At 43.1% G+C, this 110,461-nt stretch overlaps 3 protein-coding genes across 7 annotated transcripts; 2 read left to right on the top strand and 1 right to left on the bottom strand.

The window, feature by feature from the left end:
* Nucleotides 1-23,950: 23,950 nt before the first annotated feature.
* On the bottom strand, nucleotides 23,951-48,547 carry HEXA (hexosaminidase subunit alpha). 4 transcript variants are annotated; one of them, XM_036735553.1, is made up of 15 exons: nucleotides 48,176-48,534; nucleotides 41,627-41,716; nucleotides 40,567-40,632; nucleotides 39,001-39,047; nucleotides 38,016-38,126; nucleotides 37,059-37,160; nucleotides 36,472-36,604; nucleotides 35,643-35,823; nucleotides 34,334-34,417; nucleotides 33,775-33,847; nucleotides 32,183-32,366; nucleotides 31,822-31,912; nucleotides 30,677-30,781; nucleotides 29,230-29,325; nucleotides 23,951-24,455 (listed from the first exon to the last, which is right to left on the bottom strand). In XM_036735553.1, exons 1-14 carry the CDS (start codon nucleotides 48,456-48,458, stop codon nucleotides 29,262-29,264), a joined length of 1,614 nt encoding a protein of 537 aa, XP_036591448.1. In that variant the 5' UTR covers nucleotides 48,459-48,534; the 3' UTR covers nucleotides 23,951-24,455; nucleotides 29,230-29,261. The 4 variants fall into 4 exon arrangements, with proteins under 4 accessions (XP_036591448.1, XP_036591449.1, XP_036591447.1 ...); XM_036735554.1 differs by lacking the exon at nucleotides 23,951-24,455 and adding an exon at nucleotides 24,945-25,395; XM_036735552.1 differs by lacking the exon at nucleotides 23,951-24,455 and adding an exon at nucleotides 25,403-27,469.
* A 268-nt stretch (nucleotides 48,548-48,815) lies between these two features.
* LOC118829180 (transmembrane protein 202-like) lies at nucleotides 48,816-63,879 on the top strand. Of its 2 annotated transcripts, XM_036736149.1 has the most exons (5): nucleotides 55,725-55,829; nucleotides 56,099-56,354; nucleotides 60,860-61,006; nucleotides 61,932-62,063; nucleotides 63,644-63,879. In XM_036736149.1, exons 1-5 carry the CDS (start codon nucleotides 55,725-55,727, stop codon nucleotides 63,877-63,879), a joined length of 876 nt encoding a protein of 291 aa, XP_036592044.1. The 2 variants fall into 2 exon arrangements, 1 of the variants encoding a protein (XP_036592044.1); XR_005008989.1 differs by lacking the exons at nucleotides 55,725-55,829; nucleotides 56,099-56,354; nucleotides 61,932-62,063; nucleotides 63,644-63,879 and adding an exon at nucleotides 48,816-48,895 and having other exon boundaries at nucleotides 60,860-60,943.
* Nucleotides 63,880-73,261: 9,382 nt separating this feature from the next.
* LRIT1 (leucine rich repeat, Ig-like and transmembrane domains 1) lies at nucleotides 73,262-93,935 on the top strand. Its single transcript, XM_036736148.1, has 6 exons — nucleotides 73,262-73,383; nucleotides 78,012-78,478; nucleotides 81,256-81,561; nucleotides 82,291-82,664; nucleotides 82,707-83,270; nucleotides 93,854-93,935. The coding sequence occupies exons 1-6, from the start codon at nucleotides 73,262-73,264 to the stop codon at nucleotides 93,923-93,925; spliced, it is 1,905 nt and encodes a 634-aa protein (XP_036592043.1). The 3' UTR covers nucleotides 93,926-93,935.
* Nucleotides 93,936-110,461: the final 16,526 nt, after the last annotated feature.

Here is a 110,461-nt window from a genome sequence, read left to right as displayed (position 1 = left end):
AGGCATAGTGTTAAGGACTAGGAAAATCACAGAACCAATAAGCTTTGTCTTTGTTAGACTTTGCCTGGAGTATTGTGTTTCATTGTTTAGGGAGGACATTGATAAACTATAGAGTATCCTGAAGAGAACAACCAGGATGGTGAAAGACTGAGATTATGCCATACAAAAATCAGTTGAAGCAACTGGGGATATTTAGCCTGAAGAAGAAAGGACCGGAGGGAGGGGACATGATAGTTGTCTTCAAGTATTTCATAGCCTATAACAGGCTGGTCCAAAATGTGGCAGCAGTGCTATGCCTACAAGCATAGAAATTTACATAAATGCTTTAGTAAATGAAGCTGAGCTACACAGAGCTCTCACTAAAATGGCAAATCAAAATATATTGTCTCTGTTTCAATAAAAACCTAAGGTTGGACAGCCCCAGGCTATAACATAAAAGAGAGATAATTTGCTTTACTTGGTTAAAGAAGATAAAACTAGGAGAAATGGCTGGAAGTTGGCAAGAGGCAATTTAATCTTAGCATAAGGCAAAACATTTCAACAATTAGAACTATCTAAAAGTGAAACAAGCTTTCTCAGGAGGTAGTAGGTTCCTTTCCCTGGAGGTATTCAAAGAAAGTGTGCATAATCATTGGTTTGAGAAAATTCTTGTTTAGCTATGGGTTTGACTAAATGGCCTATGAGATCCCTCCCTATTCTGAGATTTTGTAATTTCTCAACTGGGAGGCAACTCACTCCTCTTTTCTTCAATTCTTGACCCAGCTATTTCCTCTTCTGTAGTGCCATACAAAACATACATGCTTTGTTATTGTTCACTTATTCAGGTGCCTCTGACTCTTTGTGACCCCACAGACTATGGCACTCCAGGCAAATTTTAATACTGTTCATGGGTTTTCTTGGCAAAAGTACCAGAACGGTTTGCCATTTCCTTCTCCAGCGGATCACCTTTTGTCAGAACTCTCCAGTATAACCTGTCCATCTTGAGTAATCCTGCACGGCACAGCTCATAGTTTCACTGAGCTGTGCAAACCCCTCCACCATGACAAGGCAGTGATCCAGGTGTGGGCAGTGATCTTGGCCTGTCCATTTAACCACATCTCATAATCTGGACAATATGTGTTCTTTATCCTCGTTTTTATCCCATTGTGCATCATTAAGTTGATATCTTTTGACTCATCATAAATCTCATTGAAATGCCCTGGTTGTATTTTAAGGTTTGATGCAATTAGCATGTTATCTGCAAACAGGAGCATCTGGAGAACCTCACTATCTATGTGAAATCATTCTTCCATTTAGACTCCATGTATTCTCCATGACTCTAACAAACACTCTGAGCAAGCTTCTATCTCCCTGTTTTATGCTATTTGATATTATTGATAATCAGAGGAGATTATTGTATAGGGTGGCCTCTGGGTTGTATCTATTAAGAAATACTTTATAATTAACATATAAGTAGAATATGCTTTGTTAGAGGAGAGCTATTCTGGCCACACTTTGCTTTACCAAGTCAATTTTTTTGGTAGTTAAAAAAATACAGCTATATCTTGTGTTCTCTACACCTCTCAATCAATTGTGTAACTGTAAAGATGTGATCTGCTATGGAAAATCATAAGCCTCTCTGTTCCCTTCTAATATTTTCCTCAAAAAATCTTCCATATGCATATAGATAATTTTCATAAAGACTTTTTAGAGATGAGAAAGCCAGCATATGGGTTCCTAGTTGCTGATGTCTTCTCAGTTGCCTTTTTTGGGTAATAGTACCATCTGTGATACTTTTCATTTTGGGGGGAATGCTTATCAAAATTCCATATGACACAAAATAGAAAGAGATAGCTAACACATTGGATGACAAAATCAGTATCTAAATATATCCTGACAGTCTAGAACAATGGGCTAAAATGAGGAAAATGAAATCTAATAGGGATAAATGTGAAGTCTTATATTTATATTTTAAAAAACTGTGTAAGTACAGAATGGGAGAATCTAAAAAATATTTCATGTGAAAAATATCTGGAGGTTTTCAGTTGATTCTCAGCTCCATGTGAAGCAATAGGGTGTCATGATAGTCCTTGAAGCTAATGTAACCTTAGGTTGAGAAAAATGTAGTGAACAGAATGAGGGAGGTGATGGCCCTATCACATCTAGAGTACTATGCTCCACTATGCTCTAGTTCTGGGTGCCACATTTTTGGGAGGACATTGTTATAAGCTAGAGTGTATTCAGAGGAGGACAAGCAAAATGTTGAAGGGATTAGAGGTCTTTCTGTACATAGAAGGATTGATTCTAAGAAATGATGATGTTTACCCCCGAGAAGAGGAGATATAATTACTGTATTTAAGAATTTAAGACTTTTCATGGGAAGAGAGATTTGCTCTGTTCTGCTTGGCCCTAGGAGGTGCAATGGATAAAAATAGCAGAGGCAGATATGAGATATCAGAAAAAGTATTTTGTCAGGGGAGCAATATACCTCATGCAGACAATGAAACCATCTTCAAGACTTACTTGATCCACAAGACTTAATTAGAGGCAGCTTGGTGGTATAGTGGATGGAGGGCTAGGCCTGGAGTCAGGAAGACTTGAGTTCAAATCTAGCTTCTGACTTTTATTACCTATGCCACTTAACCTTTGTCTCCCTTGGTTTCTTCAAGTATAAAATGGGGATAGTAATAACATCTACTTCCCAGGGTTATTGTGAGGATCAAATTAAATAATATCTGTAAAAAGCTTAGCATAATGAATGGCATATAGTAGGTCTTCCTTCCTTCCAGAGGATGAAGGGTAATACCACTGATATAGCTTCCTGGTTGTCTAAGTAGAAAAGTCCAGACGTGATAGAATCTTTGAAAATTGGAGGTGTGGGGAGCATTAGCTACCTGAACTAATGCTTAATATCCTTAGTAAAGGAAACTTTCTATCCTCTGCCTGAACTACTAGCCTAAGTTAGGCATGGCCCAGAAAAAATTCCTAACAGTTATAGCGGTCCTCAAATGTAATGGGCTACCTTGGATAGCAGTAGAGGGCTCTCCTTCAGTGGAGGTCTTTAAATGGCCACTGGATGTCCATAAGTACAGTACACTTATTCAGAAACACTTCTGGAAAAGTGACCCCTTAATGTCTTTAAAATTATGTTGTCTCCTGCACAGATGCTACTTTATGTATTTGGCTCCATATGTATTTAGTTGTGTTTTGGATCCATATGGAGCTGGTCAGGAAGGCTTGGGCTCTGACACATCCTGGTTGTGTGATCCTGGGAAATTAATCTTTTAATGCTCTGGGCAACTATGTGAGACTGTAAGTTGCAGAGAAGGTATTGACCTGCATTGGTAGAAGAAGTTTCCTCACCTGAATGCTCCCTATACTAATAAAATTAGAGGTCTGGTCCCTATCCCTAGCTTCTCTCCTCATGCTTGTTTCATCCCTTCTAAAATGTGGGAACTTCCATTGGGCACAGTACTCCAGATGGGGTCTGACTAAGACTGAATACAGAAGAAATACCACTTCCCTTACTCAAAACAATGTTTTCATTAATGTAGCCTAAGTTCAAAAAAGCCCACTTTTTTGGCTGTTATATCATACTGTTTGCTCATATTGAAATAACGGACCAATGGAAAGTCTAATACTTTTTTTTTTGACATGAAATGCCTTCATAACCACATCTCCCTTCTTCCCTATCCCTGCCCCCACCCCCACACCTGCCCAATTCTATACTCATGTGGTAGATTTAATAAACAACCAACCAACCAAATGCAGAGCTTTCTATTTTCTCATTAAACACCATCTTCTTAGGTTTTTAGCCCACTGTTTCAATCTGTTACAGTTTTCTTGGATCCTAATTTTGTCATTCCATTTATTAATTCTCCCTGTCAGTTTTGTGGCATTCAAAAATTTGATAAATATTGTATATCTTCATTCTAGTCATTGACGAAAATATTTAAAATACCCAGGTCAAGGATAGATTCTTGGGACGTTCCACTAGAGACAGCCCTGCAAGTTGACAATGTTCAATTAACTACTATTCTTTGGGTCCTGTCTTTCAACCAGTTCTATGTTCATCTAATTTGACTATCACGTAGTCCCTATCTCTCTATCTTTTCCACTAAGATATCATTGAGGGAATTTGTCAAAATGCTTTGCTAAAATCCAGATATACTCTGTCCATTACATTCTTTTGACCTACGTAATCCTGTCAAAAGACAATGCACGTCATCTGTTATACCTTTTTTTTGATTGTTTTTACAAAGTGATATGTTTGGTCTTTACACCACTTTCATTTTTTAAATATATACCTTCCTCTATCCCACCAAGGGAGCCATTCCTTTTAAAAAAGAATAAACAAGAAAGTAGTTCAAAAGAACCAATCAACATACCAGTCTGACAGTACATGCAATGTTCCATACCTAGTCTTTTGCCTCTTCAGAGAAGAGAGGGAGGTAAATTTTCTCAACTCCTACCTAGGGCTAGGCTTCTTGGTCATTATAATTGCATAGAATTCAGGTGTCTTTTTTTTTTTGCTTCTTCCTCCCCCCTACACCCCACCATTTACATTGCTATAATCATTATGAATATTGTTTTCCTAGTTCTGCTTATTTTACTCTGCATCAATTCATAAAAGTCTTCCCATGATTCTTTTGAATTCTTCATATTCATGGTTTCTTATAGCACAGTAATATTCTATCCATTATGTTCATCTACTATTATTAATTTAACCTTTTCCCAATCAATGACACTTACTTTTTTTTCTGGTTTTTTGCTACCACAAAAAGTGTTGATGCTAATATTTTGGTATAAATGAGACATTTCTTTCTATCTTTTAGATCCTTGGGGTATATGGCATTTCTTATTTTTAATAATTCTATGTTGGCTGTTAGAGATCACCTCCTTTCTTTCTAAGCTATTACAAACTGTTCCTTCAATAGTCCATTCTAGAATTTTACCAGAACATCAAGCTCCCTGGCCTCTAATTTTAAAGGCAAAAACTTTCTTTCCCTTTTTGAAAGTCTCCAAGAGCTTTTTCTATTCTCAGCAATGACACCTATAATCTGTTTCCTTACCCAGGAATGTAGTTTTTCTGGGCCAAGTGACTTGTACTCACAGAGAGTAGCTAGAGGGTCTCTTAGCATTATTTTATTTATCTTGAGTTCTGATTGCCTATGAAGCATTTTTATTTTATTCTTTCTGAGTCTGATGATTATTCTCTTTGATAGAGAAAACAAACAAAACTGGAATCAAGTATTTCTGTCTTCTCTTCATCATCCATTATCATGTTCCCATCCCCTCTCAGGCATGGCAGGGTTCCTTCCTTGATCTTCTTTTCTTGACCCCAAGAAAGTAAAAAACAGAACAAAATGAAACCCAACACTTTTATTGTTAGCATTTATGGTAAACTAGCTCATACTGGGCATTGGCTTTCTTTTCACATTCTTTACAGAAATATTTTTACAGGAATCTCTTGGCTGTTGTCCCAAATGTGACTGATTCCCTTCATCTCTACAAGCTGGTTCTCTATCCTGGTTTCTCTGTTTCTATAATGTTACTACCATCATTCCACCCAAAACTGGAAGTTCTACTTTCATTATTTTTTTCACACTCATCCTGTTTCACTGGCCACTATTCTAGTTCAGGCCCTCATTCATTACCTCCTGCCTGGATTTCACAGTAGTCTTCTAATCAGACTGAACTCTTTGACTCCTATATTTTGCCTTCCAATCCATCCTATGTATCTGTCCTCAGATTAATCCTCCTTAAATATCACTTTAATCAGATGCTAGCGGAACTAATTCCCAATGTAAAAAAAGGGTGGAGCTTAATGTAAAATGATGAATAATCCCAAGATTATTTACATTTGGCTTTGGAGTACCTCATTTCACTATATTCTTGATTGTGTTGTGTTAAATATACATTTGCTTAATTTTAAGAGAAGTATGTCCGAAGGTGACCAGGGTGGCCAAGGGCTGTCAACCATGTTATATGAGGAGCAGATGAAGGAACTGGGGATATTAGGCTTGGGTTGGAGAAGAGAAAATTAAGGAGGGATATAATAGACATCTTTAGTTATTTGAAAGCCTGTCACATGATGGAAGGATGAACACTTTTTCTGCTTGTCTCAGAGGGCAGAACTGGAAACAAAGGGTGGAAATTGTCAAGAGACAACTTGAGGCTATATGTCAGGAAAATTTTCCTAACAATCAGAACTGTCCAAAAGCTTAATGAATGGGCTGCTTTGAGAGCTAGTGGGTCCCCTGCCCCCAACATATATGCTTGGAGGGTTTCAAACAGAGGCAGAATGACCACTTGGCTTGGAAATAGGCAGGGGAGGAGATTCATAGAGTCAGAAATTACAAGATAAGAGGATGCTTTCTGCCCTTGAGAATTAATGGCATGCAACATTTAGAAAACAATTTTGAGGGGACATAAAAGCAAGTGGAAGATAATGTGGTCCAGGCTGCATCCCTAAATGCCATAGTAATTCATGAAAGATTTTCATGCAATAAGATTAATAGGGAAAGCTTCATAGAACAAATGAGTCTTAAGCAAGGGGAGGGAAAAGGAAGGGGGGAGGGCAATGAAGTTAGTGTTGATTCAGGGTTTGGTGATTTGTGTGTCCCCTGTTCAAACCTGAAAAAACAGAAAACTAGGGTTTCTTTGGGCTGTCTATGTCCCCTCACCCCAGGGCGAAAAAGGTATCAGTCTGAACCCAATTACTTCTGGGGAAATTAGAGCCATTATCTTTTCATTTCACTCCAATTAAGCTTTATTAAACTTTAACTTATTAAATATTTCATCCTAAGTTATGGAAATACACTGCTGCTGACCCTGGTAATACTTGGTGGTGCTTCGTAGTTTTCATCTTGTGGCAGAACACCTCCCAGAGCAAAATTCTAAGGATCTATTCCTCCCTCCTTATGCCCCCTCCCAGTCCCCCGCCATCAGGGGCCATAAAAACCATCCAAAATGCCTCTGGTGTCAGATGTGCTCTGCTAATCTGAGGGTGAGCAACATTGATTTCTCAAGCCATCTATCTTTATGGCCCTACCTTCTCCCTGTTCTTATAGGGCCCTTTTAGCTTTTCAGATATGCTTTCCCTTTCCAGCTGTCTTGTAACTTCAGAGCCTTCTCCTACCCTGCACCATAGGCTTGAAACACATTGTCCAACATGTTAATCACCAAATTGCTGCTTCAAACACCAGACCTCACTCCCATGAAGTCTATTTGGAATGTTTAGAGGTCATTTCACATCTTCTGGTTTGGAGTCTTAAATCCCACAACAATTCTCTCCATTTATTTTCTTAATTATACCCTTAAAACATTTCCTTCCCAGGAGCAATGGAGTATGTACAAGGGCAGCTAGGTGGCACAGAGGATAGAGTGCCAGGTCTGGAGTCAGGAAGACTCATCTTCCTGAGTTCAAATCTGGCCTCATACACTTACTTTCTGTGTGGCACCGGGCAAGTCATTTAACCCTGTTTGCCTCAGTTTCTTCACTTGTAAAATGAGCTGGAGAAGGAAATGGCAAACCACTCTAGTATCTCTACAAAGAAAACCCCAAATGGGGTCACGAAGAGTTGGACAGAACTGAACAACAACATACTAAAGTGGTGGTGGGGAAACCTGTGGGTCCTTTTGTGAGGGTGTTGGGTGGAAGAGCAGACAGAAGAATTCTGAGCTCCTAGAGATAGATCTGGTTGACTGAAGAGGTAACAATGGTTTCCATCTTTTCCCACTTTCCACTCATAAAAATTACATTTCCCCAGAGTTACACACTCCCTTCTTGGGACTTTGAATCAGAAGAGATCCAGGCTGAAATTCACCTGTGCTCTTTACTGTGTGATCATGGACCAATCACTCACTTTCTCTGACCCTCAATTTCATTGTCTGTAAATGATAAATTTTTAGACAGGACCTGTGATTTCCTTGCTCCAGAGTCCCTCTCCCCATGTAGGTCAGTACCCACTCCACAAAGTGCCTGAGGCACTTAGAGGCTAAGTGACTTCCTCAGGGTCACCCTGCCAGATTCAGAGGCAGGATTTGCACCTAGGTCTTCTTGACTTCAAGAGTAGCCCTGTATGCAATAGATCAGGCTGTATAATTGTGAAATAGAGATAATAATATCAGTAGAGAGATAATCTGATGGCATAGAGTCACTTTAGAGTCAGGAAGACCTGAGTTCAAGTTCCCTTCTGGCATAGATTAAGTGACCCTGGGCAAATCACAAAATCTCAGGGCTCTGCTGGTTCTTAGAGAATACACATTTCCAAGCAGGCCAGTCTGCTTTGGGGGAGGGCATTTCCTCATCAAGAGTTCCTTATATTAATGAAATTACAGGTCTTTGGAGACAAAAAAAAAAATCTGTGGCACCCACCGACCTTGATGGGTTTGTGGGATTCAAATGAATCAATGAGTGTATTTCTACGCAGCTCTTATTTTGTACCTGTTTAAAAGTTATTATTTTATAGGTTCCAAGTAGAATCGTGTGACACCGAAATTTTCCCAGCAATTATAAAGACTAACTCTTCTCAACCAGGAGACATGATGAGGGGTGTTAGGCTGAATTCTGGCCTAGAATCGGAGCATTTGCTGCCGAATACCTGTGTGCTCCCACGTAAGAGACACTCTTCGGTCTATAGGGGGTTCTGTTGACTTAGTCCTCTATGTGTGTCTGTTTCCAGCCTTGGGCTCTGTGCTCTGGGCAGATGGCTGATCCAGCGCTTGGTTATAATCCAAGATTTCCTTCTCCATCAATAAGATTCCCATGTAAATTGGGCAGATGGGAACAGATGCTGCCTGTTGCTCCTGAGATCACAGTATCTCCCTATCTCCTGGTGGTAGGGTTGGGCACTTGGCAGTCGGTGCAGTCAGAGGTTCTGTGCTTAGGGTCCCCCTCCTCTGCTCCAGAATAATATCCCCAGAAGGGACAGACTATGGGGTCTTTGGCTAGGTTGAATGCTAAAGGATTGTTTAGGTAGAATTTTAGCAGGACATTAATTTTAATGGGGGGCTTGGATCCAATGAGCTCTCTCACTCTGGTTATAGGAGTTGTGTTTAGAGTCAGTGTGACAGGGGAGAAAGAACCAAAGGCCTTGATCATAGCAGGGACCAATGGGAGGCCAAGAAGGGAAGGAGAAGACAGGGTAGCTGTCTGGGAGGGAAGGAAAAGAAGGGGCAGCTCTGGGAGCTGCAGTCTGGGAGTCCATCCACAAGACTGACTTATTGATAGACAAGGTCCTGACCTATCTGGGTTGCTACGAGGAAGGAGAGGATAGATTTACCAGTCTTGATCAAGACTTTGGCTCCTTCATCCTTATCTTCCTCTACTGTAATAAGATTCTGTTTTAACTAAGAGAAACCAATAGATACAATTCACTCATTCCCACCTCTGACTGGGATTCTAGGAATGGACTTTCCCAACCTAGCCTGACCACTTCTAAGCATGCCTTTCTCTTCCCACACTCTGCAGATAACTCACCTCCTGCAGGCAGCCCTCGACCAGCTCAGCCCCTACTTTCTTCAGTTTCCCTTTGATCCCTTGGTTTCAAGTAGACTTTTAGTGTTTCTTGGGTTCTTGTATACGTTTTATATGAGTCCTTCAAACCAGGGACAATTTTACTTCTTTCTGCTTTAGGGCCCCCTTGTCTGTAAGGACTTGGTTTATGGGGATCAGTGACAGATTCAAGTTGGCAACACTCTGATTTTTGCCTGTTTGGTCAATTTCTTATCTGTAAAATGGGGATAAAAATATCTATATTACCCCCTTCAAAGAGCTTTAAGGATCAAATGAGGAAATTTATATGAACTGCTTTGTAAACCTTAATGTGATGTATAAATGTTAGATTTTATTATTATTAATCAACAGAAGCTCCTTCTACATCCAGCTAGGGTAAGCAAGTTTCATGTTCATGGATTTTTTTTTCACTTTGTTGGGGTCTCCCTGCTTGGGTCTCTGTGGTTGTAGCCATGTGTGTGACTGTGTTCATGTGTATTCATGTTTGGCTGTGTCAAAACCTACAGCTGTGTTCCTGTGCCACTGCTGTGCCTTGTTGTGCCCCATGTTTGGGGGCTACCTCCAGGGCTGGGAGGCCATGGGGGTTGCTGAGGAAAATGTTTCCCTTCCAAAGGGAGTGCTTTCCTGGAAAAAAACAAAACAAAACAAAAAAACAGTTTCTCTGGGTCTGTCTGACCTTGAAGTGTTTCCAAGGCAGGGAAGGGCCAGTGATTTAATATGGAAAACCTAAATTTACACAAAGGAAGCACCAGCTAATTCACTGCAATCTTAAAGGCAACTTGCATTGAACTTAAGTTGGGAGGTCCTGATCTGTGCTGTTCTTAACCTAATTTTTCCTGTGCCTTCCTCCCAGACTTTGGTGGTTATATTTTTAATCTCATTTTTGGCATATAAAGGTCTGGAGAAAATCATTGAATTTTGGACAAACATTTTCTTTGACTCTGAATTTTCTAATTTCCTTTGACACCAGTGGGAGGGGGTGCCCCCCCCCCCCATCCAGAGCCAGGTTATACAACAGAAGCAGGCTTAGTGCTTGGCCTGTCTACTTCCTCTTTCTACAGCTTCAGGGGCCCTAGGCTGGACCTGGCAGTCAGCCAACAGCTCTGGCCTCCTGCCTGGCCAAAGGACTTAGATCTACTCACCCAACTGGCCCACATGGGGTGAACTTAGAAGGGGGACAGCTAGACAGGGATCTTCTTTGACAGTCACAAGAGCCAGGAATAGGAGGAAGTGGTTGAGAAACGTGAACAGGAACGTTTCTTTTCCGTGTCTTCCATGGGATGCTTCTGTTTACTTTGAATCAACTAACAAGCACTTATTAAGTGCCTACTATACTCCAGTCGCTTGGTACACAAATACAATACAATACCTACCACCAAGAAGTGTCTAAATATAAGGAGGTAAGGCCCTCACCTTCCTCTCATCTAGGTGCCTAGGAACTGGTGCAATTACATACAAACCCAAACACCCACACAACAGAACCACACAGATAGACAGCCACAGGGAGCCACATACGCATACAGGCCTTGCTCTCCATCATGGGGAAAGGACCTAGGCCACCTCAGATTCTCGAGGTCTGTCATCCATCCACCCAAGAGGATCTCTCCATGTCCCTCCCGCCCCTGCCCTAATCTATTCCCTTCAGCAGCCAGATGCCACCTGCTGCAGTTCCCAATCTGAGGGAAAGACCCTTGGAGCCCCGAGATCCCCGATCGTTCACTCAGCATCATCCCTTTCCACTGGTGAGGCCCGAGTCTAAGACCCCGGCTCGGAAACCTTCTGCCTCTATTCCCCAAAGGGCGTTACTGGCCGAAGGACAAGCCCCTTCCTGCTGTCCCCCCCACCCCCACCCCCCGGCGAGCAGAGGGACGGGCTGAGCCCCAGGAATGAGTGTCAGGGTTGGGGGTTGGAGATTGAGCAGAGGAGGGAGGGGAAATATGTGGGGGAGCAGTTTGACGCAGGAGACATTTCGCTTTGTGGATTCGGGACTCAAGCAGCCAAGCAAAAGACCCCTCCCCTCTTCAAACACTGGGGTACCAGCCAATGAAGGCGCTGGGGCGGGGCCACAACCACACCCACCTGTAGGCAGTCACCTTGTTTTTCCTCCCGGGGTCCACCGTCTCCCCTTTTCCTGTGTGCCTGGTGGTCGCGCCCCTTCCCCCACCAGCCCAGGCTTACCTACCAGGGAGATCCTCCTAGGAGCTGGCCTGGGACTGAGCGGGAGTAGAGGACGGGGCACTTCTACCTGGAAAGCTGCTGCTGCTGCAGGGGCGAAGGCAGAGGGGAGCAGAGGGGAGAGAACTACGTCGTGGCCGTGGGCAGGGCTAAGTGGAGGCGCGGGGCGGGGGGGGGGGGAACTACACCCTAGTGGACACCCTCAGTGTCCACCTCTATCCCTCACACAATATCTCTTTTGAGCAAGCCTCTCACCCCAAGCGTCCCCTCAACTCCCAAAATCTCCAGAGCACCCTTTCCTCACTCATGAGTATCCCGTGCCCTCCGAGTATCTTCACCCCCATTTCCTTAATTCCCAACCTTTCACCTTTCGGAGCAAACCCTCACCCTCCAGAGTATCTCCCTCATCCCCAGGGTATCCTCATCTCTTATCTCCCAGAGCACCCTCTCCCTCCATCATCAGAGTGCCTTCACCCCTTACTAGCACCTTTCTTTTCCATACTCATTCTTAATCCCTCCCTACATCCCTTTTTTCCTCATTTTTTGAGGCCTTTTTCCCGACATGCTCCTTTCTCTGACAGCTTCAGACGCTGGCAAATGGAGTGGGGAGGAGGAGGGGACCAACTTTGAAGCTCTCCACAGTTCTGTCCCCACTTCTGCAGGGAGAGACAGAGGCAAAGAGACAGCAGGAAGGACAGAAACAGAGATAGAAGCACAAAGAGAGCCAGAGACAGATATATACATACATACACATATACATATAGAGAGACATACAGAAAGACAGAGACAAAGACAGACACAGGGAGACACAGAAACAGAGATGCAGAGAGACAGACAGAATGTGCGTGAAGAAGAGATGCGGGGATATCCTGTGGCTTCAGGTTGGCTGCCAAGAGATCTCAATACACCGCCAGAGATAAGCCCGCGGGCCCCAGCTTTCATGGACACCATCAAAGTTCTACAGTCTCTGGGTTTTTTTTTTTTAAACCCTGTCGTATAATTGGACCTTGGACTCAAAAATCACCATTCTGACACAGGTGGCCACAGCCTTTTTAAAAGAGGCAAATAAAATAGTTCAGTTCAATTCCACATTTTGTTAAATACCTAGAGGGCAAGGAAAATCTCTGTCCTCCAGGAGTTTACCGTCTGCTGGTGGGAGGAGAGGAAGACTTTGTGTACGTAGATGAGCAATATCTACGCTTATCTATGTGTGATAAGTGAGAGTGGGAACAAAAGAGAAACCCAAGAAAAATGCCGCAGGCATATTTGAGAAGGGAAAAGATACTTTCACTGAGGAGAATGTGGGAGCGGTTAAGATCTTCAAGGTCATGGAAGGGAAACTATAGCCAATTTTTACACTCTAGAATGAGTGAAAAGAGCCAACTCCTTATGTTCTCCTTGCTAAATTCAACTTTCCTGGGATATCTCCTGTGATTGAATGAACATACAAATTGGAAATGGCTCTAGCCTCTCTGGTTCTCCTTTCCCCTCCCAGGATTCCAGACTTTATATCATGGAAGAATTCTCGTCTTGAAGTTTTGGAAAGATCTGTTAGATTTTCTCTTTGTCACCTCTACTTGCTGAGTCATTATCCTCATCTGTAAAATGGGGATGCTTACATCAGTAGCTACCTTTCTTATAGGGTTGTCTTGAAAATAATATGAGATAAGATGTGCATTCTGGTTTGTAAAATATAGATTCCTACATACATTGAAACATATTTTTATCCCGGCCCCTTGGGCTTTTTCAGGCTTCGGAGATGGCATGATCACCAAGACATTCTCTTTCTAACCTGACAGTCAGGACCAATAAGCAGTAAACTCTGCTTCCTTGAGGCCAAGCTTTTTAATGTTTCGAAAGAAAAGTGGTGCTAAGAAACTAAGGTTGGTGGTGGGGGGAAGCAAAAACAAACAAACCCACTATACAAGAAGGGGAAGTTATGGAAAGTTCAGCCCTGAATCAATTTTTTTCCCCTATTTTACAAATGAGGTAACAGAGACTCAAGCACCTATAGTGACTTGCCTAAGGTCAAACTTGATTACAAATCCAGCACAATCGCCATTAAGCCATTGATTCACCCTAGGATAGCTCTATCCTGATTACATGTCATCTTATTCTCAAATGAGCTAATAGTTGCAAAAAGCACATGGGACAGTGCCTGGCACATAGTAGACACTACATGAACGGTTATACCCATCACTTCCCCCCTTTCTGACCCCTAAGCTATTTGATGATTAGGTTTCAGTACGTAAGGTGCTGACTGTGCAGTTGTTTTATCTTTGATCCCTCCTGGACATCTCCGTGGTTGGTAAAAAGTCTTTCTTTTGCTCTGATTTGTTTGTTTCCATATTCACCAGTTTGTTTTTAGATTTTTTGTAGGGAATCACTTCCCATACCCAGCCAGAAGCAGGTTCTCCTGTTTTCCTGTTTCAAACTCTTGCCCCCTTTTGACTGCCCACTGAGTTCCTGTTTCCTGTCTGAGGGACACTTCCCAACTGTCGGCTCATTTTTCTCAGTATCACAAAAACTCAGAACTGGAAAGGATCTCAAAAGCCACACTTGAACAGGAATGTCTTTTATAACATGTCAACAGCCTAGGTCACGTCGCCTCTACTTGAGAACCTTTGAAGAAAGGACATCCACTATCTCCAGAAGGAGTACGTTCAGCTTTGAGGCAGCTTCAATTGTATTTATCTCTACAATTTTAACTTATTCCTAGTTTTGTCTTCTAGGGCCAAGTAGAACAAGCTGGTCCTTTTAAGTACTTAAACATGCCCCCCCCACCCCAGTCTTCTTTAGGTTAAACATTCCCAGTTCTTTCCATTGCTCCTTGTATGACATAGTTTCTAGTTCCCTTACCTATTGGTCACGGTCTTCTGGACATGGTCTATGTTGTTAATATCCTTCATAAAATATAATTGCTCTGTCTCTCCACTCCCTACCAACTAACATAGCAGGGTTGCCATCCCTCTCATTTTGGAACACAACTATTCAAACTAGGATAGCAATAGCTTTTTGGGCTATGTTTACTGTTATGTTGAGCTTGTTGTAGTTCATTAAAACCCAATAAAATTGTTGTCTAACCATACCTCCTACCTCCTGTATTTAGGAAATTGATTATTTTAACCCAAGCATAGAACTTTACATTTATCCTGACCAAATTACTTTTTTAATTAAAGTTTTATGTTTTTGTTAACAGAATTCTATTTTCTCTTCCTCCTATCTCTCATTCCATTGGGAAAAGAAAAAAGAAAAGCAAATTTCTTGTAATAAAAAACAAATTCCCTTATCGGCCAAAAAACCATACACATGTATAATACATATACATATATGTACACACACTTATATCTATACATATATGTACACATAGGTTTAGGTGCATACATATGTATACACTTCAGCATCAGTCCTCTGGAATCATTGATGATTATTGCATTGGTTATAGTTCAAGTGTTCAAAGTTGTCTTAATAGTCTTGTTGTTATTGCATAAATTGTTTTCCTGCTTCTGCTCATTTCATTCTTCATCTGATTGTAAAGGTCTTCAAAATGGCTTATTTTAATGATTATGATATTATGTAAATTACTCTTTTGGTTCTGCTTATTTTATTCTGCATTAGTTTATACAAGTCTTTTCACATTTGAAGTAATCTATTTCCTTATTGCTTACAGCACAAAAGTATTTCATGACATTCATATATCCCAATTTGTTGTCATTCCCCAATTGATGGGTATCCTTTTAGTTTCCATGTTTTTGCCATCACAAAACAAGCTGCTATGAACATCTTTGTACATACAGGATGTTTTCTTCTTTCTCTGAACTCTTTTTGGGTATAGGCTTAGCAGTCATTTAGCTCTATCTTGATGACATTACATCTTATTCAATCTGGCCCCTCATTCTTCCTAGGTCTTTTATCCAAATCATTTTGATAAAAATGTTCACAGCACAGGGATAGGGATGCATCTGTGGCACTCCACTAAAGACTTTCCTCCAAGTCAACAGCGGTCCATTAATGACTTCTTTTGGTACAGTTATTCAATTAGTCTAAAATCCACTCGATTGTACTATCATGTAGGCCATGGCATACCATTTATCCATAAAGATTGCATGATATTTTTTTTTCAGAACAGAGATGAGGAACATGGAATTTAGAGCTCATTTGGACATTAGAGATCATCTATACTTTCATTAATAGATGAACAAATGGAGGCTCAGAGTGTTTAAGTTACTTGCCCAAACTAACAGAGCAGTAAGTAGAAGAACAAAGTTTAAACTCAAACTTTGTGTCTTCATATCTAACCCCATATTATTGACATCATCTGAGTCCAATAAATGACCAAGTCCAAAGGCTGAAGTTCTAACCCTAATTCCACTTCTGCCATTACTCCAAATTCTCTTGAAAGTTTCGACAATCATGTATTTCATGGGGAGAAATGGAACTTTTCCTAAAGTCATATTATTACCTTTAAAATGATAGACTCTAGGTTGGAGTGTAGGTACTCAGTCTTCTCTCCTGTTTGAGGGGAAGGACTTACCTTGTCTTCTCATTCTGTCATCAGTTTTGTCCTTCACTAAGGATATAGAATCATAGAGCTGGAAGGGGAGACCATCTAATACAAATCTCTCATTTGACAGTCAGCTATCCTGTGGGGAGAGAGGAGGTGCTATCTAGGTCTCATTTGACAGTTGAGGAAAATGAGGTACAGACAAATGGATTTAACCTAAAACCTCACATAGCTAGTAAATAACTGAGGTAGAAATTGAATCCAGATCCTTTGACTTCAGATCCAGTGGTCTTTCTCTTACAACACCAGTCGTCAATTTTTTTCCCCTCTCAGTACAGTGTTTGCCATAAACAGTTGGGGCACAAGAGTTGAGAGACTTGGGCATGGGAAGATAATTGAAAGCATAAATTCCATACCATTCAGGGCATGCCTAGTGGGAAACACTGGCACACTCTGTGAGAACCACCGCCTTCATCATGCAGTGCCAGGATGAGTGATTAGGCACATTACAGAGATAGTGCCTTTTGAAAACAAAGTAAGATTGCTCAAGTTGTTTCCTTACCTCCACCTCCCCCCCTCCACCAACTACCCTCCTCCCCATTCAGATACCATGCTCATTACTCATTTCCTCCTCCATAACATTACTCATAATGTCTGTAGCCCTCCCCACTCTAATGCATTTTCCACCATCTCTGTCTTTCTAAATCCTATTCATTCTTCAAGGCCCAGCTCAAGTCTACCTCCCCCATACTGTCATCCTGAACCATTCCTTCCTACAGGGATCTCTTCAGTCAAGCAGCTCCTGTTGCACAAATTGTCATTTAGTGACTTGCTTGTCATTTAGTGAATAATTCAACAGTCAAAAAGAGCTAGTAAGGGTGTTGTCTCCACCAACCCAGATTGCGATTCCTTCACGCCTTTAATAGATGGTCTGGGGAAAAATTCATCACCTGGTGGCCAACCTTCTCCTTTGAGCTCATCTGCTTTTAGATGATAGGCATATACCTTCCATTAATCGGCCTGTACTCAAAGCCTTTGTAGCTTGGTAGTACCTGCTAGAGCTTGTACTTAGCTAGTATGACCTTCAAGAGCCCAGGGTCATCTCTATTCCATGAAGAGACATCATAGGGGGACTTTTAGTAGAGGCATTTACTACACATATCTAGGTAGGGGATAGGAACTAGGTCTATGATTTCATTGATGTTTGCCCTTTGGTCTTGAAGAGGACCATGGCATCAGGAAAGCCATGCCATGATTTGCAAACGAATTGGATTTAAGCGAGAGGGAGGGTTGTGCAAAGTCACCAGCCTCACTCTCTCCTCAGGAGCCATCTGGGTCCAATGGCAAGATATAGATCAGGACAACTGGAGATGGCTCCAATGCAGTGGTAGACCTTGGCCTTTTTAAGCTAAGGTCTTTTCCAGGTCTCAGTTTGTCTGAGGCAATGCCCTCAGTGATTGAGGCTAGGTGAAAAGAAATGAAGCTGAGTGACCTCTTTCACCTTGTTAAAAAAAATCAATCTAGGAGGGGAAGACCTTCAGGATTTCTGGACAAAAGAGAAACAATTGCTATTTACACTCGCTCTGAGCCCGAACAATGACCAAATGAGGCTTGGGATGGAACCTATTGTTGGCCAGTCAATGAGAGTGATAGCCAGAGTGATTTGGGTTTAAGCCATGGTCCTTTAAAAAAGGAATCTTGGCCGTAAACCCCAAGATATCTTGTGAGGTTTCAGCAATCAAAATTTACATTCCTTTGGGCAGAGCACCCATGGGTAAGCATATCATATCCTATGTGGACAGAGGGAAAAGGGGGAGAAAAGGAGGGAGGGCGAGGAGGAAAGGATGAAGGAAGGAGCTAAGCTGTATTGCCCATCCAGAACTGGCCAGTTGGGTCTCCAGTAGGGCAGCTCCTGCTACTATCAGGTTGTTGTTCGTCCTTCATTCTTGAAAAGGACCATGACATCAGGAAGGTGATGCCTATGATTTCAATGATATAGGGAACTGCCGTTTGAGGGATGCCTTTATCAATGCAGATAAGCACTTAATTTCTTTGCAATGTATAGCCTTAGAAAGTTTCCCTCTAGAGCATTGAGAGGTTAAGTGATTTTCCCCAATTCACACCCTCGGAACACGCACGCGCACATAATGGACAAACTCACATGAGTTTCTTGACTTTCAGGCTGGCTCTCTCTGCTATACACTTTGCTCCTCTTTCTGCTATTAATCTCATGTTCAGGACACGTCTTCCCAATTAGGCTGTGTGCACCTGGAAGGTGAAGACCTTTTTGAAACCTTTTTCTGTTTCCCTCACAGGGTAGCCAGTCACAGAAAATGGGCACCCTGTGAGTGCTTAGCAAAACTGTATTGACTGAGGAGGGAAACGCCCAATGAAAGAATCCTGGTCCAAGACCAGGGATTTTCTTTTTGTACCCAAGATCAGGTGCTAGAAGCTCTGGTTTCGAAACAGAGGACTAAGATGCTCTGGGACCTCCCCTTTCCTCCTCTCAGGTCCCCAGATGCCCACAGCTAGGGTTCTGCTGTATGTTGCTAAAGAGGGACCTCTTTGGGGACATATAATGTGGGTTTCATGCAGCCTCAGGGAGGAAGGGAGGGCAGTCTTTGTCTCTAGGGGCTCTTTATGGGCCATAACTCAGCTCCCTACTTTGTTCTTTTAACGGCAGTTTTCTTTAACGTAGCGAGTAGCCTCTCAATGATACCTAGTATTTGTAAAAATATCTGTGGTATGGGGTGGGGGTGGGCTTCTCTGGGAGGGAACTGGAGATCCACATTTTCCCATGATGAGGATTACTGGGTTCTGGGGTTTAGGAGGCAGAAGAATGAATATGTTCATGCATACACTAATTCACGCGTGCTCACTGCTAAGTGTTTAACACCTCCACACAGCCAATGAGCCTGATGGAATCTAGTCCACAGCACAGCTCCCATTCTGCTTCCAGTCAAGCATGAAAGAGCCCCTAAGGGCCTTTATACCATCTGTGAGGCTATCGTATTTTTTTTTTTTGAGGTGGGGGGATACCTTGGGGGGAGGTGGTTAGATATAGCCAGAAAAGTCCTCCCTCTACTACCTGGGACTCGTTTTGGGTAGGGAGATATAGAGAGAAACATAGGGACTAAGACAAAAAAGTGAACAGAGCCATGAGGGCAGATAGGTAAGGCAGTGAGTGAAGAGAATGAGACATAGGGAAGAACAGAGACAGAGACAGAAACAGACACATGGAGAACAGAGAGAAAGGTCATAAGAGAAAAGGACAAGCTTCTTAACCTGGCCATCCTAAAGCAAGGAAAAGCCAAGAGACATAAAGCAAAGACTAGATGACCACTTGTTGCGTTTGCTAAAAAGGGCACTCTTGGACATGGGTTGGACTGGATGACCTCTGACATCCCTCTTATCTCAAGGATTCTATCCATCGGCTCTAGGGAACAATAAATGTCCTCCTGGTTCCCTGATCTCTCCTCCTCCTCCTGCCTCAAAGACAAGCTTGATTAACTAAAAAGCATTTACTAAATGCCTACTATGTTCCAGGCACTGTGCTAGGTGATGGGTTTCAAATACAACCAACTAGTGAAGTAGATAGAGTGCTGGGTCTGGGTCTGGAGTCAGGAAGACCTGAGCTCAAATCTAGCCTCAGATACTTACTAGCTATGTGAACCTGGGCAATTTACTTTACCCTGTCTGGCTCAGTTCCCTCAACTGCAAATAAGGAAAATAGCAGCACCTTTCTCGTAGGGTTGTTGTGAGGATAATATTTGTAAAATGCTTAGCACAATGCTCGGCACATAGTAGGTGCTTAATAAATGCTTATTCCCTTCTACCAGCCTACACTCACAGAGCTTATGTTCTAATGGAAGGGACAAAAAGTACATGTATAAATATATAGTGAATAAATAGAAATAAATACAAAATAGTTAGGGAGGAAGGATACCAGCAGTTGGGGGAATCAGGAAAAGCCTAACTGTTGAAGGTGGAAGCTTTTTAAAGGAAGAGAAGAATTTAATGAGGTGAAGGCAAGGGGTGAATGAATTACAGGCATGGAGGATTTCCAGTGCAGGGAGACTGGAGATGGAATGTTTTGCTGGAGGGACAGAGAAGGTCAGTTTATCTAGACCACAGTGTAGGAGGGGGAATAATGGATGAGAAGATCAGAAAGTTAGTTTGGGGCCTGGTTGTAAAGGGCTTTAAAAGCCAGACAGAGAAGTTTGGGAATTACAAGAATTGAGCTGGGGAGGGTCATAGTCAGATCTATGCTTGCATCAGTATACGTAGGATGCATTGGAATGGGGCAGGGAGATCAAGCAGGGATCTGCTGCCTTAATCCAGGAGACACTTGATAAGGGCCTGAGCTCAAGTCAAAGCTGTGAGTAGAGAGAATAAGTTGGATTGGAGCGATGTGCAGATAGAAATGGCAAGATTTGTCAACTGATTGGGTATTTGCAGCAAAGGAGAGTAAGTTGAGGATAATTTTTTTTTGAGGATTATGTTAAGATGACAAAGACTGTAAGAATGATGGTATCTTTGACTAAATTAGGGAAGTTTGGAAGAGGGTTTGGTTTTGGGGAAAAACTATGAGTTCTGTTGGACATGTTGGATTCAAGGTGCCTTGCCTACTTCTAGCCTACCATGTCTAGTGTGAGTATGTGGCCCTTAGTTATGTGTGACCCTTGAACCTAATTGTAAAAGCTCAGTTTCCCCAAGAGCTTTGGGGGAGGACCCCTGAATATCATTTCCTATTTCAGGGAATATGATAGTTGAAAGTCTCAATGGGCTCACTCCTTCTCAACTCAATGAAAATAGAGTGCATTTCTTCCTTCTTATATATACTAAGATGACCACTGCTGAGATTGTCTCTAGCATTTGATCCTGCTCTACATCAAGGTGAATACTAGAGGTCTTCAAATGAAGGCCATATGAGTCCACTGGAGAATGTCCTCCAGAAGATTCTACTTCAAGGGCAGGCTGGTTACGTGACTTCAGAAGTCCCATCCAAATGGAGATTCCATGATTCAGATTCTGAATATCTCAAAAGAAAACCAGTACTCTTTGTTATACAGAACAAACATGGTCAGTTTATTTTAGAACTTCAATACAACTCAATAAACCAGTTCAATCTTTCTCTTATACTCTGGTCTTCCTCTCCTGTACAAGTAAACACTTCAGTAAACTTCAAAGGATTACTGACTGTATGCCCATGATTCAAGGGTTAGGGTATTAGTTTGCTGAAAACCACCTTCTAGAACAGTGATGGGATTGGGGTGGGGATGGGGAATAAGGGAAGGGAGTAAATTTTTATTAAGCATTTGCTACGTACCTGATACTGTGCTTTACAAATATCATCTCATTTTGACCAGGGAAAAAAAGCTCTTTGGAGACGATGGTTAGTGATGATGGAGGAAGAAAAAGAGCAGTGGATTGTTTATAGAATTGAGAAGGAAAACAAAGGTGGCACAATAGCTTTTTCTGGGCCTGGGGCCAAAAGATGGTATTGACCAACTATGGTCCCCTTCCCTCAACCTCCTTCAAGGGGCCACAGAGCCTCCTGGTTTTTTTTTTTTTTTTTTTCCGGAAGGCAGGGCAATTGGGGTTAAGTGACTTGCCCGAAGTCACACAGCTAGTCAGTGTGTCAAGTGTCTGAGGCAGGATTTGAACTCAGGTCCTCCTGTCTCCAGGGCCAGTAGTCTATTCATTGTGCCACTTAGCTGCTCCAAGCCTCCTGTTTCTGAACCAGGCTAAAGGCCTGAGAAGTAACCCATCAGTTAATCATCCCATTCTTTGATACGTGCTCATTTTAGGCCTCACAGAGCTTACAGGTTCTACTGTAGCTAAATTTAGGGTACAGCTCGGGGATAGGGAAAAGTAGATGCCATTGGGTTAACTGGGCCCCTTTCAGGCAGTTCCCTTCTCTTCCCCCCACCTCCATTTTTTTTTTAAGAAATCTATTACTTCCTTCAAGGACAAGACCCTACATCACAGGACAGCTTTCCAAGTACTAGCCCTTGGCTTGGACAGTATCATAGGATCATAAGTTTAGAGACAGAAGGGACCAACTCAAGCTAAGCTCTAGCTCAAGGCATTTAGCACACTAACCAGTTTCCCGCATCTGTTTGAGAAAGTGTATACAAGGAAACAACCTGGTACGTAGTAGACAGTATCCAGATTTATTCAGCTGTTCCTAGGTGAAGTACTTTGGGCCCAGCCTTGCATTGTCTCCATGATTTACTCAGCTCAGAGTCCATGCTCTGGGACTTGATGTATGCCTTCTGGCCTACTTGAGAATGCCACCTTTTATAAGAGAATAGCCTTTTGCTCTGATTCCAGTGGCCTCTGGACATGTCTATGTGGCTGGTGCCATCATCCTCCCAGGTTCCTAACCAACGATCATTCTTGATTCTTCCAACTGCCTCATATAGGCTCCTAGACTTAAAGATGGAAGAGAACTTAGAGGCCATCTGGTCCGACCCTCTTTACAGACCAGGAACCTGAGGCCAGAGTGAACTGACTTGCCTAACATCTTGCTGGTGGTAAATGATAGAGCTAGAATGTAAATTTCGATCCTTGGTAGCCATAGCTAATATTCTTTCCAAAATGATAATCTGATATTGCTAAGTATTACTGACTCTGACTCGATAGTCTCCATCTCTTGCCTCCTTTCCATTCCCACTGCAGATGTCTTAGTTTAGGCACTCAGAGTGAGCACCTCTGAGCCCAGGTGCAGGGACGGAAAGCACTCCTGGCACTCTCCAAGCCGCCCCACCCCCTCCCCCCCAGCTCTTGGCTCTAGTTCTGTGTATGTAATCTCAAACTACAAAACCCCAAGCTATTATTGGCATGCCTGTTTTCCCACGGAAAGTTTGTCTTTTATCGTATCTCTTTCTGCCTCAGCATGGCCTTCCAAACGTTTTGTTTCTTTTCTGTACAGATTAGTTCAGCTCACAAAAGATCATTACAAAGTTTATCATCTTCAAGGACCCAGGGAACAAAATGTGGCAGAGAGATCTCTGAGAAAATACATTGTGAACCACATTCTGCCATATTCTGGGGTGGGAATTAGACTGATCTTGCAGAGTTTCATTTTTACTTTTTTTTTGTTTTTTGCATTTTATTTTTAAGACATTTTTATTAAGAAATTTTCATTCCAACTTTTATTGACACATAAGCATTTACATATATGAAGAACAAAAGGCAATAGAAGCAAACACAAGAACATAAATAATCTCAAATCCCAACAATCCTCCTCCCCAAAAAGAACCCTTTGATTAACCCCCCCCCCCCCAAAAATACCAAAAAAGTGATTTCAGTTGAATGTACAGCTTGCTTCATTTTCCTGGCTGGGCCTTGTTTACTTTTCATTCTGTTTTAATGCTGGTTAGAATGAAGGCCTAGAACTGCTCATCTGCATGGTAGGCTTTCCTGTTAACTAAGTGGTTTGTTGCTGTTCACTTGTTTCAGTCCTGTCCTACTCTTCATGATCCCATTTGGGGTTTTCTTGGCGAAGATATTGGAGTGGCTTGCCATTTCCTTCTCCAGCCCATTTTACAGATGAGGAAACTGAGGCAAACAGGGTCAAGTGACTTGCTAAGGGTCACCCTACTAGTAAGTGTCTGAGGCTGGATTTGAACTCAGGGAGATGAGTGGTTTAATGGTCAACAACTTAACAAGCATTTATTAAGCATCTACTATGTGCCAGGCATTGTGCTAAGTATCTTAAGAGATATAAAGGAAGGCCAAAACAGTTCCTGCTCTCAAGGAGCTCAGTCTAATGGGGGAGACAACATGCACTATGTACAAACAAGCTATAGGCAGGATAAATTGGAGATAATCCGAGGGAAGGCCCTTGCATTACAGGAGGTCTTATAATAGGCCCATGATCAATCATTGGGAGTTAGTCCTCTCAAGGAAGGAAAAGAAAGGGTGGGGTGGTCTTTAGAGAAGTCCTGCCACCAACTTCATGGCTACATCTCTAGTCCTTGCCATTTTTATGGATATTCTGGAGATAGTTTCAATAATCAGATGAATTCCTCAGGGCCATAATGATGGTTATAGTGGAGCCTTTGAGATTATGGAAGAATTAGAGCTGCTGCTAATTAGTTAATGGATTTCTTGTAAAGGCCATTTTTATGCCTTTAGTTTGTTTTTTGTTAGCACCTTAGTAAACATGCCAACAGCGGTCTGAGTGGGGTCTGTGACTTCCACCTTCTTTTCTCTCTCCCAATCAAGTATGGTTTGCTGTTTTTGAGCTTCAGATGCATGCAGGGTCTTCTGTCAGGATGGAAGAGGTTAAAAAGGTTGTGAAGCTAGGAAATTGTTGAACATTAATCCCCTGCATTAATGCTGCATGCCTTGTCCCCCAGGGTTGGGGTGAGGGGGACAGCACCGTTACCACTAAAAGGATACTTGTATCTGTATTATGCTTTACAATGAGAAAAGAAGTCATTTTACCCAAGTTCATAGACAGAGCTAGGAGGGACCTTAGAGACCACCCCACCCCTTTTATACATGAGGAAACCAAGGCCCAGGGTAGTTGTCATTTGCCCAGAGCTAGATGGCACAATGGTTAGAGCACTTGTCCTGGAGTCTGGAAGACCGGAGTTCAAGTCTGGCTGCAGATACTGCTGGGTGTCTGCCTGGGCAAGTCATAACCTGTTTGCCTCAGTTTCCTCAACCATAAAGTGGGGATAATAACAGCACCTACTTCCTAGGGTCATAGTGGAGACCAGATAAGAAAATATTTGTAAAGTGTTTAGCACAGTGTCTGGCACGTAGAAGGCACTTAATAAATGCTTGCTTGCTTTTTTCCTTCCAAGGTGACGCAGCTAGTTAAGTACAGCAGGACTAGGATTTGAATCTAGGTCCTTTCGCTCTAAATTGAGATCGAAGATATTTTCAATAACCCAGCACTATTGGCTGGTAATAGCTGAAGGGAGGGGTGTGCTGGCAAATGTTGAGCAATTAGCTCTCAGAAAAAATATACAAATGACACACTTTTAAGTTTGATCTGCATTGCTGATATTTTTCTCCATCGCTTTCTTAAATCTAGACAATCAACAAAACAATAAACGAAGCTCTGATTTATAGTGATCACCAATTTCTGAGGTGTAAGTGCTCATACTGAAAAAAATCTTCAATTGGATGGCTCTCAGGCTTGTCCAAGCTGGCTCCAGCACTCCTCTGGTTCTAGGCTCCTTCCTCTTCCCATTATCTGATCAAGAGTAATTTTTACTCTAATAAAGAACTCTTAGAGACACCCCCTCCCCCAATAACTCTTCAGTGGTGGAATTTCAGGCATTCTAGCAAGCAGCTAGTGGTATTTGGGTGGTCTCGTACTCTACCCACTCATAGAGCTACCTCTAATGTCCTTGGCCCAGGTCTGGGGCATGTCCAGGTGAGCTAAGACACTAAGGGACCTCAGTACTGCCCTGTGAGGAAGTGTTTTCTCTTTACTGTTACTCTTTCTCTGTCAAAGAGGAATCTAAGACTCCAAGGAGCCTTCATAAGGGTGCAGAGCCAGATTTGGACCCTAAGTATGAACTCAGTGCTCTTCCCACTGAACTATCTGACCACTAGCTCCATCCCCACCTCTATTCCCTCTCTCCCACCCCATGTAGGGTGTCTTTTAGTTTGACATTTATTAAAAGTGCCTCCTCTTGGTATGGGACCCAAGTATTTCTCTGTATGCTCGTGTGCTTGTATGGATCTGTGCTTTGGTCAAACCATTCCAGAATGTTTATTTTTAATTTGCTGTTGCGTAGGATTTGACAGGGATGATGTGAGAACCAGATAGGAATCTGTGAGGGCTTTTGAAATAAAAAAAAATATTGTCATCATTAACATAGGATGTACCATGCCCTTTGGGTTCATGAAAAGGAAATTAGATTTAGAAATCATGATGGTTCCCAGCATCCTACATTGTCTCTGCTTTCTTTTCTACTGAGGAAACTCAGGACCCTCTCAAGGAAGCCATTCAGGTATTGAGTGCTACAGAAGGCTCTCCAGGCCCTGCCCACCCAGCCCTGAGCTTCCTCCTCCTCTTCTCCACTTAGACCAGGGGTGGGAAACCAATGCCTGATCCTAGACTTTTCCTCCCTAGATCCCTAACACCTAGGTCTGAAGGTAGTCTGCTCTACAGCTCTGAAATGTCCAGAGAGCTACAAGGGAGATCCTTGTTTTCATGGTACTTTGTCCCCTCCCAGAGTAGACCAGGATGGGAACCATGGTCCAGGGGTGGATGCGGCAGCTGGGTATATGGGAGTTGGGAGGCCAGCTAAGTCTAAGTGCATGAGAGAGCCTGGAGGCAGGGGTGTTTGGAGTCAGGGTAGGACCTCAAGGGCTCCAGCTGTTGTGGGTTCTCCCTGACTTTCAAGCAAAGGCTGGATGACTGCTTGTCAGGTGGCCTGCAGTGGAGATTCTTTTGGGAGGCATGGCATAGACTAGAGAACCTTTGCAACTCAGAAATTCAGTGACTCCTAGTCATACATCACTTTCATGTCATCTACAGAAAGACAAGGATGACTAAGCCACCTGTCCCCTAACCCCTCCCCATGGGACTACAGGATGTCTAGAGCAGCACTACCCCCTACTGGCTGCCCTTCAGAAGACAGATAACTGTAATGAAACTTGGATATAATGGACCCATCTATGGTATTGAAGCTGATGACTGCCCCCTAAACACTGAATCACTGTACACGGGGAGGAATCACTTTGAAGTTAGTCTCCTCCCCCAGTCTGCAGACAGCCTTGTTGGACTGGGGGTTGAGAGGGCTTTTCTGCATTCAGACCTTAGGGGGTCCAGTCCATTTCTTTCATGCCTCTCTGTGCTTATATGTCAAGTCAAGAAGCATTTATTAAGCACCTACTATGCCAGGCATGCTAAGCACTGGCTTCATAAAGGTAAAAAGCAGTCTATGCCCTTGAGTCTAATGGGGGAGACATGTAAATGACTATGTACAAACAGGACACGTACAGAAGTTAGGAGAGAAATCTCGGAGAGAAGGCACTAACACTAAGGGAGCAAAGTGAGGCTTTAATGGGTGTGAAGCTGGGACCTGGAGGAGACAGAGATGAGAAAGAGAATTCCAGCCAATGAAAATGCCCAGGTGGGAGATGTAAAACTCGGCTTCGTGGGTGGTCGTCTCTACAATCTGAGGCCTGCAAAGTGCCTTTCCCAAGGTCTCAGAGTAGCAAGTGGTAAGGCAAGGATTCCAATCCAAGCATTCCCTGATCCTCTTCCATATGGAGTCCCTCAAATACAAGGCAGTTAGTCCAGTTGCTCCCACCTGAGAAAGGTTGGAGACAGAGAAGTAAACACGTGGAGGAGGGATAGGGGAAGCCGGGGAAAGATCTTAAAGCCTCGGTGGGGTCTTTGGAGTTATCTGTCCATGTATAAGTATTCCACCTGGCTTGAATAGCCAAGCTGATCCTGCTGTTGGAGTCTCTCCCCAGAAGTCACAGCCTTTGGGGTGCCTGAAGATTTGATGAGGCCTCAGCCTAATGGGGAGGCAGGGGGACAGAAGGGAACAGGGAGCAGGAGGAGGGAAGGCTAAAGATGGAGTGGCAGGCATCACTGGCCAGGGTCATTACTGAAGCTCCAAACAGAAGTCAGGTTGGGGAGACTGACAGAGCACTCAGTCTGGGCAGATGCTGCCCCCCAGCCACCAAAGGAGGAATCACTCTCCATGCTCTGTACATCATCAGGCACGTCCATAGCCAGCAATAAAAGGCAGTTCATCTTTTTGGATGTGGGTTTCCTGTCTCATCTAGACTGGTCCCTCCTTGGAGGGTAAACACTACATCTTCTATCTCCCTCCCAAGCCCAGGCCCATAAGAAGTCTTTAATAAAAGCCTTGGCACTCGGGCACTCCTGGAACAACTGGCAAGTAGATCTTGAAAGTTTATTTGGGATAGGGGAGAGTTTAAATTAATTGATTTATTTTTAGTTTTCAACATTCACTTCCATAAGATGTTGAGTTTCAAATTTTCTTCCCCACTCTCTCCTCTCCTCTTTAAGATGGCATGTAGTCTGACAGAGGCTCTACTTCTGTTACATTAAACATCGGAGAAGGGCTTAATATTCAGTCATCCAAGATATATGGGGTGCTCGGGTGCCTTGCACTGGAGAGTCAAGAAAGGGAGTAGTCATCCTTGCCTTCAAGGTGAGACTTTATACCAGAGTTGCCACATTTTAACTCAGCTGAGACAAGTTCCTGACAATGCTCCCCAGGAGAAACCAGGATGTTACCAAGTATTCAGGCCTTAAGTCCCTACCTCTTTAACCAAGATAACTGGCATTCTAAAAGTCCCCAAAAGGCTTAATCTTTAATGGTAAAATTGGAGGCATTCTGACAGGCAGGTGGTCAAGGTAGTTTTGTGTGGAGAGGGAGTGTCCCCTACTTTACTCAGTTGCAGGGCAAGCTCTGATGCTAGCAGAGAACTGCCCCCAGGACCAAGGGCTGTGGGCACATCTGCTATGGCATGCACCAGGTCCTATGGTTCTCCAGCAGCCTGGGGTGCTTTAACCACTGCCCCTCCCTCCCCTTAGCAACCACCTGGAGTTCTAGGAAAAAAAAAGTTTTGGGAAAGAGGAGCTAGATGAAAAATCTATTACAGACCTTGGGAAGAAGCATCCCTTTCCCTCAGAGGTTACAAGGAAGACTGGCTGGTTTTAGCCCATGGCCAGTAACAGGGGGTCAGTCCAAAGACTGGGTAGGGGATTGCTAAAGTTCAAGGGAAGATTCGTTCTGAGTCAGCAAAGTGCTCAAATGTAAGTATTGTTAAATGCTTTCCTGGGGCTGGAGGAGAAATAGTAGAATCGCTGTCAGGATTGGAGCTACTGAGGTTGATTAGTGAGTCAGTCACAGTTGTAGGCCCACAGAAGTAATTTGTCACAAAATCCTTTAATGGACTTGAATCACAGCATGACCTCCACCTCGCTCCCCACCAGGGGGCCCTCAGGGATGCACATGGAGGTTTGCTCACCACTTGGGTTAAGCTAGAGAGCCAGCCTGGCATGACCAAATTCCCCGGGTGATCAACACACCTAGGGTGAATTCCAGGATGGCCTTGCTCCATTCAGTGCTGGAAATATTCATGCTCACAGTAGCCTACATAGAGAGGCTGGGCCTGGACACCTCGTCTGTAAGAAGACATAAAGGAGAAACTGGGTCACTTGGGAAGGAGGGGACAGACAGGACCAGTAGTGGGGAAGAACAATGCATGGAAAAGATGCTTGAGATTTTCATCATTCTAGCTTCCTTTTCTCACCCACTTTCTCCAGAATAAGCACTGAACCCAGTGACTGCAAGGACCTTGACCTCTGCCCTGAATACCCTCTTGTGAAGGAAAGGAAGGGGAGTAAGGAAGGGCCCTGGGGAACTCAACCAGGGGGATATTTCATCAGTATCTAAGAGCATGCTTCGGTTCAGTTCAACAATCACTAATAAGTGCCTATGTGCAATACTGGGGATACAAATCTGTGCCCAAGAAACATTCTCCTGCTGGATGCAACATGTACACAAAGAAGGTAAAAACAAGGTAGTTTTAGGAGTGATCAAGCACTAGCTGGGGCAGGGGGCCAGGGGGATGCCACCAGGGAAGAGTGCCCAGAGGACAGAGCACTTCAGCTGAGCATGGAAGGAAGCTGAAGAACCTTTGAGCTCCAGCTTAGGAGGGATGACATTCTAGGCAGGGGAAGTGTGAAGACTCTGATCACAGCCAGGGTGGTGGTGGTTATGCCAGACAACCTCAGGCCAGCTTGCCTGAGTCATCAACTACATCTCTGGGCACCAGAAGTCTCAGCTTTGAGTAGGAAGGTACTAGAACTAAGTCAGAGGGCACAGATTCATAGTGACTTGGTGATCTAAAATCTTGGGGCCTCAGTTTCAGATACATAAGATTCAGAGAATTTTTTTTTTTTGGAGGGAGGAGGCAGGGCAATTTGAGTTAAGTGACTTGTCCAAGGTCACACAGCTATTAAGTGTGTTGAGTGAGGCTGCATTTGGACTCAGGTCTTCCTGATTCCAGGGCCAGTGCTCTACTCACTGCGCCACCTAGCTGCCCCAAGATTCAGAGAATTGTAAAACAGAAAGACCTTAAAGACCATCTAATCTAATCACTTAGCTTCATTTGTTGGGAAACTGAGGGTCAGGGACAAGTTACGTGCACAAAACCACCTGATCTTACTCCTGACCTAGTGGGCTTTCTACAATGATCATCTGCATTGCTCGGTGAGCAATCGATCTGGGAAGGAACAAATTATGGAAGAATAACTCTTGGCTTCAGGGAACCTCCCTTCTTCTGCAAAAAATTCTTGAAAACAACCTAACTTAAGGATGTTTGAAGACAGAGACTGTGGATAGGCTACAAACAGTCTCTTAGGAGGGTTGGCACTATTCCCAATCTACATCTCTGGACCATCTTCCCAATTCCCCAATAATTCAGTTTGGTTAAAAAGCCGGAGACATGGGTGCAGGTCCTGACCCTCCTACCTGAGCAGCTCACACCGGAAGTACGCCAGTCGCTCATATGCCAAGTCCACATCCCGCACTGACTGACTGCTCCAAAGCCTCTCTGCCACAGCTCCTGCCCTGGGCCTGGAAGGGGACACAGACCCGGCCCCTGGTCAGACTTCTCAATTGGGTTGTGAGGACACATTGTGCACATGACTGGAGTAGGAATGGGCTAAGGTGATGTGCCCAGGATAGCACTGGGGATGAGAGTCTTATGGCTGAGCCACTACCATACTGTGATCTAAAATGGGTTATTTCATCTCTCTAACAAATCCTGCCCTCTCTGTCTCAAGGATGAAAGAAGAAAACAAACGTGAAAAGGGTCTTGGAAGAAATGGCACACGAGGGGTTTAGGGTATCACTGGAAGGGATGTCAGAGGCCATCTAATCCAGCCTTCCCATTACATGGATGAGGAAACTGAGAGGATGGGCTATTAAGGTAGTTGCCCAAGATCAGAGATCACCAGAGGAGGGATTTGAATCCAAGTCTCCTATTCCAGAGCCTGTGAGCTTTCTCCTGCATTAGGACGCCTCCCACCATCATGCTCCCCTTTCGGGGTCATGGGGCCCAGGGGTGGAGGTAGTGGAACAGAGATGTGGCTCTGGGGTCTTGGGGCTACTAAACATTCAGAGCAGCAGCAGCAGGTAGTTGAGCATAGGCCAACTGGGTGTGAGATATGAAGCCCTAGACTTTGGGAGCGCCTGGGAAAGGCAAAGGGTAGCAAATGCCCAGGGCCTGCGGCCAGAGGCTGGAGGTTTGGTCCTGCCATTGACTGGCCCTGGGCAAATGACCTGGCAAAGAGACTTAAGTCTCTTCATGGGAAAATGACGTGCACTATGTGTCTTGACTACCAGCCCAGGATGTTAAGACAAGACAGGTTATACAAATTGAAGGGATTATGAGGCTAACACTTGTTCTGACCATTGGTCCAGAAGATGAAGGGAGGAAGCATGAGAAGTCTGGGTAAGCCTAGGCCTGTTGGAAGTGATTGCATCCCTTCAACTGTGCTGCGCTGCGCTCCACCTCTCCTGACCCCAGTGAGGCGTTGTTCCCCAGCTGCTCTTTATTCCACTATGCCCTTCCCCTTCTCTGGCCTGTTTTACTTCCTCCCCTCACTGCTTACCAGAGTCTGGGAGTCAGATTTGTCACATCCACGTATTCGCCCCACATGCAGGCTTCACCCCCAATCACTAGAGACTTCTGCGCAGGGCTGCCTGAGGAAACACGAGTTCTCAACATAAAGGCAATGCCAGGGACCCAGGACAAGTCCCTCAGGAGAAAGTGTTATTCAACAGCTCCACAATGTCAGGGCACGATGACAAGATTTATTTGGGGGCAGCTTCAAGAATTGCTGAAGATTTTACTTCCCAGACCCCCTTCAGGAGCAAATTCTTTGGACTGTCATTGTCCAATCTGACTCTCTAAGATATAGGGACCTTCTCGGGGAAGGAGTGGCCTATGTCCTCCCTTCCACACCCTCGAACCTTCAAAGTCCAGGGGCTCCACTTGGTAGGCTTGCTGCCAATCCTGCCCATAGGAGATGTGGTTCAGGTACCAGGGAGCAGACAGCAAGACGCGGTACCCTGCCTTGGTGATATTCTGCATCTCCATGGTATAGGGCAAAGGTTTCGTTTCTCTCCAGACATGCACCACTGTGTCTGGGCTCAGCTGGTTATGAGAAACAAAAAAGACATGCAGGGTGCTAATGTCACCTACTGCTAAGGGAAAGAACCTAGTCATTTTCACAAGAGCTCACAGCCTCATACAGGCCAAAACACAAACCCTCCAAAAAGAACCCAAACCATTTGGTGTCCTTACCATCCCTACCTCTACCTCGCACTGCAAAACCGGGATCCTAAGAAGGGATCCTGTTAGTGCCTCTGGTGCCCTATGGCTACATCCCTTCTATCTCAGCACTGGCTGCAAGTAGGCCAGGGGATCTCTCTTTTCCAAATCTCAGACTTAGGATCACTGTGACTCTCTCTTCATCCTACCCGTGCTGAGGGGCCTTGCATACTGGCCTGGGGTTGGAGGGTGGAAGCAGGAATATAGAAGATGTTGGTTTTTCTAACCCCACATGCAAACTTGGTTGGGGATGGGTAGGGAAAGGAGGGCAGGTGGGGGTCAAAGAAGCAAAGCTAAGTGCCAAAGAGCCAGGCCAACTGCACCCAGAGGTGTACTGGGAACAAGCCAAGGGGGCAGGTGGGAGAAGACCCCCACCACAGGGCAGCTCAAACGTCCAAGTGTCTCCGAATGCTTCTGGAGATAGGAAGCCATGTCTCTGGGGCAGAGGGGGCAGATTTTGGCCAGCCCTTCATTCTGAACATGGCATAACAACAACAGTAGTAGTAGCAGTGGTGGTGGTGGTGGTGGTGGTAGTAGTAATGGTAGTAGCTGACATTTATACAGTGCTTTAGACATGTTATTTCACTGGATATCCATGAGAAGCCTGTGGCATAGATGCTATTATTATCATCCCAATTTTAGTGATAAGAAAACTGAAGCTGCATGGTTAAGTGACTTGCCCAGAGTCACACAGCCACAAGTGTCTGAGGCTGGATTTGAACTCAGGTCTGCCCGAGTCCAAGTCCAGGGTTCTATTCACAACATCGCTCTGTCTCTGAAGACACAGGAAACTTTAGTCCCAGACACAACAGGCGAATCTCAGCAGCTCTGAGAGGCTCTGCAAGGACAGAAAGACCTTCAAGCTGGCAGGGAACAGGCGGAAAGAGGGCAGAAATACTGTTCCTCCCTCTCTGAAATTCAAGGTTTTGGTCAAATGGGATCTCACCTCTGGAAACATCCTAGGAGAAAGTGGGAGGACTCCATGGGAAGGGGTTCTAGATCTTCTCTTTAACTCATTAAAAATGAAACCCAGGGCATGTGGGGAAAATCATCACTGTGGAGGTGGTGCTGGAGTGGAGGTAAAGACCTCCTCTTTCCAGAGCCTCTGGGGGGCCCCGAGTGATAGCAGCGAGGGGCATGGAGGAAAAATGGGCCCACTGACACCTGTCCAAGGTCCTGCAGGATCAAGACAGCAAACCCCTCTGTTCCTTCTTTCTCCTCAATCTCTTACCTTCACACCATTGTCAAACACCTCCTGCCACACTAAGTAGCCCTTTTTATAGGAAGACACAATGTTCAGTAGCCTGAGGAAGAGAGAAATCAACAAACCCAACTTGATGCTGCAACAAGTGAAGAATGGGCCAGAATTCTTCTGGGGATGGCTGTGATGCCCAGTAGAGAACACTTGGGATTTCACCTGTGACATATGGAGCAAGAGGACCCCCTATAAAATCTCTATGACACAACTTTCTCTCCTTGCTCCAGGTTAGGCCATCACAAATTTGGCCAATAAAGAGCTGGGGAGTGGAGAAGGGAGGGGAACTGCTTGGGAAGATAGTGAGAGGCAGAGGTGGGGGAGAACTGTTTTAGTGGGTGGGGGAGTGGTCAGGGTGGCAAGGCTTTTCACTTTCACATGTGAAGCCTGAAGGATAGAGGGAGCCTGGAAGACACAATTTATAGGAGACAGGAGATTTGAAAGTGAAGACTGGGGTTTAGGAGGGCCCCAGGTTATCCTCCCCTGCTCCCATACTCCAACTTCAGATAAGAGGTAAATACACCCTGATCCTTACTTTTGAATGTAGAAAGATTCCAGTTTCTCATAGCTCTCAAAGCCCTTTTCCTTCATGAAGGCCTGGATATCTGGATTGGATTGCCTGCAAGAAAGAAAACTCATTTCTCCTACTTCTTGCATCTCTAGGACCCCAGAATGTTGGGGAGATGAGGAATGGTCACTTAGTTTCCTGCTACTTCTCTCCCCAGCCTGAAAGTGAACCAAAAAGCAGCCCATGGCCCTGGACTGAAGAGTGTAGGAGAGCTATACCATGGTCTTGCCCAATGCCTTTAGCTGACCTTTCCCAGCGCAGCATTTAAGGTCTTCCACAATATGGCTTCAGCCAACTTTCCCAGCTTTCCCTGGCTTCCCCAAGGGAGGAGCAGATGCTGTTAGAGCTGTCTAGTCCCACTGCCTCTTTTATAGATGAAGAAACTAAAGCTCAGAGAGATGGTGACTTGCCCAAAGTTCTATGAGTATTACGTAGCTGAACTGAGATTCAAACCCAGGTCTTCAGATTCCAAATCCGATACTGCTTCTCAATAAACCTTATGTTGTTCCCGGCATACCCTATGTACATGCCTTCTTTTACTTCTTTTTTCAGGGTTTCTTGTGCCTGGAATGCCTCCCTCCCACCACCATCCAAATTCAACTTCCCCTGCAAGGCTTCATATGAGACCTCTTCCATAGAACCTTCCCTGACTCTGCTTGCACAACAAGTTCCCTCCTCTCTTGGCTCTCTTAAAGCCAATAGTTTATATCTGATAACACTGCTGTTAAACATATAAGGGCTTGTATTACTTGGTAGTGTTAGCTTTTTTATCTCAACTAGAATAATAACAGATCTCCCCCGCCCCCGCTCTTTTACAAAGAGTTAGGAACAGGGGAGAAGCTCAGTTGGATATTCCACTTGGTCCGTCTGGCCTCTAAGATTTTTGAAGGGGAGAGGGTGACAGAGACAAAGGAAGCTAGAGCAAAATGTGTGTACTGGATTGGGGAGGGGTGTAAGGCTAAATATGTAGTCTAGACAGGGAGAATAAGGTGCCTGCAAGGGTAGGAAGAGAAGAAAAGCTGTGAAGTTATTAATCCTACTTTCCTTCTGTATGGGCTCTATCAGCATTAGAGACCTTGGTTCTGAGTGGTCAAGGAATTCCAACATCTCAACCCTCCTATCCTTTCCTATCCCCAGTCCCCAAGCAGTATAGGGGGAGAACACAAGTCCCTCTCTGAATACCACCCCCCACTCACCCCCAAGAGCTCAAGATACCACTATTCCTGACTGACTTATTAAATCAAGAGGAGGATGGGGATGATCTGAAGGCTCATACCAGCAGCTGAAATCAACCTCATCTCCTCCAAGGTGAAGGTAAAAGTCTGGGAAAACTGAACTGATCTCCTGGAAAAATGAAGCCATGAACTCATAGGTCCTGTTGAGGATGGGATTCACTGGGCCATAACTGCCAGAAGGAGTGGTCCCTGAGTAGCAAGGAGTTAGCAATCCAGGAATACCTAGGCCAGGAGAGATGCATATACAGTCATACACAGAGATACCAGCTGTAGCCCGAGAATAGCTCTTCTGATCAGCTATTTGGGGCTGTACGGTAATAGCTTATTTCTAACTTAAGGAGGAAATCAGAACACTCCACCTATTTGGGACTTACACTGATGGGGCACTGAGATCACTTGCTGCTGCCTTCCAAATAAGATGTCTGTAGAGTGCTTACCTAGTGCCTGGCACATAGTAGGTGCTTAATCAATGTTTATTCCTTCCCAAGAAGTTCACATCTACTAAGCTCTTTGAAAAGAGTTTTAGGGTACAGTCTCTCCTCCATCACTCCTCTTCTGAGGACACATGGGACTTTGCTTCTTTAATTATGCAGGGGACCAAAGCTTGAGTTGAGTGAGGAAACCCAAGGGGGCTTTACTAGCAACACCAGGAGACTCACTGGCCCAAACCAAATAAATTTCAAATTTCTTCCTAACCCACATCCTTTTGCACTTCCAATTTTCCAAATGGGAAAAATCATCAGGAAAAGAAGAAAAACTGGAGTGTGGCATGTTTTTGCCTATGAGTTACACACTACAAACATGCTGCCAAGGGCAAGAATTGAAAAGAAGATACCTGGCTTCCTCATGACTTTCTCCCCCCATTCTTACCTTTTCCCCAAGACAAAGTGTGCCCGGGGGTGTCAAACTCTGCTAGGACTCTGATGCCTCGCAATCGGGCATATTCAATGACTGTCTTTACATCCCCCATTGTATAGATGTGGGTGACAGGGTTGTAGGATCCCTGAAAGACATAAACAGTTCCTTGTTATGCTCTCACTAGAGGGAAATGAACTCCCAACACTCAGCACATAGGCTTACGCCTCCTCACTATAACTGCCTGAGCAGCAGAAGTTGGACAGGCTGATGGAGTCTTCCCCAAGCTTTGTTCTCAGCCAAGAGTGCCAGATGGCACACGAGGGGACAGCGACCGATCAGTGACAAAAATCAATTAAAATATCTCATATCCTTATAGTCCCTGATCTTTTTCAAAGTGTTTTTCACATACCATTTAATAAGTGACGAAACTGAGGATCAGAAAGCTGAAATGTCACCCAAAGACACTGAATGAGGAGGCCTCTTTCCACTACCCAGAGCCACATGCGGCCACATGAGGTTCCTGTTCCCACTATCAGGGCCCTGCAAAGAAGCCTGGTGCCACCCAACCACAAGTACAGAGGGACCAGGATAAAACATACCTTTCTGCTGAGCTCAGGGAAAGTCACACTATCATATGGAAAAGAAGGGTCATCGACTATGTGCCAGTGGAACACGTTGAATTTGTTATATGCCATGACATCCTGGGGGCAGAACACATATAAAACTTACTCCCCCCATCCATGGTGAGAATCAGACACACAAACACCCCAAGATAACTCCTCTCTACTCATTGAGGATGTGGGGAAGTATTAGAAAACAGCTTCCTGTTGCTCAGTCCCAGTACTTCAAGTTCCCCTCCTGGCTCTGTTTTAATTTGGACACAACTCCCTGCCCCTCTTGCTGAGGTGTGCTTCTAGGGCCCTCTGTCTTATGGCCAAAGCATGTGATTTTATGGTTTTGTAACAATGAAGTAAACACAACAAAAAGGAGACTTGGAAAGGGCCAGTTTGGCCCAAGTGGGGCAAAGAGAACAGCTTCCTCCAGATTCATGAAAAGTCAAGCAAAGTCCAGGGACTACCACCTTTATACTCTTGTACCCGAGAGGATAGCCGACATCAAAAGCCAACTTTATCTTGCCAGGTGAGGTGTGATAGGACCTCATATTTCTCAGTAGGCAAAGAATAGAGGTAGAACACCCAGGGTTCCACTTAAGCACAGTTATGGAGGAGGCAGAAGTATTGGCCTGGAGAGATCAAATAGGACCTTCAGGTGAACCTCAGGACAGTACGGCTAGAATCAGTCAAGAAGATTCTTCTAATTGTTAGTTCTGACTGATTAAGGAATGCCAACTTTGACTTCTTCTCCCCACTGATCTAGCATTGAGCCTAACATTCACCAAAGGTGGAATTCTGTCCTTCCTTTCCTCTGGAGTTTTCCAAGTAGGTCACCTCTCTGGGACTGGTGAAGAATCATAAAATCAAATGTTTCAGAAAAGGGTTTCAAAGGCTGCCACACTAACTCCTCGGGATCCCAATATGGAGAAACATAATTCATACCAGTGTCTCCAGGATGGCTTGCAGAGGCAGGTAATGACGAGATGTGTCCAGCAGTAAGCCTCGGTGAGGGAATCGGGGAAAGTCTACAATTTCTGTCCACTTGACAGAGAACTGAGCAGAACAAACATGGAGGATGTCAATGACACTCATTCCCAACTCCCAAAGTCTATGAATAGACCCTAAAAAGACACCCAGGGGGCTAAGGAAACTTTGCCAGTGGTGGCCAAATACAAACCCCTTTTGGACAAGAGTACATCCCTGATCTTCCTGGACTTCCCACGGTCCTTGCTGGTCTACTCTGTATTGCTTTCTATCTCTAGTGCTTAGTATAGTGCCTGGCACACAGTAGAAGCTTAATAAATGTTTATTGGCTGACTCTCTCACAATTAGCAATACGTGAAGCTGTCCTTGGATGTATCCTAGAGCCCCAGAACCTAGGCCCTGTGCGCTGTCTTCTCGGAGGCGTCACTAAAAGCCATATCCTATGCTCAAAGGCTACACGAAAACAAGTCGAGCACTAAGTTTTAGCTTTTCCCTCTAGTTTTTAAATATTTTATTTAAAATTTATTTTTTCAATTACATGTAAACAAAACTTTTAAACATTTTTTAAAAAAATTTAAGTTCCAAATTCTCTCCCTCCTTCTCACTCCGAGAAGGCAAGTGATTTGATACGGGTTATACAAGTGCAGTCATGCAAAACATCCCTCTGGTTTTCTATTCCTATTTGAATGCTTTTATTCTATTTTCTTTTAGTTGATGTGGCTCATTATGCCTTGGGGGCAGGTAAACTCTAGTTATCTCAGGCAACCTGTTCTATCAAACAAGGACCTCCAGTCACCATCCAACTACACCCCAACCTTTGCCCTTCCTTCCAAATCCTATCTAGCTGGGAATGCTTCATACCACCCTTGATAGCCAGAAAAAAGATGATAGAAACAAGGCATTACATTGTGAACTTCCTTCAGTCACTTGGACATGCACTCACCATACCCTCAGCGGATCTCCAAATGAGCTGGCTAAAAGTCTCCAGGCCTGTGGAGAACCAGAGGGGCAGGGTGAGGGCTGAGGGAAGTGAGGGAAGAAACTGCCCCAACCTAGAATGATGCCCAGTGTTGGAGGGTGTAATGCTTAGGCAAAGAAAGAGAGGGAGATAAGGTCAATGCTGTTTTTCCTGAAAATTTAGGGAGACAGATAATTCAACAACCATTTCTAATGTATTTTGGGAATATTTAGTTGATCCATAGTGAGATAATTGAGAGAAGTTAATTGAAACAAGAGACATCTACCCATTCATTTTATCTATTTTTTCTTTGTCAGACACCATGCATCATTGAAAGCTTGTGTGGGGTGGATAGGACATTGGCAAGGTTTTTACAAGCCCTAGCTCCTGCCTGGGGCCTCTTCCTTCAGGAGATCCGGCAACCAGCTAAGGAGGCTCGAGGCCTGGTGTATTATTTTCCTTAGCCTTCAAGGCTGGCCACATTAGAAAGCTTTGTATTGTCTGGGATCTCTTCAAGCTCTCAGATTTCAGCCCTTAGTGAAGAGGGCAGCTAAGGGGAAGAAGACAGATAAAAACTACCTCTTTGGGTAATTAAAACCATAGAATTTTTAGAGTTAAAAGGGACCTTGTGAGATTCTACAGCAACTTAAGAACCCTCTAGCCCCTAGGATACTTTAGAGTTTAATATATAACTAGACTGTAATCACTAGGGACTATTTGTTCTTCACTTCTCTGTCTCCCATAGTGCCTGGTGTAGGATCTTGCATCTAAATAGGGAAGTGACAAATAAATATGTTGAATGAATATGGGTTAAGATCACTCTGGAATGCCACAGATTCTTAAGTTTTGTTTTTTATTATATTTATTTTTCTTGTCAAAATAACTAAAAAAATTGTTTCTAACCTAGATGTTCAAAAGAACAGTCATGTCAGGGGCAAGGAGCACAGCACCTCTCCTCACACTATCCTCCCTCTGCATCTATCCTGATGTTGAATGAGGCCCAGCTTCTCTAGGCCCATGTGAGGCATGGGCCTCAGGAGGCTTCTGGCTTTACTTGCCGGCAGCCTGGGAAGGCCCTGCCTTCAGTGTCACCAGACTTGCTCTGTGCTTCCAGACCAGCATGGTCACAGCTGAGTCCCTTCAATCTTTCTTAGCCTTACAATGCTGGCGCTACCTAACTGTAAGTGCTATGGAAACTTTGTGGCATCTTAGCTGATATAAATGGGAACTGCTAGTTTTTATTATCTCACCCTTACTAAGGTTCCCTCCATCCAAATAATCCTCAACTGTTTCCACAGGAAACTACTGTGGTGTCTGAATTTTGTATACAGAGACACATCTCACAGAGAGGAAACCTGTGAATAGCTCATTTGGTCCCCCTGAGAGAGCTGGCTTATTTGCCTTACTCCTAAGAGGCCTTAATTTCCAATCCTTCCAACCACCAGACCTAGTAGTCAGGTACAGAGAATCCCCATTAGAACAAATAAATGAAAAATCAAGGTCACCTAACCCCTCATCCTCCCACCTCATGTGAGCCCCTGTACCATTTACCTCTGAGAGCTCCCCAGACAGTATCAGCTTTCAGGATGAAATGGTCATCATTGAGGGTCAGGGTGTCTGAAATGACAACAAAAAAAGCCTGCAGGCTTAGGGCTTGGAAAAACTAAAATTTGCCTCAAATGAAAATAAACCCAACCATTTTTGTTTTTCAAAGGTGAAGCTTCTAGCTCTGGCAGTTATGGACCAGTAGCTTGGCTTCTGGAGACTCTTGCTAGGGAAGGTAGGATCACGGCATTTGGGAAACTGAAACAACATGGACTCACATGAATGGGCCAGAGAAATATTCAGCCACAGCCTGTAAATATCTGCCACAGCAGTCACAGAGAGCCTCAGATGAGTAGGTGATGGGGTGTGTATGTATATGTGTATAATCATGGGTCCTACTAAAACCATCTTTGTTGTCTTTGACAGGTTCTGATGCTTAATAATGCCTCAGTTTCCTTTTTGGGGACAGGAATTCCTGCTAAACCTCATCATGGAATATAAAAAAGACTTGGTGCCATAGATAATGAGAAGGATTCAGGATGCCCTACCATGTCAGCAGTGGGGCCCCCCCCCCTGCCCTAATTCACTTCTCCCCATTCACTGGGTGCCAAGTTTAAAGAAAGATCAGGCCTTTCTGTTTAATTTAGGGACTGAAAACACTCCCAAGGCTCAGAGGCATTCTGTGGACTTTGCCATTACTTACAAGAAGACAATCCATCTGGCTGAGCCTGAAACCCTCTGCTACAGTTCTTCTGCAGGGGAAGACTCTAAGCCTAAACCTCACATAGCATCTAAATTCCCCTACCTTTGGTTCCTTGGCATTTCAGGCAATCAGAATGTGGCATGGGCCTTTAAAGACCGTAGGGATATACTCTGTACACCTGATTCCCGCCCCCGACCACCCCAGCCCCAGCTGGGGCACCTCTAGTGCCTTGACAGCTTCCTGGGGAATAGCTAGTTGGTTCAACAGCTGGGAAATCCTTCAGGGACGGGGCTGAGCTGTCTGCTCTTGCTGTCAAGCTTTCACTTTCACAAGAAAAATATTCAACCCAAGAACTGTGCTTACAGTTCTCCACAGAGTTCATTTCAGGAAACTGGTCACACCCAGGGACAGCCACGAAGACTTCCAATGAATTCTTCACTGTTTGCTTCAGTCCTGCAAAGAGAGAAGAAATTCAGGAACCTTTCCCACACCAACACAGGATACACAAGTGAAGGCCCCTCAGAGACCATCTAATTTAATCCCCTCATTTTTTATAGATGAGGAAACTGAGGCTCGGGGAGATTACGGTGCCCAGGGACACACAATTAAGCAAGGGTCTTCTGTCCTCCAGTAAAAGGGCACTACCTAGTCGTGGACCATGTGCCTTTTCCACTGACTGGCTACGTATCTGTTTTCTTTTGCCACGTCTAGTGAGCAGCTCAGGATGCCAGGTTTCCAAGTGCACTACTGGCTAACAAGTGGAAAGATTGTGGGTCTAGAATTTGAAGGGACCTCAGAGCCCAACTAGTCCAATCTCATTTTACTGATGAGGGAACTGTGGCCCAAGGAAGGTGTGACATGGGATTCTAACCTAGGTCTTCTGATTCAACAGCTGGTATTCTTCCCACTGTCTCAAAAAGTGCTTCTCTGCTGCAGTGTAGTCCCAACCAAGGTGGGCTGCCTATGCGTCTCCAGCTTAGGCCATGTAGGATCCTGATTACACAGGCCACAGCTCAGAAAGTCATTCTCTGTGGTGAAAGGGAGCACAAAACTTTCAATCTAGCCCCTGAAGTCAGCTAAAGAGAAAGAAAGCCTGAGGGAGTGCTCCTCCATATTCCTGTCAACAATTTCCCCTCCTCTCTCTCTCTCCGCCCCCTTGCATTGGTCCCTCTTTTTCTCTTTCTCCCCGCTTCCATCACAGATGACAGTCTGGCAATCACAGCTACCAGTGGTATCCCAAGACCCTACACTGTAGTCCATCTGAATTAGTGACTTTAATTCACAGGCGACTAGGTAATCTCTTACTTTGCCATCTCCCTACTTATCTAGTGTTTCAACGTTCTCATCAGCGCTTTTTGTTCTGTCCTCAACTCAGCTTCCACTTTCATTTTCTTATCTCCCTCTCCCAAGAGTGACCGCTTCTTTGGTCCTTCTCTTTTCTCCAAAACAGATTTTAAAAAGTCTTTTTGTTGTCTTTAACTTTCCTTATGGGTTCTAAGCTTCTGATAGTATTGTTATAGGAATGTGCCATGATTTTGTATTCATTCTTTTGCTTTTCCTTGTGTCTTTGGAAAAATCTAAATTCGTCAACGAGTTCCTTGTGTATGCATAGTGTCTGGTTTTGACACTTTCTTTTCCTCCAAATTAGGATACTTTCTCTTTGTATTTTCAGAATTTCATTTGAGACAGGACATATATCCCAGTACATATAACTTGGAGATTATTTCCTCTGCTAAATTTTAATCCATGGGAATCTGACCTATCTTTTCTCTGAACTCTCTGAAACCTGATTCCTCCAAATCTAAGATGCATGTTAAGATTCTGCCTAGAATCTCTCTTTTATCTATCACAAATTCTAAAATTGAGTCATCACTTTCCCACACTGCTGCATTTCCATTCCAACAGCCAGCTTTTCCTTGGTGAGATCAGGTACACAGTAGAAATTCCCGGTGTTTTCACTACTTTTGAAGGATGAAATTATCATTAAAGCAAGTCATGAAAGATCAGTTGTTCTGCTTTTGCCAGAGAGGGGACTCCAGGGGATGTGTGGATAACTGAAGGCTTTCTATCACACATTACTACATCACACTTCCATTGCAGGCTTATCATTTTTTTCCCCAAACCCTTTAAGCACTTCTGTTGAGGGGGGAAGGGGGGTGATTAAGGCAGTTTAACACTTGTGTTTCTGCTTTTGCTCAGCTTCTCTTATATACTTCCATTATGCTTTTCTTTTCTGGTTCCTGGATTTCTGCATGTGAGGTTCATACATTTAAAGCTGCATGAGGCCTTATAAGAAAAATGACTGTACTTGCCCTCTGAATATTTATAGTAGCAGGGGTGGAGTTGAAGAGATGCACAAAAAAAATACAGGATATTTGATGCAAAAGATTTTACTCAGAAATGGCAGGAAAAGGATTCTGTCTGTGTTTGCCGTACCCTGTTTAACAAGAGTAAACAGAGCAGCCTAATGTCACCAATTTGAAGGAACAGCAGATCTAAAGTCTGTGTATCAATCCTGTCTCTAAAGCTAACAGTGAATGAGTTCCAACATTTTTTGGATTTTAATTTCCTCATCTGTAAAGTGGAGTTATTTGTGTTACCCATTATAGAGGCTGTTGTGAGGACCAAAAAAAGAATGCAACAAGGTGTTTGTAAATGGTGAAGTGGAAAATGAATGTTAGCTACTGTTGTTATTTATTATTCACTTTTTTGTGGAACCAACTAAATAAAATAATGCTGTAGAGACCAATCATATGATAAATGGGAGACAGGTACATACAGAGACCAGAGAAACAGAGAAACACACTCCACAAAGCGGGGCAAGACCGCTTGGGCTTGCTAAAAGATACAGAAGGTAAAGACCTATAATACATTGAGCCACATATGGCCCCTTGAGGTCTTTAGTTGGTACATGGCTAGTGTAGGGGAGCTCCATTTGGATAGCAGAGCACCAGAATATAGAATGGAATAGACCAAGCCACAGCTTAGTACATATGGAATCAGACAGTGCATGGACAACAGGAATGGGAAGATGAGTCAACTATCTTCCTCATGAAATGCTTAATCTCCAATTTGAGATCTAGCTAGAGATGATAGCTCAGAGGAATCTGGACATCATTTCTCTAATAAAACAAAACAACTATCCCTCCTCTCCCAACTACTATCTATTGCTAGGGACTGAACAATCCATCTCCCCAGGGGAATAGGCCAATGGAAAAGTGCTAAACTCAAGCATTGCATATGGTCCAATTTCTAAATTACTCTACTCCTCCGAGAGCTTGGAGAATACAGGCAACAAGAGGAGAGTACCTTGAAGAGTCTGGATGAAATCCAGGAACAGAATAGCCAAGGGCCAGTGGTACCTCTTTTTCCTTTGTGCTCTAGAAGCGGCTAGGTAGAACATTAACTAGATGGCTCCTTGTTATAAATGTAGATACCACTGATAAGAAAACCAGACTGAACACTGGCCTCTTAGTGAACTATTTGTATAAGTGCTAAATATCCCTTTGTATCCTTAATGTTTCTACCATAGTAGCTTTCTTCAGTTACATGGAAAACTTTATGATGTCTTTCTGTTTATTTTTGTCTGAACAGCTGTTTGCTGCCATTACAGGAAAGAAACTTTCATCTGGGATCAACAAGAGTGGCAAACTTGTAAGGCTGAACAGTGAAGAACAAAGATAAACCAGATGGTAGGTACGCTGGTTTCAGGGGATTGGCTAACCTACATTATAGCTGTATTTATTTCTTACTAAAGTGATGCTTGGTTATAATGTGTTTTTTAAGTTATAACATCTTAATGATGTGACGGCACGAATCAAGATAACTATGCAATTACTTTAATTACCTGTATTTTAACTTGGAATATGTTGAAATTGGTTTTTTTTTCTTGGCTGATTCAGTTGAATTTTTGCAGAAATATGTAGCTGCATCCTGAAGCCACAAGAAAACCAACATAGGAATTATATTCAAAAGGAAAATTAGTGGAAACAATCATAGCAATGTAGTATACTGGAAAAAGTGCTAACCCTGGAATGCAAACAGCTGCATGTGAATCCCTGCTTCTGCTACTCACTACCTTGTGACCTTAGAAAAATCTTAATCTCTTTGGGCTGTCGTTTCCACATCTGTAAAATAAGGGGTTTAGATGAAATAATTTTCAAGTTCCCTTTGAACTCTAAAATACTCTGATTTTATGATTTTCTGGAGAAGCAGCTTGCTCAACACCTTGGTCATTCTCATTAAAGTCAATTTTCATCATTTCCTGATGAACTAACTTAATCTAACAAAAGAGATGGATAGTAGCAGGAAAGTTAAGAGAAGTTGGATTCTGACTTAATTTTGTGTTTCATATGTGACTATGCAAGACACAATGTAGCACTTAGACAAACATTTATCTAGTGCCTCCCCCCGCCCCCAACTGGTACCAAAAATACTAATTGGCAAACTTATCAAAACATATCTGCTTGTATGTTATATTTTTTCACTGGGGGCTAAAATAGAGGTTAAAGGGAAGAAGAATGCTTGTAGACTAAACTGTCAGTTCCATAAAGGTAGAGATCCCACTTTATTTAAAGCTGATGCAGTAGGCTCTTAATGTTTGAATTTTTCCATATCTCAAAAAGTTAATGCTCTCTTATTACAAAAAGTCTCTTTTGAGTCCCTCTACTTTTAATTCCTTTCATTAGTATCAGACAAATTAATTGTGTGTTTAATTTCAGTGATGTCACTTCTAAAATTTTATGTTTCACATTTAACCTCTAATTAATTATTAGGAGTTGTAAAATGATAATTTTTTTCCCTACCTTCATAACTGTCACCTCTCTAAAGTTCCTGGGGAGGTTCCTAACATTGGAAATTCACCTATTCAGTATAGCCCCTGTTAAGGTGCAGCAGGAGTTAATTAAGAGAGTTCTGGAATTTAAATTAAAAGATCAATCTCCTATTCCCATTTATACTACTAACTCCTCCATTAAACTGACACTTTCAAAGCAACGCTGCTAGAACATGATATCTAGGTAAAGTGGTAGATATGGTGGATAGTTGAAATCTGAGAGACTTGAGTTCAAATCTTGCCCCAGACACTTACTAGCTGCAGATGTACTTGAACTCTCCAATCTTTACTTTCCTCATCTGCAAAATGGGGAGCACACCTACCCAACAGGGCTGTTATGAGGATCAAAAGAAAAAAGTACATGTGGGGCAGTGAGTAGAACACCGGCCCTGGAGTCAGGAGGACCCGAGCTCAAAATCTGGCTTCAGACACTTGACACATGTACTAGCTGGGTGACCTTGGGCAAGTCACTTAACCCCAACTGCCCTGCCAAAAAAAAAAAAGAAAAAAGTATATGTAAAGTACTTTGCAAACCTTAAAGCAGTATGTAAATATTGGCCATTATCCTTATAAGTAATTTTTGTCTAGCACTTAAGGCCAACCTTCACCTCACCTCTCTTATTTGGTTCCCTCACCTTTTCCCTCCCTGTTTCTCCATTATCCTACACCAGTAGCCCATACCCAAACCAATCTGTTGGCCATTACTCAAACTCCTTCCTACCTTTTCATGCCCATTACTTCCTCGAAAAGCAGATAAAAATTCCCTTTCTCCAAGTAGTCTTTACTTAATAATTTGGCCAGATTTTGATCCCTCATTCTTGTTTGAGTAATTAGGAATTCAATTCACATCAGTCTGCATTTTCATTGCAAAAGCTTTATATTCATTTGGATACATGGTTTTGTAATAATTTTAATATCATTTTTCCTACTTTTTCTTCCCCCAAAGAATTTAAGCTTCTCAGAACTGAGGGGCCATATATTGTATTCCAAAATCCCTAGCATGGGGCTGGATACACAGTAAATGTTCAGCAAGTACCTTGGTGTCTTGGCCCTAACATTGTTCTTAGATTCCATGCTATGAGTAAAACCGTCTCAGAGGAAAGTTTTGCTTGAAAAGTACTACTTCGGTACATCGGTGCTCCAGTATCTAAATACTCCCGGTGGCTCTGTCTTACGATCAATTCTTTTCTTTTCTACAGCAAGTTGTCCCATGGAGGTTCCAGTATGATATATTTACCAACATCGACTACAAATTCCAAAGTAACAAGCCTAAGTGTTAGTGTGGAGAAGATCTTAGCTGATTACAAAATAGCTCGGGGCTCAGTAGCATAAAAACAGGCACTTCTCCAACAAAGTGTGTGCCTCACATATATCAACATCACTTAAGACTCCTGGAGGGGTGTAACCGCTGAGGAAAGGGTTCGGTGATTTTCTGAGGCTCAACTCTAAGCAAGGAAGACATTGACACGTGACCAATAATCTAAGGGTCTCCCACAAGTGGCTTGTTTTCTGAGTTTTTTTGGTTGAATGATTTGGCTTCTAGTTGGGAGTAAATAGCCTGAAATGTATACTCCTGGGCAGTGGCTGAGTTTGGGTAATTCCAGTCTTTCTGGTCCACTTTGCTGGTCAGAGGACAAAGGGAAGGGGCAGGAGAGGCAGGAAATATAAATGCAGAGGGAGATCCCAGAAGCTAGGAGCCAGAAGAGAGGAAGGTAGCTGGAAAGGATGAGTCTGAATCGGAGAGGGCGAAGTTAATGGACAGCAGTCTGAAGAGCTGGAGTCAGGGTTTCCGGGGATGGTCAAGTGTATGTGTGTGTGGGGAAGTGGGGTGAGGCGTATTTGCGGTCATTCAGGGCTGGACCAAACGGACTGTGAACTCCTCGCTGTCTATCTCCGGCGCTTAATAAATGAAGTCAGAGGCGCTGAAGATGACTACAAGACCCGGGGAAGGCGAAGCCCTCAAGGTGGATGGAGGCGTTTTAGGGGCGCTGACCTTGGAGACCACAGGGCTGGGGCGGGGGACTGCTTGCAGGGTCGGGGGGAGATGACAGGAGGAGAGGAAGGGGCAGGCGGCTCACCTGGTCGGTCGGGGGAGAGCCAGGGGCCGGGCCCAAAGATGATGCGGAGGTAGCGGACGAAGGCCTGGTCGAGCACCGAGCAGCCGGGCTGCACGGCCGAGGAGGCCGAGTACTGGAAGTGGAAGAGGCTGGGCTGCAGGGCGAAGGTCCGATTGGGGGACACGGAGATGTTCTGCGGCCACGGCCACACGTAGGCCCCCAACTCCTCCGTCGTCTCGCCCAGCGCCACCACCGCCAGCAGGGGAAGCAGCAGCAGGGTCCCGATGTTCCCCGGCTGGGCCATCGCGGGTGGAGCTCCCACAGGGCGAGACGGTGCAGCCGGGGGAAGCTGGAAACCCTTCGAGCCTTTCCGCCTTCCGCTAAAACCTGGAGGGAGTCACGTGAACTCCGAGGTCAGGCGGCTACCCCTTCGGGCTTCGCCACGGGATTGGACGACGTCTGGTCGAATGCGCATGCGCGCCTCGGGAGGCCCCGCCCCTTCCCCGCCCAGTCTGGGACTGGAGGAGGGGGCGTGTCCTCACCCGGTTACCTTGTGATCAGAAGCTTCGCTGATGGAAGGCAGGTGGGAGGCTCTCGTCAGTTTGGAGCTGGGGGAGAAAAGGCTTTTGGACCTAGGGAGCAGAACAGAAGAGCAGTAACTCTGCCTCTCCACGGATCCGGAAAGGCCTCCTAAAGAAGGTGGGATTTGGGCTGAGTCTCCACAGAAGTCAGGAGGCGGAGGTGAGGCGTGGGGGACCCCCGGGAGGCAGCTGCGGGGTCTTAGAGCACGTGGAGCCCGCCCGTCCTACCTTCTATGGGTGACCATCGGGTGCCGTTAGCTTTGGGTCTTAACACATTAATACACTGTCGGTGTAGCTGTTGAATTGGCCCAACCCTTCTGGAAAAAAAAATAGAATTATGCTGGGAAAGTCAATAAAATGTCCAGTAATCAAAGTAAAAAAAAAAAAAGGTGTGTGTGTGCCACAGCTGGACACATCGAAACTTGACTCTAGCATAGTGATGTTATTTTGGATCTTCTGCTGAGGTGTATCTCATCTTCTCCAGCCCTTGGGTTGTTGTAGCCAAAAAAGAATTCATTATCTGGTTGTAAAATGTAGATGTAAGTTCCTCAGGGACCTAGATTTTCCCACATTTGTTTTTGTGTCCCTAGCTCCTAGCATGGTGCCTGACACATAGTAGAGAAAGAGATATTAAAAAAAAATATTGAGTGTATTTTGTTGTTTCTGTTCAGTTGTTTTAGTCACGTCTGCCTCTTCATGACCTCATTTGGAGTTTTCTTAGCAAAGATACTGGAATGGTTTGCCCCTTTCCTTCTCCAGCTCATTTTACAGATGAGGAAACTGAGGCAAACAGGGTCAGGTGACTTGCCCAGGGTCACACAGATAATACGTGTCTGAGGCTGGGTTTGAACTCAGGTCTTCCTGACTCCAGTCGAGTACTCTATCCATTGTGCCATCTAGTTGCGGTAAGCACATACTATGTGTCAGATATCCTGGTAAATGCTTGGAATACAATTAGAAGCAAAAAAGACAGTCTCTACATTCAAGGATTTTAAATCCTAGCAAGGAAGACAACACATAAAAAGGGGGCTGGAAGGTGGGAGAAGATAAAAAGTCCAGTGAGTGAAGGAGTGGAGCTAGGAGAAGAGTGAATGTGGATGGCCTGGATACCTTATGAAGTCATGATCCTGACCAGAGACTTAGCAATCAGAGAAAAGAGCCTCAGGGGTACAGGCGTCCCCAGGGTGCAAAGGCTGCTAGGGAGAGGAAAAGATTCTGGAGAGTAGCAATGGACACCAAACCTCCCTAAACAGGTAGGATGAGTCTCAGACTATGGGAACATGGTCCATCATTGGGCTTGTACCCCATAGCCTTTTCAATTTGGTTTTATCTGCTGGAGGGCATAGCCTTCGAGAGCCTAGGGTCATCCCTATGCCACGATGGTATTAAGGGATCCACTGCACTTGTGTTCTTGAGTTGCATATTTTCCAGAGACACTGGACCCAGAGTATTCAAGGGGTCCTGAATGTGTCAAGGACAAAGTCCACTTTGAGCTGACATATAATGTGGTGTTTGCATCCCATGTATCCTAGGGAGTCAAGACAGGCATCAGTCAATGTCAGTCTGCACTAGACTGATAAACTGTGTAGCTGGGATCCTTGTAGATAAGCAGACCATCATATCTTCATAATCTAGCAGTTCCCAAGGGAAAAGAATGTTGCTTTTGCCATTTTATTCATGATTTCTCCTCCCCTTTGGGAGGGAATTAGTCCCTTTTTCTCCTGCCCTGCCACTCCCATTATGAAGGGATTATTGTCTTTCCTCCCTTATTTGTTGCAATCCCATAAATACACAAACTTCTTTTTGGATTGTGAACTCTTTGCAGTTCCACATGCATGTTCATTTGTCTTGTAATAAACTCAGTTTTTTTACATATGCTTCATGAAGTTGTGATTTCCTGTTGACAATGGAACACTAGAATAAGACTAGTTGAATATGACTGCTATTACTAATACTTTTTATATCTTTATAACTTACTGAATGATTTTGCATCTATTGTCTTACTCGTCCTCATAATAATCTTGTAAAGTAATCGGGGTCACTTATTTTACAGATGTTGAAACAGAATAAGGTGATTTGTCCCAGGTTACAAAATTAACGAGCCACAGAAAGTGACACTTGAAATAATTCTTAATGATAAGTCTTTATAAACATTTAAAATTAATTTGCCTCAGATGAACTCAGCACATTGCCGAGAACCTTTGCTAGTGCTCCATTTGCACTATTGTTTAAATCTATTTTGGTCACTGGCTAGCAGATGTGAAAATGCCACACTAAAAGAAAGCATTTCCAAATTATCTTTGTTTTTGAGGATGCCAATGACTTAGCAAGAAAATGTTTTAAATGGTGTTTGTGTAGGAGAAAACAGTAATGGCTGGGACTCAGCTGGGTAGGCAAGGAAAAGGGATATCCAGGACCTAGAGAAAAGACACATGAGTAGGACAAATGATTGACAGTGATGTATGTTCAAGTAGGCAAGCATTTGGTTTCATGCCTTCTAATGATGGGTACTCCTCAGGGCTCTGTCCAGAGCCCTCTTCTTTTCTTTCTTTATCTGATCTGCTGATTTGATCAGCTTTCATGGGTTTAATGAGCATCTCTCTGCAGATGATGCACCTATCTACATATCCAGCCCCATCATCTCATCTGAGCTTTAGCCTTTCATTGCCAACTACCTGGTGGACATTTCAAACTGGATCTCCTGAAGACATCTTAAACTCAGTGTCAGAACTCATTTTTTCCCCTCTAAAACCTATTCCTCTTCCAAACTTCCCTATTTCCCCTCCAGTCTCTTAGGTTTATAACCAGAATGCCAGAATTGACTCCTTACTCTCCTTTGCGCATATCCAATCAGTTGCTAAATTTTTCTATTTCTGACATCCACAGTGTTTCTTGCATCTGATCCCTTCTCTTTTCTCACATAGCCACCACCTTAGTTCAGGCCCTGATCTCCTCTTACTTAGAATGTTGTTATTTGTCCTTTGTTTTTGAAGAAACCCATGACATCATGGGTGATGTCTTAACTTGTGCATAAATTGGATTTAAGTGAAACACAGTTACACAAAGTTGTCAGCCTCACTCTCTTCTTGACTCATTGAAATCAAGTGGCAGTGATGAGGCTAAAGAAAAATGATGATGGTAGGGAACCACAGGTTCCTAGGGGTGCTCAAGACCCCCAAACACCGACATGCTGGGTCCTGCCAAATGAATTCGACTCAAGCCTTCTTAGCCAAGGAAAAGGACAGAGTTTATTAAGGATTTGCCATGATGGGTTGCCTTAAGAAATCTTACCATTTGTGATGCTTGTTTTCACAAGCAGGATGGATCTGAGCTAGATTGAATCTGAGAGCCTTCGTGGAGGCAAGATGAAACTTATATACAGAAAGATTGTGGGAGGGATTGAGGGGTGTTCGAGTAGTCTGGAGTGACTAGAGGAGGGGTTTAGGGAGGGTCTTGAGGAGGAGTCTAAGGAGGATGTTGATGGGACTGGGGTGACTAGAGGTCAAGACTCCAGGAAACAAGAGAATGGGATTTTCCTAGGATTAAGGGTGGGAAGCAGCTGGGCTAGGACAGGTAGGGATTTGGACCTAGTGATAAGGAAAGGCTGATGGCCTAGGGTGAAGCCAGATCTAGTGGGAAGATTCAAGGAGAATTCAAGGGGGTTCCCAGAGACTGTACTCCAGATTCAAGGGGGTTCCCAGAGACTATACCCTCTTCAGCAGGACAAAAGTCAAGACTACTGCCGATGACCTAGGATGCAGCGCATGATCTTGGCATCTTTGGTGCCTGTCCGTGCTCTCATCTGCCCATTCTGCCAGGGAGTTTTCGCATGCTGGGGGTTGACATCCCCCAACTCACTGTCAGGTCTGAGGACTGTCAGTTACCCTCAGCCTGGTTTAACTGTCTGCAAAGATGGTTTACTGGGGTGAGGTCACTGTGTGCTACCGTATCTTGGAGCCACGGGTGACAGTTGGGTGAATTGGGTGGTCACCAAAGGTAGATGAGCAGCCCTGCAAAGGGCTCAGCAAGTGCTCATACCAGAGTCCCTCCTAAACACCCCATGTACCCAAGTGTTCTGATTTGTCTTACTGCCTCAAGTCTCTCTCCGCTCAAATCCATTTTCCACAAAGTGAACAAAACGATTTTCATTAAGGAAGAATCTTACCCTGTCACTCCTCTACTCAATAAACTCTAGTTACTCCCTATTGCCTCTAGAATAAAATAGAAATGGACATTTCGGGTTTTTAAAGCTCTTCACGACTTTGTGCCAACCTATCTTTCCAGCCTCATTGTGATGGTAGCCAGCTATTGCTAGAAAAACCCTGCCCCCAGCCACTAACTGCAAACCCCAGTCCTGCGTTTGGCGAGTGTCTTGGGCCCCTAAGACATTTCCAAGGAATGTAAGCTAATTACCAGGAAAGCCTAACGATCTTCCTTTAACTAACTGAGTGGGCTGAGAGACAACTCTATCTCTCGTCTCAACAAAGCCAGCTGGAGCATCCCTCAGTCTGCCTATGGCCTTGCAGGATGAAAGCCTCAGCCCCAGATATTCTTTTGAATTATGTGACTGTTCCTAGCTCTTATCTCATGAGTCATGTTGTGGGATGTATGGCAAACTGGACAGAGATCCTGGGTTGTAATTCCAATTGACACTTTGTCAGCTATCTGATATGTTGTATTTACAATCTATTCAGGAGGTTCCTCTAACGTATCATGGTCATAAAAGTGAAATTAACACAGGCTTGCTGAGTCTGCAAAGTAACATATGTAAACTTTAAGAGATAATTAAGCACTGAACCCTGTATTGTCTATATAAACTACCCTCTCCCTTTAAACGTGGTCATTTGCTTTGGGAATTTTCCCCGAATGACCGCCGGCTAATAAACTTCTCCATTCAAAACTTATACTCTGTGGCGTGTCTCACTCGCTTCTGGTATAACACATTGTGATGAGGGCACAGTCTCTGGGAGCCCCTTGAACCCTTGAACTCTCCTTGAATCTTCCCACTCGACCTGGCCTTGGCCTGAGGCTATAACCTTTAGGCCCAAATGCCTACCTTGTCCAGCCCTCTATTGTCCAGCTGTTTCCCACCTTTAATCCTGTTTCCCGTCCTTATTCCTGATCAAAATATCTATACCCTAGCTCTGTTACCCTAGCCCTTTATTGTCTGTCATTTCCATGTAGCCTTCAGCTATTTCCCATCCTGGAGTCTGACCTCATCCCAGTCCCTTAGACTCCTCATTAGACTCCTCCTCAAGTCCCTCCCTAAACCCCTCCTCTGGTCACCCCAGACCACCCCTCAATCCCTCCCACAATCTTTGTGTACATAATCTCCATCTTGCCTCCATGGAGGTGGTCAGATCCAATCTAGCTCAGATTGATCTGGCCTGCTTTTGTTACAGGTATCGCAAGGGGTGGGATCTCTTGGGGCAGGCCTGTTTGGCTAGCTCTTAATAAACTTTGTCTTTTCCCTTGGCTGAGAAAGCTTGAGTCGAATTCTTTCGGCAGGACCCGGCGTGTCGGTACTTTGGGGTGTTGAGCACCCCTCACCCCAAACCCTCTTCATTTATACCTTATTTCCCTTCCTATACTTTTTTTTTTGAATGGGGAAGGTAGGGCAGTTGGGGTTAAGTGACTTGCCCAAGGTCACACAGCTAGTAAGTATGTCAAGTGTCTGAGGCCGGATTTGCACTCAGGTCCTCCTGACTCCAGGGCCGGTGTTCTACTCACTGCACCACCTAGCTGCCCCCCTTCCTATACTTGTTGATCAGACAGACCTTTTCTCTGCTCCTCCGTGTCCTGTCTTCATGCCTTTGTGCTGGCAGTTGCCTATGCTTAGAAGCTACTCCTTCCTAATTTCTGCTTCATTTTTCCTGAAGATATAGCCCAAGTACCGCTTCCTCTATGAAATCTTTCCTAATGTTCCCAAATGCTAATGTCCTCCTCCCCATCTAACTTCTGTTTATTTTGTATTTATTCCTTATGTATTTATTTTGTCTATACTTACGTATGTACATATTGTTTCCCCTAGTGTAGGTTCCTTGAAAGTAGATATTTTTCCGTTCTTTATATTTGTATTCCTGGTGCCTAACACAGCGCCTGGTATGTCATAGGGGCTTAATAAATCCTTGTTGACCGCTTGATATAGGAAGCTAGGCAGTGATCCTGAAGAGTGGGCCTTTGGCATCAGAGAAGTACGCTAGGAGCAACTGAGGACCCAATCATGGAGATTGGGGTATAGACACAGATTCTAATCACTGGCGTCCAGAAGTGGCATCAGCTGCCTTGAGGCATTGGAGGTCTGCAGGCAAAGCCCTTTTAGGTAAACTGTGGGAGAGATTCTTGTTAAGTTATAAGTTGGACTCCATGACCTCTGAAATCCCTTCTAAGAGCAGAGCCTGTGCTTAGGTAATTCTGGTGGACTGAGAGAATAAGAGTCAAAGGAGCCACAGGAAGAAGTCAAAGTTGGCTTGAGATCAGAGTGGACCACCAGCAAGTCAGCCTTGAAACTAAGGTGGAGGGGGAAGGGAACAAGCATTTTCTTTTTTAAGCACATACTATGTGCTGGGCACTGTGCTTAGTATTCTACAAACATCTCATTTGGAAGGCTTCAAAGTAGGTTCAGAGCTTTTTATGAATTTTATTAATAATCTCTCGCTGTACCACTGGCTTTTAAAAAAATTCTCTGTCATCTGAGGCAAGAGATAAGAAGAAATCCTAGAATTAAGGAAGCCTTTATAAAATGACTGGGGAGACAAGGAGGATCGAGCTTTATGGACTACCACTGGTAGTAGATAGTAACCTTTGCATGGTAAATGTGTGAACGTGGACTGAGGGTTAGAGAGAAAGGATTGTACACCTGAGTCCTACAAGCTTAGTAAAAGGTGGCAGCATCCTCAGCGTGTGGGTTCCTGGAGAGGGAATAGAGAACCTTCTCCCATGCCCTCAGCTCTGCCCCCAGACAAGTTCCGTGTCAGTTAGGAGAGGTGATGGAAGGCCCTCAGCCAGCCACAGAAAGGCCATTGGGACCCACGGTCCTGACCTTCCACACCCCTCGAACTGAGAAGATTAAAGGAGATCGCTCCTACCAGAGGGTGAGAAGACTCTTTGGGGAGTTGAAATTAGGCAGGGGCTGTTAGAGGTTGGGTCACTCTGAAGATTTTTTTTTTTCTCTAAGGGGGTGAGTAGAGGTCCATAAGAGACAAACCTTCACAGGAGGCCTTGGGACCCTGGAGTCTGAGAAGTTTCTGAGAGGGTCCCTAGTTCTGTGGGATTTAGGAGTTGTGTCTTTATGGGTGGGTGTGGGGATTCATTTTATTTGAATGGAGGGGTGAATCATTCTCAATGATGTTCACTTCCACAGCCGGTTCTACCTACCCAAAAACACTGGATTGCTTCATTGTCCCCATGGCAACAGCAGCATCTCCTGAAGCAGACCCACCTCTATATCCGATCGTTCTGTACTGGGTTGTGTGGGTTCACTTTGGTCCTGCTCCTTTGCATCTCCCCGATGCCCTGGGTGCAGTTCCTCTTGGCAAAGAATGGCCTTGAGCTCCATGCGGGACTCTGGACCTTGTGTGAACACCATCTCTGCTGGAGCCACATACCCAGTCCACCCTGTGAGTTTTCCCAGGGTCTCTGGACCCCTCACCCAACACCCCCGATCAATTCCCTACAACACCAGGCCTCCACGTTCCTTTACTGTACTCGTTGCTCCTTCTAAGGTTTCCCTGCCCTGTCCCTTCTCCCCAGTGTTCAGCATTTTTCTTCTTAAATTGGCTAAATTTATCTTGGAAAGCAGCATGGTGCAGTGAGTGGAGCAATTGATGATATGGCAGGAAGACCTGGGTTCAAATCCTGACTGTGTTTTGGGGCAGGCAAGGCCTTTCTGGGTCTCAGTTTCCTGATTTGTAAAATTAGAGGGAGGGTGGGCTTGATGACTTCTGCGGATCCTTCCAAGCTCTAAATCTGCATACTCTGCCTGTATGTCCCTTCTGTCCCTCTGGTAGAATATGCCCTGCTGCCTTTTAGGTAATTAGGGCCTAATTTTCTCTGCCTCCATCTCTTATCCCTTGTTCTTAGTAAAAGATCTGAGTTGTAGAGTAAGGAGATTGGTTTGTTGAAGTTGGGGAGGTATAATCATAGCAGGGACATACTTTTCAAGAAAACCTTCTTTGATGCTTTTTCCTTTTACAACAGTCATTTTTGAACATACCTACCCCCTTAATAAGCTCTCCCTTATCACAAAGAAAAACCAAGGGACATAGTGACTATGTTTGACAGTGTATGCAGCATTTCACATCCATAGTTCCCCACCTGTCTAACAAAAGGAGGGAGGTAGTCCCTCGTCTTTTTTCTAGGGTCAATATTGGTCCTTATAGTTATTCAGCCTTCAGCTTTTTATCAGTGCTATTATCATCTACATTATTGTAGTGATTTGGTGTGTGTGTCGTTCTCTAGTCATGTTTGCTTCGCTCTATATCCACTCATTTAAGTCTTCCCATGTTTCTTTCAATTCCTCATATTTGTGATTTCTTGTAAGGCACTAACATCCCATTATGTTCACAGGCCACAGTCAATTCAGCCATTCCGCAATTGACGGGTACTCCATTCGTTTCCAGTTTTTTACAGCAGGAATGTGTTGCAATGTGTTTCTGCCTGTGTAAGGAACACTTTCAAAGCTGAAGGTTCTTTGATCATAGATGATGTTAGCATATCTGATGCTAAACTCTACCCAGACTCTGCCCAGACTTTGCACATGGATCTCAATTTAGTTAAGCTAGGTGGTAGTGGATAATGTACTGGGTCTGGGATCAGGAAGATTCCTTCCACTTCCCCTTGTGTACCTGACCTTCGCCAGGCTGTGGGGGTGAGATGGGTTAAGAAAGGGGGCAGAGTGCCCATGAGGTTACACAGAGCAGTTTGTAATGTCCCAGGGCAGTCAAGAAGTCAGCAGGCGTCCCCTATTGATGTAAAGGCAACAATGGGGGTAACCTGGAGTGGTTAGTTAGTGTCATAGTAAGGATTTGAGTTCAGGTCCTTTGACTACAGGATGGTAGGGAGAGGTCCAGGGGTGTGTTGGTAAATATTCAACAACTGGTTCTCTGAAAAAAAATGTAGTCATGACACACTTTTAAGTGTAATATGCATTATTAATACTTTCCTAAGTCTATAATATCAACAGAACCGTAAATTAGGCCATGATTTTATAGGATTTGCTTATTTCTCAGGTGCAAATGCTCACATTGAAAATTTCATGATAGCTTCCTGGAGCCAGTTTGAGCTGGCTCTGGCACATACCTGAACCTTTAGCTGTATCTTCTGGGGTTCTGATCCAGGCTGCTTTGGAGTAGTCTTCACATCCTCTCCTTAAGGAGTTCTGCCTATTTCCCATCAGCCCTTCGGTTTGTTCAGCCATTCTCCAATTGATGGTACCATCTTAGTTTCCAGTTCTTTGCCAAGCTGGTTACCTTCTTATGAACTGTCCTCTGTCATTTTTTCTCCCTATACTTGATCCCTGGGTATTCTCATCTGCTTGCCCAGATTCAGTTATCACCTCTCTGCTGAGACTCCAAAATCTTTTTCTTAAGCCCCAATATTTCTCCTGAGCTCTAGTCCTTTCACACATGCTTACGGTTCATCTTCACGTGGACATCCCCTTCATTTCCTAGAAAGCAAGATGACACAGTGGGTAGAGTGCTAGGTTTGGAGTCAGGATGACATGTGCAAATCCTGCCTTAGACCCTCATTAACTCTGTGACCCTGGGCAAGTCATTTAAACTTCACGCACCTCACTCAGTTTCCTTACATGTAAAAGTGGGAACTGGACTCAATGGAGGTCTCCAAAATCTCTTCCAGCTCTAATCCCATGATCTCAAATTCATTACATCCCAAACTAAACTAATTTTTCTTTTAAAACCAACTCCTTCTTTTCAGTACTCTATTTCTATTGATGGGATCTCCATTGTTCTCAGGGCTTAGGTTCAAAGTGCTAGACACCACCCCTCTCTCCCACCATTCCTATATCTTTGTTGCTAAGCTCTGTCAGTTCTGCCTTCATAATTCCTCTTAGATTTCTCTCTTTCCACTCCCACTGCCAACCCCTCCTCCCTTGTTTAGACCCCTGTCTCTCGGGTGAATTATTGTGCCAGTCTCCAGACTGGTTCCCCTGCTCCTAGTCTCTCCCCTTTATAATCTGTCTTTCACATCTTTGCCAAAGTGATCTCTCTAATGCTTGATTACATAATTTCTGTGCTTAGAAATCTCTCCTACTTTCCCCTTGCCTATTGAGTCTAACATTCAGTGTCTTGACTACATTAATCCATTTCACCTGCTCTGTTGTAGCTGAGCTGGCCTTCTCACCATTCCCTGGCTTCTTCCACCTCTATGGCTCTCTGCACGTCATCCTCAGGCCTTCCTTCTGTTAAGGCCCAATTTAGGTGCCACTTTTCAGAATGAAATTTTAGTTTTTCAGTGACCAAACTTATTTTTTCTCCCTCCTAGAAGAATTATTTTCCTCTTCAGGGTTGTGTCTTGGGCGTTCCTGGTATTACTTATTGTTCTAGCAGTTTGCACCAGACACCCTTGTTCGTGTAACTGGGAGCCTTGTAGGCTGAGCCCGTAATCCAGGCCCCTCTGGGTGATTCCTCCTTGTCACTCTTTGGCAGGGGACCAAGTCTAACATCTCTTTTCTTTTGTCCCTCCCTCTCCCATGCCAGGGAGGCTTCGGGTGCTGAGTCCTTTCTGTAAGCCTCTTTGGGGGACACCCTCACCACCCCCTGCCCCATTTCCTGCTGTTGGCCTGGGTCCTAGAGACTCTGCTGTTTCTCCACTGCTGACCTAGCTCAGAGCTCTGGGCACTGAGTCTTAGCCTGGCTCCATTCCCCAGACTGTTCTAGTTTCTGCCCTAGTCACTTACCTGTGGGGGAATTTATGAACTTAAACTATTAAGATGATCCAGCGTAGTTTTTCCTTTGATTTCCCAATCACTCCTCGGTCTGGCGTCCTTCTTAGATTGTTGTTGGAACAGCTGTGGGGGGAGCCAGGATATACTTTTTCTTCCTATTCTTACATCTTGGCTTCATCAAACTCAGATGTCATTTTCTCCATGAAACTTGCTCTGATCCCCCTGCTAGCAGTGATCCCTCCCTTCTCAGGTGACAAAATATCCTTAAGTGACAAAAGAGATTTCACTTTCCTTAACTCCTCCTAGGCACTTGTGTCATTCTGATCTGTATTATTTGTATGTCTTATTCCCCACTGCATTCCTCCCACCCTCTGCTCCCAACTAGATTATATGATACTTGAGGGCAGGGCAAGGATTGCATTGTTTTTCATTTTCCTATCCCTAGAACTTCCGTGTGTTGAATCGGTTTCTATGGCTCGCAATAAGGTGGTCTAGAGATTGACTTCTTCACTATGATAATGTTTCTAGCTCACAGTGAAGTTTCTCTGAAACGGTTTTTAGACCAAAAATGAAATTACCCAGCTTGATTACCTTAATCACCAAAGTTGGTCCTTACTAACTTAGAGACATTTCCAAAAATTAAATCCATGTTTTGAATATTTGTGACTCTGAGAGATATCAAAAAGTGTCATAGGCTCTGAAGGCAATTCCCAAATACAGAGTTAGTTTCCCACATATTTCAACCACGGCAGCTTAATTGGACCGTGTTGTGCCCAGCTGGTGCCAGCCAAGGTCAGTTCTTGTCGAGGGCCAAGCTTATTCTGTCAGGTTCACTGAAATGCCAGTCTCCTTGTCTCCTTACTTTATTGTCACACTCATATGCCATATGCATCTACAACAGTGAGTCTGCTTCCCATCTCAGAGGTATTCATGCTTTTATCCTTTTCTTGCATTGTGAATGAAAGGATGGCACTGTTCTCCATTTTTAGGCATTAATGAGCATTTGGGAGAATGCTGGGGAACTTTGCTGATGTTCCTGATGTTCCGGAAGGAGGAGGGCCACCTACTCTGGCCCGTAGCTGGTCCTGCCTCTGTCCTTTGCCCTGCTCTTCCCTAGTCCCTGACTGTCCTTGGTGTGGAAATGGGGGCTGTCTCCTGTCCCTTGTCCCTTGTCCCCAGTCCCCAGCCTGGCCTCTTACTTTCTGCTTCATCCTTTAGATTACCTCCAGATTTCCAGATTCTTCTTTCTCCTCTCTGCCTTTACTGCCTTCATTATCCTTGCCTGGGTCATCAACTCCTGCCGGCACAGGAAAGAGCCCAGTACTCACTTGGATCGGGGAGTAGCCATCCTCTCTTTGACTTCAGGTACAGACTCATGGTAGCACACTAAACCTCTGGCAAAGCTTTGAAGTCCTTAGAGTTCACCTCTGATGCTCTCCCCAGAACCTAGTCCCTTCTTTCCACCCGCCTCTGTTTCACAACTGGCCTTTCTAGGCCCCAATCCCTCTAACAAATTCATTCATACCGAAGGGCTATCTAGCCCTGGTGTGGAGCAGGGAGGCATCGGAATGGCAGAATAGGAGCCTGAAGAGGGCAATGTTCATTCCAAAAGAATGAAGTTCTAATGGTGAAATTTCAAACTTCTGGCAGTTTGCTGGTGATAGTGAAGGCAAGGAAGTTTCCCTGGAGAATAACAACATAGGAGAAAAAGCGCTGGGCGAAGAGCCAGGATGTCTATGCTGTAGTCTCAGCTACGCTGTAAATTACCTGAGCAAATCACCTAGCTCCTCTGAGCCTCAGTTTCCTCACTTGTAAAGGGAGGAAGTTGGACTAGTCTCTATGGTCCCTCCCAGCCCTTACATTCCATAGTTCTGTGATGCCAGAGGACTTATTATTAAGCTTCCTTAGACCAGAGACTTGTCCTGCCCCTATAAGAAGAATCCCTTCCATTTGTAAAGTATTTTCGGTTGACAAAGCTCTTTTATAAGAGACAGACCATGAGATAAGTAGAGCAGGTATTGCTGCCCTTACTTTAGAGCCTGGGAAGTGAGGTCCCCAAAGGATAGCTGACTTACCCAAGGTCATACAGTTAGTCAGTTGCAGAGAGCTGGTCCTGGAACCCAGACCTGATTCTCTCCAAGTCCAGTCTCACTGTTTTCTGCTGCACCTTTTCCTATACAGCTAGCCCCCAGCATGGGACACAGACAGTATGGGGTGGGGACAGGAGGAAGGTGTGAGAGGTGGCAGGATGGGAGTTCCAAAGGGTGATCCTCTCTGCTCTTGCTTCTAGGAGTCAGCCTGTTCATCTGCCTTGTGCTTTTTCTGATGCAAGTCAAAAAGCATACTCGCTACAACATGGGGTCCTCCTACCTGTGGATCTTCCACTTCAACTGGTGGGGTGGCTTCTTCTACGTAGTGGCTGGTGAGTTAGACCTGTACCGTAGCGTGGCAGAGGGAGAGGAGAGGGAAACCCTTCTGGCGAGGGGACAATAGAACCAGAGACCAGTGGCAGCATGGGAGAATACTTCATTTAGAGGCAGGGAATCCCAGCTCGACCACTGGCACCTGTGTGGCCTTCTGGGCCTCAGTTTCCTCATCTCAAAGATGAAGGGGGTTGGACTAGATGCCTAGCTCTAAATCCACTGTCCTCAGGGATGGTCCTACTCTGGGTCTTCCTGTTGCCCAGGGAAAAAAATCCTGTGATTCACAAGTCCTTTGTATCATAAACAATTTCCATGTTAGCGAATGATCCTTTACCAAAAACAGTTATAAATTCCAGTTGAGAAGAGACTTCAAAGGCCATCTTAGCTGACCACTTTGTTTATGTAAGAGGAAACAGAGTTTTAGTGGCTCGTCCAAGGTCCATGTGGGTGGTTGAGCCACAGAACTAAGATTGCTGGCAGGTCCTTGACTGCAAATCCAGCATCCTTTCCCTGGTACCCCACTGCCTCCCTTTTTGCTTCCTATGAATTCTGCCAGTGCAATGGTTTCTATGATAAAAAGCTCTGCTTGTGCATAGGCAGCAAGCATCTATACTCTTCACAACTCTTGTTATACTAAAAGATAGCAGTTATTCTTAAACATCCTTCACATATCAAGCAAACATTACTTTCATCACTGCTGCTGTATCCTGGACAACTAGCTAGGTGGCACAGTGGATAGTGCACTGAGCCTGGAGTCATGAAGACTCATCTTCCTGAGTTCACATCTGGCCTCTGACACTAGCTGTGTGACCCTGGGCAAGTCACTTAACCCCGTTTGCTTCAGTTTTCTCATCTGTACAATGAGCTGCAGAAAGAAATGGCAAACCTCTCCACTCTCTGCGCCAAGGAAACCCCAAATGGGTTCATAAAGAATTAGACGTGACTGAAAATGATTGAACAACAAAATCAAAAGCAGGCCCCAAATTCTGCTGGTGAAGGTGGTTTTCAAAACCAGCCACATTGCTTCTGGAGAGCTGAATAATTGCAGCATCACTGGGGTGAATTAGGTTAAGATGGTGCTGAGGGAGCAGAGGTGCTTCCATGCCTTTGGTTGGATTGGGTCTTGCTCAGTATCTTATCTTGTGGGTGAGTTTTGTGTGTGGGTCCCTGTGTTTTTTTTTGGTGTAGAAGTCCAGTGCTTGGTGAGTCCTGTTCTCTGGGATGCTTTACCTTTTATTGGGGTCAGTGACATCACAGAAGAGAGCTGGGCACTCATCCTCAGTGAGAGAGAAGCTGGTGAGGATGAACGATCTCCTGGCTTTGTAGATTAGTGGGTAGCTGTGAGCATTTTCTGAGATACTTTCCTTCCCTTAGAGAAAGCACAGAAGTGGTCACACTTGCTAATTCACTAACAGAAAGGCAGAGAGCATTATCAATATTTCACCTTTAGATCCTACAGATTGGGCACACAATTCCAAACAATGAACAAAATTTCACGACAACAAAATAGTATTTCACCTGTAACTAATACTGAATGCAACCCACCACCTGAACCTTACACCGACTTTTTCTTCTTTAGGGCTTATCTCCTTCTTCAACTACAAAACCTTTAGGATTTTGCCCCGTGATCTGGATTTCACTGAAATTCTCCTAACAAGGAGAAGATTAGGGATTAATCCAAAGATGTGGTTATCACCCGCGACAGAAGAAGAAGAGGCAGAATCAGGGATGGCTGTGGATCCAGTAGTGGAAATAGAGGCCACAGTAGCCTCTTTGGGGAAGAAGGTTGGCCACAAGGTCAACAACAATAAGTAGAGATGGGAAAATCCAATTCTGGTTTGCCTTAGGGGTAGGGCTTAAGGGTGGAGGAAAGGGGCCAAAAAGTGAGAGAGATTCTATCCCTATCATAGCTTGGGTCTGTTTGGAGGGTTGTTTATATTAGAAGTAACTCTGAGGTCACATAAGAAGGATCCTGCTCCACATTACACTGTAGTCCACTGAAAAAGATAACCTTAATGCTTATAAAATAGCATTTATATTGTCTAAGGTTCCTATAATTTATTGGTCACAAAGCAAATTATTAAAGCAAAGATTATCCCAAAGAAAAGTGTTCAGGACCACCAATGGCAGAGGCTGGTAACAAATATGGAGTGAGGACCAAGAAATTTCTAGAGATGCTAGTGACCATAATATAGGTTGGATGGAGAGGAAGAGCATGTATGGTTGGCTGGGAATACTCATTTTTTTTTCTAGTGGCCCTCAGAGACAGAGCTCATTTTAGCAAGACAGGAAAGTATAGTCCTAGGGCCCTAGTTAAGTTAGGTCAGTTCTCATCTTCCTTTATGACTTTTTTAATATTGAATTTTTAAAATTCTTAAATACTAAGAAGCAAAACAAAAATAAAACTATGTGCATTTCTGTATTTCTAGCACGTAAAAATAGGATCGCATGTGAAACATAGAATTCCTGTGTGACTGTGGACAAAACACTTAGTCTCTCTGTCCTTTAGATTTCTTATGGAAAATGGGGATGATCCCTGCCCCTCAGTCAATCCAACAACCTTTTATTAAGGGCCTGTTATGTATAACATAATCAACCTTGGAGAGTGGGGAAGAATGTTGACTATAAAAGGCTTAGATTTCCTGCTAATTGTATTACAGGAAGTCGTCTTTCTTTATGGATTTGTGGTTTATGATTTGCTTGTGATCACCGGTACCTCTCTCACTTCTGGCTCTCCATTATTAACCTTGCATGGAGCCTCCACCCTGCAGGTCTGTTGGCTGGGTGCCATGTTTTGGGCACCTGTTCACTTTCTGCTGCTTTTGACCATATCTCTGCCTACTGAATAGACCTACTAACATAACACGCGTGCCTGCAGAAACACGCCGTATAGCTACCTGAATATGCTCAACATGTAAACCTGCAGGCCACAGATTTTAATCTACCCTCAAGCAATGCATTTACTTGTTTTCCCACCCCTACACATACCCCTACACATATCTTGGTCACCCTTCCCCCCTTTTCCTGTGTGTATGTGTATGTGTGCCATCCCTGTGACTGTTAGTGTGCCTCTGATCTGGGACCTTGCCCATAAGTCTGGTAGGTTCACTGGGAGCCAGGAAGTATCATGGCACTTACTCTGTAGAAATAGTGATCAGGCCCCCAGGCAATTGTGGCATCGGGAACTGCTGACCGAGGAGTCATGAAGCCTGGGAAGTCTGAGAATTCATTTCAATTCAGCAAGTTCCTGTGGCAAGTCAGGCATGGAGAAAGGTTTTGGCACACACAAGACAAAAGTGAAACAGCACCTGCCCACATGGAGCTTACTGTTTGCTCTTCTGGGAGGTATTTAAATTGTGACAGCCACAATCAATTTCAGAGTGTCTGGTCTGTGGTTTCTATGATACTTTGTACAATACAAGGGTATATTTATGTCTTAGAATTTATTCTTTCTCACTCTGGGGGATGTAAATCAGTCGGTCAGCGAGCACCTTTAAAATGCTTACTTTTTGCTAGGCTGTGTGTTAAGCACCAGGGACACAAAGAAAAGCACCACCCCCCCACCTGCCATCCCTGTCCTCAAGAGCTCACATCCAAACGGGGGAGTCAGTATGCAAATAAGCAGGTTATACAGAGAGATGGAAGGTGGTCTAAAAGGGAAGGCATGAATAGTTGGAGGAGACTGGGTCTGATTTCTGCAGAGGTGGAATTTGATCTCAGTCCTGAAGGAGCCATTTCCCCAAACTTCATAGATATGGTGGGCCCAAACAGCTCTCTAGCACCTACGATCCTTGCTATCACCCGTATTATTCTACTGTGGGTAACTGGGAAACAGTCCAGTTTTATACACGTCTCACCCCTCAATCAACTACTGTGCTCAAAGATCCCTAACCCTACAACTGGAAATGGGGGTAGCAGATAATACCTTGCTCCCCACAAACCACGATAGTAGACCATCTGAAAAGGAGGGTCCATCTCTAACATATCAGAGATGGGACTTTTCCCGTACAAAAAGGGAATGCTGTAAAGGTACCTTTGGACCTGCTAGCCCATCACCCCAATCTGGCCAGTGATTTGGATAATCGCAGTATCTTCCTCCCTTCTCTAGCTGTCCTGAGGAGTTGGTTGGCTGTAGGGCATATCCTTCGATACAGCTCTTTGGTACACCTAATTCTAGGAAATTGGTTTGTTCTTTTCCCTCTTCCCTAGTACATACACTGAGTTACAACATAAATACTCATTCTGAGAGGCCTTTGCAGCCAAATGTAGGAACTCATCCAGACAATCCTCAGCTTCAACCAGTAGACCTAATTTAGAGGACACAACATACAGAGAAGTAAATATAAATTACATGAAGTAATTTTAAGAGGGAGGGAGCATTAACAACAGTGGGGATTGGGAAGGGCTGCCAGCAGAGGTAGCACATAGCTGCACTTTGCAAGAAGGTGGGATTCTAAGAGAGGGCAGTATGGAGGGAGTGGATTCTAGACACAGAGGACTATTTGTGCTAAGTCACAGAGGTTCATCGTAGAATGTCAGATACAAGAATACAGAGACCATGGGAGTTGGACTAAAACTGAGAGTGTGTGAAAGAGACTCACATGGAATAAGAAGGTAGAGATATATGGGAACTATATCATAGAGGGATTTAAATGCCAAACTGGGGGTTTTGTAGTTTAATCTACAGGTTCAAATGAGCCATTGAAGACTTTAGGGGAGTGACATAGTTGGATCTGTGACACCCATCCTACCCTGTCTGTGCCTAGGTTCAGGCAGAGTAAGTGAGGTCATCCCGGACATTCAGATTCCTCCATATCCACATCACCTACCCATGTGTGTCTAGGATTAGAGTTTTTTTTTCTTCTTTCTGAATGTGGTAAATCTAGGGGAGTCCATGGCTTCCCCTGACTATTTCTCTCTACTGGATATCTGGGAAAGCAGCCTGGGGCAATTTAAATAACCATACTCACAAATTGTGAGAAATTGGCATGTTTTGTCACAATTCTGGGTTAGCAGAAAGTGATCATGTAGGCAAGAAACACATCATTCAGGATCTAGGCTAAAGAGGTTTGGGAAATGTTAAGGGGAGGATTTTTATCCAAGTATGGGTTGGACTGGAAGGTCTCTGAGATCCTCCCCTGTTTTGGGCTGAGACTCAGTCTGATAGTTTAGCTTTAGTATTAGAACAAAACTGGATACTCCTAAGTTATTCAACAGTTAACAAAATGATTTAGTAACAGGCTGTTCAACAGTGGTAAACACTGAAGACACCTCTAGTTGATTCAGCTGAGTTAAGCTTTCTTGTCTGCATTGTGATCATAATCCACCGGCCAAACCTGTTTGATGATCTACCCCTCCAAGTCCTTTTGATTTGTAGTAAGGTGAAGAAGAAGTGAAATCGGCTCTCACCACTGGCTCTTAGTCCCATCAGCCAGTAAAGTCTTGAGGAATGTCCCAAAATCTTTTAGGGAAAAACTAGTCCAACTCGCATGGGGAAGAGATTAAGGTGGTATTACTTTCACTATAGTCCACCCCTTGGTGGTAAGGTCATTAATATTTTCTAGAAGTCCTAATACTTAGATGACATTAGGTCTGTTCCTGGGCAACTTTGATGTCCGGTATTAAAGACATGCTTTATAGGTAGCACTAAAGGAGAAAGATAAAATAGAACAAATAGAAACAATGTAATAGCTTTCTGAAAGAGTGATTAAATCTGGCATATTCCTAGGAAGGACTCAGTCTCAGGTGTGTGTGGAAGGTGACACCAAGACTTTGCAATTCATAGTAGGTCTTAATGGAAAAAAAAAAGGTGATCAGAAACAGGAGCAGTACCAACTATAACAGGGCCGCAGCAAAGACAATGATACTTTTTGCATCATCACAGGTCAGGGACAATTGCCCTGTACTGCCACCCTCTTAGTGTTCTCTGCCCCACCATCCAGAATCTCCCCATTTCCGGAGAGCTCTATGGGGTGGGGGTAGAATAAAAAAATCTATGCCCCATGAGAGGCCCCTAAGGGACTGCTCCCTTCTTCTTTAGGGGCTGGTTAGACTCTTTAATCTTCCTCTTGTTGCCATAAAGCAAGGTCTCTCCCAAACAATGCCACTCCTTGGTCCTTTAAGCCCTCCATAGGGAAGAGTTGTACCATGGAATCTTAAATCTCACAAAAATTCCCTCCATTTATTTTCTTTATTATGCCCTTAACATTTCATTCCCAGGAACAAAGCGGGTATGTACAGGCATGCCTAGGTGGCATAGTGGATAGAATGCTGGGCCTGGAGTCAGGAAGACTCATTTTCCTGAATTCAAATTTGGCCTTGGAAATTTACTAACTGTGTGACCCTAGGTAAGTCACCTAACTCTGTTTCCTCATCAGTAAAATGAGTTAGAGAAGGAAATGGCAAATAACTCCAGGATCTTTGCCAAGAAAACCCTAAATGGAATCATAAAGAGTCTGAAATGACTGAACAACAATAAACATTTCCGAAGGACGTAAAGCATAGTCATGTGTTGTTTACTTCTTCTTACTTTCTAAATGGCCACGGGCAGTTTGCCCTTCTCTCCTAGTTATCGGTAGTGGCTCACAGCAAGGAACCACCATTTCTAGATGCATCACGAAACAGCACTATGAGAAGCATAAAGGTCCATTTGGGCTGATCTTCTGGTGGACTGTCTACTCCATGAGCTCATAGGCTCCAGTGCTGCAAGCCTAGGTCAATTGTTTTGGGCTCGACCTGACTCTGACCAGTCCCCCAGTAGTTTAGGCTGGATATTTGGACAAAATGAAGCACTAGGAAGTTATCTGACAGTTAACTAAGGAAGATACATTTAGCCATAGTAGGAGGCTATTCATTAAGAATAGCCACTGAGGATACCCTCATGGAAGTGATATTGATGATCTTCTGACCTAACCAAGTCTCTAGTTATGTTTCTGTACCGTTTAAGGAAAAACTAGCCTAACCTGCAAGAGTAGAGGGTTACGTTATTGCTCCTACTACCCCCTCCCAATTTTGAGATTCTGTGATTCTTCCTTTAGAATATAATAAAATTCTAGAATTAGAAGGGACCTTGGAAATCATCTAGTTCAGTGGTTCTTAATGTGGAATCCATGAGTCCCCAAGGGATCTGTGGATAGAATTCAAGGGGCCCCTGAATTTAGATGAGAAAAAAAGTTCTATCTGTATTTTCGCTCACCTGTAACTGAAATTGGACATTTCCTTCAATTGTTTAAAAATGTTACTCTAGAAAGGGCCCATAGGCTTCACCAGATGGCCAAAGAGGTCCAAGACACAAAAAGGGTTAAGAACCCTTGATATAATTCATCCCTTTCATTTTGTAGATAAGGAAACTAAGAACCAAGAGAGGTAAAGAGATTCTCAGTTTAAATACTGTGTTTTTTACCTGTGTTGGTTGGAGATTGGAGCAAAGCCTTTTTTTTTTCCTGTTGCTCCTGATTTTGCTCTACCATGAGAGGAGTCCTGAAGGCAAATACTTCAAGTTCCCCAAAGCCATTGGTCAGAGCATTTGATGCCATTTTATAGTCTGCCTCCTCAGTTCACTAACTTTCACTGCCTCTTAGGCTTCTTTCTCTTTTCCCGAGACACTAGACTAACTTCCTTGTCAAAGAACCAGTCCATATGCAGACTCACAAAAGCTATTACAGAAAATCTTAGATTGTATTGTCTTTCTCCCATGCCCTGCAGATGCTTATATCCCCTGCCATAAACTGGGGAGTCCTCACATGTCTACTGCATAAAGCATCTCTTTAGCAGAAGGAAAACACTCACTGAATTGGTAATATGCAATTTGTGGTGATGGACAGAAGAATGTTGCTTCATTTTATCCCTATTTGGGCAGAGGATTAAGGACAGGATTCCAAGGCCCATACTGGTAAAGAATTAGAACTGAGTGGTGCCACTAAAGTAAAGTGAATCTATTCCTCCTTGGAAAAGGAGGAGGAAAAAAAAGAGGGCTTTAAATTTGAGTTATCTCTTCAGGCTTGGGGATTTACTTGTCTTTTATAGAGACAACATCAGTGGAAAGTCAGGGTCATGTCTGCTGCTTGGAGGCAGATGTTGCCAAGAAACAAATGAGAGGGCTGTCAGGAGGAGCTATTCTGGTGGATTGGACCCAGAGGAAGGTGAAAGATACTTTGCTGCTCTTAAAACATACATGTTATCTGCAGGACGTTGAGTGTAGCAAATTGAGACAACTCTTTGCTCCTACTGTCTTCCCTTTTACTAAATCCTTGCCATCTGTCTCTTCACCTTCTACTTGGTGAATGCTGGTTTGGACCTTGTTTTCACTCTCCACGGTTTTCTGTCTCTGGACCTTCAGCTTCATAACCCATATCCCAGTTACTGATGTTGTCTTATTCATATGAGGCTTCAGACCCTTCCCAGAATGAGAGCTTTCTGGTTATGTTGTTCCAGAATCACAGAACTGGAGAATTGGAAGGGACCTCAGTGGCCACCTAATCCAACTGATACACAGATGGAATTTAACATAATTGATCAAGTGATTGTCTGGCCTCTTCTTGAAGCCCTCTAAGGAGGGGGCACCCACCACCTTTCAAGGTCTCCTGGTCCATTTGGACAGCTCTGGTTCTTAGAAAGCTTCTGCTGACATCAAGCCTAAATTGCCTTCCTTCTGTCCATCCATTGTTCTGGGTTTCTGGGATCAAACAGAACACACCTGATCCTTCTACTTTCTGTACTCTTTTGAACCAAGAAGGCTTCCACCTTTGAAGCCTGCCCAGCTATAGCTCTTGGTCACTGATTCTTGTGCATTAGCATGGAAGAATCCCAGCATGGGAACTCCATTCTCTATTGCATGTCATAACCTATTTATACCAGTAGATAGATCTTGGAGTGTTGCCTGACACACATAGAAACTAAGTGACTTGTCTGGAGTTGCCCAGTTAGTAAGGATAGGGGATGGGATTTGAGCCTTGGTCTTCTTGACTCCATGCCCAGGGTGCTATCCACCGTACTGCACTGCTGTTGGCCATGACATGGGAATAGCTTCTATGATCACTCTCTGCACTTATAGACTAGGTATGAATTTTGACTGATCTATCTGGTACAAGATTATATGGCCTTCGACATTCGTAGAGTGAGTGTATTTGTATATACATACATATATATAAAATCACACACATATATATATATACATACATATATGTATGTACATACACGTATAGATTCTCAGTCATTATAATACATACTGTCCTGAATTCCATACATTAAATAGGGAAATGACAATGCTCCTGAGAATGGAGGATGGTAGCTGCTGTATGAAGGCTAGAAGGCCAGTGTTCATTCCCCTACACAAGGTGTGGGAAACTTGTGGCCTCAAGGCCACATGTGGCCCAAAGTGCAGCCCTTTGACGGAATCTAAACTTCATAGAACAAATCCCCTTAATAAAAGGATTGTTCTATAAAACTTGGATTCAGTCAAAAGGCTGTGCCCAAGGATCTAGAAGGCCACATGTGGCCTTGAGCCACCTCTGCTACACCATGCTATCTTTCATGAAATATGGCCTTCATAAAGTGATTTTTTTTGTTGTTCTTTTTCAAGACTGGCTAGGCTTGATCAACTGTACATTTATAATAGTGCTTTACTCGTTTGTATACATAATGATTTATATATTTGCATGCTTTATCTTTCCAGGCTGGGTTATTTTTTAAATTAATTTTTCAAACTATCTCGTGATTCTTGCAACAATCGTGTGAGGACCAGGGTAAGGTGAAAATTATTATCCCCATTCTATAGATGAGAAAGATGAGACTCTGGAAAAGTGCCAGATGCACTCAGAGCTTAGGTGGGGTAATCTCTTGCTTAGATAGCATTATGTGCGGTGGTTCTGGAAAGTGAATAAACTCTGGAAATAATCCTGAATCATTTCTGTATCATATTACTGAAATATTAAGTCCCTCAGTATTTATGGAATGCTGTAAGTTATTTGATAATTTTATTATGTAGAAAAAAGTTCATGATTGTCACGTAATAATACACTTTTGTTGTCCCATTAATTTCATATTGCTGGCCCCCCCCCCACCATGAGTTGTCCATTGGGTCAGGCCTGGAGCATTTTGCATGAAATTCTCCTGATTGATGGAGAGAATACTGAAGTCTCCCTGTCTGACTGTGTGAGGGGCAGAGTTGCTGTGAACTTTGGAGAGGAGATGCTTTCTTAATTCTTTCAACTAAGGGAGGCCCGGACCTCACCCAATGGGAAATTCCCCAAAGTCTCTAGGGAGACAATATGGAAATCAGGCACATATTGAAGAGCTGGCTTCCTCTACATGTTTGAAAGATAGTCTTTCTCTTTCACTTCCCTGAAGTCGATTCCAAAGACAGTCTAGAGCCATGTATCTGTTTGTCTGTTTGCCTGCCTGTCTTCCTCTCTGTCTTTGTCTCTCAGAATGTCTTTTCTCTTCAGAACTCTTATACTAATCCCACCCCTCACTATAATGTTGCTTCAACATTCTCTCAACAACTTAGGGGAATTTTATTCAAAATGTTTCAGGCTTGGCAGGAAAACCCAGGTTACATCTCATTTAAGTTTTTTTAATATCCCTAGTAAATAATACAAGTTCCTGTACCTACCAGCTGCTTAATAACATTGTTTGCATTGAATCAAATGATGGAATGTCATGCCCTATTCAAAAATTGTTAGTGATTCTCTATTGCCTCCAGGATAAAATGTAAGCTGGTCTGTCCTACCATGTGGCTCCAACTTGATCCCCACCTTATCTAAGAGTATTCCTTTTCGTCTATGTTCCAGACAAACTGGACTAGTAGCTGCATCTCTATGCCATGAGGTTTCCTTCCTTGGGGAACCATGAAGCCAATGGCCCCTGTCACCTGCTACTTGCCTCCCTCTTGACTGAGGTTCTTCAAATCTCTATGGGGATCTCTGTTTGAAATTGTTTGCTGGGAGGAGGGACACCCCCCCATAGTTGGAATATTCCAGGAAGCAATAAGCACCCATGTGAAAATAGCTCCAGTCCCTCTCCTTAATCCGCAGCCTATCCTTTTATCCGATGGCATCAGCCAGAGAGGAGAGAGGGGGAAGGGAAGCTGCGTTAGAGCTGGGCTGACGGGACTGTGAGTTCAAGGGATGGGAGCAACCCTGGGGAAGATACATTAGGGGCGCCTCTGTCCCAGGCCTGAATCTGGGAGGCTGGAGCCATGTGGGTGGCCATGGGAGTACTCTGGTGCCTGGCCCTCAGGGGTCTTCCCCACGCGCTTGGCTCCTGTCCCTCCCAATGTAGCTGTAGCCTACACAGTCTCAGCGATGGCACCAAAAACAGGTAAGTGGAACACTCAGGCACTGCCTTGTGTTCTCAGAATGGGGGCCTTCTGTCTGGGAAGGGGCAGAATAGAGGGGCCCCTCCTTTCTGGGCTGTGTTACTTTTACCAAGTGGTTTTGTGTAGGGCTAGCTTCAAGTTTCTGCTCTGTTTCGTACGGGTTTGACCTTGGGCACGTTGCGTAACCTCTCTGGGTCTTAGTCTCGTCATTCATAAAATGAAGGGGTTAGACTGGTACATCTCTAAGGTCCCTTAGAGCTCTATGTATGATAATCTTTGGTTTCATATTGGAGACCCTAACACCCAGGAAGCATTTCATGATGATCAGATGAGATACTATTTGTAAGCACTTAGCACAGTGCCTGGCACATAGTAGGTGCCTGATAAATGCTTGTTCCCTCCCTCTCCCATCTGGAGATGGCAAGGATATAAGGGATCCCTGGACCTGAGTAAGAGTGGGATTTTGGTTAGGATATAGCAAAGCATCTGGATCTTTCCTTTCCCCTTTCCTAGCATGACAGCCCTTCCTTCCCCTCCCTCTCTACCCTAGGCATCCTTAGCTTATGGAGGGGCTGCCATCCTGGTTCCTATGGAAAATTCTCCATATTTCCACCCAGCCAGAACCAGAAATTCAGTCTCTGGAGAGAACAGTTAAAGCAGTCAGGGAGAAATCTTCTTGGGAGTAACATTTCACGTGGTCTGGAAACCTGAGATTGTATTGTAGTGTAAGCCCCTGTCCCATATCAACTGCTCAAGCAAGGGGAGCAAAGGGAATATCATGAAATCCTGGATGCTGAGATTCGGGAGGTATATTTGAGGTGCTCCATCCTGTCTTTCACCCATTCAGTCCATGAAGTAATCTCCTGTACAGTAGCTTTCTGAACAGATGGCCAGCTAGGCTCTACTTAAATGCTTCCAGTGATTGGTCAGGAGGCAGCCTGCTCCATTTTTGGACAATTCTATTTCTCAGGCTCAATTTTGCTAATACCCTTGTTTCACTATGAAACTAAACTGCAATCATTCCTTTTTAACTAAATGTTTGCTAGAACATCACAAGTAAGGAATGCTTTGGTATTCTTAATGATTGCAGAAGAGAATCAGACTAGTTCTTCCCCCCTCCCCCCGGAAGTTCCCAAGGGGAGAGATGTTTCTTTATTAAGACAAAGTAACAGCTTTTACTTTAATGCAACTTCCTGGTTATGAAACCTAGAGACATCATTCCATCAGGGCACCTGGTACTTTTTCCCAGGGCACAGAAATTTAGAGGTGCAAAAATATAGCCTAACCATTTAAGTTAAAATGATTGTGCAATTTTAAAATATGCTCCATTTAAATTTTGATGGCACCTTCATTTCCTTACTAGCCTAGACACTAGTTAGCAAGGTAATTAGCTAAACTAGGAAATTATCATGTAGCCCAACCCTGTTCTATTCTTTCCTAGACAGTGGCCTCCCTGGAAGCATCTTTTTGGTGTCCTAAGATGGGAGCCAATATCCTGGGGTCTCTCTTCTATACAAAGGTCCATGTTCCAGGGATGATTTGAATGGGCACATAGTGCTGCTTGCCCTAAGGATCTAAAATTGCTAGTTACTGCTCTGATGATCGCAATTCCTACTGCTTATACACCTAATGTGTCCCTTTGGAACTAATTTGCTTTACGAAAATTATTGGAAAGATTAGGAAACCTTATTATCCTCTCTTATTCAAAGTGCTGGAAATTACCAGGGAGGGGAACTAAATGAAGGGATGGAAAAATGTAGCTATGATGTTGAGTCTTCCCTGCATGGCCTGGAGAAGGGAGGGAAAAGCACTCAGCCTGGTGTCTACAAGAAACCTTTAATTTGTTTGCTGCATAGGGTTAGCCAGAATGAGTAAGCGTGAGCCCTTGGGGGACCCAAGAAGCTGCTGCTGCTCTTAATCATTCATATTTACATGGAACACTTAAAATGTCCCAGCCATGTCAAATATTTTTTAGGTCTTATTTTACAGATAAGTAAAACAAGGCTGAAAGCTACTAAGTAATTTGTTCATAGTCACATAATTGGTGAGGGGAAGGAGCTGGGACTGAGTCTGACTCTTGAGTCTAATGTTTTCCCACCATACTTTGGTATTTAGGAGAGTATGATGGGGAAATATTTCCTTCATGGAATTTTGGGATTACAGAGTTTTATATGTGGAAGATTCCTCAGATTCAGTTCAATGCAATTGAATCCAACCAACATATGTTTAGTATATACTATGTGCAAGGCACTATGCTGAAGACACAATAGACAGACAAAAACAAAACAGCCCCTGCCCTCAAGGAGCTTAGAGTCTACTGGTGGCAGGGGAGTTCCAATCTGGACACAGAGAAGTAAACACAAAGCATATATAAAATGGTTTAAGGGAGAGAGACTAATAGCTAATGATATCAGGAAAGGCTTTGAAGGAAATGGGATTCCTAGAGGGGGAAGCGAGGAGAAAGAGCATTCTAGACACAAGGGAGCTACTATATGCAAAGATGCTCAGGGAGAAGATGGAGCAGGTGTTGTACATGGAGAATAGTTAATAGGCCAATTTGATTGGAACTGAGACTGCATGAAAGGGAGTGGTGTGCTGGAGCCAGCTCAAGCTGGTTCCAAGAAATGATTGTTAAATTTTCAGTGTGAGCATCTGCATCTTAGAAATTGGCAAATGCTACACATCATGGTTCGGTTTTTTGTTTTGTTGATTTCTAGACTAAAGAAGATGGTGAAGGAAATGTCAATTCAGATTAAACTTAAAAGTGTGCCGTGGAAATATTATCCCCTCCCCCCAGAGAGATGATTGTTAAACATTTATTAGCACACCCCTGAGAGTACTTAAAGTAAGACTGGAAAGGAAGGTGAGTGATAGCTTACATGGGGTTTTAAATATCCTAGAGATAATTTTTGAGTAGGGGAGTGACATGGCCAGATCTTCATTTTAGGAATGTTGGTTTAAACCTGTTGAGTTTGACTAAGGGGCACTTAGGTGGAGATGTTCAGCAGGCAATTGGTAATAAGAGATTGGAGTTGAGGAGAGAATTTAGAGCTGAATTTATTGATTTGAGAGTCATTTGCATGGAGATGATGATGAAACTCACTGTAGATGATGAGATGGCCAAGGGAGAGAAGTTAGAGAACACAAGACAGAACCTTGGGGGACACCCCAACTTAGTGGGTGAGACAAAGATGACTAAGAAAGAATGGTCAGACAGGTGGGATGAGAGCCAAGGGAGAGCAGTGTCATGGATACCAAGGGTGGAGAGTATATCTAGGAGAAGGGAGTGTGGTTGACAGAAATCACTGAGTTCAACCTCTTCTTTTTACGGAGGAGTGAATTAAGACCCAGAAAATTGAAATGACTTACCAAGTATCACGCAGCTGATTAGTGCCAGAAATAAAACTAAAATCTGGGTCTGCTTACTCCTAGTCAAATTTTATGTTCTTATGTCATGGTGCTACCAAGACATGAAAATCTAGGAGAAGGTCTATATGGGCATAATAACTCTTGAGTATTACACAGTTGATGAAGGATTGAAAAGTGACATGGCTGCAAGCTAGGAAAGGATCCCAGGCAGAGAACACAGAGAATGGTGAGCTCACAGTGGGTTCTTTTCCTTTGGAATTCCTGTAGCTCATCTTGTCTGTTCTACTCACTTGACATTTAGCATGTTGGAAGCTCTTTGAATGTTGTTTTGCCATTATTCCACTTTTCATGTAGACATCTTGAAAATATTCATTCATTACTTTATTCAATAAAATTTATTAAGCATCTACCATGCATACTATATATACAACCCAGATCTTGCTCTTAAGGATTGAGGTGAAAGTCTTGATATACTTTGGCCAGGTCAGACTACACATGAACTGCTTTATGCCAACATATTTTAGGAAGGGCATGGGTAATCTGGACATTGTCCAGAAGAGAGTGACCAGGATACCATGAAAGGATTGGCTAAAGGAGATTGAATGCTTATGTGGAAGAAGAGAAGACAGGGATGACATAATAACCATCTTCAGGTATTTGGAGGCTCCCACATGGAAGAGGGATTTAATTTATTCTGTTTGGCCCCAAAGTGCTGAACTGGGAACAGTGGTCAGATAGGGCAGAGAGGCACATCTAGGATTACTGATAGGAAGAGCTTTCACTATTTGGAGCTGTCCAAAAGTGGAATGGTCTCCCTTGGGAGGTGGTGACTTCCCCTTCTCTGGAGGTCGTAAAGTTAAGACTTGTGGAAGGTTGCTGGAGAAGGGATTCTCATACAGGTAAGATTTGGACTAGATAGATGGCTTTGGGTGTCCTTTCTATCTCTGAGATTCTGTGATTCTGTTAGCTCTAGAGGGACTATTTGCTGCTTGAAGGAAGGGTCTTTGTGTTATTTTTTTGAATCCTACATGGTGGTTACCAAATGACAAGTGCTTTATAAGCATTTGTGGAATTTATTGAATGGTTGAAACTATTTACACGTTTTGTACAGACTCTTTATGAGAAAAATAAATGAATTTTGGCACAATATATTGACTATGTCATTGGAAGCTGGTGGTAATGGTATATGAAACTAGGATGGCATGGGATCATCACTAAATCTTGGTATTTTGGCCTCCTCCCCTTTTTATATCTGACCCAGGGTGGTCGTGTGCAATGACCCCGAGATGACCCTCCCTCCCATGATGATCCCATCGGACACCTCCAAGCTCCGAATAGAGAAGACATCCATCCGTAGAGTGCCAGGGGATGCCCTCCACCAGCTCACTTGCCTCGAGTACCTGTGGCTGCCATATAATTCCATGACCAGTGTCAGTTCTGTCATGCTGCGGGGCCTGCGGAGGCTTCGAGAGCTGCGCCTCCCTGGGAATCACTTGGTGTCCTTCCCCTGGGGAGCTCTTGGGGATACCCCACAGCTGCGGCTGCTTGATCTGCATGGGAACCACCTCTCAGCTGTGTCGGCAGAGGCTGCCCGCTATGTAAGGAACCTCACTTTCCTGGACCTCTCGAGCAATCAGCTGATGCGTCTCCCCCAGCAGCTTCTTACCACCTGGTCTCACCTGCAGGCTGGTCCTTATTCCTCCAGTGATAACTCCAAGATCATCCTGGGTAAGAGAGGTCAAGCTGTCTAGCCCAACGCCGAGAATAACATTCAGAGGCACTCAGGGATTTTCAAACACATAAAGGGACAGAACTAGGAGAATAGCACTGTGCTTGTTAGGTCCTTGATAAACGCTTGTCAAATGAATGAATTCAGCTAGCTCTTTCTTAATTAGTCAATTGACATGTCTGTATTAAGCACCTACTACATACAGTATGTCACTCTCTGTACTAGGTGCTTTGGGGGATGCAGGCAAAGCATAAAACGGTCCCTGTTACACAATTTAGAATATGTAAAAGCCTTAGAAATCATGTAGTCTCAGGCTTCTTAATCTTATTTTAGGTCATAAACCCTGTTAATAGTCGGGTGAAGCTAAATGCCTTTAAATGCATAAAATAAAATACATAGTATTACAAAGCAAACCAGTTATACTGAAATATAGCTATATTAAAATAAATAATATTTTTAAAAGTCCACAGACTCCAGGTTAAGACCCCTTGATTTAGACCAAACCCTTCCTTTTTCAGAGAAAGAACTTGAGACCCAGACTGGTTAAGCGACTTGCCCACAGTCATACACCTATTTAGCATAGTCAGGACTGGAACCCAGGTCCTTTGACTTGAGATGTTTTTCTCACTACATCACACTATCTTTTGAGAAGTATCCTTCTCATTCATAGGCTCATGGGACTTAGAATTAGAAGGGTCTTCAGAGATGATTTTTTATTTTGACCGAAGTGAGGCCCAGAAGTAACTGGTCACAACAGTGGTGTGTTTACTGCCTGTGCATAGCTGGGTTTTGAACCTGGGTTTCCTTACTCCAAAACTAGTATCCTTTCTATTATAGTGCACTCAACGCCTCCTACAGAGCTTCAATCTAGTTAGAGAACATGGAGTCTCACAGAGCCTATTCTTGATTAAATTCTAAATTAATTTAGGGAGCATGAGTCATACGTGCTAGCGGAATTAGGAAGAAGGAGATCCCAGTTTGGGCTGGAGTAAGCAGGGAAGAAAGAAGTGTCATAGAATAGGTTGAAAAGAGTCAGATGTTCCAGCTAGTGACCTCAAGGTTAGAACTGTGGATGCTGACCGTAAGAGTTAGGGGATGCTGGGCTGCACGTCTGAAGATGTTGCTGAATCCAGTGACCTTTCGTAAGAGAAGACACAGACCAGCCTGGAGTGGTTTGCGGTCAGGGTTCGCACAAATGACTTTGTGAAAGAAAATGTCAAACAGAAAGAAACATTGAGCTTCCCTTAACAGCCCCATCTAGACCCATGATTTTGCAGTCCTATAACCTTTCTCATCCATAGTCCTTGCTTTGGAATGTTAATTCGCACCCTCTCACATGGTCTAAAGACCACTTCTCCTACTTGTTATCTGTGACCCTAGGCAAATCACTCTCCCCTCTTATGGAGGCATTTTTGACATAGTTTCTTCCCCTTGCTTGGCTAATTTTTAGCTCAGAGGTACTGAGGAAAAATCTTGGTTCTTTTCAGTCACTCGTTGTGGTGTTTGGGCTAGTTAGCTCAGTGGGTTAGACCATGATGCCTGTAAAACCACAGTCCCTGGGTACCATCCTAGCATGAAGAGTCCTCTCTGGGAATGGTGAAAAGGTGATATGTGAGATCCCTGGCTGGCAGAGGAGCAGTGACCCAGGGGAACTCTTGCTAAGGGAGTAGGCCGAGGTTATTTTGGTCATTGTTAAATGAGGCCTGAAGCTCATTCATGTCAAATCAGCCTCTAACACCCATTGCCATCATGAAAGCAAAGTGTTTCCCTCCACCTCCCATCTCACCACCCCTGCTTCCACATGAACTCTTCAGGCAGCATGCTGCTGTATCACGATTCTTTTCCCTCTTTAGTCTGCATATTATATCCATTTTAATTTGATTTCTTCTGGATACAAAAGTTTGTGCTGCGAAGGTTGGACTGATGGGTGGAAGGTAGGATGGAGTATGTGTGTGTGTGTGTGTGTGTGTGTGTTTGTGCTATTAAAGCTTAAAATTTTACTAAGACTCTTGGGGTATTCTACATAATAATAATGATAATATATACACATGTGATAATTATACAGAATTTATATTGTTATTTATATATACATATGTCCACATGTTTTATACATTTATATATAAACATATAGAAAACATATGCCTATAATATGTACACACACACACACACACACACACACACACATATTCCACAGGCTGGAACCAACTCTAATCTCAGGCAGCCATTTGGCAAATATATTCTTTTGGGAGGAAGAATGTGGATAGTTCAGTACCACCCTAGGGATGGAGAAACACTAAAAAGGGCAAATTCTTTAAGCGTGCACTTTGGGTCAAGAGTGTCTTATAGAATAAAGGGCACATAGGTATAGTGAACAGAGCATCAGATTTAGAGCCAGTAAGACTTTGAGTCCCAAATCTGCTACTTACTAGTTACGTGGCCACAAGAAAGTCACTTAACCTCTTTGAGCCTTAGTTTCCTCATCTGTAAGATGGGCGTAACAATCGTATTTATCTTACAGCAAGTTTTGTGAAGTTTAAACAGGATACTGTATATAAAGTGTTTTTCAAATCTCAAAAAGTTCTATATAAATGTCAGTTACAACAGCAACTCCTACCACTACTACAACCACTACTACTACTACGACCACAACTCCTCCTACTACTACAATACTTGGAGCTCAGTCAGGGCCTTGGAAAGGTGACTATGACTCCTCGAGGATCTCAGGATAGGAGGTTTGGAAAGAAGACGGGACACTCATTTCATTTTCTCTTTCCAGGTCTGCAGGACAACCCCTGGGTGTGTGACTGTGGCCTGTATGAAATGGTCCAGATCCTAAAGTTCCCAACTCCAAATATGGCCTTCATTGATCCAAGGCTGAAGTGTTCTACTCCTTGGAGCCTGGCTGGAGTTGCCTTCAGCCAGCTGGAACTCAGGAAGTGCCAGCGTCCTGAGGTTTATACTTCAGTGGCCAAGGTCAAGACCCTTCTGGGTAGTACTGTGTTCCTGCGCTGTGGGGCCACTGGGGTACCCAGTCCAGAGCTCAGCTGGAGGAGAGCTGATGGGCATCAGCTCAATGGGACAGGTGAGTCACAATAGCCAGATGACTTTATATTCTCAGACCTCTAGCCTTGGAAAGTGAGCAGTGCCAGGCTCAGGGGGCTGAACTTCAGTAAGGTTCAAGTCTGCCAATTAGGGAAATGGAACATTGTGCTAGATGTACCCCCATGTACCTAGGAAGGGTTTGGAAGCAGTCTTGCCAGGAGTCACATAGGTCCCAGGAATTCCACAAAATCTGGTTATGAAAATTGTGGCCCAGATGTTGGGTTCAAGATAGTGACAAGGTCACCTGGATAGTCAATGGAGGAGCTGGGACTAGAACCCAAGTCTTTTGACTCTTATTGCTCTTTAGCTTTATAATACATTAGATTTATGCTGGGCTTTCTGATTTTCATGCTCACCATCTCAGGACATATGGCATCACTGCGGAGTATCGGGCTGGTGTCACTTAGTTTTTTTTTTTTTGGAGGGGGGAAGGCAGGGCAATTGGGGTTAAGTGACTTGCCCACGATCACACAGCTAGTAAGTGTGTCAAGTGTCTGAGGCTGGATTTGAACTCAGGTCCTCCTGACTCCAGGGCCAGTGCTCTACTCACTGTGCCACCTAGCTCCTCCATGGCTGGTGTCACTTAGGGATTGGGCTCACCTAGCAGTAATCCAGATTGCTCTTGAATGAATTCCCCTGCAGAGTGGGCAAGGATCAAGCTCCCTTAGTTTTCTGTGGGCCTGATCTGCGTGTCTCTTTTGTTTTTCAGTGCATCAAGAAGCCTCCAGTGATGGCATGAGCTGGTCTCTTCTGGGCTTGCCTGAAGTATCCCACCATGACTCTGGAGAGTATGTCTGCAAAGCCAAAAATTCCTTGGGGGCCACTGAAGCATTTATCTCCCTCATCATCACTGAAGTCCAGACCACTGCCGAGCCCCAGGGGCCCACAACTAGGCCGTGGCCAGGGAAGGCCGAGGGAGTAGAAGCTGCCGCTTACAATGAGCTAGTGGCAAGATATGCCTCCACTACCTCTAGTCTGTCTTCGGTGGTGGCCAGGCCCACCCTCCCCAGCTATGAGAGGAATCCTGCTCTCCAACATTTCCACATAAATGACCTGGGAGAACTCTCCATGGGGAGCGTTGGGGTAGAGCAGGCTGATAGAGCCAAGGACCAGCCATTGAATCAGCTGGAACCAGCCCAAATGGTGAGATCAGTTAAGGTGGTGGGGGACACTTACCACAGCGTGACCTTGGTTTGGAAAGCTCCCCAGGCTGGAAATACCACCTTGTTCAATGTACTCTATGCCATCTTTGGGGAGAAGGATATGAGAAGGGTCAGTGTAGATCCTGGGAAAACCAAGGTTACCATTGAAGGTCTTATGCCAAAAACCAAGTATGTAGCTTGTGTCTGCGTGCGTGGCCTGGTCCCCAAGAAGGAACAGTGTATCATTTTCTCCACCGATGAGGTGGTTGATGCTGAAGGCACCCAGAGACTCATCAACATAGTGGTCATTAGCATAGCGGCCGTCATTGCTGTTCCCCTGACCTTGCTTGTCTGTTGCGGGTCCCTAAAGAGACGTTACCAGAAATTCCGTTTGAGGAAGAATGAGGAGAACCAGAGTTCATATGTCACATTTGAGAGACTGGGCCCCGGTGAAGATGGAGTGGAGGATTCGACTAGGGACAGCCCTGAGGAGGGAGACAGGCTACTCTCATCACGTTCTAGCATGGATTCACATGCACTATCCAAGGTAGAAGGCCCAGCCAATGAGTACTTCTGCTAAGAGAAGCTCCAGGGATCACTGGTGGTTTACATAAATACTCTTGTTCACACATTGGTGTTTACACACTCTCCTATCCTCAAATCCACACAAAGGTTCTCATGAACTCCTGTGTAAGCATACTTACACACTGTGGCATTTTTCTTTTCTTCACTTTCTGTCTTACCCTTTTGCACATGCACACACACAAAACCCTTTTGTCAAACTCATTGTGTTTTTTCTTTGCACATCATCTTTTAAGTTCCAACAGATTCCAAGAGGTTTTGGTAAATCTCATGAGAAACTAACTCTTGACTTAGAGAATATTAAGCCCAGAGGGGATCTTGGGAGGATGCTAGTCTACCCTCTGGCCTTACAGCTGACTCACATTTAGTTTTCTATCAGAATCTGTCTTTAAAAAAAGGAGGATTCCACAGCCTCCCTTGGTGACCCTCTCTGTTGTTTACAAGGGCATTTTCAATGTAAACAAATTCTCTCTCATGTCTGACCCAAATCAAATGTCACACTGTAAGCTCATTTCTTCTTGTGTCTGCCTTGGAGATGGAGAGCAGCTGATTACATCTCTCGTCTAATAACTGTTATATCTGCTGACATTGGTAAGCCTGATATCAATGGGGTAAGCCACCCTCCAAGCTCAGCTGCAAGGCTCGTGGTTTCCATGTGACTTGGAGCGGTGGCTCCCTGATAGCAGCTCCATAATTGATAGGGGCACCCCACATAGAAGTGACCTTGTACTAATTATACAAGACTAATGTGCTGTGTGGAACGTAAGCCAGGATGTTCAGGGCAGAGTCTTTGAGTGACACTCAAGAAAATGGTCAGACAACTGAGGAACCCAAAGAAGTAATTTTTTATTGTTATGTGTCAAATAAAGCCACTTTATGTGGGGCATTGAACGTTCTGCTAAGGTTAATGATTCTTTATTTGAATAGTAGTTTTCAACGAACAAGGCTCCTTCATCCACTTTACATCCTTTGATTTTCATAACATCCTGAATAATTAGCCAGAACAGGCACTCTTACTCCTCAGGGAGGTTAGTTGGCTTGTCCTTTGTCAACATGGCCAGGATTAAGCAGAGTTAAGACCAGAACTCAGATATCGCCATTTTCATTTCTGAATTCTTTCCTCAGCATCATCTTATATCTCCAACAATGGATGACAGAGAAATAGCCCATTAAATGGTTTGGGTTAGACCAGGAAATATTCATGTGTGATGGTCAACCTAATGTGTTCTGCACGGTCAGTTAGTCTCTTGGCATGCTTCTGGAAGGAAGGTTTATTTTACTGCTTGAACATAGCGGCTGCTCAGCTTATTGCATTCACATTGATTGGCTGTTGGTGTCGCTGTGGTGGGAAAGGAGGACATATGCTGGTTTGAAGATGGTTTGGGAGGAGGGAGAGAGAGAGAACTGTTTTTGATGAAATCTTGGAGAGGACTTTAGGTAAGGGATTTGCCCAAGTGGTCTAAGAATGGTTGGGCAATAGGCAGGGGTAAAGTACTTGTCAGATCCAGTCCAATCCAACAAGCATTTATTAAGTATCTTTTACATATAAGGCACTGTGCTAAACATGGGGGATACAAAGACACGATGAAAACTAATTCTTACCTTCAAGAAGGTAAATTAGTGAGCTCGGGTCTAAGGAGCACTGCTTAAAAGGCCCTAAAAGGCAAAATGCTACCTCCCTTTAAGAATTAAACACAGAACTTCTATTTGAGCCTGAGAAACAGAAACGAGTAAGGAAATGCTTTAGTCAGGATAATTGAAGCTGAGACTATGAAAGGGAATTATCTGGCAATGACATTACCAATTGTTCTTTATCTGTCCATCTGAACTCACAAATCCTAGCCTTAGGACCTGGCCCTGAAAAAGCCAAATATAATGCTGTGGGTGCAGAGTGATACACCACTAATGGGGACCACAAAATCTTTTCCTGGCATTCTTGAAGAATCAGAGCATCATACGTGTAATTGTGGAGAGGGCACTGGCTTGGGAGTCAGGAGAACTGGTGTCTGGTCCTGACTTTGCCACTTATTCTGTGACCTTGAGATGCAACCTCACCTTTACCTTGATGGGATTAGACCCAGGAGTTCTTAACCTGGGGTTCTACAAAATTATTTAGATTTTTTTGATAAGTATATTTCAATATAATTGCTTTCCTTTGTAGTCTTATATATTTTGTTATATGTATAGCATTTAAAAACATTATTCTGAAGAGTCCATAGATTGCACCAGATTGCCAAAAGACTACATGTTTCCTCAAAATTAAGAACCGTTGGAATGAGATCATCTCTTAATGTTCCTTCTACTTCTGTTATTCTATAATTTTTCTTTAGGAGGAACTTGGATTCTGTTTTTCCTGGGGAACCAATCAGCCCCTGAAATTCATTCCAAGCTGGTGATCTTAGAACTTTCAAGATACCCCCTCAAGACTATCCTACATGAAAGCAAGCCCCTTAGCTATTCTAGTGACAAGGCTTTCTGACCGATTATGGAGAATGAGAAAGTTGCTACATGACTCGAGAAAGAAAAACCCTGTCTTGAATATCAAAAAAGGAAAGAGACCGGAGTCTGTCTATTATGAGCTTGACTTTGATTCCTGGCGAAATTCTAGAATGCGTCAAAGAGATGTTTGATGATTATTTAGATGCCATGATCCCAAAGACCCACCATGCTTCATTGAGAAAGATCATGTCAAATTAATCCAACATCCTTTGAGATGAACTACTAGGTAGATGAAGAGAATGCTCCAGGGAGGGCTTATCTAGACATTCTTCAAACTTTTATTTTCTTTTTTCCCCTCAATTAACAAGCATTCATTTTCTTTTCCACTTTCCCCTCTACCATGAAAAAAGAAAAATAAAACCCTTGTTTACCCATATTTTATCAAGGCACTTGAAAATCTCTCATGCTATCCTTGCGGACAAAACTGAGAGAGACAGGCTAGATAATAGTACAGTTTGGTGGATTTGGAACTTGGTTAGTAAACCTAAAGAGTAGTTATTATAGTTTGATGTCAACTTGGAATGAGTTCTTTAGTGGAGTTCCCTTGGAAGCTGTCTTTGACCCTGTGCTAATATACATATGTACATATTTATATCATATATGTATATATACAGATATTTATATTTCTCTATATAAATCTAGATCTAGACTTTGACCCTGTGCTATTATACGTACTATATATATATATATATATATATATATATACAATGTATTTATATATTCATCTATCTCTGTATCTATATTTTAATCTATATTTGTATTTTGCCAGTGACTTTGATAAAGATCTAGATAGCATGCTTGTCAGATTTATGGTGGCCCAGAGATAGGAGGGATAACCAGCATGCCAAATGACAGAACCAGGATTTAAAAAAAAATCTCAACAGTCTAGAATTCTGGGATGAAGCTAACAAGATGTTACTTAATCAGAAAAAATGTAAAGTAATACACTCGCATTTAAAAAAGCAACCTTATACTTATGAAGGAGGTGTGGCTCGATCTCAGGGCACCTGATAATGACCTGGGGGTTTTAGTGGACTGCGTACTCAATATGAATTAATGTAACATCTCAGCCGAGGGATCCAAGGTGACTTTGGTCTACAATAAGAAGGACCTAATTTTTAGAACTAGCAAGATAATAATTTCCTTTTACCCTGCCCTGGCTGGATTGCATGTGGAATAGTTTGTTCAGTTTAGGAGAGAACAAAGAATCCATATGGGATTGTTGAGTAGCTGCAAGGGTCCAGTCAAGGTTCTTGACCATGGATTTATAGTAGGTGAAATTGGTTTGACTGAACCCTCTTCTGTGAATATAAAAATTAGATTTCTTTTTCTTCGTATGATTTTTGGAAACCATTTTTCCCCCTATAGAACTACATCTTTTAAAATACATATGTAATAGAGGTCATAGAGCTGGGACAGACCTTAGAAAACATCTACTCCAGTTCTTTCATTTTACATATGAGGAAAATGAGGCTCGGGGTTGTAAAGTCAATTGTTGAAGGTCACATAGCAGGAAGGCGATGGAGCCAGGACTAGAGCCCAGGTCTTCTGGAAGCCAACCCCATGTTCTCTCCGCTCTATCACCTAGCTTCCTGTTACCTGTCTCTATCTTTTCCCCATCATACAGAAGGTCAAGAGAGAAGCACTGTAGAAGATTGGGACTAGCTACCAGCCAGGGCAGCTGGGTGGTGAAGTGAACAGAGCACCAGCCCTGGAGTCAGGAAGACCTGGGTTCAAATATGACCTCAGACACTTACTAGCTGTGTGACCCTGGGCAAGTCACTCAACCCTCTTTGCCTCAATTTCCTCAGTTGCAAAATGAACTGGAGAAGGAAATGCCAAATCATTGCAGTCTCTGCCAAGAAAATCTCAAATGGGGTCAGACGTGACTGAACAACACCAACAATAACCTGCACTAATACTAATGATGAACAAGGAACACATTCAATATATTTGGTAAGGGACAAGCAACATCATTTAATTGAGGAGGAAATTGGGATGTAAGGAGGTTAAATGGTTTGCCCTGGCTTACACAGTAAGCAGAGATGGGATCTGAACCAAGGTTTTATGCCCCTAAGGCCAGTGCTCTTCTCACTGTACCACACTGTCTGCCTTTGGTTCAACAACAAACAAATAAAAGGCAACCGCATGGCATAATGATGTGTGTGTGTGTGTGGGACTATACCAAGGCTTTAATCCTCACCAGCATTAGCATCCTTCCTAATATTTGTAGAGCCTTTTATATCTTTTAAATCACATCTGTTAGCTCCTTTCCTAATGGCCAGTAATGGCCTTGCCAGAAATAATCTAGCTCCAGGGCACTTGCTTCTGATCTTGGCTTTGCCTGGGTCCATGTTTTTCATCCAGTAGTTTTTCAGCAAGACAGGTTCCTCTTTTTAAATTCAACTTTCCCCTGACAAGGGATCTCAAATTATCACAGCTTTTGCTCTGACTCTCCTGCTTTAGGGGCGATTCTAGGGACCCTTCCTTCAGGGAGTTTCATTCGGGCAAGTGTGTAGTCAAGGGAAACTGTTCTGGTAGTGGGCTGGAGATTTAGGACCAAGAGGAGTTGGCAATGGTGTCTGACCCTATTATTCATTGCCCCCAGGTTCCCATTGAGTGAGGAGCAGATTTTAACTTCCTTAGTTCAAGGTCCTTCTTAGATTGTGCTAACATAGCCCCACTTTGCTGGACAAGCTGAGGATTCAGGATTTCTACTAGAACACAGGTTAATAAATGATCAAATGCATCTCTGATGATCAGCTGATTCTCACCATGACCAAAGGCTTTCTGGAAGTCAAGCCTTGAAGTCTTATCTCCCTCTGCATCATCCTCCAGGATATGGCTTTCTGCTACATGATCCTCATTGAGCCTGGTGCTCTAGGTTCAGTGAAATTCATCAGTCATCTGTTAAGTGACTTAAGATGTGTGACACTGTACTAAGCATTGGGGATACCAAGTATTGGGGATACAGAGACAAAACAAAAAATAGCCCATGTTCTCAAGGAACTTCTGTTCTCCTGGAGGTTACAACATTTAAATGGTTAAATAAAATTCAAGGAGGGAGAGCATTAACAACTAGAGAGAACCAGCTTTCTGTAGGAGGTGGCATTTCTGTTGAGCTTTGAAGAAACTAAGGGCCAGATGACTTGAAGTTGCTCTGGGAGGATGGTAATCTCAGGTTGGTCCGTTGCCTCCTAAATCATCAGCAGAGTCAGAACAGTTGGGGATGATGTAAATTGGACACAGGATTCTGGCATTTTCTGGGACAGCCATGCCTATTAGTGAAGGGTAAATGGATCTGTTTTGCTGGGTGTCTTGCCATTAAGGATGAGTACAGAGATGATTGTTTGGTTAAGGGTAGAAGGGAAGAAATTTCAAAGAAGTGGTGGCAATCCGGCCTACCACGCAGATAAATGCATCTAAGAAGGACAGAGGACTCTCCTGCAAATAGAAAAATGAGCTTGGCTTTAAGGTGCTACACAATTGAGTTCTCCCCTACATCTTCAGCTGGCTTAAAATGACACAGCAATTTATGTAATTTAATTCCCTATAATCATTTGATAAAACCGATAAAATAAGACTTACTGCCCTCATTTTACAGAAGGGGAATAAACTTGGGAAGCTAGTGACTCGCCCATTGTCACCCAGCTGATAGTAAAATGGCCAAGCTCAGACTGGAAGCAAGGGCTTCTAACTCAAAATCTATAACCTCTTCCCACTCCAGCTCTATTGCCTTATTTCCTGTTGCTTGCCGTTAATCCACCAGGCTGGTGGTCCCACTGTCCTCTATACCCACCAGGCTGGTGGTCCCACTGTCCTCTATACCCACCAGGCTCATGTTCCACTCCATGCTTTTTGTTTATGCTGTTTCCCCTCCTAGACTGACCTCCCCCCTCCTTTGTGATTGTCCAAAATCCTGGCCACATTTCAAGTCTTACTTTCATGAAATATAAGATCTTTGAAAAGAGGGCTTGTCACTTTTGTCTTTGTATTCCCAACACTTTGCATGGTAACCGGCACACAATAGATGCTTAATTAACCCCCCTTGGTAGACTGACCACCACAGACCACAGTAATCTCTCCTTTTTCTGAACTCCTATTGACCCCTGCCATGTGATCTAGCAACTGATTTTTTCCAGTTATTTCAAGAGTGTGTCTTCCCACTTAGAATGCATACCCACATAGGGACAGAACAGTGCCCTCTTGTTTTATAATTCCTCTGGTGCCTAGCACAGTGGTGGAGGCCATTATAGGCACACAGGAACAGCTATTAACATTACTATCCACCAACATGTGTATGGAATTGTCATAGCTGACAATTATATGGTATTTTGAAAGTCTGCAAAGTCTTCACCACAAATATTATCTCATTTCTTTTTCACACTAACCCTGTGAGGAAGGTACTACTGTTAACCCAATTGTAGAGCTGCTGTTATAGTTTATTGTTGTTCAGTTGTTTCTGACTGTTTGTGGTCCCATTTGGGGTTTTCTTAGGAAAGATACTGGAATGGTTTGCCATTTCCTTCTCCTGTTCACTCTACAGATGAGGAAACTGAGGAAAACAGGGTTAAGTGACTTGCCCAGGGTCACACAGCTAGTAAGTGTCCAAAGCCAGATTTGAACTTGGGTCTTCCTGACTCTAGGCTTGGCACTCTATCCACTGTGCCACCTAGCTACCTCCCTCCTGCCCCTGTTATTATAGGTAAGTGTCCTGTTTTTAGAGATAAAAAATGAGGGTTGAGGGATTTGATCAGGTTAATATAGCAAGTAAGTGATCAGAATTCAAATCCAGATCTTTCTTGTTCCAAGCTCAGTACTCTGTCCACTACCCTATCCTGCCACCTCTCAGATGGTATCTTAAGGAAATCTGAAGGGTATTAGTTTGATTCCTGTACATCAGCAGGAAGCTGATCTTAAGCAAGGGAAAGAGTTCTGTACTGGGAATCCAGAGAACTGAGTTCTGGTCCTGTCTCTTCTACTCAATACCTATATGATTTAACTTTTCATCTCTATGGTTCTATGATCCTGCTAATTATGAATGCTATAGCAGTGGCATCATTTGTCAAACTAGGGTGCATCTATTAACTAAAAAGCTTTTATTGATGTAGTCTGACCCTGGAACTCCAGAACAGCTTATGCCCCTTGGTTAAGAAGATGGGAAGGTAAGTAGCTTAGTTTGCAACCTAGTTAGGATCTCACTGGTTGGCAGTGTCCTGAATTAAGCTGTTGTTCATCTCTGTGGTCTGTGCTGTGGTGTCAGATGGATTGTGAGCACTAGAGGGCCCCAGCAGAATGTACAATAGTCATCTGGCACTCTATAAATAGAGAGGGGGGCTTAGCTTCTGTCAATAAAGAGAAGCTTCTGCTGTAAAGGGCCAGAAACTAGAATTAAAATTGTTCCATTGCCCTAGGAGTTTGGGAGCTGCTCAAAGTGATAGTAAAGTCTACAATCTGGCAAAAGATTAGAGTTTTTAGTCTGAGTTTGAGACAAAAAAGGAACGTATTTTTCTAATCACTCATCATTGACTATTTAAGAAGCATGGGTTTGGTTTGAAGTCATAGTGGCCCCTGACTTAGCTGTGAATAAGGAAGGTCTTAGATGGAGCCAGATGTGTGCTCATCTAACCCACCAAACCACTTCCTCCATAAAGACTTCCCTGATGCCCTCTCCTGCTGTTAACGCTCTCATTCTCTCCTTAAATATTTTTAGAGCATTTAATTTCTCTTTTGACTCCACTACTCCTTCTTTGTATGACTCTTCTGCACACATAATCACATTCTCCAAAGTAGAATGCAAGCTCCTTGAGGACAACAACTTATTTGAGGAGAGAATGAGAGCATTAACAGCAGGCAAGGAAGTCTTCATGGAGGAAGTGGAATCTGAGATGAGCTGTAAAGGAAGGGGAGTAATATGAAATAAGGCTAGAAAGCTAGGTTGGAGCTATATTGTTGATGGAGGGCCTTAGATGCCAGGCTAAGGAGTTTTTTTTAATCCTAAAGGCAGTGGGGAACCACTGAAAATTTTAAAGCAGAGGGATTACATATCGGATCTCTACATTAGGCAGGTTATTTTGGCAGCTGTATGAAGGATGGATTAGCAGCAATGTGAAAAAGTAGCAGGAGAGAGACCAATCAGAGGCAATTATATAGTTCGGGTTTAGATGATTACATGGTTTACCATCATGACTGGATGGATATAGGGGGCAAAGAGAATAAAGAATCAGAGGTGGCTCTGATGTTTCAAATCTGATTGACTGGGACAGCAGTAGTACCCACAACAGAAAAGGAGAGTGGAGGAGGGGCGTGGGTTTAGGAGGGAAGAGAATGAGTTAAGTTTTCAGCATATCGAGTTTGAGGTGCTGGTCGTATATTCAGGTGGAGATGTATAGTAGACAGCTGGAGATGAAGGATTGGAGTTTGGGGGATATATTCAGACTGGACATATGGAATTAAAAATATCAGCAGAGAGGTGATCACTGAACTCATGGGAGCATATGAGATCAGTAAGTGTAGGTAGAGAAAAAAAAGCCTTGGAGGAGATTTCCATGTTTAGGGATGGGAATTGATGATGAACTGATGATAATGAGTGGAGACTGAGATGGAGCAGTGAGGTAGGCAGTATCTAATTACCAGGAGAAAGCAGTGTCACAGAAGCAAGAAAGGAAACATAACAATTATATCTAAAGCTACAGGAAAATCAGGTAAAATGAGGGCAAAAAAGAGAAGATTTCTAATTTGAAAAAAAAATTTAAATTATTTTAAAAGTCTTCTCAGGGCTAGTAACCTAGGCCTTGTTCTTGGGATATAACATCTCTGTGAGACCTGTTTACTTGTCACTCTGACATCTGCATCACAGAGGATTACTACTTAGAAGGATTTTCTGCTTAGAAGCTAGGAGCATGTCTCATCACAGACATACAGAGTGTCTTCTTACAGAGGAATATGGGCCCAATGTGTCACTTTTTCTTTTTAGTCTTGGTCTTTCTGAAGGCAAACCCAGCTTACCCTGAATGCAACCCAGAATGCATATGCTCAGATGACAGCTTTGGCAGGTATGGAAATGTTGGCAGGGACCCCAAGAGATCCTAGAAGATTGATTTACTTCGGGAATTCTATTGTATGGGAGTTTGGGGGTATTTAAAAAGAGATATCTAATATCTTATGGACACTGATTTCAGTTAACATTACAAACTTCTTTTTTTGAAGTATGTGTTTTTGCCCAAATGGAATTAACATTGACTGGAACTTTTGTAGGAAATAGAACATTCTTCTTCTTCAATGTATTCATTTTTTACCTTTGAATATTCTAATACCTAGTCAGGGGAATGTGAGGAGGTACTGAGAAGGAACATTAGAGCTCAAAGGATTATGAGTCAGACAGTTTATTACTCACAGGCATGGAAATGTGTGTGGTTCCCTTGCCCTTCAGTCCCATAGGCATATATTAACGGCTCAGGCATACAGTGGATTATGTACCGTAATTGAGAGCCCAGATCTTTCAGGTTTCTGCCTTTGTATCTGGTTTTTATTACTGGGCAATTCAACAGGGCTGAGTGGGAGGGGGACTTTAGGAGCAGTTAATCAATGGATGATCTGCACTGTAAGCCCTCCCCTCCCCAAATTAACTGAAAGGACATTGTAAAAGTAAAAATTGCTATTTGAATTAGATGTAGTTTGCTAAGCTGATAGTTCGCTAACCTTGTAGTACTAACCCTAAACATAGTGAATAAGTCAGTTGTTGGGTACATAGAAACTTCTTGGTATATAGGTGGGTTAGTCAAACATGTTAAACATGGTGTTCTGTCAGCTAAGGCCCAGTAATAGGCCAATTGTCACAGGGAGCAAGGTGGTATAAATGCAAAGAGTGCTGGATTAAGGTTTTAATTATGGCTCTGCTACCTATTAATTATGTAGCTTCAGGTAAATTACTCTCTGGCCTCAGTTTCCTCATCTGCAAAATGAGAGGGATTTGGACTAGATACTCTTTAATATTACTTTCAGGTAGGATTTCTATGTCAGTTTAAAGACTTGCTTATTTTTCTGCAGGTCTCTGTTGTGCATGGATACTTCTTTGAGAAAGATCCTGGGAAACATCCCCAAAGGTATCAAGAAACTTAGAATAGAAAACTCCTCTCACTTAACTGAACTGCCTCATGGGTCCTTTTCCAACAACAGTGCCTTGGAATTCCTTTGGCTCAACTTTAATAACATCACAGTGATTCACCCAGGAGCCCTGGAGCATCTGAGAGACTTGAAAGAGCTGAGACTGCAGGGGAACAGGTTGTGTACAGTACCATGGACAGCATTCCAAGCAACTCCAGTTCTAAGCATCCTTGATCTCAAACACAACAGGCTTGATGCTCTACCGAAGCAAGCACTTCAGTATTTGATTAACCTAACCTACTTAGATTTGTCCTTTAATGAACTTATGGTGGTGTCTGAGGATGTCTTCATCCAGTGGCCCATGTACCAGAAAAGCCAGCAACTCACTGGTAGGGCCGAAGGCATTTCCAATGTCGTGCTGGCTTTGCACAATAATCCATGGATGTGTGACTGCCATCTAAAAGGGCTTGTCCAGTTTTTCAAATTCATCAGACCCCCTGTCATACTAATGAACTCCTACCTAATGTGCCGGGGCCCTCTGTCAAAGGCAGGGCAATTTTTCTATGAAGTAGAGCTCAATAGCTGCATGAAGCCAAAGACTTCAACCCCTAATTCTAACATTACTATCCGTGTGGGGTTAAACGTGACTCTAAGCTGCCTGGCACAGGCTAGCCCCTTACCAAACGTTGTGTGGACTTACCCACTGAAGAAATTGAGAGAATTTGATGGTAAGCTATGGTACTCCTTAATTCTTTTTCTCAGGGGCAAGGGAAAGCTCTGCCTAGCTCTATAAATGTTTAGAGTAATAACAAGTGTGGCAACTGCCTGATGGACAAGATAATTAGTGCTTAGGCTTGAATTTAGGTGCAAAAATGATTCTTTAAGATATTTGTAGTTATGGAATGGAGCAAAGTTTATTAAAGGCAGTGTCAACCAGAAGTCTCATTAGCAGTGAGTACTTTTCACTGTGGAGTTGGGGCATGCAGTCTTCTCAGGAGGATAGTTAAAGTTATAAAGTAAGGGATAGTTAAAGTAATGACACAACTTATTTCTTCCCCCTTCTCCCCACCTTCTGTGACTAGTTACCACAGAGTGGAAGAGTATAGTTGAACCTGCAATGCTGGCCTTGGGGCTTCATCACTATTGCAAAATGAAAACCTCCTTCCCTAGCTTTGTTCAGAGCATCTGCAGGAAAGCAGCTCAGGCTAAGTGTCACACCACTTTCCATCATTGGTGCAAGAGCCAGGAGATGGGGGAGTCTGATTCCTGAGAAACAAAAAGCAGATGAGCAAAATGTAAAGACTACATGAAGTACATGGTTGCTTGGTTGTTGTCCTTTATTCTTGAAGAGGACCAAAATGACATCACTATGTTAGAGTCAAGTTACAATGTGTCTGACTGGCTGATCAGACCAATATGAGCTCAGATTATCTACCACAGGTAGGGCACAAATAGTCCATGTGAACATTTGGGGTGGGTTCTCTAAATTTTAAATCTCATGTTTCTTTTGAGCTACTTAAATTCTGCTTTGCTCAGAGCACAGTGCCTTCTTTGAAGCGGGTATGCCATGCTGGGCAGTCCTTTGCCAGTGTCTCCCATGTCACACAATCAATTCCAAGGCACTGCCTCTTGCATCATCTTTGGAACTGATATATAAATGTTCCTTTTCCTTCCCTTTCTCCTTTTTTATTTTCCTCCTTGTCCTTCTCCTCTTTGAGTCTTTTCCTCTTTCCTTCCTCCTTGTCCCTTATTTCTTCTCATATAATGTTTTCAGAGTTTCAGAATATGTTTCATTGTCATTGGTGCTATTGAATGGACGTACAAAAATATCCATTGGGCCATATATATGTAAATATATAATATAACCCATATGTGTATATATACATATAAACACACTCAAGTCATTTTATATACCATATACATATCAAGTCACACACAGAAAACAATAGGTTTCATGCAAAGCCAGAGCTATTTCCTAGTCTTCATGGGCTCCTGTCCAGAGTATTTTGGCCTCTGTTGTTGATTTGATTTGACAGATTTGTGCACATAATTTTTCATGCCTACACGTTCAATGGATGCAGAAACAGTATATCCTTAGTCTGTTGCTGTATGGCACCTAGAACATCTGAGCGAAATCTGCAAAATTCAGTCAGTCCTCCTTGTTGGGTTTACATAATGCCAGATATCTGGATAGTTGGAGACATATTGACACTTGATTTTTCTCACTTTATATTCTCATGTTAGCAGGTAGAGCCTTATCTCAGGATTGTGTGTCAATTAATCAACTAACAAGTATTTATTCATTGTTTATAGAAAAAAAGAGTCTCTTATAGGCATTTCAAGGTTCAAATGAGATAATGGAGGTAAAGCATTTTGCAAATCTTAAATACAAAATGAATACCAGTTATTGTGGTGGTGGTTGTTATTATTAGCCTACACACACCAGGCCTTCAATCTGGTGATGGCTTCATTCCATGATCCTTATATCGTACTCCTACTGATCTCAAGTAATATTGATAGAGCAGTACAAGGTGTGCTGGTAAATGTTTAACACCTGGAACTCTCTGGGGGAAAAAGTATCTACACATTTAAAAAAATTAATCTGCATTATTAATATTTTCTTTAGTCTAGACAACTAAAAAACCAATATGTGAAGCTTTGATTTTTATATGATTTTTGGAGCTGTAAATGCTCACACTGAAAATTTAGCAATGGAACTCTGGAAAAGCTGGTTAGAGCTGGTTCAAGCATACTCCTGCAGTTCCTGCTTTCAGGAAGTTACATTTTAGAGGGGGAGACAACATATATTCATACAAGTATTGACAAAATATATACAACATGAATAAAAGGTAGTTTTGGGGTGGGGAAGGAACTGGTAGCCAGTTGGATGGATCTGGAAAGGCTTCATGGAGTAGAGGGTGGCATCTGAGCTGAACTTAGAAGGAAACTAAGTATTTTAAGAATTCTGATAAGGAATGAGGACATTGGAGGATCTACAATACAGGAATTCTTGGTTCACCATGGAGTCTTCTTTGGAAAAACCTTCAGGCTTTTGAAATTTTTATAAGAATCAGGCCTAGTTAGTACAGGTAGTACCTACGCTTTTCCTAGCCTCTAGAAGAGTGACATCCAATTGGGTGACATGGCATTCTTAAAAAATAACACCATATATCATAACCCAGTGCAACTGCCTATAATCATTAGGATGGGTTGAGTTTGGGACTGTGTCAGTATCATTGCATCTCAGCAATGAAGTTTGTGTTCAAAGTTTTGACCTGAAGAATAATGTTTCTTTATCCCCAGTGTCTACCTCTCCTATTGGGGAAGACTCTATTCAGTCTGAGTTGGTGATACCTTCAGCCCATCTGACAGACAGTGGCAACTACACCTGTGTGGCCACCAATTCCATGGGCAGCAGCTCTATCCCCATCTCCCTTCATGTTCAGCCTCCTCAGGCTGTGCCCTCTTCCTCTTCCTCTTTGGCTTCCTTGGAGGAGCATTCCTACATTTACATGAGGATTACCAAGCAAACTGTCTATGGAATTGTGCTAGAGTGGTATGCGGTAACAGATAACCCTTCAGAGACCTGGTTCACACTCTACTTTGGCATATATGAAGCCGTCAAGAAAGAAATCGTTTCTGTTGGCCCTGGGATTAACACCTACTGGGTGAATGACCTGCTTCCGGCCACAAAGTATGAGGCATGCATCAGCCTACAGAGCCAGCCACCCCGCAAGGATCAGTGCATTGTCTTTATAACGGGCAATGACATCAGTGAACTAGAGAGGAGGGAGAAGATCATCCACATTATTGTTGTGGTATGTGCTATGGTCCTGGCAGTGCCTGTAGGCATGTATGTCTGTGCCTCGGAGGCCCATCTTAGTTGTCTGAGCCACTGTTTGGGCCACTGTCCTCAGAGAAGGAATGGATCAAGATGCCCCAGCACTGTCATTGAGAACAGGGATATCATGTTTGGCAACCTGGCCACTGGCATTGAAGAAAGCCTCTGTCTTGGGGAGATCAGAGAGGATCAGAGGTGGAAAAATGGGAAGAAGGGAGCATCCAACAAACCCCAAAGAGAGATTCAAAATAGTGTTCATCTTTTATAGCTAGACAAACTCCGAGGCAGGTTGATTTGTATCCTATCAGTCAAACTACCAGGACTGGGGAAGTGAAAGTCATGCTCTGGTGAACTCCATGGACCCCTTTTGGCCTGGGGACATTGCTGAACCACCATCAGGTGAGCATGTATTCTCAGGAATATTGTTGATACAGCAATGGCTCTGAGATCTCATTGATGGGGGTGCTCCCACCACCACAAACTGTAACCCATCTATGCCTTCTCATCCTAAGTGACTCTTGTCTATTCTTCCTCATAAATTCTCCATTGGGGCCCACTTAGTGTATGTCTTTTAGTATAAAGCAGGTAACAGAATCCTCTTTATTAGTCTAGCAGGAAGCAGACCTATGATACAAGCTACCTGAGTGCCATCCCCTAATGAGTGAGAATATCACTTGGCGAAATACCTAACTGCCCTCAAGGCATAGCCTATTTAGAGATTTTTGTGGACACCTGTGGTCTTCACAGCAGCACATCCCTTGTAGTGTGTCTGTTAGAAGGAAAATTTCTCAAAGTATGTGATAGAAACCAACTACTATTAGTTTTACTAATGGGTTGCGTAGTTTGGGGGGAGGGAAGGAAGGTTGGTTCTTCTATGTAGTGCTCTCGTGAAATGCAATCACTCATTAATGCCGTCCTGTAAATAATCTTGTAAGTAATGCTACCCTGTGTACATATAGGACCATTTTGTAAGCATAGTGATTCCCACACTGCTTAGGGAGTTGTGAATGTTTATAATTCTTTGGGAAGACAATGTTGTGATGGACTGTAAAAGCTACAAAACTCTTTATGCCTATGACCTCTTACTAGGACTATGTCCTAAGGATGCCACTGAAAGGAAAAACAAGACTTATTTGTACCAAAATATTAATAATAGTGTTATTTACCGTAGATATTTTTTAAAAAAAGCCATAGGCATAATGATTAGCAAATTGCTGGATACATTGAGGTCCATGAGCATGATGGAATTTTGTTATGCCATATTTATTGACTGACCATTATAAGTGACAGTGTGAAGAGTGAAAAATAGGAAGACACCCATATTAAGTGATATAGAATGAAGAAAGCACAATTCAAACAATCACATATACACTGCAACTATGTGAAACCCACAGTAGAGAGTACCAAAAACCCAAGAAAAAGGCACAGAACAAAAAGATCAGAAGGGGACATACAAGTAATTAAGATCTTATTATTTTGTTAAAGCAAATGTATGCATGTTAAGGTTGTAAATATTTTGGAGCTTGCAGTAGTTTTTACATGATCACTTTTTATCTTGTTTATCCAAATGTTTTTATTGATGCTCAGCAATTTTAGTCTTAAAAATAAAAATGGTGACTGAAGGAAATAGAAGGTGGTGGCAATAATGATGGCATTCAAGCACACCTGTCCTTGACAGGCAATGATAGCTATGGTGAGATAAAGAAACCTTATTTTTCTTGGGGTGGGGGAGAGGGTAGAGATGGGGAGAAAATTTGTAACTCAAAATCTTGTGGAAATGAATGTTGAAAACCAAAAATAAATTAAAACAAAACAAAACAAAAGAAACTTTATTTTTGCCACATATAGTGGTACATGGCTATAATTCCTGCCATCAGGGAGACAGATTGGTGGATCTGTTAAGCTCATAGTTCTGAGCTGCAGAGAGTTAAGCTGATTGGATATCCACAACAAGTTTAATATTAATATTATGAGCCCCTGAGAATGGGGGGCCACCACATTGCCTAAGGGGGTGCAAACCAGCTCAGGTTGGAAATGGAACAGATCAAAGTTCTGGTGATGGATCAGACCAAGTGATGGCTTCTGCAATTCCAGTCTTGGTGAGATAGAGACTGAGTCTTTAAAAAGTAAAGAAACTTTAAATTAAACACACCTGTAGATATTTCTATTTGGTAATATAATTTTAACATAATTCTAATCTATGAATAGTAGCCCACAAGATCAATCAGAGTCAGCAGTGTCACATGGCAGCCCCAAAAGCTAATGCAATCTTAACTTGCATCAAGAACAGAATAAGAAGGTGATGATTTTGCTGTACCCTCATCAGATCACATCTGGACTATTATATTCAGTCCTAAGAGCCGTGTTTGAGAAAGGATATTGATAAACTGGAGAATATTCAAAAAATGATAACTAGGATGATAAAAGACTTTTAGATCATGCTAAATGAATATTGTTCGAAAGAATCGGGGAGGCTTAGCTTGTGAAAGAGAAGATTTAGCAGTGACATGTTGGCTTTCTTCAAGTATTTCAAGGGCTGTCATGCAGAAGAAGGATAGATTTGTTCTGTTTGACTGGAGAGGGCAGAACTAGGAGCAAGGCTGGGAGCTGCTGACAGGCAGGTTTTGGCTTTGATGTAAGGAGAAACTTTTTTCCAACTAGAGCCATCTCATAGAGGGTGGGCTGTCTTGGGAGGCAGGGGGTTCCCCCTTCCATGGAAGTTTTTGAGCAAAGGCTGGATGACTGCTTATTGGGGATGCTATGGGAAGGACTTTTGTTCAGATATGGCAAGGGATCATGTGGTGTCTGAGGACCTTTGCAAGTCTGAGCATTCCATATTTCTATTCAGTTTGTGAATTCTTGTTCTTCATTTATGAAATTGGTCTAGAGTTAGTCTTAAAAGTTAATCTTAAAAGTCAGTTAATCTATATTTATGTGGATATGGATATATACATTTCTGTATACATACACAGAATAAATATGCATATACACATGAAATACTATTTTCTTACAGAACTTGTACATAAAGATATAGTCATGTACTATTCACATATGAATTACTGAGTTGAACATATTCACATATGACACCCATTGATGATGTTCATGTAAATGTATATTCACCTAGACTTAGAGACTTGCGTATCTACACTTGTGCTTACTTTTTCAAGAATATATTTCCTTATTAAGGATTCAATAAAGACTACAATCAATACAATCAATGATTTGCATTTGTGTATTTATTGGATTTTTGCCTTGTAAGGAGAAAATATAACAGTGAAAAATGTCTTCATTATTCATGGATGCTCAAAAACTTATTTTTATATATGTAGGATTTACAGCTGGAAGGTACCATGAAGATCATATGGTCTGACTACCTCACTTCACAGTTGTGGAAATTGAGGCCCAAAGAGATAAAGGGGCTTGCCCATGATTGCAGTGTAGTAAATAACAGCGCCAGGATTTAAATCCAGAACTTTTGACTCCAAGTACATTGCTTGTTGTGCTATACCAAGCTGCTTCACAATGCACATAGTCAGATGCATATACACTCAGTCACATGTGTCTACATACATATTTACATGTATATGCCCCTTTCCTCTCCTCCTCCTCCTCCTCCTCCTCCTCCTCTTCGTTCCTCCTCCTCCTCCTCATCTCCCCTTCCCTACCTCCCACCTTCCCTCCATCCTTTCCTCTCTCCCAATACTGTTGTTTTTAGCCATCATAGCTATTGAACAGATTTCATACTGCCTCTCATCTCTTCACAAAGAGATGGAAAGAGGGATACTGCAACATGGAGAAAGTCCAGGCCAACCATATCTTTATTCCCCTCTGGGTTGTGCTGCTGACTCATCTCCACAAGATCTTCTCTACCATGCTTCCTTGCTGGGAAACTTTCAGTTCAGTCCCCGCTTCTTTTTTTTTTTTTTTCCTCCCATTAGAATGTTAGCTCCCCGAGGGCAAGTACTGTCTTTCTTTCTGCTTTTATTTGTGTTCCTAGGGCTTAGTAGTGTGCTTGACACATAGTCTAACCCTTAATAGATGCTTGTTGACTGGCAGGGAGGGGTGACATTGCTGGATGTCATGGTCCTTGGTGGTTAGGTCCCCCAGTGCGGGATCTAGCCCTACTTTGTATGAGAGCCTTTGGAGGGAAATACATCTATATATCTATATGTGTATATGTATATTTACATGCACACATATACAATGAATAAGCATATACATATATATATAAACGTATATATTTATATGTATATTTATATGCATACAAATGCACACAAATAGGAAGTACTACCGACCTGATCCCTACCTTGAAATAAAACTTTCACAAGTATAAATTCTATTGGCCAGTCAATCGGTCAATAGACATTTATTAAGCACCTATTATGTACCAGGCACCATGTACTAAACTCTGGGAATAAAAATACATATAAAAACAGAGACAGCCTCTGCCATCAAGGAGCTTACAATCTAATAAGGGAAGACAATGTAGTATCCCAAAGTCCAAAAGTAGTGTAGTGGGGGCAAAACTGTGCTAAGCCCTATCTTTAAATACAGACCCTGGAGCCCTTGGCTCTGCCCTCCAGTGGGAGAGTCTGATCAGAGGGGCAAAGGGGACTGAGCAGATGTGTGTGATGGATCTATACTTACCATGTGACAAATTCAAATATAGAACATGTATGTATAAAAAAAGTTGAAACCAATATCACTATTAAGCTATGTAAGTTATAGCTTTCAGGTTTACAAAACATTTTTAATGCTTTATCTCATTTGATCCTTATAATAAGCATGGTTACATAGAGGGAGAGGACTTGGATTCAAATTCAGACTCTTCTGGCTACCTATGCATCCTTGGGCAATACATTTAATCTTTATCTCAGTTTCTCACTGATAAAATGAGGGGCCTGGAATAGATGACCTAAAGTTCCTTCCAGCTTTCAATCTATGCTTCTATGACATCTTGTACGGTAAGTCACTGCCTCAAGTCTTGCTCTTCTCTATTACATCCCCCCACACCTGCCATGACCATGTCATTTTCCTGTTCAATAAATTCTGGTAGTTCTCTATTTCCTCTAGGATCAAACACAGATTCCTCTGGTATTTAATGCCCTTTACAACCTGGGTCCAACCTACCTTTCCACTAAACAAGATGTTCCTCCTCCCAGGATATTCTGATCACTTCAAATCTCATTATTAAGATGATAACTCAGCCTTGGATACTCGATACCTTCTCACCACCCTCAGCCTCTTCTCCCCTCTGATTGGAGGGCTGGAGGGTGGAGCATCAAACCTTTCCAAAACTTTCTTTTATAGAAGGCAGGATTGGGATTTTCAGCTCACCCCACTTTCCATCTGTAGCTCTGCTTGGTTTCAACTCCACGAAACAAGTGCCTCAGAACAGGTACCCCCCTTTCCACTTTCCTTTTGTGTGTTTTCTTCTTCCATTAGTTATAAGTTCCTTGAGGGTGGGGTCTGTCTTTCTTTTGCTTATTTGTATCCCAAGCATTTAGCATAGCACTTGGCACATAGTAAGTGCTTGATAAATGTTTATTGAATTGAATCGAATTATTCCTCTTAACACATGGCATGGTTCAGAGAAACTGGCCTTCTTGTTGTTCCTCACATAGAGAAGTCCATCTCCGGCCAAAGCTCTTCCCAAATAACACCTTTTCTATGAGGCCTTTCTTATGCCCACAGTGGTGAATTTGTAACAGGAAGTGATGATGGGAAGTGAAAATCCCGCCACATGCCAGGAGCTACAGAGAACGGTAAACAGAGAAAGTCCCATTAGGAGATGTTTTCTGGGGATCCACGCTAGGCAATACTTGTTCCAGAGCCTGCCAAGACAGTACTGTAATTGCCTAAGGCTATACAGACCTTGGGGAAGGAACTATGCTTATTTTTTCTTTTTGTAAATTTTAACTTCAGTTGACAAGTTTAAAAAGTCTCAAATAGAGACATAAGAGCAGTAGAGAAAAGGAAGGAAAACAAACAAGACAAAGGAAAAAAGATTGTAAATGATTCCGTGTGTATGCAAATTATTGTTATGTGAAGATTTAAGGTTAGGATGAATGACATCACAGGGTAACGTCTTTATTTGTGCATGAATTGAATTTAAGTGAGGCAGAATTGTACATAGTCATGGAAGTCCAGTGGCATGACAACGGTCAAGATGACTGGTGGTGGCCAGGATGTAGTGGATGACTGTGTGATACCCCCTACTCAAATTAATCAGCATTTATTCAGTTTATTGTGATTTGACGGTATCAGGGACTGTATTAGTGAATTTAGCAGAATAGGATAAAATTTAAATTAGTTATGTATGTTAATGAAGTTAGGATAAGAGTTATGAATAATTACTCCACCATGTATTGACAATTATATTACTTGTATTTATCAGCTACATTCATATTGTTGGTTAGAAATGTAATAAGAATGTAATTCCTGTGCTATCCTCCCCTCCTCCCCCGTAACATGCTGTAATAAGGTTCATTTACTGGTATGATACCCTCTCACCCCTATGAATCACTACTGTCCACTTCCTTGTGACATTTGCTTCAAAACCACAACTTCCTTGGACTCTAGGATACTGTTGGTCAAACACTAGAGTCTTATGACTTGTGGAAGGCTCTGAGAGGTTATTGAAAGGGTTTTATGAGCTTTGGAAAGCCCCTGTTCAGATGATCTGGAGTTGATGACTTATGGAAGGTCTCATGACCCTTGAAAGATCTGTTGACAAAGTGGTTATGATTGATGGACATTTCTCTTAACTAACCATAAGACTTTCCCCCTTCTGGATTTGACCAGTCAGTGAGTTGTAATGCCTCCTTCTATTTTTAGTGCTCTTCCAAGTGTATAAAAGTATTTAGCACCCAAGGGGAGGAGCCCCTGATCATTAGGAAGTTCTTGGACCCAATTAATTAGGGACCCTTAGACTCCCTAATAAATTGATTAATCATTTTTGGAGTTCTTAGTAACTTTTGTTACAGATTGGAATTTTCTGGCCCATATGACCTTGGTGTCTTCAATATTGGACCAAGCTCTAAGCACTTTTACAATGCCTGCTTCATCTGCCTTCATGGTCATTAGAATAAATTGTTATTTTCCACCTACTACACTGGGGGAAGTCTTCACGTGCTGAGGGTAGACATACCCCTAACTCACCAATGGGTTTGAGGCCTGTCCGTTACTCTCAACTTGGTTTAGCCTGTTGGCCAAGAGAGTTCACAGGGGTGTGGCCACAGCTACAGCTTTTTGTAGCTTCAGGTGAGAGTTAGGTGAAGGTGAACACCAAAGATGGATAACAAACAGCTCTTAAAAGGGCTTGGGAAGCCCTCACAGCAGAGGTGTTAGTCCTCCTGAACACCTCACATACCCCTAAAAAGATTGGTAAAACCAGGACAGAAGATTTGCAGGATATCTTTAACACAGTAGTAGCTAAATCACTGCTGATTTCTATAACCTTTTTTGAACATCTTTCTGTGTGATTAACATAGATTTCTCAATTTCCTTAATACATAGCTGTATTTAAAACCAGCGTCACCAAATGTGTCTTCCTATATTTCTTTGAAATCCTTTGTGTTTGTTACTTCTTATGGCACGATAATATTCCATAATAGTCAGAGACCATAATTTATTTAATCATTCTGAAACCTTTAGGATTGTTATTTTCCATGACCTCCATGAGTCCTATTTGTTTTAATCTATAAACTAACATTCATTCTCAAACCTTGTAAGCCAAGTACTTGGTAGGAGTTGGTGACTCTCCTCTAGCTGGTGCCAGATAATGCAGTTCCCAGATTGACTGGAGTGTGGCAATAAGCCAGAAAAGTGACAAATCCCTTAAAGTCTACCTGGGCCTTTTGTGTCCTGTGAGAATCTTTGATGCAAGAGTTACATAGTGAAGATAATAGTGGATTGAGAGTTAGGGGACCTGGGTTTAAATCTCAGCTCCATATTAGCTTCTGCAGTCTTGGGTAATTCATTTCTATTCTTACTTACATGTGTGTGTGTGTGTGTGTGTGTGTGTGTGTGTGGCGGGTGGGGGGGGAGGGGGGAGAGGTGCAGTAGGGGAAGGGTAAAAATTTTATATCTAAGGTTAGCATTCTTATTTTGTTCTATTTCAATGTGGTTTTTGGGTAACAATTACAAGTCCATGAGCATGTGTTCTAGCTATAAGCATAGACACAGGCTCTGCCCCCTTGCTAAAAATATGCTCAATCAGAGGCTCCTGCTTGGTTACTTGGCTACTGTCACAGGGAGCTACTGTAAAAGATGATTGACAACTGAGTCAGGATACTTTACCTCCTCAGTGGGCTAGATGAGGGAACAAAAAGAACCGTCTTTTCCTCTTTTTCAGAGACCTCTTTGTGGGAACCCAACCAATGCAAGCTCTCCCTTGGACTTTCAGTGAGGATGGGAGGGGATCTCTCTCCTCCCCCATCTCTCCCCTTCTCCCTGGAAGCCCTGGTCAATTCAGTAATTGCTCATTTAAAAAAAAATTGTATAATTTATTTAATTTCAGTTTTCAACATTCACTTCCACAAGATTTTGAATTCCAAATTTTCTCCCCATCTCTTCCCTCCCCCCACCCCAGGACAGCTTTCAACGTGAAATCCCTCATTTTTGACATAGCATCACCCTGCCATAGAGACCAACTCTGACCTACCAACCACGAGCCATTGGATATCACATGTACTTTAGCAAGGGGGCAGAGGCTGAATCCATCCTCAAGGAGCCAGAAGATACATTCCATGGCCTTGTTCTGTTAATATATTTTAAATGTTTTACTGATGCTATTTTTAATATCTGTCACTTCCCAATGATGCCCCCTCCCTAACACAATCCTTCATTTTTGGTATTTTTTTTTTTAAGAAGCACATTATTGTTTTTTACTCAGTTAACCACAACTGTGGCAAATCTAGCTGTTTTTCCCACATGGTCATATCCCACAGCTTGGCTCTCTCACAATTGTTTGTTTCCCAGTGCAAATCATGTCATGGATATTTAAATATAAATGCTTAATTGGCTAGTGTTCGTTTTCTCTCAGAGTTTAAGGAGATTGTATTCCCAAGGACGGATTTGCAGAGTGGCTTTGTCTGATTATGAAAATCTATTGTTTTATTCTCTCATGTCTGTAGCTGTGCTTGTAATTGTTTCTGTCCTTGTTATGTTTGCAGGGTTAAGTATGATAGCTATGGTTGGGTGTTGTGATAAGAAGGAATAATATTTGCATTCTTTTTGATTGAGATTTGTTGAAGTCCCACAGGGCCCAGGCTATGGATGATGACTCATCTAAAGAGTTTTGATCTATGATAGACTTGGCTGTGTTCCAAGAACAAGATGTTTACAGGAGTAAATGAGGAATCTCAGAGTTGGCAGGACCTTAGAGATCCTGAACATGATCCCCCCCACTTCTACTCCTCCTTAATGCCTCTAACCAACCAAGAAGTAGTTACTTAGCTTCTATATGATGGAGAACTCAGTCCTTTATGAGGCAGCCGTTCCACTTTTGGATAACTTAGATTGTTAAGCTTCTTTTTGCCTCAAGTGTAAACCTTCCTCTCTGAGGCTTTTACCCCATTACTCCTAGTTCTGTTCTCGGGAGCCAAGCAGGACAAGTCTACATGAAAAGACAGAAGCAATGAAGACAGCTCTCATGTCTTTTCTATGTCTTCCCTTCTCTAGGACAGATATCCCTAATTCTTTCAACTTATTTTGTATGGCATGTTCTCCAGTGGAAACTCTACACTTTATCTGCATCTTTCCAAAAAAATCGTGTCTCAACTAATGCATTATTGGTGGAGCTGTGAATTGGTCCAGCTATTCTTTTTTTAAATTTATTTTTAATTTTTAGTTTACAACACTCAGTTCCACAAGTTTTTGTGTTCCAAATTTTCTCTCTCTCCTTCTCCCCCCGCCTCCCCCCAAGACGGCATGTAATCTAATGTAGGTTCTACATATACCTTCACATTGAACTTATTTACTACATAATAGTCCAGTTGTGAAGAAGAATTATAACCAATGGAATGAATCATGAGAAACAAGAAATGAAACCAAAAAAGAAGGGGCAAAAAGTTTGCCTCAATCTGCATTCAGACTCCATAATTCTTTCTCTGGATATGCACAGTTTTTTCTATCATGAGTCTTTTGGAGCTGTCTTTGAACCTTGCATTGATGAGAAGAGCCAAGTCTATCAAAGTTAGTCCTTACAGATAGGTTCAACTATTCTAGAAAGCAATCTGGAATTATCTGAAGAGAGTGATGAAAATGACCATACCTTTTCAACTCAGAAATTCTTCTGCTAGGCATAAGAAATAAATGATAAAAAGACCCCAAGGAAGTAAATCCCAAAAAGAAAGACCCTAAGGAAGTAAATAACAAAAAGAAATATCCCACCAATATAAAAAAAACTTATAACAATACTTTTTGTAATAGTAAAGAACTAGAAACAGAATTGATACCCATTGAGTAGAGAGCAGCTAAATAAACTTTGGCACATGACCATAATGGAACATTATTATGCTATAGGAAAGGAAGAATATGATGAATATAGAGAAGCATAGGAAGACTGATGTGAATTGATACAAAGTAAAGTAGAAATCAGAAAAATTTGTACATAGTGTCAATACAAAAATAATAAAATAATCAAAGCTGAATCTTGCAAAATTATAGTGACTAAGCTTGACACCAAAGAAGTAATATGAGGTCTCTCCTCCCACTTCTTTGAAGAGATGGGTAATATAGGTGTAAAACACTGTTTAACATCAGACTTTTTTATATGTTGGTTACTTCTGTTGAACTTCCCCTCGCTCCCCCTTTTTGTTCTTTACTATAGCTGGAGGGGGGGGTAGGGAGGGAGTGATACCTTTAGAAACATAGATATTACAAAAATATCAAAAATTACTTTAAAAATATGATGCCCTGAACTGAACAATGTACTTTAGATGTGTCCTGATCTGGTCAGAATATAACAAAACTATCATTATGGACACTGTGCCCCTCTTAATGCAACTGAAGAAAGCACTAGCTTTTTTGGCTGCCTCTTGCTTAGATGATTCATTGAGCTTGTAGTGACTAAAACCCCCAGATCTTCATCACGTGCCACACCCACCCATTATCTATGAAGTTGATTTTTGGAAATCAAGTGTTATAGGCATGAGTTCAAAGGAATTTGCTGTATAAGTGGGAGGAGGGACCTGAGTCTGGAAAGCAATGACTCAATGAGAAAAATTCCCAGGTCCAAAATCCCACATTGAGAAATGATGCTTAAAATAAGATAGGGTATTTCATCACAAGCAAAAGTCAGAAATTTCTGGTTAGCATTCAAAGCTATAACTCATTTGCCACTTACTCTGGAATTACCATGGATTCCTGGGTAGCCAGACCCAATAGAATAGGACCATTGGGTCATAGATTTAGAGCCGAAAGGACTTTGGAGGTCATTTGCTCCAGATGTTCGATCACCATCACTTCCTTTTCGGCACCATGACTCTATTTTGAACCTAAGTAGCTTTTTTGGATGCCACATCACTCTGTTGATTCATATGGAGTCTGCTGTTCAATAGAACTTGTAGATCTTTTTGCGATGAACTAACATCTGGTCAGCCCTATCATGTGTCATCAACTGCCTTTTGGACATCTTGAATTAGTTGTCCTAGAGGCATCTCAGCTGATCAGTCAGCCAGTCAGTAATCATTTGCTAAATACCTACTATGTGCCAAATGTTGTACTAAATACTAGGGATATAAAGGAAGGTGAAAGACTGTTTCTGCTCTTAGGAAGCTCACATTCTAATGGGGGAGAAAACATGTAAACAGCTATGGACATATAAGATATATACAGACTAAGGTAGAGATAATCAAAAGGGAAGGCACTAGATTTCGACATATACAAAACAGCACTCCTTAATGTTTTCCCCAAGTCCATTTGCATTTCCTGATTACTGATAACTGATAACTGGGTTACCCAGTTACCCAGACTTGCAAGCTTGATGTCATCCTTTCTTCCTCAGTCTCATTCACCCTACATATCCAATCTACTGTCAAATCTTATCATTTCTGCCTCTATGACATCTCTCATACATGGTACCTTCTTTCTGCTCACACAGCCACCATCCTAATTCAGGTTCTCATCACCTCTTGCCTCGACTATTGAAATAGCCTTTTAATTGTTCTTCCTGCCTCAAGTCTTTTCCTACTATAATTCCTGCTCCACTCAGCTGCTAATGTGATTTTTCTAAAGTGGAGGTCTGACCATGAAAATTCCAGTAAATGCTAGTGGCTTCCTATTACCTCCAGGAGCAAATCAAAAGTTCCCCATTTGGCATTTAAAGCTCTTCAGCCTTTCCCCTTTCTGCTCTTCCATTCTTTTTACACCTTACTCCCTTCTACATACTCTATAATCCAGCTACGTCGACCTACTTAGCATCTTTAATAGAACATTTTGTTTTTGTAATGGTTGTCCCCCATGCCTGGAATGCTCTTCCTCCTCACCTCTGCCTCCTACCTTCTCTGATTTCCCCCAAAACTAACTTATATCCCACCTTCTGCTTGAGGCCTTTCTCAGTCTCCCCCAATTGTTAGTGACTTTCTTTCAGAAATCCTCTATTTCATATATATATTTATACACACACACACACACACACACACACACATATACACACACTATATACATGCATATTGTATGTATTCAGTTATTTAAAGGTTTTTTTC

The sequence above is a fragment of the Trichosurus vulpecula genome, chromosome 8, assembly GCF_011100635.1.
Source record: "Trichosurus vulpecula isolate mTriVul1 chromosome 8, mTriVul1.pri, whole genome shotgun sequence".
Lineage (NCBI taxonomy): Eukaryota > Metazoa > Chordata > Mammalia > Diprotodontia > Phalangeridae > Trichosurus > Trichosurus vulpecula.
The sequence above is the reverse complement of the archived record's forward strand: the minus strand, read 5'-3'. Positions and strand labels throughout refer to the sequence as shown.

What these genes read in the sequence shown, in the direction of transcription:
- HEXA (XM_036735551.1), bottom strand. Translation starts at nt 48,458, where the DNA reads ATGGCCCAGCCGGGGAACATCGGGACCCTGCTGCTGCTTCCCCTGCTG. An exon ending in GCTCTCCCCCGACCGACCAG is followed by an intron (nt 41,717 to 48,175) that starts GTGAGCCGCCTG and finishes CTCTCTTTGCAG; the next exon opens with GACTGAAGCAAACAGTGAAG. An exon ending in TGTCTGGGGAGCTCTCAGAG is followed by an intron (nt 39,048 to 40,566) that starts GTAAATGGTACA and finishes GGTTCTCCACAG; the next exon opens with GCCTGGAGACTTTTAGCCAG.
- LOC118829180 (XM_036736149.1), top strand. Translation starts at nt 55,725, where the DNA reads ATGGAAGGCCCTCAGCCAGCCACAGAAAGGCCATTGGGACCCACGGTC. An exon ending in GAGATCGCTCCTACCAGAGG is followed by an intron (nt 55,830 to 56,098) that starts GTGAGAAGACTC and finishes TCACTTCCACAG; the next exon opens with CCGGTTCTACCTACCCAAAA. An exon ending in CTTCTTCTACGTAGTGGCTG is followed by an intron (nt 62,064 to 63,643) that starts GTGAGTTAGACC and finishes TTTCTTCTTTAG; the next exon opens with GGCTTATCTCCTTCTTCAAC.
- LRIT1 (XM_036736148.1), top strand. Translation starts at nt 73,262, where the DNA reads ATGTGGGTGGCCATGGGAGTACTCTGGTGCCTGGCCCTCAGGGGTCTT. An exon ending in AGCGATGGCACCAAAAACAG is followed by an intron (nt 73,384 to 78,011) that starts GTAAGTGGAACA and finishes TATCTGACCCAG; the next exon opens with GGTGGTCGTGTGCAATGACC. An exon ending in TCTCCATGGGGAGCGTTGGG is followed by an intron (nt 82,665 to 82,706) that starts GTAGAGCAGGCT and finishes CCATTGAATCAG; the next exon opens with CTGGAACCAGCCCAAATGGT.